This window comes from Mixophyes fleayi, chromosome 6 (genome assembly GCF_038048845.1).
Source record: "Mixophyes fleayi isolate aMixFle1 chromosome 6, aMixFle1.hap1, whole genome shotgun sequence".
Lineage (NCBI taxonomy): Eukaryota > Metazoa > Chordata > Amphibia > Anura > Limnodynastidae > Mixophyes > Mixophyes fleayi.
This window is the reverse complement of record NC_134407.1, coordinates 79,914,157-80,041,953: the sequence shown is the minus strand read 5'-3', so window position 1 is coordinate 80,041,953 and position 127,797 is coordinate 79,914,157. Positions and strand designations below refer to the sequence as shown.

Sequence of the window (127,797 nt, the reverse complement as noted above, 5' to 3'; positions counted from 1 at the left end):
AACACTGTCAGCCCTATTATTTCTGTTTCAGCATTTAACACTGCCATCTCCTGTTTCTGTGTGAGCTATGGCACAGTACAATGTCACTGGGTGTCACAGAATTGCAGAGATGACCGCTAACCGGTATCAGTGCAAATGAACAGGGAGGCGCGGAGTCTAACGTAACCCCGGTATTCACCAGGGACTCCCGCAAGGGAGTTTGGGCTTAGCTGCAGAGGGTATGCAGGTCGTGGTTCTCCAAGACAGTCACCGGTGTAGCGACAGTAGTAGACGGGTGTTTTCAGACAGTACAGGTCAAAGCCAAATAGTCAAACCAGCCGAGCAGCAAAGAACAAAAACGTAACACAAGAGAATGGTAACAGAAAGCCGAGTCAGAACCAAAGAACACCGAATCAGAAGTTCAGGAAGAGCTGGAGTAGGAGTGAACCAATACTCTGGCCCCTTACAGGAGCCAGAGGGCGCTATATAAACCATAAGGTGCATTCTGATTGGGTCATGGAGATTCGGCGGTCAGACATGCTGACTCCCGACAGGTGAGCAGAGAAAGCGTCCCGTTTCCTAGCAACAGGATGCAACTGAAGGAAGCATGCGCATGCACAGCATGCAGAGGAACAAGGACGCGGCTGCCGAGAGGGTGCAGGCGTCCGTCTCCTGCATCAAGTGTCAGTGCCGAGACAGCGCCTGACACTGGGGACTTTTAAGAACACTGCCAGCCCTATTATTTCTGTTTCAGCACTAGACACTGCCACCTCTCCTGTTTCTGTGTGAGCTATGGCACAGTACAATGCCACTGGAGAGTTTTATGAACACTGACAGCCTTCCTCTTTTTCTTTTGTTAATCACGCTGCGCAACTACATTGGAGACTTCCAAGAACCCTGCTACCCCTTCTGTGTCTCTTTGTAAAATGGTGCCGGATTTCCGTGGAGGGCGGTACTTATAGAATCCAAATCTCTCGAGATCCAACAACGCTACAATGACGTTTTGTTTTCAGTTCCGAGGGCGCGCGAAAGTACTCGGATCTGTAATATTCGGGTGAACTCGGTTTCCAGAAATCCGAGCCTGAGCATCTCTATTAATTACGTTCGAGGGTTGATATATTCAACTCTAAGTGATCTCTTATTATGTTGAATTCATAACTAATTAGCATAAAAAATGTAAGATGCATATAACTCAACAAAAAATTATGGTCCTGTCGTGAACATAGAGAACTTACAGTTATTTATAAAGGTTAACCCATCACATAATTGTGGGGAATAAGGCCTAAATCAAAACTGCAGTGTAAATATGGTATATCAAATGAATCCATTTATAAGTTGAGCTACTAAAGTGTAAAATATGAAGCCAGAGAGTCTATTGCGTGTGTATTCGGTGGCTCTGCACATCCCAGTGTTAGAAGATAGCATTGTCACCTGTAGCAGCTTCAAAGGCCCCTGTGGTAAGATATATCCTGGACTGGGATGGAGTTTTGACACCTGAATAGACTTTTAGGAACTGCTCAGCATGGTGTCTGGCTCAAAGAGACCATGTGTTGATCTTTTTTTATATATAGGCAAGAATAATTAAGTTTTAAAATATGGCACTTAAAATCAATAAAAGTAGTGATCAACCACATATTCCTCAATAGCACGATGAAGGGCAGCTCATATTTCAAATTAAGAATTCTGCCGCACAGAGAAGTTGAGGAAATGAGTATACGCTCAACTGACACCGTGTACCTAGGCTTGTTTGGTATCAATAGATGGGTAAATTCATAGCTGATCATTAATAATAAATTTGTCTGTGTGACGCTCCATAGAAAAGTTAGGTCACATAGTAGAATTGGGTAGTAAATCAGGCAAGATGCAAATGGTGATTGAAAAAAGTGTCGCAGACCACAACCCCTGGAGGTGGGGCCAGGTGTGAAAGTGTCTTTAAAAAGCTGAGACCAGTTACAACAAATTGTCAGTCTTTTTGGAAATAAATCATTATTGATAAGCTGTCCATCTTCACTCCAATGTCCCTTGGCCAGAATATACCATTTGTCTGTAAGTTTTATTCTGAATTCAATTCCTTTTATTTTAAACTGTTTTGCTTGTGTTTGTTATGTCAATTGTTTATTATTTTTATATATATATATATATATATATATATATATATATATATATATATATCTACTATATAAATGCCTAGTGGCGTGTGTGGAAAAAAACAAAACAAGCTGCAGCGCCACCTGCTGGGCAGAGTTATACACTGACCTATATATTTCTTGAAAGAGAAGTGACAGTTAGGAGTGGTTGGTTGTTGCCGGGGGTGACAGTGGGGAGTTTTTAACACCTTAAGTAGCTTGATGAAGGATGTGGCGATGAAGATGAAGGATGAGGTGATGGAGAAAAATTATGAGGTGGCGACATGTGGACAAAACCACGTTAAAAAAGGGTGCTTGCGTCGGGAAGTAACGCTCTTCCCCCGAGGAGGCCTGGGCTAGGCCCAAATGCATGACAAGAACCTTTTTAACACCTTAAGTAGCTTGATTTGACTAGATTGCATGAGTATCATGCACGGGTTTACTTGTGTATATATATATATATATATATATATATATATATATATGTATGCCCTGTACCTTTGTATATTAAATCTATAAATTTAGTAAGTGGCGTCCTTGATGCTCCAACAAATCCATTAGACTGTTAAGAAGAATATAGCTCAACCAAGTTAACCCTTTGAATGCAGGTGTGTGATTTGTTAATACATTTGATTAACAAGCCAAGTGTGTGCTTGCATTTACATTTGTGTAACAGTCTGGAGGTGTGAAGAGTTAACCCTTTGATTGTTGGGGTGGGCCCTGCTAACCTGTGGGTAGCCAGAAGCCTTGTGTGCCAGTGTAGCGCAGCATATTGGGGTCCTACTGCACATATTCAATAGGTGGTGGCAAAATTGAATTGTGTGGGGGTGTGAGAGCACTGTGTGGGGGCGATTCAGTAGGTCTATAACCTGTGTGATAGGTAGAGAGAGACTGCGGGCTGGAATTGTGTGTAACCTCATACAGCAAATACCCAAAGTCACGGAAGCTGGGAGCGTGTGCATCACAGGTCCCATCCCTGTATTTTTGGTATTTGGTAACTGGTAACACTGGTTGTCTCCCTGAAAGTCTGTTTTTTGCCGTATGCAGACAGGTTTTTTCCCCCACTATCTAAAGATCATTCTAGTATTTTCTCTAAAAGACATGAGTATTTAAAAAAAATCATCCTTTAATCTGTTTTCTTGCGGTTTCTTTCTCAGTGGATCTCCTGCTAAAAGCCAGAAAACATCCTCTGAGCTGAAAGAAATCTCTCAGTAGAATCCACTGCCTGCTAGTTTATGTGAGAGAAAAAAGAATATTTTCCCATGGAGTGGCAGGAGTGTAAGGCTCGTTTATAAGACATCGTTCCAGATCATTTATCACTCTCATTACTGACTCAATGGATTGCACAGTTTGACGTTCAGTTGGGTAAATAAATGGAACATGAAACGTGTTCTTTACAAATGATTAGTGGCCTTTTGATGAAGTGTGACATGCAAACTGAAAGGCAGAGCATGTATTCACCCTGCATAGTCAGGAAATGGCTAAATTATTGCTGAAATTCCATATTATACTTAAAGATCTCCTGACTGCACATTTTCAGGTCATGATCAGACAATATTATGTGATCTTGCCACTACCCATTATCAGGACAGGATAAGACAGCGTCATGTGATCTCATGAATGTACATTATCAGGACAGGATCAGAGAGTGTTATACAATATCTTGATTACATTTTATCAGGACAGGATTAGACAGTGTATTGTGAGTCCCTGACTGTAGATTATCAGGACAGGATCAGATAGTTTCAGGTAATTTTTTGAATGCAGATTATCAGGACATGATCAGACAGGGTCATGTGATTTCCCAATTGCAGGTTATCAGGACTATAGTCATGGGTTTATATTATACTGTATTTTATTTGTACAGGAACACAGTTTTTACAACATAGATGGCAAGATTACCAACAGACATATACAAAATGTATTATTTTTACCCATAATTTTTTTGTAAAGCACAAAGTAAAGGTTCAATTGTTCAAATGGAATTTTCTTTTATAATTATTAAAATTTCAGAGTAATTATACCCCCAAATTGGGTTTAGGATCAACATATGTCATAGGCAAATGACAACAGTTCTGCCATTGTCAGTCACAAGCAAAGTAAGAGAAACATTTATAAATAATTTTTTAAACAAGTCATTTTTTTTATTACATAATATTACAAAATATGAAAATGCATTTCTTGAGATATATTCCGTTTAAACATAGTTCTGCATAGAGGGTTTCACACACAAATTACTTCCATTCAATTAACTGCTGCTTTAGCTTGACTTAGTACTAAGCTCCAACACATTCTGAAAGTTTACCTCTAAAAAGGAAAATTGGAAGTATTTTCTAGAACAGTGTTCGGCAACCCCCACCTCACATGCCAGACATGGCAGGCAGCGCTGCGTTGTCTGGTATGCCGGAGCTGCATTCACAAAAACAGAAGATCACTGAAACTGAACTGCTGTGCATGCCCAGCAGTTCTTCCTGGGCCCAGGGCCATCTTTTCCATTGGGCACGATGGGCAGCTGCCCAGTGGCCCCACGGGCAAGGGGGCCCCATAGGCACGGCTCGTAATGAGAATAAATAATCCTGCAAAAGAAAAAAACTTGCAAAAAAAACCTTCAAGGGTCACTGAGCAAGTACATCTATCTCAATATATTTATATCTGTATCTGTATACATCTATATATCTATATCTAGGGGCCCCGGTGAACTGCTGTGCCCAAGGGCCCATAATGTTGTTAAGATGGCCCTGCTCGGGCCCCGTAGCGGAACTGCTGTTTACAAAAGGTGAATGCATACACATCTGGCTAATGTGGCGTAATATGACTCAGTGCACTTATGTGTGACATAATATTAATTGGGGGTGCTTATGTTTGGCATAATGTGAATTGGGGGCATTACTGTGGCATAATATGAACTGGGAGCACTACTATGTGGCATAATATGAACTGAGGGCACTACTATGTGGCATAAAATAAATTGGGGGCATTACATAAATACAACTGGCACACCTGGGCTTTATTAGATTTTAGCCGTCTCACTGATAGAGAAAGATTGCCAACCCCAGTTCTAGAATGCACTAGATAAATGATAGCTAGAAGCTGATTGGTTGCTATGGGCAACACCTTCATTTTTCAGAAGGTTTTGAGAATTTTACCCCATAAGCTTATTTACAAAAGGGTTTAATGGGAGGATAGTATAAAAAGATTCACAGTGCTATGGGTGGAGTTGGGCAGATATACATGCATGCAACTTCATGCAAAAATGTTTTGTTTTGAGGAACATTATTAATTAATTTAAATAAAGGGGGTGGAGAAGGTGCATTAAGTTTCCAGCACCCTATTCTCCCGGGAGAATTACTTGATTTTTAGAACAGGGGGTAAATGTATTAACCTGCCATTCCAGCAAATCACCTATATTCGGCGACTTTGCCGGCTAAATTTAAAACAGCAATGTGTTTACAGGCAGGTAAACACATTACTGTTTTATATTTTGCCGTCAAAGTCGCTGAATATCGGCGATTTTCTGGAATCTCAGGTTAATACATTTACTCCCAGGTCTCAATCCATACTTTTAATGGGAAGTATTTTGTAAGTCCCAGTTGAACTTCAGCTGGAAAGCACATTTCTAGGTGTACCAACCAATTAAATAAAAAGATTCTAACACACGAAAGTAAAACGTAATAAAAACAGTCACTCGTGATTAATTTAAGAAGTAAAAGAAGCTAAATGTATTTCATCTTTATGAAACATATTTCACACCTATTTTCGGAAAAAGACAGAAAAGGTGAAAGGAATAAATATAGTGGTCTTAAAGGGTTAGTTGAACATTGAAATGATTCTCCACAAAGCTTTACAATTGGGAAGAAACGCAATAATAAAACTAGACTGGGTATTACCAAACAGACAAAGAGGTACAACGGATATAATAAGTTTACACACCCTTATTGAAATTGCAGATTTTTGTGATGTAAATCCTGATGTGACCGTACAACCAACAAAATGCAATTGAAAAACAAATACACAATGTTTAGAGAGAAAGTAAAAATAAAAAAAACTACAATACCTGGGCTGCATAAGTGTGCACATCCCTAAACTAATGATTTTTTAAGCACTTTTGCTTTTATTATATCAGTGAGTCTTTTTTAATAAGTATCTATCAACTTCAACTTTTTGCAATTCTATCCCACTCTTACCTGCAAAAAAGTTCAAGGTCCATTCAGCAAATTAGGTCATTCCACAAGATTTCAATGGAATTGAGGTCTGGGCTCTGACTGGGCCGTTCCAAGACTTCGATGTTCCTTTCCTGAAGCCATTCCTTGGTTTACTTGGATGTGTAATTTGGATCATTATCATGTTGGAAGCTGAAATTCATGTTGGAAGCTGAAATTCCTCCTTATCTTTAGCTTTCTGGCAGAGGCCAGAGGTTTTGTGCAACAATATCTTGATATTTGGAGCTATGCTTTACGTCCTCTAGCCTAACTAGAGCCCCAGTCCCAGCTGAAGAGAAGCCGCCTAAATGCATGATGCTGCCACCACCATGCTTCACAGTAGCTATGATGTTCTTTGGGTGATGAGCTGTGTTGTCTGCATGAAACACATAGCTTAAAATTAAGGCCAAAAACCCTGTTTGAGACCTCACACCCCTACTACCTATAGACACCCAATATGCGTTTATTGCTCTGTGTTTAAGACAATGGTTAATGGCTAGGAATTTACTGTTATGTCTGCTCACCACTATGGAGTTGTACCCCTCCTTTTTCATCCACCTTCTCTCTGTACACCTCTCCCCATACTCAAAAACCTCTAATAAAAATTATTTATGTTTATTTTTATTGTTTGTAAGGTCACATTTAAGGTGGCAAAAGGGTCTGCCATCTTGATTTCAGGATTTACATGAAAAACACTTTCTATTTCAATAAGGGTGTGTAGACTTTTTATATTCAATGTACCTCTTTGTCTACTTTTATTATTGTGCTTGTTCCCACGTGCTGCAGAGCATGCTGGTGCTATATAAATAAATGTTAATAATAATAGACTGGAACAGCTAGGAGCAGATTGATTTTCAGGGGACAACTCAAAGAACCAGAATATGGGTGTACACCCTGAAATGCGCTAGCCAGACAAGTAGATGCTCTTGAGCAAATAATGAAGCAATGGAGGTTGATTTATTCTACGCTTTGTAAATGAGCTTTATTGTGTACATGTAGTAAAGGCAGTCATTTTTGACTGAGCCAACACTCAGTAACGTAGTTCAGTAAGGATTAGCAATACCACTGAGGCACAATGCACAAATTTACTAGGTCCTACTGAGCTCCTTGGCCGTATTTTCAGGAATTTTGTTTCAGCCCTCAAATTGGCTGCATTTGCTATGTGTAGGTGACAAGTACACTTTAAGTATGTAGCGGATAATGTATGGATACGTCTGTTTTATTTGCTCAAAATACACATTTTCTTACTGTGCATGCTTAAAATAAATATGCATAAGTCTGTATGCAGCTTTTGGCATATCTTAGACTTATAACTGGAGAGGTGGAACGGGTGCGGGAAGGTGTTGACAAGCGTATGGCATGTTCATGTAATTGCGACTGTAGTAAACCTGTATGCAGACACAGATACAGCTGTCAGGGAATGTATGTCTTGCAGGTGCTGAAGGGCTGTTGCAACAAGATGCAATGATGATGAAGATGATATTGTGTACAAATAGGGTAATGCAGCTTTCACATTTACTACTAAGACTCTCAAGCCACATCTCCATTTTTTCTCTTATGGGGCGTAACTATACATACTTGGTATTTGATGTACACCTAACACAAACGCTAGTGATGTCAGCTGAACAATTTTCTCATGCCTGCGTCATATTGCATATGGTCGAGCGCAAAATTCGTCAAAATAAGTCTACATGGACCCCATAGTGTACATGTTTGTACACAAACTTTCCTTATTTTGTATCTTATGTTAACCCTTGAAAAACTTCCACTTTTCCACTGTTTTGTAAAATGCCCTTGAGTGAGGTTTGCCTGAGGTGTTTTGCACATTGCGTAATTTCTTCCTGGTTTCATTACATTTGACACATATAGAAAATCTAGACTAAAGTCAACTTCCCTTAATTGCAAAAAAAGTGGGACTAAATAAAAATATATTTTTATGTGTTGTAGAAAACAGTGAATTTCCTCAGTTACGACAGCACCTATGTTTATCTAAACATCTTTCCTGAAGTAAATGGGACAAATCTAGTAGGCTATCACGAATGGAGCGTACATTTGGGGTATGCCCAGTGCTCCCGAGTTGCTTGACTGACCCCCAACACCTCTTCGGTTCCCTAAACACATCCTTCAATAAAAGTTCTTCAATTGGGGCAACAGAGATGCCGCCGAAATGCCCACGAACTACCCAGGGCTATAGACAAACATGCTGACTGGGACAGTCCCCTCAAATCAGAACTGTCTTGCCTAATTTGAGATAGTTAGTATGTATCGTTTATCCGTTATAAGGAGTTTACCAGAAGATGTCAAATTCCTACAAAAGTCTGTTCACATTTCAAATGTTGACTTAAGTTGATTAAAAAACTTGTCTGGTTAACAATAAGATATACAAAAATGTACCATTTAAATCTGTTTTCAGATCAAAATTTTGAATAAGAATAGATGTGAATTTGTAAAAAAAAGAAGGTATAGTAATTGAGCTATCCCTTCTCCCATGTAGGATTTGTTGATTAAAACTATTTATAACGTTGCTAACTAATATCACTGCACTCTGTTGTTCTCTGTTGTCAGCCATTATAGGTTTGATAAGGCCTCCTTTGATGGGCTATTAGACAGGAAGTATCAAGCCATTATCTCATATATCTTCAGTCCTGACAAGACTCTGTATCTTGTACATATATATTTGCAAATGTTATTAATAGCTATTTTATACAAAGCAATCTGAATTGTATTCTTAGTGGTCCTTTACATATAGTCATATTTTATAAAAGTTACTTAATTGTTTGCCCATTATAATTATTTGCAATGACTTAAAGCTGCACTACCACCTAGTAAAATATTTTCCTACGTTGCCACCTCAACATAGCTGGAGCCCGAGTGCTGCAACAAAAGGCACATTTAATTTGTTAACCAGCTTTAAAGAGTGACAGAGGGGATTAGGAATGAGAGGATTAATCACAAGCCGCAATTTCTTGATTGTAGCTTGTCATTCATTGTTCCTCCTGCTCACAACCCTTCTGACCCGCCCAGATTTTGGCTGTGGCTCAAACAGAAATGGTAGGGGCCCTGTAAAACGGTTGTATGGGACATCCTCTAGGGTTTCAGCTAGGGGGAGAAGGCACCATGCGAAAATATTTTTGTAGGTGGTAGTGCAGCTTTAAGGTCTACAATTGACATATGCCTGTACTCTGTAGTGTTGGAAGATCGAATCCGTGCACATAGAAGAATGGTTGGACAAATTGTAATTTTTAAATAATTAAATTCAATTTTATTTTTTGTGTGAATTCCACCTTTGAACTGACTTGTCATCTGTGCGTACATTCCAAACTGTCAAATATATAATATATTGCAGACCTCTCTGTCATCAAAACAGTTAAAACAGAGCTTTGAGTCCTGGAACTGTGAAAACACTTATCTAGTCCCTATCCAGCATGTCAGCCAATGTTTTCCTCCTTGTTTTAGCTGCGTATCAGACATAACGTGTTTCACATCCATCTCTTCATGTTAGTCCCGAACTGAGGTAGTGAGTGGATTTCCCTTGTAGACGAGTAGAGTTATTGTTCATATGGGAGATATCGCTGTGGTAAAACTTGGGGATTCCCTGAAAAAAAAATAATATATGAATAGTGTGGAGAAAGAGAACATCAACTGAAACAGAAACATTCCTTATTTAATAAAGCACAGAGAGGAAGCATCCATCTTTTGGCTGAACTAATATTCATAAAAAGGCAATTTTCCTGAGACACAGTAAAGGCAGACATTTTTAGGTTTGAAATAATATTCATCAGAATGCAAATGACCTAGACTCGGTGACATCACTATAACACAGTGGAAGCAGCCGTTTTGTGATATTCTAAGCTAATTAAATGAGTTCAGAAGCATGGAAGAGCAGAGTATGGGCTACATCTGTAGACACTGCTTATATACAAGAGGGGCTGATTGTCCATAACAAACATTCAGAACCTATAAAAATGCATGGGTTCCTGTAACTAGAAAATGAATGGAGAGTTAAGAGGGAAAAACAATATTTGACTGGTAAATAAATTAGAGAACATTTCTTAAAAGAGGGGTTATGGGTTTTTCTTTTTCAATAAGAGAAGTGTGTCCCTTAGACTAAACGCAGTTAAAATCATGCAGGTGAGTGACTTGCCAAAGAACCTGTGTTGTGGATTCCTGGAATTTCAGCCAATAGGAGCAGGAAGGGGATGGGACTTATACACAGTTATAAGTCAGTGCTCAGAGGTTACTGTCCTTCTGCTTCCGGATTCCTCCCGCCCTCCCTACAAATCTGAGATATCTTCATTGTTATTGGTTAGAGTAGGAGAGCAGTGCAGTCTGTAACTGGGCATATGGTGCTCGGGTGATCTTGTCATAGGTCACTACCCCCCTGTGGTTATGGTGTCATACCATGGTTGGTCCGTTTGTTAGGAGGACCTTTGGGCCAGTTTGTATGCTTTATACTGGCGGAGTTAAATAGGGGACGTAGTCTTGCCGTTGGACTTGATCTTAGCACCGGCCAATAGATAAGGTATGATCCTGGGTTGGTGGTACTATGGTCTGACCTTTCCACCTTATTGGTTTTGCGTTCCTGACTGCCCTGCTCTCGTCCGCCTTACAGTCCTATTAGTTTAAATATAAATAAAGAACGTCATTCATTCCAACTTTAATTTGGTTTCCGTGTCTTTATTTGGTTTGGTAAAAGGTAATGTCACTAAGGTGTTATTTGGAGAAAACTTCCCTGCTATGCATTTTATAGTATTTATTGAAATTTTTACAATTTACATAATATAAATAAAACAAACCAAGAAAAAAGGGACAAAGAGGAGGAGGGAAGGAAAGGTGTTAGGGGAAGAAAGTACAAGTACACTTGAAATGTTCCAATAATTATGACCTATACAATGGTCATCTAATCAAATTACAGATACTGTCCCAACCATACTACTGCGGAGAAGACACCGGTGAGTTTACCGAAACTTGAAGGCCTGAGTGTTGGCTTATATAATCATTCCAAAGAAACCATATCATGTGTGGTGAGGCTGAGGCAGAAGAATATGGGACACCCAGTGTTTCCATGTCACAGCTTAGTTGAGTTTTGGCTACTACCTTGGCCATGTGGGGAAGGGAAGGAGACCTCCAAGCTTGAGCAATCACTGCCCTAGTTGCTATAAATATATGGCCAACAACATATCGCTCTCCATAGGATAACTGCGAGGGGAATAAGTGTAGAAGTGCCTCCTCTGGGGAGAAAGGAATTGGATTCTTAATAACCTGGGCAACCAGAGCAAATACTTCAATCCACAGACTATTGGCAACAGGGCAACTCCAGAATATATGCATAATATCTCCTGTCCCCCCACAATTCCTCCAACAAGTCCTAGAGTGCAAAAGAGGGGTTATGTTTTAAAAGAACAGTGTTTTTCTTTGTAGTATAAATTAATCTATGTCGGGTTAGCACTTCCTGGGGCGGGGGATGGGAATTGGGATTCTACCACAGACCCAAGGGGTTGACTGATTTACCTTTACTAAAAAGTAAAATATAGTATTGCCAGATGGGAAATAGGTGAACTGGGTACCGGCATGGATCATGAACAGATAGATTGTTGCAATAGGGAATAATCAGGTTGAATGATTTCAGCAGTCAAATAAATGCAGCTTATACTGATGTGTTTTAGCCATACAGTTCAGTGCCTTTATACATTTAACTGATCCCTAATGCTGATATTTCAATGATATTGCTTTAATTTCTGACCATATTATTACGCAATATTTATATATTGCAAAATTGCATCAAGAGAAACAGCTCATTTCATGTATTTAAATGCTGCAATTATTTGAACGCTGAAATCAAATCATGCAACCTGATTATTCCCTATTGCAAAACCCTATCCGTTCGTCCCTGATCCCTACCTGTACCCAGTGCACCTATTTCCCATCTGACAATTTTATTTGTAGTATGCAATGCTGTACCTCCTTTGTCAACCTCACAGATACATTTTCTGTCTTTTTGTATGATTTGTATGTTATACAATTTGTTCTCAACATACGCCTCACATAAGCGGTTGGTCAAACACCTCACACACTGTTCTTCCCTTTGTCATTTCATTCTTAGATTCTCTCTATTATATACCTAATCCCTCTTCCCTCCCTCTCCAATCTCCAGTGATGATTAAATCACGGCACCGAAATAGCCTCCTTTATTTGATTGGTACTTCAAGCTTTTCTCTGATATTGTATCATAAGACATTGAACACAGTTGTAGTCTAAAGTGTACTGGAAATAAGTTTGTTTCTGAATTAAATAACACGTAATTCCACAATATCAAAAAACAAACAAAATACACAGATGTATATTTTAAAATATAGTTTAATTGAATAAAACACACACTGAAACCCCTTGTTCACCACTTTAGTATAAAATATAACCTTCTTTCTTCATACTTTGTTGTAATCCTATGGGAGATTATTCTGTTATTATAATCCAATGTGGAAGAGAATACACCAACATTAAAAACCAACATAACTGCTTGTTTGGTATGAGCACCTGCCATAGAATGGCTGTGACCTGAATTGACCCAGACTTTCCTTAGCCACTAGCCAATCACAAGTAATCTGTGTGGGAAATCGTTTGTGATTGGATAAGCGACTAATGGAACTCTTGGTCCCTTGAAACCACAATCATTTAGCGGTGTGTGCTCATAGCGAGCGTCAGAGCCGGATTTAGACCTCATGGTGCCCTAGGCAAGATATTGGTTTGAGGCACTCCCCCAGCCCCCCCCCTATGCCCTCCCAGCCCCCCATGCTCCATACGATGAATATTAAGCTCAGTGGTCGAAGTGGAAGTTTAGAAGTGGCGGTATGAAAAATGTAATGAGAACGTAAACAAGTGAATGGAATTTTATTATTTTACAATGAAGGCAGTACGAGAAGTAGCGGTATGGCATACTACCATATACACCCCACTTCCACCACTGCTTACCTTTCAATTCACACAAATTGTACTTTATCTTTAACTAAACTTAGGTATTAATCATAATTAACATGTCAAGAAACTGCAGTTCATGGTTAGCAAGCCCAGTAATAAAAAAAACAGCAGTCTCCTATCACTACCACGTCACAGACCGTCCGCCACTACAGTTACTGACTGCAGCCCTCTACCTACAGAAACATGAAAAAGCGCTGGAATGCAATAATTATGTTAATATGTCAGTCTTCTGCATGAATCCCATAGTGCAACATTTAAACAAGTCAGACGTCCTCATAATATAAATCCCACCAGATTCAGGATAGTTGGCAGACTGCCCTGCTCTCTCCTACCTGTTCTCGTTACTTTCACGGCTTTTGGCTGCTGGTGTCTTTAGATAAGCTGCTGCTTGTCTGGATCCTGGAATGTTGGAGTCCCTATTTGAAAAAAAAAAAATGGGTACACGAAATTTAGTAAACTCCAACCAGCCCCAGTGTTAAATCAATATAGCACCCACATTTTATAAGTAGACCTCCCTCCAACCAAAACATTAAATTAATAGCATACACATTTAATAGACCTATTTCCCTCCAACCAGCTCCAACATTAAATTAATAATGTTACCATTTAAAAAATAAACCTATTTCCCTCCCACAAACAGCCCCTCATACACCCACATAATATAAATACACTGGCCCCTCACACACACGTATTATATTAATATAAAGGGTGCCTCTTTTCATTTTGAGGTAAGAGAGGTGTCAGGATTGAGGCAGCGGGTCATGTGAGGGAATAGATAATGAGCATGTGTCATGGGGAATATCAAAGAAAAGCTGGTGAGTGTTCTAAGGGTATTGTTGGCTGAGGAGGGGCCGTGTGGGGAACAGACTTCTAACTCACATGCCCCCCCTCTGCCCAGCACCTTTAGACACACATGCCCCCTTTGTGCCCTGCAGCTTTCATCACACATGCCCCCCCTGTGCCAGAGTAGCTTCCATCACACATGCCCCCCCAGTGCCAGAGCAGCTTCCATCACACATGCCCCCTGTGCCAGAGCAGCTTCCATCACACATGCCCCCCCTGTGCCCTGCAGCTTCACACACACATGCCCCTCCCTGTGCCCTGCAGCTTCACACATGCCCCCTCTCTGCCCTGCAGCTTCACACATGCCCCCTCTTTGCCCTGCAGTGTCACACATGTACCCATCTCTGCCCTGCAGCTCCACACATGTACCCATCTCTGCCCTGCAGCATCACACATGTACCCATCTCTGCCATGCAGCGTCACACATGCCCCCTCTCTGCCCTGCAGCATCACACATGCCCCCCTCTCTGCCCTGCAACGTCACACATGCCCCCCTCTCTGCCCTGCAGCGTCACACATGTACCCATCTCTGCCCTGCAGCATCACACATGCCCCCTCTCTGCCCTGCAGCTTCACACATGCCCCCCTCTCTGCCATGAAGCTTCACACATGTCCCCCTCACTGCCCTGCAGCTTCACACATGTACCCATCTCTGCCCTGCAGCATCACACATGCCCCCTCACTGCCCTGCAGCTTCACACATGCCTCCCTCTTAAACTGCAGCTTCCATCTCACACACACACTAGCTCCCTGTCACATGTCACATTACCCCTCCTCTTACCTTTTTCTAGACGAGTGACCAGGAACAGACAGAATTGCAGCAGCTCCTGCACTGACATCCATACAGTTCTATCAGCCCGCCTTCAATGTGTACCATGTGATGTTGTGGTCACATGACCCTGTGTTGTGGGAAGGTACCTAAGCTGAAGGGGCTACCCTAGCTCTAACACCAGCCCCTCCCCCGATTCACGGCAACCCCCCCTTCCCGCGACCCCCCCATCTGGGCCCCCAGAGAGCCACTAGGCCCTAGGCAGGTGCCTAAGTTGCCTAGCGGTAAATCCGGCCCTGGCGAGCGTTGTATTGGGATTTATAGGTTGGTTTTTGCTTCCATTGGATCACAAAGATAGAAGAATTTCCCATTGTATTACAACGACAGACGAATTTATCACTGAATTATGATAGACCAATAAAACAATAAAAGATTGTATTTGATAATAAATGCTAAATGACAATTTAGGGCTTGTTTTATTCAATTCAATTTATGTTAAAATGTGTTTGTGTCTTTTATTTACTTATTAATACATTATATAAAGTATAATAGGCAGAGGCTTTAAGGACTCTGGTCCATTATACTGGGATCCCTGTGTTGCCACTTGGTCTTAGCTATTTGGACATGCAGGTCACGGCCCTCAGAGCCAGTCGTGGATGAACCAGAGTGGATGAGCCAGGTCAGTACCAGAGTGAGCAAAGAAGTACCAAGAGATGGTCAGAAGATTAGTCTGGGTAGCTGAGATCAGAACCATGATATCCATAAAGAACCAAATTGAGAGGCAGAAGGGTAGTCAGGGTAGCCGAGGTCAGAACCAGAATATCAAATATTGTACAGAACCAGTGGAATACAAGGCACACAGGAACCAGGACCAGAAGTCAGATATGTGCTTCAGTACTCTGGCAATGGAGCAGTGTAGAAGTATGCTTTAAATAGGCAGACTAATTATAAAATATGGCAGTCAGTGATGACACTGACCACCGATAGGAAGCTCAGAATCATGTCCCCTTTCCTAGCACAATAATGCACAATCTGGCTGACAGAACCTGGAAGTCGTGTACAGTTGCTAGGCAATGGTGCACACTGTCGGCACAGAAGGCATCCTTCCTTGCAGCAGTGAAGATAAGTGGGACGGTGCCTCACAGTACCCCTCCTCTTAAAGATACGTCCATGATTGTCCAACTTTCTCTTGAATTTGGCCAAGAAATGCAGGGCATGCACCTCATCTGAATCGACCCAAAACCTTTCTTCTAGGCCATAGCCCATCCAGTCAACTAGACATTGAAGTTTATCCTTGAGAACCCAACAATCCAAAAGTTGCTTGACTTCAAACTCCTCTGCAAAGTGAGTCTCAACAAGACAGGGACAGAGGTCTTTTTTAAAGAATTTGTTCAAAACCAGAGGTTTTAACAGAGAAATGTGGAATATTTTCTAGGCTAAACATACAAATGAAGAGGGTAACTTTAGGTTGAAAGCCATCAGATTGATAACTTGTAAAACGCAGAAGGGTCCAATATAATCAAGTGCCAATTTTATAGTGAGTAACCAAAGTCTTAAATTTTTTATGAACAACCAAACCCTTTCACTTACTTGTAGTACTGAAACTGGATGATGTCTTCTATCAGCACCTCTTTTGTATCAAAGGAAAGTCTCCAACAAACTTTTCTTGGTTTGCTTGGTTCATGCAAATTTTTGTTGTCTGCAAACTCTGCACATGCAATCAAGACACTCCAATCATCTTGATTTTCACAAGTGTAAATTTACAGGAATAGCTCTAGGTCCTGATTCACCCTTTTTTCTGCCTGTTCGTCTGAGGATGATATCCAGAAAAGAAGTTGTGTAATTACTAGTTCTTCGCAAAAAGCCCTGCAACATCTGGAAATTAAGACCTGAAATGACCTTCTAAAATGATTTTCTGGGTACAGCCATGAAGACGGAAGTTCTTCTTAATGGAAAGGGTGCTTAAGGTAGGTGCAGAAGCAAGTCCTTTGAGTGCTCCAAAATGTGCCATTTTAGAGAAACGGTCCACCATTACCCATATGCCATTAAAGCTTTTACTCTTGGACACATCAGTAATGAAGTCCATGGAGATGCTGGACCATGGTGTGTCAGGTATAGGTCGAAAGGGACCCAAGGAGCCTGCCTGGAAGCTTTATGGTACAGGCTTGGGTATATTGTTGGACATCTTGCAGAATAGTGGACCACCTACCAAGAAACAAGTGAATATATATTTTTAACCCCTGTATATCCTGCTAATCTGTAGCCATGAACCCAACTAAGCACCTTAGGATGGACATCGGGATCCAGGTAGAAGCGACCAACTGGTGGTGTTTTGGGAGAGGTACCTGTTAGTGCTAGGATGCTGGCTGGATCCAGAATTGGTTTTGAGTTTGGAGTGGTCTGAAGATTCAAAGTATCTTTGATCCTTGGAATCCGCTCTATAGGTCAAGATAAGAGTAAAATGTCTAAAAAATAGAGAACATCTCTCCTGCCTTTGGTTGAGATAGTGAGCTGTTGGTAGATATATTAAGTTCTCATGGCTGGTAAATACAGTTATGGGATGAGCAATCCCTTCAAGAAGGTGTCGCCATTCCTCAAGTGCTGCCTTAATCTCTAGCATTTCATTATTCCCTTATTCCCTATCCCTTAGTTTTTCTCTACTGCTGAGATCTTCCTGAACAAAAATCTACAGGGGTGGAATTTCACTGATATATCTTTTTGAAATAGAACTGTAACAACCCCCATGGTAGAGGCATCAACTTCTAAAAAGACATCTGGTTGAGAGAGAACTGGCGCAGAAGAAAACCCCTTTTTTATGACTTGATACGTAGAGATGCCTCTGGTGGCCAGGTCTTCTGAGGAGCTCTATTATGGGTAACAGTGATGATGGGTGCTATAATCATAGAGCAAGTCTTCATAAACTGAAGGTAATAGTTAGCGAATCCCACAAACTGCTGAATAGCCTTAAGACTTGAAAGTTGAAGCCTGGACTGCAGCCACTTTCTCTGGATCCATCTGCAGCCCCTGTTCAGATACTATATAACTAAAGTACGTAATTTTTTCTTGCTCAAAAAGCCATTGCTCCAGCTTGCAATACAGGCAATGGGACTGGAGATGACTGAGAACCTCCCTCACCTGGATACGCTTCAAGTTCAAATCCTTGGAAAAGATCAAAATGTTGTCAAGATAAACAACTACAGTGGTGCAATAGGTCCCAAAAAATCTCATTCACAAATCCTTGGAAGACTGCCTCTGCTTTACTGATACCAATTATTATTATTATTATCATTTATTTGTTAGGCGCCACAAGGTTTCCGCAGCGCCGCACATAGTACAAACAGTAGACTATACAGGGTATAACAGTACAGAACAATAAACAAAAGTACCAATACTTCAGAAACTCCAGGCAGGCAGATGCAATAGACACGGAGCAGAAGAACGGGTAAGGAGACAGGAGGGAAGAGGGCCCTGCTCAAGCGAGCTTACATCCATACCAATCAGCATCACTAGGCATTGGTAGTGACTGTTACGCATGTTGAAGACAGTCTTCCATTAATAATCCTGATGGATTCTAATGATATTGTAAACACCTCGTAAATTTACCCTAGTAATATTTTGGCTCCCGCAAAGAGTTTGGAGATGAGGTAGCAAGGGGTAGCGGCTCTTTATAGTTATGGCATTGAGCCATCGGGAATCTATATACCGTCTGAGAGATTCATCCTTCTTTTTAACAAAGAAGAAACCAGCTCCTGCCGGAGAAAAATGCTTATGAATTAAACTGTGATTGAGATAAATGTATTTGGACATTGCCTGGGTCGCAGGCACTGAAAGTGGGTAGACACAGCCACAGGAAATGATCTTCCCGGGAATTAAGTCTATGGTGCAATCCCAAGGATGGTAAGGAGATATTTCTTCAGCCACAACCTTACAGAAGACATTCTGGAATGAAGAGTAGACAAGTGGCAAAGAAGAACTGTAGGACTGGGTTTGGCAAACAGATCTGAAAGGTCCTGGATAATTGATTGGAGGCATTTCTCAGAACAAAAAGGTCCCTAGGAAGTAATTTGCGCAAACCGCCGATCAAATTGGGGAGAATGAGTTTGGAGCCATAGTAAGCCTAGAATTCCAATTTCAGTCTCTTTGGACAGTTCACCAAAATGTGGCCGGATTCAGCGCAATAGGGCATAAATTATTCTTAAATCTCCTTTCTCACACCAGGAATGTCAATACTGGTGCAGAAGGAGGTCTGAAGGAAGTTCTCTGGAAGCCAGTGCATCCTTAATGTGGTCTGTCAAGCCTTACAAAAAGGCCGCCACTAAGGCCTTGTTACTTCACCATATCGAGTGTGTGGAATACCGCCATGGACTGACCCACTGACATAGAGCCCTGTCAGAGCTGGAGGCGGCTTTATGAAACACTTGCCAAATTCTCTGACCAACTACCTTGTCTCGAGGTACTTACCCACCCGGCAACTCCTCTGTACCTCTGACCACCGCCATAATTCACCTTTCATTTCCTCCTCCCATGCTCGCCTCCAAGATTCTGTTGTGCTGCCCCCAATCTGTGCTACTCCCTATCCAGCCTCACTCAACTCTTATCCAACCTACAGTCCTTCAAATGCCATCTCAAAACTCATCCTTTCAAGCTCACCTTTCCTACCACCTCCTGACCTTCTTCTCCATCACCTCCTCTAACTACGCCTTTCATCTCCATTTGATCCCTGTTGTTCCAACTGTCTCTTACCACCCCTCCCATTAGGAATATAAAGTCTCCGGGCAGGTTTCGCTCTACCTATTCTCTCATGTCTGTCTACTGTCGGACTCCCTCGTAGGTCCTGTCATTTATTTGCTACACTTTGTGTAAGCATTACTCACACTCATCTGTGCTACTTATATGTATTACTCATCTATTTGCTACTTTCTTACTGTAGCCAACACCACAAAATCTATGGCGCCAAATAAATAAATAATAATAATAACTCTGCTTGGCTCATCAATGATGTTCCTGAAGACCTCGATAAATACCATTAAATTCTACAGAATAGCATAATTTCATTCCCATAAGGGCAATGCCCAAACCGGAGCCTGGACAGATAGCAAGGAGATCACGTACGCAACCTGGGCCCTTTCAGACGAGAAGGTTCCTGGGGAAAGCTCAAACTGGATTGCGGATTGGTTGAAAATTCCCCAACATTTATTTTCAAAATTTGTCCATAGTAGGGATGCACAAATTGGAGGATGAAGGAACCACAACAGTAAGTGCAGACGATGTAGGGTCCTGTAATGGAGGGGTCAGATAGACCTGAATGGTATCTAGGTGGGTTGCCAGCTCTTGCAAACATTGAAGGACTTGAGCCTGGTTTGATTCTTGCTGATCTACCCATATCACTAGACCTAAGTCATAAGGTGATGGATCTCCAGTGGTGTCCAAGTTGTGTAGGCCAGAGTATTCTGGGAAAAATGGATGTACTACCTGCTAGAAATTGACATTACTGGGTAAAGAGTCTAACATAGCCCCAGTGTTCACAAAGGACCACCGCAAAGGTTTGGTCTTAGCTGCATGTCACAATAATGACCTTTTAGAGGATGTCAATGCCTCATATTGGCGCAACTAATCAGGGAGGCGCAGAGGCTAGCGCACCCCCGGTATTCACCAGGGACTCCCGCAAGGAGGTATGGGCTTGGCTGCATGAGGTGCGCAGGTCGCAGTTCTCCCAGTTAGTAATCAGGGCAGCAGAAGAGATAGGAATGATCGTATGGTCCGGGTCAAAAGTCAAATGATGGTGCAGTACAGAAGAGCGATCCAGAGGGAAGGTCAGAAGCAAGCCGAGGGTCAGATTCCAGGTAACATCATAGCCAAATCACAGGACAGGGAATAGTCAGGAACAAAGCCAAAAGTCAGGAACCAAGGTACAAACAACAGGTGGAAGCAGGTAACAGGATGCTGGAGCTGGTGAAACCAATACACTGGCACCAGACTGATGAAGAGAGGTTCCAGATATACCTAATAGTGGCCCCTGACAGGGTGGAGGAGACTTTGGCGGTCAGATGCACCTGACCGCCGACAAACAGAGGAAAAGAAGTGTCCTGTTACCAAGCAACGGGACGCTGGTCCACTGCGCATAAGCGCGCAGCGTAAACCCGCAAGTTCGTCTCGTTGCTAGGCAACGGGACGCGAGTCGGACGAGAAGACAGGCGTTCGTCCCTGGCATGTATGGACAGTGCGAGGACAGCGCCTGACACTGCAGAACCAGAAAATCCAAACGGAACCAATTTTAGAGGCATAAGAGTGTTCAGGGTAGCCAAGGTCAGAACCAGAATATCCAATACTGTACATAACCAGTGAAATACAAGATACACAGGAACCAGGACTGGAGTAGTGCTAGAGTCTGCCTTAAATAGGCAGTCTAATTCCAAAATTCAGTGGTGAATGACATCACTTGCCGCCGATTGGAAGCCTAGAATCGCGTCCCATTGCCGGCAGAACCTGGAAGTCGCTACTCATTGCTAGGCAATGCTATACACTGACGTAAGAAAAGGCATCTGTCCCTGCAGCAGAGACAGTGAGCAAGGATGGAGCCTGACAACCCAAGCGTTTATATTACCCGTCGACCAAAGCCCAGGTGTGATGGGAATAGTTCCAACTTCAAATAGTCTCTGGAAGGAGTACAGGGGACATGATTTGCAATGTGTTCACTTCTACTAGAGGCAACACGAACTTCCCTTACTTGCCTGGAGCTGGTTTCCATTATGACAGAGGGACACCATATTTGTGGCTTCACTGTAATAGAGGGAGATAGCCTAAGGGCTAGGACTGGTTGAGGATTTCGGGGTTGACAATTGGTGGGAAACTTCCCAATTATTTAATTACTTATTTACTCATTCAGACTTAAGAGCTGATTTATGAGAGTTCAAAAAGTTTTTTCAAGTTGCCTTAGGCATTAAGGGGACTCTTGCACCATTACAGTACCTTATTTGTTATGACAGCGTGACGTTAGCAGAAGAAGTACAGTAAAAAGTGAAATAACTTTAGTATTCGGAAACACTGTTATTGGCCAATATTATATTATATATATGCAGATGAGTACTTCAATCCTTACTTAACATCTTGGAGCTGTCCTTGAAAAAATTCTGTTAGCTTCTGTTGTAAATCCTTGTCATGTATCCTGAACCTGCTTAACACAGTCATCTAGCTAAATCCATTGGTGTTTTGCCCATTTTGTGATAATGTCACAAACTTGACAACCCCTCCTGTTTATTTCCAAAATGTTCTCTGTTTAGGAGATGTGTGATGCTGTTTAAAACTCAGCATTTACCGAGGATACTGGCTTGTGAATATTTCATGACTGCGTTTTATTGCTCTAGGATTAACAAGCCTTTGGGGTCAACATGATAGGTCTGTCCTTTACTGGCGAAGAAAGCAATTACTTGGTGTTTGTGCATGTTATGCTATTGTTTTGTGATGCACTGCAGAATATCAACCCCACTTGCACTGCAGAATTGCAAGGACAAACTCAGCTAAACATTGTTTCTTCTGAAATCCCTGGCCCACCGCATACTGCATTTATTTCTCCTAAATATTTTCTAATTCCTTTTTATCATCTTTCCCCTGTAGTTAGCATTATGAAGTAGAAATGTCCCTTTAACTCTCTGAGGTTCGATCCAATATACCAAAATATCTGCATCTTTTTAAAGCAACTTTAACCTCAAAAAATAACTGTGCTTAATTATGATTAAAACATTGGTATGTATATATTAGACATAGCTTTATGTTATCCCTCTGTGGGAGCAAATTGAAAAGATTGGCTCTGCTATCTCTTTGCCTGCTCTATGTCATTTTTTCTGACCTTTCTAGACCTGTGCACCCCACCATTGGCATCATACCTCATTCCCAACAATGTTACATATATTCCTTGTCACTATACCAGAACCCCACACTACTGTACTGTGAGACCTCAATTAGATTTGCAGGAGGGCGTGAGAAGGAGATGAAGAGAAAGCAAATAATGGAACTATGCTAAATAATGAGACTTCCTAGCACCAACATAAAGAGTAGCTAACATTCTATAACAAGGAGGAATATTAGAGCTCATTGAAGTCCTGAGACTGGTACCAGTTAAAAGCCAGGCCATGTTTAGGGTTAGTATGTTGGACTTATGTTATGTTAGATCTAGAACTAATTACAAAGAAAACAAGGGTTGAAATTGGAAGCACTCCAGGGGCTGAAAAAGTGGAGATGTTGCCTAAAGCAACCAATCAGATTCTAGCTGTCATTTTGTAGAATGTACTAAATAAATGATAGCTAGAATCTGAATGGTTGTTATAGGCAACATCTGCACTTTTTCAAAGCCGCAGTTTAGTTAATATACCCCCAGGTCTCAAAAGATTACCACAAGTAATTAAAACAAAACTTTACTGAATAATATTATTTGGTTCAAATCTAGAGCTAAACCTGCTTAGATTTTTGGCTAGTATTGGAGCTAGAGTTATACATAAGGGTATTGTTAGAAAATAGGTGACAGATCAATTGAGTGCATACTCAACAGTTATTACACTACAAGGCCTGTGTATGTAGAGTGTAGACTGTTCATTTAATAAAGGGGTGTCTGATAAGAGAGGAAAGCATTACCCTTTTAACAGAAGGGTTATGGTAAGATTAGCTGGAGCAGCTGATTGTCCCTCAGCTTCCCTACAATATTTTTTTTATAAATTTGCATGATAACGGATTTTTTTTATTGCCTTGAAAAACATAAGTTAAAAATCATACTTCTCACCCAGATGGGGACCTATTGATAAATAAAATGTGTAAAGTGCAAAAACAAAGCTACCAGTGAGCATGGAAATACAACAGAGGGATTGAATGAGACCGAGGTGATATAAACGCTGAGGGGGCAGGCAGAGGAAAAAGTACAGGCATACCAGGAGTTAACTTATCTGGGTTGTGGTAGAAATCTGAGTTATCCAATCAGTGGAGCCGGAAGGGGAGGGGTTTGCTTTCCTGAGGAGGCTTATAACATATAGGAAAAGGATGTGACTTCCTCTTGCCGGATAGATTTGTTAAGTGAGTATGGGCTCTCTGCTGTCCTGGTAAGTATTGCTACATAAACTGTTTTTTCACTGTGTTTTTTGTCTGTGTTATACTGTTTTTGGTATTGCATTTATTGCTGTGATCGTGTTTATTTAAGTTGTATTTTCAGTGTTATTTTCTTTTCACTGTTGTCCCTTCCTCCCCCCCTTCCCCTCTCTCTTTTTCTTGTTTGTTTTTTGTTACCTTTTCCTTCCCCCATTATGCTCCGGGCCAAGAGAGTTAGGGTTCCACCCCCCGCCTCGCTGAGGCTTGTTCCCCCCCCCTCGGCCCTTAGTAAGCGGCGAGCCCAGATCCGGGCCTCGCCGACGGGTGTTTCCTCTTCCCCCCTCTCGGGTAGTGGTGTGGGTGTCCCCGGCGGTTCCGCTGTGGCCGCGGCGGCTAGAAAACTTTCTGCGCATGCGCAACGATGTGCGCGCACGCAGACGCGCGCGCGTTCGCTCGCACATGCGCTTCAGTCCATCCCGGTTCCGGCGGCCATGATAGATGCGGGCGCTCCAGGAGCGCCCGTGGTGGCCCCTGCAGCCTATGCCGAGGCATTGTCCAATTCAGACATCCCCCCAGCCGGAGAACGGTGTAGCGTTCCGGCGGATGGGGAGGGCGCTGCAGGCTCTGCTGAAATAACGGAGGGGCCGGGTGTCAGTCTTTCCCTGGCTCCCTCTACCACGGTCCTGTCGGTGCTGCAGTCCTCTTCATCTCTAGTTCCCCCGGGTGTCACATTAAGCACTACATTGGCTACAACCCCTGTCCCCCCCTATTTCTTCCCCCCACTACTGCTTTGCCTAGGTTTTCATTATCGGCCCCTCTTCCTTCGTTTCAGCATCTTCTCCCCCCTCCATCTTTTTCCCCCACCCCCCTCCCCTCCTGGCACTTCTGCCCCCACTCCCCCCCCACAATATAATATCCCCATATCATCTGGCATGTCTGTCCCTCATTTAGGTAATGCCGTATCTCCACTCAGGGTACTTCTACAGTTCGGGGAGGGGTTGGCAATCAGCACTTTAATGTGGGCCACACAGTCATGCCCGGTAATACTTGGGCAGGTTATATTCCTCCTTGGGTGTTGGGTTGCGGGCCCAGTCAGGCACATTTCCAGGGTGCCCTGCAGCCCCCTTTTCCATGGGAGGGGGTTGGTTCGGGCACGATGCCGCATGGTCAGGGTTTCCCTCCTTATTCATTTGGGTTGTCTTGCCCTCCTTGGGGATTCCCCTCTGGGTTCTTTCCACCCCCCTCTACTTATGGCCCATATTTCTCTGGTCCCGGTTGTCCGGGTAATGTTGTTGTAACCTCGAATGTTTCTTCCACAGTGGCGGCAGCTCCGGTGGTGGCAGGTGCAAGGGGGCCTCAGGTTCCCGTTTCCTCGCTGGCAGTGCTTGTAGGAACTAGCGACGTGCAGTTGGTGACTGGGGGGCCAATTTCGGGGCAGGGTAAGCGTCCTCCCCGGCGGGTCCTCGGGTCGTCTCCTGCACGGGGCAATCTGGTTTGCAGAATGAACATGCAGGTGCTCCTGTGGCACCCGGCCGTAGTCTAGGAGAACAGAGCATGGCACTGCCGGTGAGAGCGAGGGCTGGGGGTCCCAGGCTGGATTTTTCTTGTTCTGTGTCCCCGTCTGCAGGTTTACCGGGGCGTGTGCGATCGGGTCGGAGATCTGGGCGTGCTTCTTATGCGGAAGCCGCTTCATCGGCCACGGTGGGCCCATCATCCAGTGTGGAAGGAGGTGGCCGTGTAATTGGTGAGCATGCCAGCGGGGGATCTGGTTCTAGCTCGGATTTAAGTTCTTCAGCCTCAGAGAGTGAGGTTCCGGCCAGGTCTGAGAGTGCAGACGCAAAGTTGGTGAGGCTCCTGAGGAGGAAATTGCAGAGTTCCCGCCGTAGGGCGGAGGTTGGAGGCGGGGGGCCTCAGGAGGACAGTGGTACCTCGGGAGGTGATGTGGTGCGCTGTGCTAATACAGCGGTCCTCCGTGATATCAGGAGCAGTGTGCGCAGTAAGATACGCGCTGGTCGGTTTGTGGACATGTTTGCTATCACAAAGAGGGCTAAGGATGGCTTAATAGCGGCACGGTCACGCTCTGGCGTGGGAGAGGAAGCATACAGGAATTTTCAGAGCTGGTTGGAGGGCTTCCTGGTTTTTGCTGCATGTTATCTTGAGACCAGGCCAGCAGAGCACATGAATGTGATTAAGTATAGTTACTTAATACAAGGAATGTTTACCCGATCCAGGGGTATCATGTGGAGGCGGTACGATGAGGCCTTCCGGAGGAAGCAGGATGGAATGTGATTGATGGATTTCGGGTGTAAGGATGTGGAGGTGTGGTTGGATGTGACACAGCCGAGGATGGCTGGTAATGATGGGGTGTGGCAAGACAGAGGCAGCCCCCGGTGCGGTTTGGTCAGCTCTTTCGAGGGAAATGTTTCGCTTTCAACGGGACCAATGTGAGAGAGGTGCGGCCTGTAGATTCAGGCATGTATGTTCGGCATGCAGTGGATGTCACCCAAGGAGAGAGTGCCCCAGAAGGAATGGTCCTGCCACTACTGATAGACCCGCCACTGGAGGGGCGGCTCGGTAAGGCGGCATCGCCCATTGTATTGGTTGAGCTTGGGAAATGGCTGGGTTGGTACCCTGATAGGGGGGCTGCTGAGTTTTTTATGGAATGGTTTCAATGTTGGGTTCATATTGCCGGTGACAGATGTGGTACAGACTGATATGCCCCGGAACTTGAAATCGGCTACTGAATTGCCGAGGGTGGTGCATGAGAAAGTGGGTAAGGAGGTGTCTTTGTCAAGAATGTGTGGCCCCTTTTTGGTTCCTCCAGTGCGGGATTTAGTTCTTTCTCCGGTGGGGGTGGTGCCGAAGAAGGAGGTGGGGAAGTTTCGGCTAATCCAGCATTTATCTCATCCGCAGGGTACATCTGTGAATGATGCGATTGCAGAGTCTGAATGTTCGGTGGGTTACCAGTCTTTTGAGGACGCATTGTTATTGGTTCAGGGATGTGGCACGGGTGCGCTGTTAGCAAAATTGGACATTGAGTCTGCTTTTAGGTTGTTGCCCCTGCATCCTTCTTCATTTCGGTACGTGGGCTTTCGGTTGTCAGATGGGTACTACGTTGATAAATGCCTACCAATGGGATGTTTGGTGTCCTGTATGTTTTTTGAATGTTTTAGCACTTTTCTCCACTGGTGTGTGGTGACTGGGTCGGGGCATCAGAGTGTGGCCCACTACCTTGATGATTTTCTGTTCATTGGTCCAGCGGGTACAGCTGTGTGTCTGGACTTGTTGTTTTCTGCTCAGGCTTTGTTTAGGGTAATGGGAGTTCCGGTGGCAGCGGACAAGTCAGAAGGCCCGACTGTTAGGTTGTCATACCTAGGTATTGAGATTGACACGGTTACGGGTTGTTGTAGCCTTTCAGCAGAGAAGGTGGCTAAGTTGAGGGGAGTGATTGATACAGTTCAGGGTGAACGCAAGGTGCAGTTGAGACAGGTGCAGTCACTGCTTGGTCTTTTTAATTTCGCCTTTAGAGTTATTCCCATGGGGAGGGTATTTTGCCGGAAGCTGGAGAGGGCTATGGTTGGCATTACAAAGGCAAAGCATTTTGTGAGAATGTCCAAAGAGATTAGGGATGATTTAGCTATGTGGAGTTTGTTTTTAGAGAGTTTTAATGGAGTTTGCTTGTGGCCCCTGCCTGGCGCCAATAACGTGGAGCTGCAATTGTTTACAGACGCTGCTGGGTCTTCCGGGTTTGGGGCTTTCCTGGATGGGAAGTGGTGTGCAGCAGCTTGGCCAGGCACTTGGCGTCAGGAGGGCCTCACGAGGAATCTCTTGCTGTTGGAGTTGTTCCCCATCATTGTGGCTATTGAGTTGTGGGGGTTTGTTTGCATAATAGGAGTATATCTTTCTGATGTGACAATCTGGGGGTAGTCCATGCTATTAATAATCAGAGGGCCACCTCCCTGCCAGCTCTGAGGCTATTGAGACATTTGGTTTATAGGTGTCTGACTCTCAACATCACTTTTAGGGCAAGGCATGTACCTGGGGTAGATAATGGGATTGCAGATGCTTTGTCTAGGTTTTATTGGAATAAATTTTGTTTGTTAGCTCCGCATGCTGAGGTGTCTGGTGTTTCATGCCCCGATTTCGTCTGGCAGATTATAAGGCCGGCATAGAGGATCTGGCTAGGCGTTCGGTGGCACCTGGGACGTTGAAGAAATATCGGGAAGCTTGGTCGTCCCGGGAGGGTTTTTGTGGATCTGATGAGGCTCGAGGTAAGACGGGGAGGCAGCGCATGCTTGCGTTTGTGTGGCATTGTTTTCTGGCAGGTAGATCTAAAACATATATGGTGTCAGCTTTGGCTGGTATTTCGTTTTTTCTGCAGATTACAGGTAGTCGGGATGTTACCAAACAGGCATTGGTGCGTAAGGTTTTAAAAGGTTGGGCTAAAATTTCCCCTCCGTTAGTAGATAAACGTAGGCCTATTGACAAGAGAATGTTAGGGAACCTTGTGAATATTATCACGGTCGTGGCGACAGATGAGTTTGAGGCAGCTTTGTTTCGGCTGGCGTTTGTTATGGCCTTTTTCGGGGATTTTCGAATAGGTGAGTTGGTAGCCTCGTCTAGGACGGCTGTTGATTCAGGCTTGCTTTACAGGATTGTTGTGCAGGATGAGAGTATTGCTTGTAAAATTCATAGATCAAAGACTTATTCGTTTAGGTAGAGATAAAAGGATCACTTTGCAGCAGAACCAGGATATAGCAGTTTGCCCAGTAGAATTGACAAGGTTGTATAGGGATATGTCTCCTGCTCCCGGTGGTAATTGGCTTAACATAGTAATGGTTTTCCCCTTACAGTTTCAATTTTCAGCGGTATTCAAAAATTGCGTGGTTAAGCTTGGTTTGAGTGCAGCGGACTATGGGACGCATTCCTTTAGGATAGGGGCAGCTACGGTAGCGGCAGAAGAAGGTGTGTCTGAGCAGAGCATTATGGCTTTGGGTAGATGGAAGTCTAAGTGTTTTAAGCGGTATGTCAGGCCAGCTGTGGCGCTCTAGCCTTAGACAGGGCGATGTAATAAGGCTGACCTATGACGTTGCGTTGCTTACCTTGTTGAAAGGGAGCGCGGAGGGTTTTGCCATTTCTTTTCTCCGGGGGCCTGATTGGCGGTGGCACCCCGGGGTTTCCGGTTTTACCTCCGCATGGGTCACCCTGCGTTATGCGCGAATGTGGCAGTTTTTTGTTTTCAGTATTAATTATGTTTTATGTTTTGCCATTTAATTTACATGCATTATTACTCCATGTTGCAGGTGTACGTCAGGATGGGAGGAGTATTTGGCTGGTAGGCCATTCATTTGTTTTTTGGGCCAGTAAGAGCGGCCCTGCTCATGATGTGAGCAAATTTTCCAGGGCGTAGTCAATAAGATGGATAGGTGTTAGGGGTATGCGTTGGGCATCTCAGTTGAAGATACTAAAAGACACCGAGAGTAGGTTTGGGCGCCCTTTAGAACTTGTAATTCACCTTGGGGGGAATGACCTAGGTAAGTGGTCCAGTTTAGAGCTCATTGAACATATAAGATCTGATGTCGGGGCCATTAAGTTACATTGGCCAACAGGTCACCTTACATGGTCCGATATTATCCCTAGGCGCAATTGGAGAGGGGCGGATAAACCTGCACGGATTGAGAAAGCTCGTGGGAAGGTAAATAGGGCGGTTCGGAAGATCTTTCAGGAAGTAGGTGGTGGCTGCATTAGTTATCCGTCCATAAGGGCTGTGTTGACGCAGCACTATAGGCCCGATGGTGTACATTTGTCTGATTTGGGTATGGCATACTTTATAGAGCAGATATTTGGTTTTCTTGTTTGGCTATGAGAGGTCGGTTGGTGGTGGGCTGCGGTTCCTGGTGGGAAACCTCAGCTGTGGCGGTAAGCAGCCCAATCAGCGGCCATTTTGTTACATTGAAGGCGTAGTAGGCACTCTCCTCTCAAAGGGAGTGGGCAATTAGCAGAATAGCCCTTCGGGGTTAAGGGGCTCCGCTTAGGCGGGCGGGCCTCAGCTAATATGCCAAATGGGGGAGTTTGGTATTTTACGCCTAGTCGAGTCCAAATTAGTTTGGACGGAATTTACAACTAGTAGGTGTGGCCTGGATGCTGATTGGTCTGTTTATGTTGCCCACCAATTTTTCCCCAGCAGGTTTCGCCTATAATAAATTCCTGACCTTTCAAACGCCAATTCAAGTCTCTGTGTCGTTATTTTAGTTGTTAAGTTAACTCTGGTAAAGGTTAAAGATGGTATAGAAGGTTGTCCACCATAAGCGGTTTATGTCTGGCATTAGTATTTTAATTCCTTTTATCTTTTACAATTAATTACTAGTAATTTTAGTGCAGATGACTTATTTAATGGGTACAAATTGTGAAGTGCTTTCACTGGGGATCTGCTTTGTGCTTGAGTAATTGAAGTGTCATCATGAATTGATATTCAAATACACAAAAAGAATACATAGTCATTATTCAAGCTATTTGGTGTATAGGCTTATTTACTCAAAGAACTGAATAATATAACTGAATTATCTGAATTGCTTATACTTAAATAAAAATTATAATGTGCTCTATCTCATAAACCTTTGTAGCAGTTTGTCATATTAAAAAGGAGATTCTTCGTTATCTTCCATCAACCTAAAGCATCATATAGTGTAAGAAGTTTGCTGCTTTGAGTTGCAAAACTGCTTTGTGTAGAATAGTGGATGGAATTTATATGCAGGGGCACGGCCGGTGATGTCACAGGAAACTAACTGATAAGCTCTGATTTGCAGCTTGAGCTTTTTGTTCTGTACCAAATCAACTCAAGACAGTGTACTATAGGTGTGGGTTTTGGCTACAGTATATCATAGTGGAGGGGTAGGAGTCGCTCAGTCCCACTTTTTTCAGTGCAGTGGAGGCAGCTATTTTGAACCAATATTCATAAACATGCAGCATATCAATTTATTTTGGTGGCTTAATGGTTAGCATTTCTGCCTCACAGCACTGGGGTCATGAGTTCGATTCCTGACCATGACCTTATCTGTGAGGAGTTTGTATGTTCTCCCTGTGTTTGTGTGGGTTTCCTTTGGGTGCTCCGGTTTCTTCCCAAACTCCAAAAACATACTAGTAGGTTAATTGGCTTCTATTAAATTGCCCTTAGTCTCTCTTGGTGTGTGTGTCTGTGTGTTAGGAAATTTAGACTGTAAGCTCCAATGGGGCAGGGACTGATGTGAGTGAGTTCTTTGTACAGTGCTGCGGAATTCGTGGCAATAAATAAATAGATGATGATGATTCACTAAGAACCAGTGGCATGATTAAAGGACTGTAAAATCAATACCCGTAAGGTAGAGGTTTTTTATAAAGTGGTATAGGACTTGGCTTAGTCCTCAGAGTGGCTTCATCTTCTGTTCTCTTTTTCAATTCTCTTTCTCTTTCACAGAGTTACAGTGGAATGCACATCTCCCAACTGTCCTGATTTTGGTACTACAGTCCTAAATCATGGACCTTGAAAGGGCAGAGTTTGAGTTTGAGTGGATCGTGTGTGGGGCTTTTTTTGTTATGATTCTGCATGTCTCAATGTTGGTAGGTATGGGAATGTTGGAGTAATATTAAGCAGTATATTTTACCTACACGCATACATATTAAACTTTGATATTTTGTATTATCTGAAGACTCCTGAACCAGTAGTGACTGATTACTGAGAAGAACCGAAAATTTGGAAGCAAAAGGAAGATAGGCCAAACAAATTAAGAAGTTACCATTTAAAGCCATTTGTTTGCTGAATTTGGTTATTTTTTTATATCATATTGACTAATCATTGGGCTAACAGGAAAAAAGTTGAATGGTTGGCCACCATTTGATCCAGAAATGTAGACGCACTTGCTTCACACAATGATTTAAGTGTTCGATCACACTGTCAAATTGCTGATACAGTGTGTTAACTGTCAAACTTAAGCTTAACATAATGCGCGAGGACTATTTAATTGCATTATATACAGTATACATATAATACTTTGCAGTGAAACTCTGTCACCATTTTTACATTATTGTTATTATGCAAATCCAATCCTAATAAACCGGCAAGAGCTGAAGAGTGGTAACTGTTTAAATTAAATAATTATCTCAATGAGTCTTTTTGATAGAACTGTTTATATGCAGCTGCAAGGTACAGTTATTACAGCCCTTAGTGAGATACTTATTGGGTTATTAAAGTAAATATTGCTGTGAGCAAACTTTCTGCAAAGGTCTTCATCCAATTTGTATTACTATATTATTATTTGTGGTTTATCCTCTTCTTAAATACATACTTACCAACTTTATATTCTTCTTTTCCGGGAGGCTGCGGAGGAGGTGGGCGTGGCGGGACTCCAAAATGCTCATCATTTTGGACCCGCTCTCATGACGTAATGACGGAAACGCGTCATTTGACAGCGAGGGGCGGCGCTAAACGCCGTGATTCACCGGGAATCGCGGCGTTTGGGAGCTAATTCTGCCCACTTCACTAGGAAGTGGGCACTTCCTAGTGAAGTGGGCAGATCCGGGAGATTGCCACACTCGCCCGGGAGTCCGGGAGACTCTCGCAAAATGCAGGAGTCTCCCAGACATTCCGGGAGAGTTGGCAAGTATGCTTACATATGAGGAAATTACATAAAAATATTGCTAACTTTCCTATCCAATTAAGAGTTTACTTTATTTAATAGTCCAAATAAGACATACTGCTCATAGTCTGGAAACATTACAAATGACAATTGCAGAAGTTGTTTTCCCTGATCTTTAATGTTACTGACAATTATACTGAGCAGCAAAGTCTCTTGTTGCTGGGCCTTATTTACTTTCGGACAGGTCTAATAATTTGTTGCTTGCTCCCCTTACGTGTTTTAGACAATCTGGTATCACCTATTAGTTTATCTAATATAACTTTGTTATATTTCATGGTCTTTTTTATTATATTTTTTTTATTACATTTCATTACATTTTATTACATTTCATTTTTATTCTAAATTCTTGTATACAATGTCATTTGGGAAAATAATTACTGCTTGTTATTACTGCCAACAGTTTACCTACTCCATTTCTATTAAATGTTATACATCATTGTATTTCAATATTTACAATTCATTAATTTTTCATTATTATATTATTTTATGAATTCACTACAGGCTACTAAAATACCATTTGGGGCTAATTAGTATTACATTTACAGCTTATCACATTATAGTTTATCAAATGCAAATTCATTTTGACTCATGGTCATAATTTTTTCAATCATTAACTTCCCATTATTTTTATTATTATTATTATATATTCTTGAATATAATCTCATTATAATTAACTAATTTAATTTTTCTATGACCTATAGGTATTCACAACCACTCTTAAATACCTTTTGGTGTATACCAGCATAGTATCACCATATTATTTGTTAATACATTCATTTTATTTCAATAACATTAATATCCATTTCTTCCCATAAACCTTTTGGAACAAATTTCTACTGGACCGCTCTGAAATCTAAAGTCACTCATCTAGCACACCTATCAAAATGCCTTGGACACTGCAAAACAAACATACTTCCAATCTCTCATCTATGCTCAGGCTTCTAACCCCAAACACCTTTTTAACATGTTTAAATCTCTTCAATTCTCCCACCCCAAACCGTCCGTTTAATATCAGTACCCAGGTTCTTGCTTCCTAGATCAAGGACAAGATTGATAAATTCAGACTAGAAATGGTATCCTTTTCCTCGACAAGTAATCTGCTCAATTCCTTCCCATCACCCTCTGACGGTTTCTCTTCATTTGACTCCACAAATGAAGATAAAGTATCTACTCTCTTTTTATCTTCCTACTTTACTTCCTGTCCTCTTGATCCTATTCCCTCACAAATTGGTAGATCCCTGTTTCCTGTGGTCATTCCACCTCTAACTAAAATCTGTAATCTCTCACGCTCTACTGGCATCTTTCCATCACTGTACGAGCACGGAGTGATTACTCCTATTCTGAAAAAACAAATTCTGACCCAAACTCTCTCCCAAATTACTGTTCCACCTCTCAGCTCCCATGCCCCTCAAAGCTTCTAGAGAGACTTGCCTACACTTGCCTCACACGCTACCTTTCCGCAAACAACCTATTGAATCCTCTTCAGTTTGGCTTTCATTCTCAACACTCCACTGAGACTGCATTAACAAAGGTTCTCAATGACTTGACCACTGCTAAAACTAAAAGCCATTACTCTCTTCTAATTCTCCTGGATCTCCCTGCTGCATTTGACACCGTTGACCACTCTCTTCTCATACAAACACTACAATCCCTAGGTCTTCAAGACACTGTTCTATCCTGGTTCTCATCCTACCGTTCTAATCGCTCTTTCAGTGTTAATTTCTCTGGATCTACCACTGCACCGCTTCCTTTATCAGTTGGAGTACCACAAGGCTCAGTCCTAGGTCCTCTGCTGTTCTCTATCTATACCACTTCTATTGGAAAACGAATAAGCTCCTTTGGATTTCAGTATTATCTCTTTGCAGATGATACCCAAATGTATCTATCCCCTCCTGATCTCTCGACATCTGTGTTTTTACCTGTGCTACTGACTGTCTTTCTGCCATTTTATCTTTGATGTCCTCCCGCTAACACAAACTCAATCTTTCTAAAACAGACTTAATAATATTCCCACCCACCAACAAAAGTTACCTACCTGACATTTTTATTTCTGTTGACAATATGACCTTAAACCCCACACCTCAATCTCGTTACCCAGGTGTGATCCTTGACTGAGAAGTATGCTTTGTTTCCCACTTTGACTCTATATCTAAATCATGTTACATACATCTAAAATACATTTCCAGAATACGCACATTTCTTATACAAGACACTGCAAAAACCTTAATTCATGCACTTATCATCTCCCGCATTGTCTATTGCAATTCCCTTCTTACTGGTCTTCCCCAAAACAGACTTAAACCCCTACAATCTATTTTGCACGCAGCGGCTAAATTGATGTTCCTTGCAAATCGTTATTCCTCTGCTGAGCCACTCTGTCTGTCTCTACACTGGTTGCCTGTTTTTTACCGAATCCAATACAAAATACTTTTACTAATCTGCAAGGCTATCAACAAAGCTGCATCAACATACATCTCCTCTCTTGTCTCAAAATATCTCCTAACTCGACAACTCCATTCTGCACAAATTCTGCGTCTCTCATCCACTCTCATTACATCCTCCCATTCCCGGTTACAGGACTTTTTTGTGGGCTGCACCCACTCTATGGAATTCCCTCACTCGCACAATAAGACTTTCCTCTGGTCTACAAACTTTCAAGCGTTCTCTGAAAACCCACCTCTTCAGTCAAGCTTATAATATTCCTTAACCACCTTCTTAACCTCACTAGATTACCCTATTACCACCCATTACACAATCCACACAAGACAACAACCCTCTGACAGGCATTGCTGTGGGACTGTATCAAATAGCATGCTAATCGCTTTTTTTGGAACTGAACTCACCTCTGGTGAGTAGCACTTGCCTCCAATATAAAAATAACTCATTAAACAAGTTTGAATAGAGAAATTTACTCAGTTTACTGCTTTGTATCACTTTTTGTGCTGCTAAGAGCAGAGCCGTAACTTAAACGTTTAGCGGCTGGGGCGGGAAGGAAAATTGCCACCCCCGTCCCTCAATTTTAGCCCAATTAATTGAAATTATTCACAAACTGCACCCCCCTTCAGCGTTGCGCCCTGTGCGGTTGTTTCTGTTGCACTGCCCTACTTACGGCTCTGGTAAAGAGATCGGAGAAATAAAAAAAAGTCTGAGTAGGTCAAATAGAAGATTGTAGCCAAGCATGGACATTCTCAAGGCTACAAATCTCCAGAGACCTGGATATCCTCGTCTACACTGTATGTACTGTTATTAGGAAGTTTAAGGCCAATGGCTCTTTAGTCAACCTCCCTGGAAAGAGAAAACTTGATTGCAGATTGTTCGAATGGTGGAGAAAGCACCTTGACCAACTGACAAACAAATTCAAGCTGACCTTCAGACACAGGGTGCGACAGACACCATTCGTCGTCAATTCTATGAAAGTGCGTTAAATGGTAGGAGACCCAGGAGGGCCCCACTGCTGAAAAAAGAGACTTAAGAAAGCCAGACTGGAGTTTGCCAAAACATACCTGAACAAGCCAAATTTCATCTGTGAGAATGTCCTGTGGACAGATGAAATTAAATTAGAGCTTTTTGGTAAAGGACATCATCCCTATGTTTACAGAAAGCAAAATAAAAATAACACCTTCCCTATATATTATTTCTTTATTGAATTAAGAAAAAATGTTGCTGCATAAAATCGTCAAACATCTAAAAATATGTGCTGAATTTGAAGTCATAAAACAAACACATTAAATAACATTATTAAATCCTTCTTCTCAACTGTGGAGAAATTAAAAATAATTCCAGAAAGCCATTAAAACAAAACAACAATAAGAAAATGGGAAAGTAGGACGTTAAAGGAAGTAACGGGAGGGAAAATAGAGGTTTTTGGTAACAGATGGTCCAATCTCTGGTTAAACGACCAAAAAAATGACAAAAATCTACAGTAAAATAGGACAAAGAGTGTAGTATAAACCTTAGAACAATTAAGGACAAATTGAGGTATATTTCACTGTGTCTTTAATTTACAATCATCTGACCCAGATTGCACAGAAATCTACAAATTTAGCAGCAGTTGATAAAATTAGAACGTTCATATAAAATTCCAACCTAACCCACTTTTCTTTTAATGTTGGAGTAAATCTGGATCTCCAGCTCTCAGATATTGCTGCTTTTGAAGCACAGTTTGTGTTTAATAAAGATTTTTTAAACTGAGCTATTGGTGTGTTCATCAGGTTAATGAGCCAAAAGCAGGGTCTGCCTGTAATTTCACCTCCCCAAATTTTTGGGGTGATCACCCCCTCACAGAATTGACAAATTTTGGGACATCAAATGTGAATAATAGTCCCCACAGCCTCATTGCATCTCCAGCAAGTGCTGGAACCCCCTAGATGAGGACACTGATACCATATAGATATATTTTGGGGCTGCTGTGCTGCATATGGCACTGGGTGTCATGAACCTGTGCATGGGATCATGAAATCTGGAGTTTAACAGGCCATTTTGGAGAATAGTGTTGAACCAAGTGTCAGAAAGCTGGTTTTCTGTTGAAGGTCATGAGTCTTCCAGTAGGACAATGACCACAAACACACTTGAAAAAGCACCCAGGAATGGGTTGACACAAAACGCTGGACTGTTCTGAAGTGGCAAGCGATTAGTCCAGGTCTAAATCCCATAGAACACCTGCGGAGAAATCTGAAAACAGAAGTTGGGAGAATGCGTCCTTCAAATCTTGGAGAACTGGTGAAGTTTTTACAATAAGGGTAGACTACACTGCCAGTGGAGAGGTGCAGGAAGTCATCTATGGCTATAGGAAGCTATTCATAGCTTCATTATTTTGATCAGAGACTGTACTACCAAATATTAAGTCTAGTGTGGCAATAGTTTTGTCAATGCCATTTCTTTTTATTTTCTTATTTAAAAGGATATACAGTATTAAATTCATAAAAATTATTAATAGAGAAAGAATTGTGTAAACCAAATACTAATGTTAATTTCACCTTATGTTTGGAGGAAATTGAAAGCTGTTTGAAAAAGTGGAAGGATGCCAATATTTTGGGGACAACTGTATAGACTACAAATCCTATTGACAGCTAACTTTTCTATCATATCATGAAAGAGTTGTGAACTGTTGCATATAATGAGTTAATGAGTAGCACTGTCACGTTCAGCTCTCCCACATAACAAATATAGGCCTCATTAGATGCAAGTGGAACTCCACATCCTTGGTTACAGCGCATACTGGGCATGTGCAGTAGCCAAGGATCCTGCTCACTTTGCACTGAGACCTATCTCCCCCTTGCACCTCTCTATGGTTAGAGAGGCAGAACGGGAGAGTTATTGGGTGGGGCTAGCAAGTAAAGGCTGTGTTCACACTCTTTACATTAGTTGGATGCAGCCGCAGATAAGGTCTCTAGGAGACGCATCTGTTGCGGGTGCTTTTTCCTGGTGTTAGATCTGTGCTGATGATCAGGGCCGCCGAGAGGGGGGGGAGCGGGTACATTTTACCTGGGCCCGGCCATGCCAGGGGGCCCGGGCCGGGCCCTCTCCGCTAATTTAATTTTTTTTTCTTTATTTTTTTTAATTTTCTTTTTTGCGATTTTTTTTTTTTCGTTGGTGGGGGGAGTTGGAAGAAAAAAAAAACAACAAAAAACCCAATACTCATGTGATCGCGCGGCGCCGTGTCCCTCCTCTCCTCTTCTCCATTCACACTGACTGCCGGGCGTGACATCATCAAGTCACGCCCATCAGTCAGTGAGGAGCGCCGCAGCCATCATGAAGAAGGAAGACAGAAGAGGAGACAGAAGAGAAGAAAATAAAGGAAAGAAGTTGACAAAAGGTAAGTAAAGAAACGGAGAGGCTAGGGGAGGAAAACAGAGAGGGACAGTACTATAAAAAAAGGGGAGAGAGAAACAGAGGAGGAAAAAAAGCAGAGAGCCACAGAGGAATAAAAAAAAAAGTGGGAAAGAGGAACAGAGGAGAAAAAAAAGTGGGAAAGAGGAACAGAGGAGGAAAAAAAAGTGGGAGAGAGGAACAGAGGAGGAAAAAAAGTGGGAGAGAGGAACAGATGAGAAAAAAAAGTGGGAAAGAGGAACAGTGGAGAAAAAAAAAGTGGGAAAGAGGAACAGAGGAGGAAAAAAAGTGGGAGAGAGGAACAGAGGAGAAAAAAAAGTGGGAAAGAGGAACAGTGGAGGAAAAAATAGTGGGAAAGAGGAACAGAGGAGAAAAAAAAGTGGGAAAGAGGAACAGAGGAGGAAAAAAAGTGGGAAAGAGGAACAGAGGAGGAAAAAAAAGTGGGAAAGAGGAACAGAGGAGAAAAAAAGTGGGAAAGAGGAACAGAGGAGGAAAAAAAAGTGAGAGAGAGGAACAGAGGAGAAAAAAAAAGTGGGAAAGAGGAACAGAGGAGGAAAAAAAGTGGGAAAGAGGAGCAGAGGAGGAAAAAAAAGTAGGAGAGAGGAACAGAGGAGAAAAAAAAGTGGGAAAGAGGAACAGAGGAGGAAAAAAAGTGGGAAAGAGGAACAGAGGAGGAAAAAAAAGTGGGAGAGAGGAACAGAGGAGAAAAAAAAGTGGGAAAGAGGAACAGAGGAGGAAAAAAAGTGGGAAAGAGGAACTGAGGAGGAATAAAAAGTGGAAGAGAGGAACAGAGGAGAAAAAAAAGTGGGAAAGAGGAACAGAGGAGGAAAAAAAGTGGGAAAGAGGAACAGTGGAGGAAAAAAAGGAGAGAGGAACAGAGGAGAAAAAAAGGTTTGGGGCTATTGAATGTTGGGATGAGTTTAGGGAGAATGAGGTCTATTTATTAAATGTGACTATGAATTATTTAATGGCAGTGATGGTTGCAAGAAATAGGTACTGCTGGGGCTGTTTGTAGGAAGGGAAATAGGTTTATTTATTAAATGTGAATAGTATTATTTTAATGTTGGGGCTGGAGGAAGGTCTAATTATTAATCGTGAGTGCTATTGATTTAACGTCGGGGCTGGCTGTAATTTTCTAAATGTAGCCATTTTTTTTTCAAAATAGGTCCTTCAACATTCCTGGATCCGGACAAGCCACAACTAAAGAAACCAGCAGCCACAGGTGGAGAAAGTGAGAAGAACAAGTAGGAGAGAGTAGCACAGTGTGTGAAATGTTGTGATTCTAGTAGGGACAATGGCAATTTTTGGTGAATGTTGTGCCCAATGTAAGGTGTAGGCCAAGACTGAACTGTTTGTGTACACACTGCATTCTTTGTATACTACACTGTGGTGGTAGATGTCCTGAAAGTCAGGAGTGCTTGAACATATGTGATGCTCCGGCGAATTGAGAGTCTAGTGATTTTGATGCTAGCCACGCCCCAATGCCGCATTTGCCACGACCCCAAATGCATGACCACACCTTAGAAAAATTTTGCACCGCCGTTAGGCTAGCCACGCCCCAACGGCGCATTGCCACGCCCGTGAATGTATGACTAAATACCACCAATTTTATGCGCCACCGTTTTTTTTTGGGGGCTTACTCGACTATGAGGGGGGGCCCCATGAATTTGTTGTACCCGGGCCCTGAATTCCTCTTGGCAGCCCTGCTGATGATGTTAACCAGCAGCACGGAGATTGCTGTATTAAAAAAGATGAAAATAAACAATTATATTTTTTTTAAAAAAACGGCATGCCCCACTCCCATCAGTTTAACCAACCATAGTGCTGTCAGCCTAGGCTGGTAGTAGCAAAATCAGGGGGACAAAAAACGTGGCATCCCCCTGATTTTACTATTATCAACACTAGGCTTTGCCAGCTGGGGCTGGTGGCACTATAGTAGGGGAACCTGCAGCGTGGGGCCTCCTACCATAATGCCAAACCAGCACCTGGTCAGCATGGGGCTGGAATCCCTAGGGAGATGAGGCCTGCAAAAAAAAAATACGCAGAGGATCCATGGACATATTACAGATAAAGACCCAGGATGTAGGTGAGCAATAAAGATGGCACATTTTTACAGTGGTGTGTGTGATTGATTTACATTTTTCCTTTGTGCACTACAGGCCCCATCAGAGCCCTGGGTACCAGGGCATGCTGGCACTTGTGGTTCTCCAAGTGCCAGTGTACCCTGGCAGCCAAAGGTATGCTGGCACTTTTAGTACTACAAGTGCCAGCATGCCCGAACAATTAATGGAAGTCTTGGCATGCTGGGACCTATAGTGCACCAAGGACAAAATGCAATTAACAATTAAAATGCAATTTACAATGAAAAAATTATAATTACCCCACACCCACCGCCCAGGGGTGGGGAAGAGCACTAGTGCTATCAGCACGAGGCTGGTAAACCTAAGAGGGGAAGAGGCTGCATTTTTTTTGTGGGCCCGATATCCGTAGGGAATCCATCCCCGTGCTGACCAACCTGAGGCTGGTTTGGCATTATGGAAGGGGGACCCCACGCTGCACCCCACAGTGCCACCAGCCCCGGATGGCAAAGCCTAGGGCTGGCAATAGTAAAATTCTGGGGATCCCATTGTTTCCCCCCGATTTTGCTACTACTATGCAACTCGGAACACTATGTAAATTACACTTGCAATTTAAGTGTAAATTGCATCTAAGTATGCATCAGACCCTAAGGGGTAAATTCATAAAACTGCGGGTTTGGAGATGTTGCATATAGCAACCAATCAGATTCTAGCTATCATTTATTTAGTATATTCTACAAAATGACAGCTAGAATCTAGTTGGTTGCTATAGGCAACATCTCCACTTTTTCAAACCCACAGCTTGATAAATTTACCTGTATGTGTCTATTATCACCTTACGTTTTCCACCCTCTCACCTGTACCCCTGGTCTTTGCACATTATAATATTACCATATTAGCAGCTTGTTAGATATATGTTTTAATTTTAATAGGCTAATAGTAAAATACAACTCTACCTTAAATGAGCAGATTTCTTAGCAGATTGGGGGTTTATTATGAATTTTAATGAAGTAAAACCTTGGCAAAGGTTCCTCCACCGTTTTTGATAAAACACTAAAGGGTATATTTACTAAACTGCGGGTTTTAAAAAGTGTAGATCTTGCCTATAGAAACCAATCAGATTCAAGCTGTCATTTTGAAGAATGTACTAAAAGCTAGAATCTGATTGGTTGCTATAGGCAACATCTACACTTTTTTAAACCCGCACTTTAGTAAATATACTCCTAACGCTCAGCTACAAATTTGCAAAGGCTCAGTGGAAATGCTATTTGTGATGACTTATTCCTATTCTTACATAAATGCACAGGTAAATGCATAGATCTGTAGGCCAAGCTGGTGGTGCAAAAGACTACACCAACTAATGGGAGGAGTTGAGCTGCTAGGAAGTGTTACTTGCTGAGTACGGATTTGGTGCTCAAGTGCTTTTACTCTTACACCTACATGCTTATCTTTCTTTCACGCCGATCTTCCTCTGCCTCCCCTCTCTGTCTTGCCTTACACTGGCTCTCTCTCCCCTACAGAATCCTCTTTAAACTCCTCACTGTCACCCACAAGGCCCCCTCCCATTCCACTGTCCCCTATAGCCATCCACATAACCTTCTCCTTCCTTGTTCTCCTTTCATCCCAGTTCCCTTACTCCTCTCGTGCCTGCTGTCTGTTTCCCCGCTCTTTAGTGTGTAAGCTCTTACGAGCAGGGCCCTCCTCCCTTCTGTCTCAATACGATTTTTTTCTTCTCCTACACCACTGTACTTGCTTTGCTTGGATATATTGAAGTCTTGGTTATACTTGTTTTACTCTGTACTGTTGTACTCTATTATACTGTCTGTACTGTAATTTTGCATTTAGTATGGCGCTGCGGACAATTAGTGGCGCCATATAAAGAATAATAATAATAATAATGCAATGATAGGATTTCATTTTTCAGGTTTAAGTTATATAAATGATTTCAAAGGGTGGAGAGGGTACATTTAGGGGGATATTCCAGGCTTTGTGGCAGGGGGCATGCATTTTCCTCTCTGGTAAACTTAATATTTCCAACACCGTGGATGTGTTGTAGATCATGTCTTATTATATATTTATAATAGGATGCATTTTGCGCTTTCCAGTTTTTTCACTGGATAGCTTATTTCTAGTCGCATTTCGACCAATGTAATAAAAACTTCCAAACACACAAAAGTGAAACATGTAATAAACATAGTCACAATGATTTATCACTCTCATGATTGAAGTTAAAGCAATCAGTATGCTATGAGAAAAATGTAAAAGTTGCAATTCATAATAACTCTTTCCACCTGCATACTTTTAGGGCGACCCACAAAACTATGTGCTAATTGATTTTAGTGGGCAGTTTCCCTGTTATTTAAATTTGGTCTTAATTCCCAAGCATTGAAAAATGCAAAAGAAAAGTGAAAGAGAAATTATAGTAGCTCTTTCATGTAGTGCAATCAGGCGCGGGCTGGCAGATGTCAGCCCGGGGGGCGCACGCATCACAGGCGGCCGCTGCACATGACACGGGATGCGGCCGCGTCATCATGACGCGGCCGATATTGCTTCCTTGGGGGGCGGCAACTGTAATTCTGAGTGGCCCCCTGCCCCCCGGCCCAGCCCGCCCCTGAGTGCAATGTTAAAGGTTTTGTGATTCTCTTGCTACTGAAATAGCCAAGAGAAGGAGCCATGCGATCATACCTCCCTACTGTTCCAATTTCAGCGTGATCAGTTTCTGTATGTCCCAGCGGTTGCGAATGTTGGGGAAAGTGTTGTATCCAATAGGCTATACAGCACTACGCAGCCTTCTGGGGGTGTGGCCTGAATCCCATTGTGACGTGGCCATGCCCCCGTCCCCCCTGTCCCGCTGCCGGGAACAGACATGTTGGGAGTTATGTGTGAGGTCTACTTATTCATTTCTTGGTGGGGTAGGGATGATATATATATATATATATATATATATATATATATAGGCCTTACAACAAAGGTGTTAAAATCAGGCGTCTAATACATGGTCTTGGTAAACATGCTTTAATGCTGATAGTCCAAAAATAATGTCTTTACTTCAACTTCACAACTTCACAAGCAATAATGGTTTGCACAGTATAATACAGAACTGTGGGGGGAACACTTAGTTACATAGTAGAATACACTGCAGGAATGTTTGAGAACAAGTTTGGAATGCTGAAAGGCAGGAGAAAAGCACAAGGTTTTGTCTTTTAACAGGAAAATGAATTAAAATATTTAACATTCAAGTTGCTGGTCCTCTATTACAGAATCAGCAGAGCCCCAAGAAAAACAGCTACAATGTGTCAGTCCCAGGGGATCTGGCTAGTGGGAAGTCAAATTAATAATGCTTACATTTCTTTCATTCTACTTTATGTTTCACATAATTTTTGACAGTAAGAAAACATTCTTACTGTCAAAATATATGTGAAACATAAGTGAGGGTGAAACAAAGAGTATAATGAAAGAAATATAAACATTAAAAATTTGGAGTGCCTGTTGCAAGCGTAGGCAGTATTTAGTGATCACGTTTGACAAGTGAAACCTGTGGGGGGGCGGGGCTCGAAGAATTGCGCCGTTAGCCACGCCCCCAAAGCTGTCACCACCTTTTTCGTTCAATAAAACTAGGGGATGGGGCCACAATGACGCGTCCGTGATGCTGATAAGCCCCGCCTCCTCCATTTACTTCCCACAGCCGCCCAGGAATCGGGGGAATTGCCCTCTCTCCCGGGAGACCGGGAGACTGATGCAGATTTTGGGAGTCTTCCGGATATTCCGGGAGAGTTGGCAAGTATGATCTTAATAAGATCACTCATACTACATCAGATGCGAGATAGACTGCATAAGTGCACTTTATATACATAAAATCTGCACTGCCACCTAGGAAACAGTTTTCCTTAGGTGGTACCTTCCACTAACCAGGGGCTGACACATCACGGCTGTTTATCTTGGGGCTCTGCTGATTCTGTAATAGGGAACCAGAACCTTAATTTTGCTGTCCATCTGTGAGCGGGAGGACCAAACATAAGCAGACTGGGGCTGTGAGGGAAACCGAGGAGCCCAGGGTAAAACGACTGTATGGATCAACCCCGAGGCTCCGAATATTGGAAGGGGTCACCTAAGGAAAAGTGTTTTTTAGGTGGTAATGCAATTTAGCACATGTACGATACATAAAATAAGTTTCAGTTGTGCATATATAAATGGAATATGTTGTGTCTTACTCTTGTTAAAAGATCCTAAGTGACCATCGATATCTATGCACTTTTATAGATGGTAGAACTCCTATGCGCTGTATTAAGATTAAAAATTGAACACCTAGCTCATTTTCAGATGCTGAGCTTTGGGTTTTCACACACTCCACAAAGAAGAACATGGTCCATGGTGAAATGTCAGAGCCTGCCTGTCACTCACAGCTTCTGACACTGAGAGGTGTAAATTTCCCCACACTAAGCAAGATGAAAAAGTTAAAAAGGCGTAAAATCCTATTAGATTTATTATCGATCTAAAAGGGTGCACAGCAAGACAGAAAAAAAGCTGAGATGACTATATTTACTGCCCAATAAAAAGCCTTTCAACACATTTGAGAGACAGCATTCATTTCCATGAGGAGAGCGGTTCTGGCTCACAGACAGGAAGTAAATGGAGCTGTGCAGGAATGAATTTGTAAAAGCTGGAGAAAAACTGAATATTTCTAGAGAAGGCTGTAAAAACAAGATGAAATGATGGAAAACAACAGTTTTCATAAACCATGTAACGTCTGTATAGTCCTTATATCATAAAATCATGAATAGATGCAAAATACAGCAAATAAGTTCCGGCACCTTTTTTCAATGGATTTTCCAAGTTTTAAAAGTAACTTTTGAACATTGGATGTTTGGTCCACGTGGACTTGAATCGGCCTGTAGAGCGTAGCAGGTCAATGTCAAAATCATTAAAAAGGTGCATGTGGGCTGCTTGTGTGTCGAGTCCGATGCATGCGTACTCTGTCTGCGCTGGTTGTGATGGCACTGCTTGGCTTGTGGCGCTGCTCAGCTTGTAGTTGGTCGTGAGGTCGTGCACTGAGAGCTTACTGCGGGCGTTGACCGTTATGTTTCGTTACACAACTGACGTGTGTGGGTGTGTGTACAGTGATTAACTACGTGATGTGAGTTCTGTCACCTTTACTCTTACAAAAAAAGCACTGAATAAAAGAATATTTGCAAGTCTGTATAGACATCTGTAACTACTGGGGCAGTCAATGTTTGGGGCCACACAACACTATTACTGTCAGCCGCAGAGTTCAGAGCTAGTGCCAGGAAACGCTGATTGTCACTGACAGCAGGTGGGATCAGTGTTAGAGCCAGGAACTGCTGACTGTTACTGACATCTGTGAAGCTCAGTGTTAGGGTCAGGAATCACTTACCATACCTCACAACATGCAGATCCCCAGCAGCGGGACAGGGGGCGTGGCCACATCTTGATGGGGGTGTCTATTGCTGTGAAGCCGTAGCTGCCAATTAGTTATCCCCCTCAATGTTAGGGTCAGGAACTGTTGACTGTTACTGACAGCTGAGGAGTTCATTTTCAGAGCCAGGGCATGCAGACAATGTAAATGTCGGCAGTTGTTCTGTCGGAGACTAAATGCCGAAACTTCCATTCTGGTGACAGCTTTATAATGTGGACAATGTGGTTGTTGACATTTACAATGTCAACAATCACACTACCCACATTAAAAGAGCAGTGCCAGCGGGTCCGGTGGAGGTATAGTCGGCACAAAACAGTTATAAAAAAAACAAATAAAGTTTACAACTACCCTTCCTCCCTCCCAAAACATATTGAAACCTGTGCTGATTGCGGGTCCAGTGGCCATATAGCTGGCATTGTTCTTTTAATGTCGCTGCGTCAAGAACAGAAGACATAGGCTGTAGGGAGTTCTATAAGGGCCAGGAGTGTTCCTGCAATGAAGAACTGGAGAATCTGGAAGTGGCGTAGGAAGAAGGCTGGTATCCTGCACGGAGCAGGTAAGTATAATTCCTGCTAAATAGGTCGGGCACAAGGCCCATGGCGCAATTTGGGCTCTAGACCTGAGGGCAATAGTGGGCACAAGGCCCTAACTAATTAGGGAACAGGTAGTATTTTCCTCTGTGTGCATATTTAGTATCAAGCTCCACAGCCTGAGGCAACAATACAAAGCACGAGAGACCCAGCTGTGTTGTCTCGCAGGGAGAGGTGGCAGCGTTCCTAATGCAAGCCTTGGAACAGTCAGGGAAACAGAAGAAGGAAGGATGTGCCCAGCAAACGAAGGTAGAAGAAATGCAGTACTAGAAGTGTGAGTGGTCAGGACACTTGGCATGTCACTTCCCAGAAGACGAGGAAATCTTCGGCAAGTGGGAAGACGAGGAAGTAAAGTCAAGTCGAAATCTGGAGGAAAGGATCGTCAGAGCCTGCTGGATACTAGACCGCAGGTGATCATCCCATCTGGAGAAGGTTCCCAACAAGACTATCTTCGACAGCAGGATGCAGAGGCCGTGGTATGGGAGACATTGGATACAGCGGACAACTGATCCATGGCTGTGCAGGAGTTGATTCCTGAAGAGGAAGGTAGAGCCGTGAAGACTCTCCACTTGGACACGCTGTATCCGGAGGCATGTGAAGTTTCCCTCTTGGTGGTACCTGAGAAAATGGATGCCATCGGTACACCGAAAAAGGAAGCTGCTGAAGAGGTACCAAACGGAGAAGAAGGTACTCTGGAGAGGGCAGGTGGTGAGTGGAGGATGTTCTCACATCTGAATAAGAGCCAAGAGTCACCAAAGAGGTACCAGATGAGTGGGAGGTTCCAGCGGCCACCGAGAAAGAGACCGCGTCGGTACCTGCTTTCGGTGAGAAAGTTGGCAGGATAGTTTGGATCCTGCGCGAGATGGCGTTACCGAGGAGGATCCGACAGATGCTGTTTAGATGTGCTGGTAAGCGACCCTTGTAAGCAGACGTTGAGAGGAAGATGTTGGTTGTGGGGATCACAAGGTAAAAAGGTGAAGGAAAGTGAGAGGGTGTCCAGCCGAGAAGCCTGTAAAGAGGGCTAAGAAGAAGAAACCAGAAGGTGAAAAGAAGTGAAGACTGGCCTAACTCATCCTGGGATCCTGTGCAGGAAGGTTCCATTTCTTCTATGCAGGTCCCGGCGCTGACGACAGTTGGCAAGTGAGCCAATCAGGGCTCACTTGCCACTGTCCACCAATCAGCAGCCAGGAAGCTGAGCCAATCCAGGCTCACCTCCGGGTATTTATATTTTTGGTGGTGTGGAGAGCCAGTCAGGGCTCGCTACATCACCGCACTGTGCATGTGCGTGGTTGCTGGTATTTAACCCATCGCACACGGCATTTTTCAGGAGTCCAGCAGTGTTGAAGGAAAAAGGACATCATGGAATGTCCAGAGCCTGGCAAGAGGCAAGGTGAGGACCATGCTGGAGAAGTGCTGCCAGATCAAGAATAGAAGACGTCGGCGGCAGGGAGCACTTGTGAGGGCTAGACGCACCCCTGCCAGATAATGCTGGACAGTCTGGAAGCGGCATCAGAAGTAGGCTGGTATCCTGCGCAGAGCAGGTAAGTATAACTCCTGCTAAATAGGTCGGACACAAGACCCGTGGTACAATTCGGGCACTAGGCCCATGGGCAATAGTGGACACAAGGCCCTATCTTATTAGGGACAGGTAGTATTTTCCTCTGGGTGCATAATCAGTACCAGGCTCCACAGCCTTAGGCACCAGACAAGTTGTGGGCAGAGTTCAGGTATTAGGCCTGCAGGCAAGTCAGTGTGTACTGTGGGTTTGAAGTGGCAATGGGCCAGGGGGTAGTTCCCTTGGTGAGACCAAGCCCGTTCAGTTTGTCCCCTGTATGATAATCGAGTGGCCTTTTGTGTTGTGGTCACTTGCAGGTAATACACTGTACTGTATGCTACTGTATAGTACCTAACTGTGTATCCCTTAAAGTATTTTCCCTGTAGGATCCAGAAGTCTGGCCCCCATTAAAGGTAGGGTTTTGGTATCTGGTAGCATCTGCATTTTGTGATTTGTGTGCCTTGGAACTGTGGGGTGAGTTAGAGCAGTGCACTACCCCAGTATTAATAGTAGCATTAGAGTTGAACAACGGCCAATCACATAGACTATTGATAGCATCATGCGCTTCTTTTGTTTGCTGGTGTGGGAGACACATTTGAGCTAGGGAGCTAGCTCATTGGGGTGGTGTTGCATCGCCCCGTATCTAGGTTCCAAGTGGCAGTGGCAGACAGCTATCAGGAAGAGGTGGCCATTTCCTCGTTGAGTAACATTTTACGGTTTCGACTATCTCTTGGTAGGGTCCTCACCTATATCACAGTGAGTAGGGTATTTGGGCGGGATTCTTCCCTGTCCGAATATCCGGAGTCCTGCGCCCAAGTCTAGATCAAATCAAGGTGTTGATAAGCAGAGTAGAGTGAAGAGTCTCTACTCCTAGACTTCACCTCGTACACACCCTCTCCTTCCAACTGTATTCCAGTAATTTGTTTGCTTTCCTCCCTAGACTATGGTGGTGTAGAGAGCAGTTTTAGTGGGTCCATGCAGATGGTAGGTGGTCCATCAGGAATAAGGTAGGATATCTGTGTGCATTTGTTTTTACACACAGGCGCTACATTACTGACAGGTGGGGAGTTCAGTGTTAGGGCTAGAAAGTCGTGACTGTTACCAACACCTGGGTATTTCCGTGTTAGGGCCAGGAACTGGTGAGTGTTAATGACAAGTGAGGCGCTCAATGTTAGGTTCAGGAACCTGTGACTGTTATTGACAGATAGGGGGAACTGTGTTAGAGCCAACGACTGCTGCCAGTTACTGACAGGTGGGAGATCAGTGTTAGGGTCAGGAACTGCTGAGTGTTAATGACAAGTGAGGCATTCAGTGTTAGGGACAGGAACTGTTGTAACTGACAGGGGCAGATTTATCAAAGGGCGAAAATTCCTATTGCCGTCAAAAAAACTATTTTTTTTTCTTGTTCCATCCACTAAATCAATCATCACTGCTGTCGCTGCCGATAACCCCCCTGGATGTAAAATTCGCCTGCGCTCACCTATTTAGTAAGTATTGTGGCAGTCCTTGTAGCACCGCAATACTTGCTCTTTTATCTCCATCGAAAGAATGGTGATAACAGATTAAAAGCCTTCAAAATGAATTCAATAATATTTTTAGATATTTTTTAAATAAATTGAACCTGTTTTTATGCTATTTTTAAACAGTAGTGAGCCGGTATGGCCAGGGCAGCTGAGCGATATTTTTATTATTAATTGCAGTGATAAGAGATTTATTACTGCGGTTATAAATCCTGCTTGTTGCCAGGATTGGTGCCTTAATGATAAAAAATGCCCCATAGTCTTATACATATTTATACAACTATTTTCAGTTTCAGGTAAGTTGAAAAAAACCTATCTATTAATTCAGCTTTGACTCCTGGCAGATAGTTGAAGCTATGCATATGTATGGCCTCAAGTAAGAAGCAGTAATGTTAGTCTTATCATACAAGGTGACAAAATAACAAATTTCTGATAAATAAAATACATAGTGAGCTTCAATTACAAAGCGCACTGAAAGACTACCTGGGTTTTCACCAGTGTACCTGGCTGGTCTATTGAGGTGGGGTACGAATTTCCGGAGCTGCTCTAAACGACAAGCAGCAGGATGACAAAAATTTTCCAAAAGTCACTTGGCCGACTTGCAATAAATGCTGACTGACCTTAACAATGGCCAATGCAGTCCCCGACAGTGCAGTGGCGGATCCAGGGGGGGGGGGGGGGGGGGGGCGATCGGGGCATTCGCCCGCCCTAGCAGCAAAAAGCTAGGTCCCAGCCGCCGATCAAAACAGGAGGGGCGGGGCTAAGTGCGAGCGGGGGGTGGGGCTAAATGTGGGCCAGCCAATCAGAGTGGTCCCAGCCGGCGATCACAACGGGAGGGGGTGGGGCCAATCGCGGGCGGAAGGCGGGGTTTAACGCGAGCCAGCCAATCAGCACAAAGGAGGGGCGTGATTATTCAAAATCGCCCCCCTAAACATAAAGTCTAGATCCGCCCCTGCGACAGTGTGGTAGGAAATCACGAGCAGCAGTAATAACAGCAGCGAGTTTTCACGTCATTTGAAATTGCAACCTCTATATAATTTCTTTTAAAGAAGCAATGGCGGGTTCCTAACCCTAAGCCTAAGTGTAACAGCTAGCTATGATGAGAAGCGGCATTTCCGCTTTAAAAATAGTGCTATAGAGGTCGCAATTTCAAATGACGTAAAAACAGGCTGGCGTTATTACTGATGTTCGTGATTTCTTACCGCACCGTCGGAGACTGCTTTGGTCATTGTTAAGGTCAGTTTACAAGTCGGGCAAATGGGTTTCGTGAATCTTTGTTCGTGGTAGTCATTGTCGGTGTTATCAGCACTGTTAAAGTGACTACCACCAGCCCTACTCAGAGTATCTTAAGATATACGCCTACTCTCTGGTCTCATAGAGACCTTCAGAAACTAGAAGTGTGCCTAGGTCTTCTGAGACAAATCTCAAAAGCTGCACTGTGCAAATACTACATCAAGTTCCAATCTTCTACCACTTTAGAACTACTCCTTTCATTTATTATTTGTTTATTTATATAGTGATGACCATATTATGCAGTACTGTACAGATAATATGTAGTCATTCACATCAGTCCCTGCTCCATTAAAGCTTACAGTCCAAATACCCTAACACACACTTTATTGTCCATTTTTGTCAGAAGCCATTTAACCTACCTGTATGTTTTTGTACTGTGGGAGCAAACTTTAGCACCCTGAGGAAACCAACGCAAACTCTGGGAGGATATACAAACTCCTCAGAGATAGGGCTGTGGTGGGAATTACACCAATGACCTCAGCACTGTTAGGCAGTGTGAAAATGTGAAAATGTTGTATGTGCGCTTAGAAATGTGCTTCTGTGCCAGAAAGGGTTTATCTGGCAAAGGTTTCCCCGTTTACCATGAACAGAGGCGGTACAAGTACCGCTGTTGTCTTTCTATCACTATCGCCATAGCAGCGACTCTGCACAAGAAAAAAATGCCATATTTACATTTTACAGCATTTTTTCTTAATTTAAATATATGAAAATATATTTTTTTAGATTTTTTATCAAATTTGGAACTGGAAGACTGGGCTTCCACTGCGCATATGTGAACTGACAAGCCATTTCACGCATGTGCATTTGCTGCCAAACTGGTCTGGTGAAGTGATTAGTTCAGCCTTTCCACTGCCAGCCAGTATTCCTGGGGAAATGAGTATTACTCAGCTGCCCTGGCAAAATGTATTGTTAACTTGCAGCGAGAGAAGATTTTCTGTGGTTGTGATAAAGACTAATAGAAAATATTTCATATTGCTGGGTTTTGATAAATAGGCCTCTTAGGGGTCTATGTATTAACATTATGCAGTGCCAATCAATATGCATCGCTGCAAATCGAAGCAATGCATAATTACGCACCGCTGAAATGGCACATGCCGGGGCTACTCTAGGAGTAACAAAACTTGCCTTTAAACACATTGCCGGTTTACATTTTGCTAACAAAGTTACCGAATATCTGCAATTTTGCTAGAATCAGAGCTTAAGACATTTACCCCCAGAATGGCTTTTTACCTCTTATTCTGGTCACTAAAATGGGCTCTGCATTGTATACTGTGTGACATAGACATGCTTATGTTGGATATAGGTCTGTACATGTAGGACATAGTCCTGAGAAACAATTTGAAATTTGCTTTTGTAAAATAATTAAATTCTGATTTTTTTTTACCTACGCTGCTAATTTTTCTTATAATTAGCAGTAACAAATGCTGATTTGATACAGTCATTCTGTCACGTACTGACAAGCTGTTCGGGTCCAGGATGGGCCTCGATGCCTGCTAGGCAATGACTACCCCCTGTGAGGCGCGGAGTCTAATGGAAGGAGAGGTATTCACCAGGGATCCCCGCAAGGAGATATGAACTTGGCTGCAATCACAGGTCGCGGTCCTCTGGGGGGCGCAGAGCAGACTTTGGGGGAACCCAGAGACAATGGAGACGTGTAGCTATGCCGGACTGCAGGAGGGTAAGCATACAGGTCTTGAGAGAGGCAGGTGAGCCAGGAGAACACGACAGGAACAATATGCTGAGAGGGACAGATGACCAATAGTCAGTAGACCATGCATGACTAGAGAGGTGTTTGAGCTGAACTGCAATATATAGTAGCGCTGAGATCCTTAGAAGCCAGTTACCCAGAGACAAGATCTATGATGATGCTCGATGCCATGTGGTAACCCTTCAGGGGTAAACGGTGAAGCATACTACAGTGGGTAAGAGCACTGAGGTCCCAGATGGGTAGCCGAGGCTAGGTACAGGATCAATGATGAAGTGCAATTTAATACTGGTCAAACATGAACATATACTAGGAATCGATGACACAGCCATTGTAGAGAGACTCATAAACTGTAAGGAGCTGAGTGTTGAGATTCCTGCGGGCAGACACAACCCAGAGTAGGATCATTGATGAGATTCAATGCTTAGCAGAATTATCACTGGTCAGAATAGAGCAAGTATGAACAATGAGGACACCATGAGAATTTGATGACTGATCGCTGAGATCCCTGCGGGCTGGATAACCTATAAGCAGGGCCGATGGTAAAGCTTGAGGCACTGCCATATCCACTGATCAGTATGTGGAATGGATGACACCGAATTGAACCAGGAGGGTGATGTACTGCACAGGACAGAGGCGCTTAGATCCCCATGAGGCTATAGCCTAGGAACGAGACTGATGGTAAGACGCGATGAAACAGCAATACAGCCGTGGATCACGATGATGAGACAGGTGTCACAGGAGTCAGGAGGCAGGTAAGAGTGGAAGCGATCAGGAGTCAGGGGGCAACAGGAAACATGGAGCCTTGCATCCATACAGGTAGGAGACCTGAAGATCTGACAAAGGAAGATAGGAGGAGGCGGTTAAAATAGTGCACCGGCCGGTAATCAACCAATGTCGATCCAGGAGAAGTTTGGAAAGTGGCGGGGCTGCGCATGCACAGTATGGCAGGGAATATGTTGATAGAAAGAGGAGGAACGCCATGCAGTTCGAGATGAGGTGGTTGTCCAGGGCAACAGGTATGCCAACATCGAGTTAGAAATGAGCGATATGTGATACATTCGTTAATCTTCCCTAACCCTAAAAATAAGATACATTTTTTTTTTTAAAAAAAGGTGATAAAATGCTATATTGTGGGAAAGGGAATTAGATTGTGTACTGTGGTATGTGACTTACCCAGAAATGATTAGTAACACAATGGAGATGTGTTGGTTATTGCTTTAACTCAATTACCTTGAGTTGCATTTAGCTTTAGAAAATCTCTCTCTCTTCTTCCTTTTTTATTGCCATCTTTCAGTCTCTCTTTCTCTCTCTCGCAACACATTTACTGAAATGTGCATTACAGCAGATGAAAAAATATATATAGATATACACTGTAGCCCATGGCAATAAATCAGAGAGGATTCTGATAGCTTGACTTTCAAACACCTGATAGAGAGAGTATCTATTTATAGTGTGTATATAAATAAATCTGTTGTCACTTACATAATTGATCCATTTCACATACCACACAGACATGACTAGAATTGTAACTCTGGCACCCAATTTGTCCACACGGTCTCCAGTTTAAGGGGTCTATGTATTAAGATTAGGCGATAGGACTGATTTCTTATTGCAGTGATAGAAAATCAACTTATGCCATAGTTTGGTATTAAAATTTGGCCTATAGTGGTAAGAGTTAACTTACCACATTACTGGGCCGATGCAGTTCACCCATGACAGTGACACTGAAAGCCCAGGTTTGAGGTTTCAGTTCCACTTAGTGAACAAAATATTTTTTAAAAAATCTTATCCACTGACAAAATTATTTTCTAAGAATAAAGCACTTTTTCCTTGATTATCTTCTGCTATGGCCATCCTGAGATGGTTATAACAGAAGAAAGATTTCATTGATACTTGTACTGCATTGATCCCTGTTAAATCAAATCTTTTTGCCGATGGGTGCAAAAAGAAACACACGTTTGCCAGAGATAGGGCTTTTCGCTGTCAGTGCTGAAATATTCCCTAGATTTGTCCTATTTCCTAATGTGCCATTGATAGGTAATATCCACCCACAGGCTTACAATAAAATATAAGATAACCCTATGAACATAGAAACTAAATCTACATATTAGTAGCTGCAAAATACTTGGCCTTTAGAAGATCTGGGACTGGCTCTGCAGACACCTCCAGCTTAAACTGCTCGGACAACCAATAAGACTACAGTAGGTGTGAACACCATCTCCATGATGCTGATTGCCAGGGACAGACTGAGCTGGAGGTGGAGACACCTGCAGAGGAAAGAGACAGTGGAGGACTGGCCACTGGAACGTGCTATAAAATAAATTATGGCAGTAAATTGGGCAGTACAGTGGCTTAGTGGTTAGCACTTCTGCCTCACAGCACTGGGGTCATGAGTTGCATTCCCGACCATGTCCTTATCTGTGTGGAGCATGTATGTTCTCCCCGTGTTTGCGTGGGTTTCCTCCGGGTGCTCCGGTTTCCCCCCACGCTCCAAAAACATACTGGTAGTTTAATTGGCTTCTAATAAATTGACCCTAGTCTGTGTGTGTGTGTGTGTGTGTGTGTGAGTGTATGTTAGGGAATTTAGACTGTAAGCTCCAATGGGGCAGGGACTGATGTGAGTGAGTTCTCTGTACAGTGCTGCGGAATTAGTGGCGCTATATAAATAAATGGTGATGATGAGATGATGATGATGATGAAATCATGTACAATACTGACGCACTGCGATTTTTGGGCTAAAACATAGTAATTTTCTGCCACAATTGCAGCATTTATGAACCCAGAATAAAACACTAAATCCAATAAATCATCTGATGGGAGAGTCATTAAGCGTTGGTCAAATGGAGATTAAATTTAGATGGGGAATCACTTCATCTGACCGTGTATACAATCATCATCCAACCACACTAAGGTTGCCTTGTCTGAACATCTGTATCTTTCTGATTGGACCACACACATGTTGATGTTCCTATATGGCCAAATCTGATGGAGATCATGCCCGAGTAGTGAGCAAAAAGTGTACAGAAAGCATTGAACAGGAAATACCCCATAAAGCACTTGTTTCACAGCACTGTATCTTTGACAGTGAGAGGGTTAAGCAGGCAGGTAGCTCCATGCGGAGGAGGTTCAGTTTCCCATTATGTGACAGTATAAGGGCTCCTGTACAAGGTATACAACATGTCTGCAACTTCCTTGGCAACTACAGATATCTATTGTATTCCCATTCACTTTCAGATGGGAAGTTTAATATAGCAAAATGATATAGTTACTGCGGCTGATGATAATAATTATACCGGATTGGATCCTTGAACACAGGATCTATATGTTACAAGTCAGATCATGCGGGGTGTAAGACTGATTTTTTGAATCACCAAAAATCAGTTATACAGTGGCTGGTATTTATGAAAAACATATTGTAGATGCAGCTGAGCTATACTAAGCTGCCCTGGGGCTACTGACCCGGCTGCCAAAGTCAATGTATCGCTTCCCCAGGCCAGCTGTGAGCATGGGTGAACCGGATTACTGGCCCGCGCATATGCAGTGGGCTTTGGTCTTTCAGCTCCAGTAATGTGTAAAAAAAATAATTTAAAAATTATTATTTATTTTAAAAGGTAAATAAATATTTTAACATTTTATCAGATTAAAAAAAATGGTTTATTCTGCTGATGTTGTAAAGATTAGGTATTGGTAATGTTACGGTACTTATTAAAGAGGCTTCCCCATGAAAAGACTTGGGAAAGCTTACGGGTTTATACTGACGGGAACAGCTTTCTTGTATTTAGTGAAGAGGAAAAGAGCCATTTTGCAGGTGAAAACGGGCAATGGGTTTTTTTATAGTGTAAGTTTAAAATGTGAGAAAACAGAAAAACAGGAGAGAGCAATATTCATAAATTTTGTGGGCTGAACCAATATTCATATCAAATCAGCCTATCAATATACCATATCCTAACATTTAGACATACTAAAACAAAGAAGCCTGTCCCAATCCACCTAAACTCCTTCCACTTTTGGGTGGAACTCTGCTCACTTTCAAGTAAGTTCTGCCTATTTTGAGGTCTGCAAATTGGGTCTTTCCTGACAAAATCAGGACAGATGAGCAGTATGATATACTAGAAACCAGTAGCATTACTGAAACAGTGGGCCTGATTCATTAAGGAAAGTTAAGTAAAAAAATTGAGTAAGTAGTTTCCTGGACAAAACCAAATTGCAATGCAAGGGGTGCAAATTACTTTTCTATTTTGCACATAAGTTAAATACTGTCTGTTTTTTCATGTAGCACACACATACTTGATAGCTTATTTGTACACTGAAATTTAAAGTTAATATTTGTGTGCTACATGAAAAACAGACATTTCTACCTCATAGACATTTCTATTATGTGCAAAATAGAAAACTAATTTGCACCCCTTGCATTGCAACATGGTTTTGTCCAGGAGACTACTTACTCAATTTTTTTACTTAACTTCCCTTAATGAATCCGGCCCACTGAAACCAAATCTTCATGAGGCCTTACCAATTTTCTCAAGGCACTGGTTCTTGGTGAATAGATACTATGCTTTCTCATGCATACTTGTTCAGTTGGTAGCCACTCAAACTATCACTCAACCAAGCAACAAAATCAGTGCCCAATTTCGCCACACTCATTGGTGGCTAAATTTGGATTATTATTATTAATTTTTATTTATAAGGTGCCACAATGTGTCCGTAGCACCGTACAGGGACAAACAAATTACAATACAATGGGAGGCAGCACAGTACAGTAAACAGTAAGCACAGTAACTCAGTAAGCTCAATGCACAGCTAGAGAGGGCGGGGAAGGGGGAGGGAGGATCCGCAAACGACGGGGCTCAAGAAGGAGGGCGCGGAAGACAGGGAGACCCCCAGGGGGAAGGAGGGAGTGAGAGTGGACGTGGGGTGGAGGACCCTCGAGGAGGAGGGCTAAGTAGCTGGAGAGCAGAGTTAGAAGTGGTGGAAACAGGAGGAGAGATGGCCCTGCTCAGAGGAGCGTACAATCTAAGGGGAGGGGTGGACAGACAGAGAGACGCAGGGGAGAGAGGGAGAGTAGGGGGACGGAGGCAGAAGATAAGGTAGGAAGTTAAGTGGGAGACAGAAAGGCTTTAAGAAATAGGTGGGTTTTTAGGGCCCGTTTGAAACTGGACAGATATGGGGAAGTTCTGATGGAGGGAGGGAGCTTGTTCCAGTGGAGGGGGGGCAGCATGAAATGCAGCCGTTCAGTGCACTGTCAGAGTGGCAAGATCACTATTGGTATCACTGGAGCCTAGCAACAAAAGAAAATTTAAAGAGCAAAAACTAAAAAAATCAACAAAAAAGCCATTTCCATGCTGCCCCATAAACAGGAATTTGATGGGAATGTTACTAATTGGACTAATTGGTAAATACAGTCCTGTATAAAAACAGAAACCATATAGGTTTCTCCTTATTTAATAAAGAGTAAAAATAATTTTTGTTTAATGCAAAATTAAAAATATGTAAATGGTTTGCAAGCAGTAGCTGGTAAGGCAGCTTGTACAGCACAGAGGAGATGTTACAGCAGTTAGTGGAGAATTATAGGTGGTAGCTTGGAGAGGTGTTATAGGGAGCAGTTGGAAGAGGTGTTATGAAGCATTCAAGAGAGAAATGAGATGCAGATGGAGATGGTGGTCTAAGATGCCGTTACAATTTATAGAAGCCATCTGGAATAGGTGTAATAAGAAATTCACTGGAAATAAGCTGAAGAATAGAGTATCATGTTCCTTCAAATACCACCATTTACTGATACATCACTGAGTTACTCTTTGATAAGATCTATATTATACACAGTAAGGTAGTCTATATTGGCAAACCTCTTGCATGAATACAGCTGTTGGGTATATTGCACTAACAGATGTATTAAACTTATTTCTTAGGGATCTATTATTCTTAATGCATCTTACTTGGGGTGTCCTAGATAAGAGAAGTTCCATATAAGCGAATTAATACCTGTGGTGTTTTTTTCATTTTGGGATCTGTATTTATTTTTTAAAAAAGTGAAAAATTGAAGTCCAAACTATTTGGTATTTTAGAACTGATGTGTTGGATATAAGCAATAGTTCAATACTACAAACATAAAGTGACCTGGCTCAGTTCTGTGTTGCTTCTCTGCAGACATACCTGGGGATGGTGGTATTGCTCAAATTTCAATATCACTGAGGCACTTACATTAGATCAAATCAAGAGATAATCTTGTTGACCATCAGTTTTTCCAAATGTCAGACCAGGATATGATGTAGTGTTTCTCAAAATCTTCCAAACTAGTATCTCACACTAGACCTTAGGTATTCCCAGGGCCGTCTTTCTGACTAGGCACGATGGGCAGATGACCGGGGGCCCAAGGCCGGACTCTCAATGAAAATCAAAAATCCTGTAAAAATACAAAACAAAAACTTACCTTTTGTGGTCACCTGACCATTCGGGTCAGGTGGTGATCCGGCTCCCTCTCTGGTCCCCTCTTCCGCAGCAACAACAATGACTCAGAAAAAAGAAGAGAAGGGGATCGGACTCGGAGAACAAGGCAATTGAAAGGTAAGTTAAGGGGGATTTGATTCTCTAGCTGAAGGGACGCTTAGTGAGCACATATAAAAAAAAAGTGATATATATATATATATATATATATATATATATATATATATATTGTGACAGAGTCACTGGAAGGAGGCTAATTGGGAGAGGTATGTGTCCCAGGCTTCCTGCATTGTGTACTTTAACACACCAGGGTGAATGTAGATGTGTGGGAAAAGCTTCCCCTAGAGTGTTTCCATGTGGTAACAAACCATGGTAAGGGTCCCTGGTGATGTATGGAGAAAGAGAAGGGTGGGCTCTGTACACAAGGCCCAGTCCGGGTCTTCTGGTCTGCCAGTCTCAAAGAGACTGATCAAGAGATGCACCTGTGAGGTGCCGGTGAAAAAAGCAGCGAGAATAGGCAATCAGTGTCTCAGACCTGGTGAGGAGGTGAGTTGCCTCCTCAGACACTCTGCTGCAGTGAGCAATAATATGTTGTAATTCTGAGAGAGGATCTTGCTAAATGTATTGGCTAGTAGCCAGATGGCTAGGATTTTGCTTATATTTTGTTTTGTTTACAAGCTGGTGAATAAACTGGCTGTGGCTGTTATCCTGAAACCTCTGGACGTGTATGATTTACTGCTGCTGTTCACCAAGGAGATAGTACCTATTCCCCTGATTATACTACATATGGGGGAGAATTGGCTTGCAAAGATCTGCGCATGTCAATAATAGCAGCAGTTTTGGAGATACTTGCAGAAACCAGCTCTGTGAGTATGCTTGTAAATTTTAAATGGGACAGACACCGTGGAGAAATACGTGCATGTCTTGTCATGTGTATAAAAGCAGCTAAAATTGGAATGTTTATGTACAGCAACAGTGAGAAAAAGAGAACCACGTGATTGTGAGTAATAAATCCTATTGTGAAATACTGTTTAAACAGATTTGCTGCATATATGACGATTTGAGAGGAGTTAAATGTTGTCAGTGAAAACTGGCTATTTGTGTTGGAAAAACAGAAGTGTATGCAAAGACCAGTGAGAGACAGATTAAAGGCAAAGAAATCAAGTGTCTCATGGACTGAGTATGTTAACTGCTCTAAAGCAGAGTCAATACAAATTTGTTTGTGAAGCCATTCTCTGTGTTTACAAAGATGTATCAGTGCAACCATTGCATTACAGTTGATGTGGTTTATCTCAATGTCCAAGGGGCTTCCACAAAGAGCAGCAAGATGTCTCAGAAAAATAAGCACATTATTGTCACAGATTAAAAAGGATATGTTTTATGCAATGCAAAGACTGAGTTTTGTTAATTGATAAACAGCAGGTGTGTTCATTAAGACTGGGAAGAAAACCCAAGTATATGTTGCTGAAGTCTAGGAAAGGTGTGTGTCTTCAAAGCACAAGTTGGGTGTGGCTTGGTTCTGTGCATAAGCAAAGAGCAAGAGACTTTAAAGAGAAAAGTTTATTGAGAATCCTTGTCAGTGTAAAGTGGATGTTTCTGTGTTGAAACAGCAAGAAGCATGAAAATGTGTTTGCAAAACTATTGAGCAGAAGTTAAAACAAAAAAAGCAAAATAAAAACTTTTGGCTCTGCAAAGGAAAAGTTTGAGACATATGCTGGGTGTTGTAGTGCCACACATCTTAAGTCAAGTGAGGTGCTCCTTCTATAAAGAAAGTGCTTTGTTCATATAAATATAAAATTGGCTGCTTCTCAAGCTACAATGGGCAAGAAAAAGCAGAAGCCTCAGCCCAAAAAGAGTGCATACAGGTGTGTCAAAGTGTCGATATGGAGAGAGATAAAAATCAGAACTTGGAGCACATTTGTGTAGCGGTAGATTATGACCCTTTTCATTGTTCTAGGTTAAAAGAGGAGGATGTTTCTGATACACACTTACTACAAACTGTTACGGCCCAGCAGACAGCCGTTAGGCAACCACTGTTACAAGATTCTGCAGTTATGTCTGATAAAGAGCTAAATGCACATTTCTTTGATCTCTGGAAAAAGGCTGTGATGCAGTGCCCTGAAAAGGAGGACATGCTTAAAGACTTTCTACATGCTGCTATGGCCCAGCAATCAGCCCTAAGGCAACAGCAGTTGGATATTGGTGAGACCCAGAGGCAACAACAGTTATACTTTGAGGAGTCTTGCAGGCATCAACAGGAGTATCGAAGAGCACGCAACGAGACCTTGAGGCCCTCCATAAAAGGAAAGAGAGTCTCAGGAACAAGACATAGAAATGCTGAAACAAGAAAAAGAAATTGTGGAAACAAGGTTTGAAGCCGCACAAGTAGAATGTTTAAAATGCCAGCAGCGTATGGAGCAAATGGAGAGAGAAATAAATGAGCTACAAGATAATCTGAAAACCGAGCAGGGAAAAGCTCTGGTAACTGCAAAGACAGTGGCCCCGAATAAAGAAAAAGGGAACGGTGAAATACCGCAACTTCAAGCTAAGATACAGAAGCTTGAAGAAAATATGTTACTGTTGCAATAATCTATCTCTGAATTCAGTGAGAAAAAGGGAGATGTTGCTGGCGGAAAAGAAGTTGCTTGAGAAAGAGGTGTTGGCGGCCCGGGGAAAAGCAGAAGTGTCAGACAAACAGGTGCAACAGCTTCAGACTGCAGTAATGCAATTAGCAACCAGGTTGAGAGCATCAGTACAAAATGTAGAACAGTTCAATGGAGAAAAAACGCGGTTGGAAAAGCACCTTGGGGAGCTACAGGCAAAATTTTCAGAATTGGAAGGAGAGAAGTATGTAGCTATTTCCAGAGTCCGTGACTGTATGCGGATTTTAGAAGAAGCCAACCTTGAGAAAGACCAGGTACTTTTTAGAGAAAAGCAAAAGGAGGAAGAGATTGAAAAGATGACGCAAGCAATAGCTAAGATAACTCAAGAAGCTGCTACGAGGACACGAAATGAGGTAGAAAATGTCAAAAAACTTTGTGATGTGCAAATTTCACATTTGACAGATGACCTCTCAGCGTTGGAAATGGAATGTGAAGAGAAGCAAAGCCTTATTGAACGCGTCTTAAAAGAAAAGCGAGCTCCAGAGGAAGAGCTGGAAAAGGTGTATCAAGAAGGACGGGTGAAGGAGAGAGATTATAGGAAGCAGGAGGAACTACAGCAGAGATGTCTGATTGCAGAACACAGTAAAGGTGACCTCAAGATAAGTCAAGGTCAATGTCAGAGTACAAAAGAAGAAGCAGTAAAACTGAGGAATAAGAAGGAAAATCTGCAGAAAGAACTGGATGCCAAAATCACAGATATACAAGAGAAAATGAAGATCATATCCCAGGTTAAAAATGTTGGAAAGCAATATAAGACTCAATATAAAGAATTAATGAATCGGCATGATAAGCTGGTTGCCGAAACCCTCCTAGCTCAGACAGCACCATTAGAAGAGCGAGCTTCTCAAACAGAGGTACAAGAGTTAACAGAGTCCCATGTCCAGGCTGAAATAGAGATATCTGCACTGGCAGACCAACAAGATAAAGAAATGAAGATAAAGGTCAACGGGAGCAAACACCAAAAATTCTAGGAAAGTTGTCCACAGTTCAAGAAGAACTACAGTATGCTACTAAAGCTATTCAAGGCAATGTCAGCAGAATACAAACTTTAAGGATAACTGGGAGAGGTTTGCCTATGACCTTGAGACACCTTTCACTCGGGTTTCAGGAAAAGTAAAGCAATGTGATCCAGGATTGTCCAAGATTTTACCGGAGCCTCAAGTCACAAGAACTCAGGAAATTAATAATATGCTTCGAAAGGTGCCGCAGACTGCAAATATTACCAACTTGCATCTGCATCAGTTAAGTGGACTGAAAAGTCAGCCCCACCAGGAAGCTGAGTTACTGTCCTCGTCTATTGCTCCACTGAAATCAAGAATACACCCCGCCAGCCTCTAGTTCGGAAACGGCGATCTCCAGTGGATTCTGGTAAGACTGTTCCAGGGGAAAAGGGTGGTGGAATGAACTGAAATGTACAGAGACTGTAGGCTCAGAACCTGGAGATTGGCCAGTTATGCCAAGAAGGTTCTGTCCTCATAAGAGATATGACAGAAATGTGATTACCTGTTTTAGATGTGGTGGCTTAGGCCATATTGCTGCGTACTGTTCACGTAACTTTGAATCTATGCAATGTAATAATGCTTATGTACCTTATAGAAGGTCTTTATGTGCCCAGTTAGCCTATATTGCAGATCGACAGGCTATGCCTGACAAATTAATGTGTGAAGTTTCTGTAGAAGGTAAGAGGGTAAAAGCACTGCTAGATTCGGACAGCATGGTTTCTCTTGTAAAAGCAGAGTTGGTGATTCCCTTAAAACGTCAAGGGAAAACTGTTACCGTAACCTGCATACACGGGGATACACTGCGTTATAATGCTACTGAGGTACAAGTAGAAACACTGTATGGTCATGTGGTAGTCACTATGGGATTAGTTCCCGGTTTGAAATTTGATGTGATATTGGGGAGAGATTGTTCCCACTTTTGGAAGCTGTGGGAAACCCAGTTGGTTGCCAAAGTGCATAAACCAGACTAATGTGGTAATGTCACTGATACAGTGGTGGGGTGGGGGGGGGGGGTTGTCCCCTAAGTCAGAAGTGTCCCCTAAGTCAGAAGTGTCCCCTTTAGCAAATGTGGTTAGTGAGTCAGGAAATGACAAGGGTAGCAATGGACTGCAGGCGAGTGTAAGTTATATTGAGATGGGAAATTTTGCCAATACTGCTAACTGTACACCTGATGTTAAAGTAAAGAAAGATGTTTGTGCCTCGGAGCAATTAAGAGACCCCACTCTAATAAAAGCCAGAGAGAGAGTGAAAACTATTAATGAGAAGCCAGTAGAACCTGGTAATAGATTGTTGTATCCTTACTTGGCAATAAACATGGGGTTCGAAAAGAGGTCTTTGATTGTTGATCATCCTGCTCTGTCGGTGCCATGTTTCCACGTCTCATTATAAAAATTTGCTGGCAACTACCCCAGTTTCTCCACTATCCATTGTTCCTTTGGGTTGGAAATGATCTGTAACCAATACCCTTGTACTCAGTTTACAGCATAAAGCTAAATGTTTTGGAAAGAAATAGGGGAGCATTTAGAGTTACAAGTGTTCCACCCGTAGGTTGAAACAAAGGGGGGGGGGGGGGGGATATGTGACAGTCATTGGAAGGAGGCTAAATGGGAGAGGTATGTGTCCCAGGCTTCCTGCATTGTGTACTTTAAAACACCAGGGAGAATATACATGTGTGGGAAAAGCTTCCCCCAGAGTGTTTCCATGTGGTAAGAAACCATGGTAAGGTTCCCTGGTTATGTATGGAGAAAGAGAAGGGTGGGCTCCATACACAGGGCCCAGTCCGGGTCTTCTGGTCTGCCAGTCTCAAAAGAGACTGATCAAGAGATGCGCCTTTGAAAAAAGCAGCAAGAATAGGCAACCAGTGTCTCAGACCTGGGGAGGAGGTGAGTTGCCTCCTCAGACACTCTGCTGTAGTGAGCAATAATACGTTGTAGCTCTGATTGAGGGTCTTGCTAAATGTATTGGCTAGTAGCCAGATGGCTAGGATTTTGTTTACATTTTGTTTTGTTTACAAGCTGGTGAATAAACTGGCTGTGGCTGTTATCCTGAAACCTCTGGACTTGTGTGGTTTACTGCTGCTGTTCACCAGGGAGATAGTACCTATTCCCCTGCTTATACTACAATATATATATATATATATATATATATATATATAATCTCTATGGGCCCCGGTGCACTGCTTTGCCTGGGTGCCCATAATGTTGTTAGATGGCCCTGGGTATTCCTCAAGCACCATTTTATATGCCTCAATTTTACATTTAACCTGTTTTTTTAATTTGGTAAACAGTCTCTTAATCCAGGGGTTTAACTACAGCGGTAGTTAAATAGCTGTGAGGGTAGAGAGTGGCATCGATGTGTGACCATTCGCTCCAGAGACCCCTGCTCTGCTCTTCTAAGCATGCTTGGGGGCTGATGCATCTGGGGGTAAATGTATTAAAGAGCGATTTTTTTTCAAATCATCGATATTCGACAACTTTGACAGCTAAATTTAAAACGGCATTGTGTTTAAAGGCAAGATTTGTCTTTAAACAAAAACAAAAGATGACCATGAATAGCTTCTATCAGCCTGATTGTGAGATCATCTCCCAATTGTGCTGAAATGCTGCAATGGAGCCGAAAATTATCCAACTGCCTAACCCGAGAGTCACAACTTCCAGCTCTCATCTGATTTGTCTACCCATGACCTCCTGAATGTATCTATTAGAAGGAATCTTTTTTTATATAAATAAACATGTATGTTAAATGTTTCTGCATTAAAAAAGTATAACTCTTAACCAGTGTTCTTCAAGTTAGTAGAAAACATGCATTGTAATACTAGAATACCTTATTAATGTTAATTAATATTATTAAAATTATATTTGTGAATGAATTCTGAAAATAACTGTCATGTAAACTCGAAATTAACTTTAACTGTTCTTAGACACCTCCAGCAAATCAAGAACAGATTCAGATACACATACACCCACTGTCAGGGGCAGATTGGGAACTTTAAGTGGCCATGTAAAAAATAACTGAAGTGGACTCATGTGGGCGGAACCAAAACAACTGAAGGTGGGGCCAACACAAAAGTAAGCGGAATTTAGAACTACTAGAATTTGGTTGTAGGAACATTTAGGAAACCCCAGATGTGACAACTTAAGACACAGTGGGTCATTTGTGAAGCAATGCAGGACAAAAACTGCCAGTCCTGTGTTATAAAATTTCATGAATCCTTTTGCATTAACTGTGATTGGTTTATGCCTCTGTGCTCCTTCTTGTTTTTAGTTGTCTACTAACACATTCTTCCTTAAGACAGGGGGGTTGTCATTTAAGATAATTTTAGACAAATACACAGGCAATACTGTGTGCACTACTGTTAGGTACACGCAGCTCTGCCTTCATGAGTAGTACTGTGTAAAGTAGGACATACCTCCCATCTGTCCTTGTCGTCAGACCAAATCCTGAATAAGCGAGAAAGTTACCCAAATTCGGGAATGTCCCACCAGATTCAGGACAGTTGGGAGACTGGCCAGCTCTCTCCTACCTGTTTTTGTCACTTTCACTCCCTGTGGCTGCTGGTGACTTTAGATCAGTTGCTGTTTATCTGAATCCTGGAATGTTGGGGCCATATTTGGAAAATAAAAATGGGTACATTACATTTAGAAAACTCCAACCATCCCTTGCATTAAATCAATAGCACCCATGTTTAATAATTAGGCCTCCCTCCAGCCCCAACATTAAAATAATAGTACCCGCATTTGATAAATAGATTTATTTCCCTTCAACCAGCCCTGGCATTAAATTAATAGTGCACACTGTCACTCACCGGACTGTTAGTGCCTCTAGGTTGGGACATGTGTCTCTCTTGCCCCTGCCGGCGCCTCTCCTGAGCCGCGGCTGTCCGCCATCTTGACTAAGATTGCGCATGTGCAGAAACCCTGAACTGTTAATACCTCGCCTCTAGTCTCATTGGTTAATTAATCACCTCTCAGTACTTAAGGCACCTGTTGCCCTATTACCTTTGCCTGTTCTTGGTTCTCATTCCTTGAGACTCTGAGGTGTTTCCTGTTTCTGCTTGTGTTATCCGTTTGCTCTAGACAAGTCTCTCCACATCGGTAGTAGAACTTACCCGTTGCAGACTACTCTCGCTACCTTCGTTACATGCCTGCACCTGGACAAGTCTTCCCTTCACATCAGTGGTACAACTTGCCTATTGCAGACCACTCACGTTACTCCGTTCCATGCCATGCGCCTGGACAAGTCTTCTCTACACATCAGTGGTACAACTTGCCAATTGCAGACCACTCACGCTATTCTGTTACACACCTGCGCTGGACAAGTCTTCTCTACATATCCGTGGTGAAACTTACCAGCTGTAGACCATTCATGTTACCTTGTGATATAGCTACTACTCTGTATGGTACCTATTAGCTGGACTAAAGTCTACAAGTGCCTCTGTATTGTAGCTGCAAGTCGCTGACTTTTCTACTATATTGTTGATTGGTCTTTGCCTAACGTTATCCAGTTATCAAGTACTGGCCTGCTATATGGTACCTGCGTGCTAAGGCACTTGGGGCTAGATTTACTAAACTGTGGGTTTGAAAAAGTGGGGATGTTGCCTATAGCAACCAATCAGATTCTAGCTTTCATTTATTTAGTACCTTCTACAAAATGACAGATGGAATCTGATTGGTTGCTATAGGCAACATCCCCACTTTTTCAAACCCGCAGCATAGTAAATCTAGCCCTTGGACTCTTTCCTCATTTTATCCTGTTTACTAAACTGCTGTACCATCACAGTTCCACGGTGCCAAGACTCAGCATTTATACTATTGACATTCCTTTCCTCTATTCTACTGTATGGTTCCACTGATTCACCACACTACCCAGAGGTCCGCACTTCTCGTAAGTGTAGCTACACCTGGTGAATTCTGGGTAAAACTCCTAGTGCCCGTGACACACACATTTAATAAATAGACATATTTCCCTCCAACCAACCCCAGCAAAAAATTAATAGCATTTACGTTTAATATTACCATTTCCCACAACCATCCCCGGCATTAAATAATTCATATTTTTTTTAAAAAATAACCCTCCTCCCCAAACTCAGCCCCACATTTAATTAATAGCCCCAAACCACACCAGCATTAAATTAAAGGTCCTGTCACCCCATCTTAATTTAATAGGCCCCACTATTAAATGAAATAGGCCACCAATATATTAAATTTCCCCACCATCACCCCACAAATAAAATAGTACTCATTAAATAATGCCTTTGATTGGCCCCCAGCGCCTCCACGCCCACCACCTTCCTGCGCCACTTTGTGAACTAAAATAAAATAAGAAATAAAATGAAATAAATAAAATGTTCACATGCAATGCAATAGTTGTTCGACCACATTGACGAAAGACTAGGTTAGTTGGCAATTTACCCTAACACTTAAAGTTGTCAAATAGCACACATTTAATTGTTCAGACGTTGGGTCGTACAACCAGATCCCTATAGTTTGTATATGTAGTCCCCACTGGGTGCCTCCCCTCCCTATAGTTTTCTATGTGCTGCCCCCCCCTATAGTTTGTATATGTAGTCCCCCGAGACCCTTCCCTATAGTTTTCTATGTGCATCCCCCCTCCCTATAGTTTTTAATGTGCAGTCTTCCTCCCTATAGTTTTGTATATGGAGTCCCCTCCCTACAGTTTTATATATGCAGCCCCCCTCAATATAGTTTTGTATATGCAGCCTCCCCTCCCTATAGTTTGTATATGCAGGCCCCCTCCCTATAGTTTTGTATATGAGCCCCCCTATAGCTTTATATGTAGTTACCTTCCTATAGTTTTTATGTGCAGCCTCTCTCACTATAGTTTTGAATATGCAGCCTGCCCTCCCTATAGTTTTCTATGTGCATCCCCCCTCCCTATAGGTTTTTTTTATGTGCAGCCTCCCTCCCTATAGTTTTGAATATGCAGTCTCCCCTTCTTATAGTTTTCTATGTGCAGCTACGTTACTCAGATGAGATCAGACAGACAGGAAGTGAAGTGAACACATCCTGTCTGAGAGCACAGGCAGCCTCAGGCCATTTAGCAACAGGCAGCCACACGATTGGCTTCCTGTTGCTTTCCACTGACCACCAATTCCTTTGATTGGTCCCCTGCGCCTACGTGCCCCGTCCCCTTCCTGCGCCAGGAGGTGAAATAATAAAATAATAATTAAAAAAAAAAAAGTGATACAGGAATCCGTCCCTGCTTACTTTGCCAACAGAGCTTGTAGCATATGTATGAAAAATAGTGCAATAGAAAAAGCTGCGTTAGTGGGCCTCGTATATAGCAAAGCTGATATTGTATGTGGACAAATTAGGCCTAACCCAACAGGCACCTGAAGGATTGTGGCACCTCACCTAGGATTGCATGCCCCATTCTACCTTATGATGTTCACATGCAATGCAATCCAGCTGTTCACCCACATTGCCGAAAGACTGGGTTAGTTGGCAATTTAGCCTAACACTTAAAGTTGTCAAATAGCACACATTTAATTGTTCAGACGTTGGGTCGAACAACCAGATCCCTATAGTTTGTATATGTAGTCCCCCCTGAGCCCCTTCCTTATAATTTTCTATGTGAAGCCCCCTCCGTATAGTTTTCTATGTGCAGTCCCCTCTTTATAGTTTTTTATGTGCAGCCTCCCTCCCTATAGTTTTGAATATGCAGTCTCCCCTTCTTATAGTTTTCTATGTGCAGCTACGTTACTCAGATGAGATCAGACAGACAGGAAGTGAAGTGAACACATCCTGTCTGAGAGCACAGGCAGCCTCAGGCCATTTAGCAACAGGCAGCCACACGATTGGCTTCCTGTTGCTTTCCACTGACCACCAATTCCTTTGATTGGTCCCCTGCGCCTACGTGCCCCGTCCCCTTCCTGCACCAGGAGGTGAAATAATAAAATAATAATTAAAAAAAAAAAAGTGATACAGGAATCCGTCCCTGCTTACTTTGCCAACAGAGCTTGTAGCATATGTATGAAAAATAGTGCAATAGAAAAAGCTGCGTTAGTGGGCCTCGTATATAGCAAAGCTGATATTGTATGTGGACAAATTAGGCCTAACCCAACAGGCACCTGAAGGATTGTGGCACCTCACCTAGGATTGCATGCCCCATTCTACCTTATGATGTTCACATGCAATGCAATCCAGCTGTTCACCCACATTGCCGAAAGACTGGGTTAGTTGGCAATTTAGCCTAACACTTAAAGTTGTCAAATAGCACACATTTAATTGTTCAGACGTTGGGTCGAACAACCAGATCCCTATAGTTTGTATATGTAGTCCCCCCTGAGCCCCTTCCTTATAATTTTCTATGTGAAGCCCCCTCCGTATAGTTTTGTATGTGCAGTCCCCTCTTTATAGTTTTGTATGTGCAGCCCTCCTCCCTATAGTTTTGTATATGCAGCCCTCCTCCCTATAGTTTTGTATATGCAGGCGCCCTTCCTATAGTTTTCTATGTGCAGCCCCCCTCCCTATAGTTTTCTATGTAGCCCACCGAGACCCTTCCCTATAATTTTCTATGTGCAGCCCCTCCCTATTGTTTTCTATGCACAGCCTCTCTCTATAGTTTTCTATGTGCAGCCCCCTCCCTACCCTCCCTATTATTTCTTATGTGCAGCCTCCCTCCCTATAGTTTTGAATATGCATCCTCCCCTCCCTATAGTTTTCTAGGTGCAGCCCCCCTCCCTATAGTTTGTTTATGTAGCTCCTCCCTGAGATCCTTCACTTTAATTTTCTTTGTGCAGCCCCCTCCCTATAGTTTTGAATATGCAGCCTCCCCTCCCTATAGTTTTCTATGGGCAGCATTGCTCCTCAGATCAAAGAGACAGGAAGGAAGTGAAGTGAACACTTCCTGTCTGAGCGCACAGGCAGCCTAAGGCCATTCAGCAAAAGGAAGCCTCACGATTGGCTGCCTGTTGCTTTCCACTGACCACCCATACCTTTGATTGCCCCTCCCCCTGCTAACTGCGCCAGGTGGTGAAAAAAATAAAATAAAAAATAAAATGAAATAATAATAAAAAATAAAAAAAAGTTATACAGGAGACGGCCTATACCCAATCGGTCCCAGCCCACTGTACCAACAGAGCTTGTAGCATATGTATGAAAAATAGTGCAATAGAGCAAGCTGTGTTAGTGGGCCCTGTACATTGCAAATCTGATATTGTACTTGGAGACATTAGGCCTAACCCAACAGGCACCTGAAAAATTGCGGCACCTCACCTAGGATTGCATGCCACATTCTACCTTATGATGTTCACATGCAATGCAATCCAGTTGTTCGGCCACATTGCTGAAAGACTGCAATAGTTGGCCACACACTTAAAGTTGTCAAATGGCACACATTTAATTGTTCAGACGTTGAGTTGACAAACCAGATCACAAAATAAAATGTTCACCTACCACTTCTTTTTCCACTGACAACTTATTGTTTCTACCTGAGACAGTCATTGGGCAATGTAATTGTTCATAAGTAGTGTAATAAACCAATCAGATTGGCTCTTGGTGGTTACAGAAAAATCAGTTAGGGGATGGAGGGCAAACTGTGCATTGTTCAGGCAACTTGTATAGACAACACATAATAGGGGCAAGTGTAAGAGCCACATATGTGAAAAATGATGGGAACTGTAGGGAGAGCTTGCAAGTAGAGAGTCAATTTCATTGCTCACCACACGTAAACACACCAGTTCTTTTAAAGGGCTGTACTAAATAGTATGGTATCTATCACAGCAAATCCAGAGATAAGAAAAATGCACAAAGCATGTGTACACATAAAAAAACACAACAGATCCCTCTTCTTGTAATTCACTGTAGTTTATCTTTCCAAACACATTAAGTACTTTTATGTTTGCACATTACTCTGGTAATAAAATGGTTACACACAGATTACATATTCTGTCACTCATCTATCATTGTGTTTGCTGTAGCACCCTACAGAGATAACTGTTTCAGTACTGGAATTAAAACACAACAGCTTACGTTTCTAAAGGAAAAAGAGATGTAGAGAAAAATGTATCCTTTATTTAATGTATTCTGTATGCAATTCAGCATTAACAAATCATGATAAATAAGAGCAGCCTGAAAGCAATGGAGGAGTTAAATTTTCTTCTAAGGTTCAAGGCAGTCAGGCGGTCACTTACCAGAGTCAGAGGTCCCCCTGCAGTGAGCCTGCAGCCAGCACCAAACCTGAGACTACTGTGTCTCACTTGATGTCCCTGACAAATCCCATGCCAATAGACTCTGATACAAAATCGTAGTGATTGCTGGAGGACATGGAACGACCCCAGGAAGAGCATTGCAAGCTGGAACCCCTCTTCCTGAAGGAGGATGTGAAGCGGTAAAACTTCTTGTGCCTGTTTTTCAGATACTCCCTGTAGTTCTTTGTAAGCAGTGTGTACAGGAAAGGGTTTATACAACTGTTGCTGTAGGTCAGGCAGGTGACCAGATAGTTAATGCACTTTTGGGTTTGAGAGGAGAGCTGGGGGGACATGTCATATAGTCTGATCAGCTGCCAGATCCAGAAAGGCAGAAAGCAAGCCCAGAAGACAAGGACAATGCTGAAGATCATAATTAGCACCTTCTGTTTAGGTGACCTCTTGTTCTCCTTCTTATGGATGGGGTTTCTCTGGGATTCTAGGTAGGTCCTGGCCAGCCTGGTATAGAGGTACCCAATGACTATACCTGGTGCCATGATGCTAGTGCTAAAAAGTACTGTTAAATAAATCCTGTAGGCATCCTCACTCCAAGTTGGGGCACACATCCTCTTTACCCCTTTGCCCTCTCCCTCTCTCAGGGTCATCATGATCATCATAGGTAGGGTAAGTAAAAGAGACAATAACCACACAGCAATGGCTATGGACTTTCGGTAGCCCTTGGACCTTCGGACAGTGTCCAGAGGTTTAGTAACTGCCACATACCTCTCAGTACACATGACAGTCAAAGTGAAAATGCTCGCATGCATTGTGAAGAGGTCCAAACTGAGCAATATCCGGCAACCAATATCTCCAAAGTACCAGTCTTTTACAAAAGAAGTGCATACAATGAAAGGAATGCTAGACAGGTAGAGGAGGTCCGCTAGGGCTAGATTTATGATAGAAATATACATAGAAGCAGCATACCTCATGGAGTGACACATTACCACCAAGGTGTATACATTCCCTGCCATTCCAGCCACATACATTAAGGACAAGATAGTGCCAAATGTGGAAGTAATAATAAGCTCTTCCATGCTGTAGCTTCTATAATCCAGATTGGAATAGTTCCCCGGGCCGGAGAAGTTGGGCTCCATGTGAGTGTCAGTACAGCCGGCCCGGGGAAGGGACCGTCTTGTGAAGAAGACTGAGGTTTCTCATCAGCCAGGAACAGCCAAGGAGAGAGAGAGAGTGAGGGGGAGAGAGGGGGAGGCTGTGACGTTAGCACCTCTCTCTCTCCCTGTGTGAATATCTTCTATATCCTTCTCTCTCCATCTCTCTCTTACTTTACGTATGTGTTGTTTCATTCTGTCCCCTCTTTGTGTCTGGCTCTCATTCAGTTCTGAATTTCTAAGGTTCAATTGTCTCATCTTTTCCACCTTCAGCTGTGCTGTTTTGTTCTCTTCTTCTATTTCATTTGTCTAACTCCCTCTCCTCCTCTTTCATTTTGCATTCATCTCCAATTATTGTGACCTATTTCCAGACACTATTTTTCTTCCCCTAATCTATTGTTTTGGTTTTGTTTGGTTTTTTGCTTTTTTAATCCCCTTGTCTGCTCTGATCAATTTTTTAAACTTTTTTATTCATCAGTTGTTACACAGCACTTCTACAATCTGTACTTAACACTTACCCTATCTTACCTATTACTTTCCAAAAAAAGACTGTTTCCCCTTTCTTTATCTCTTTCTTCCTTTGTTAAGTGCCCTTAAATTACTGTGTTCTTCTGCCCCATTCATTTTTGTATCTAAAACTTTTTATCTATCCTCTCTTTCTACCATTTCCTTGAATCCCTGCTGCTCTCCCACCAAAGAGCAATCTTTTGACATCATTATATACCTTTATCAGCTTTAATGTTTTCTTTACTTCTATCCCTTTCTATTTTTCTTTCATTCCCATTTATCTTCTTACCAGTATTTCCCTCACTCCATCTATATACCTCTTTATTAGTAATAAACCCTTTCATGGCCATAATTAATACCATAGTCATACTCCTATCAATCTTTCCAACTCTTCATCAATTGTTGTCCCCACCACCTTATACTGTAGGTCTCATTTTCTCCTCTCTTCTGTGTCCTTACCTCAGACATTTTATCTATTTCAGCCACATCCCTGTTATCATCTTTTCTTCTTTAGTATTCTCTACACTTTTGTCACTTCTCGCTATTTTTCCTTCATGCCTTTCATTCATTTCCCTCTGATGTCCTCCAGTATCTTATGCTTCTATTTTCCACTGCTCTTTCCTAGTCTCTCCCTCCATCCGTCCCCTTATCCTCTCCCCTTCCCATTATCCCCTTCTCATCTTCTTCTCATGTCTTCACATTCCCCACTTTGTCATGACCTTCATTAAAATCCAAACTTTATTTTGCCATCAGGAAATAATACCCCCTCGTTATGCAACTTTATTAACTTCAAGCCCGCACTTAATTAAGACACTCATTACATACTGAATTTATAGTAAATTATAATAAGAGCTCCCTAAAAAAAGTCTTAACAAATTGCATCAAAGTTACGAGTAATGACAATTTCTGTATCTAGTAATAATAGTGGTGTTAGAGCACCACATGCATATTAAATCTAATAGTTGTAACCCAATTTCAGATGCTATTTAGATGGCTTGTAAAGATAAATGAAGAAGTATAGTGGGTAGCAGGTGTGCTGGTTAGTTTGATAGCGGGTTAATCCTGCAGAAAAGTCAGGAGGTTAAAGACAGGATATAAACATTACAGGCAAAGCAGCTGACACAATGTAACAAGTCAGTTCACTTTAATGCAATGCTTGCATTGACCTCTTATTATAGTGTATCTGGCTCTTGGGACAGGCAGAGGATTAGGATCCATTTCAACTGTCATTCTAAGCAGCTGTGGATGCATAAACTGCATGGAGCTGAGCACAAAGCTCAGTGATAAACCTTCTGATATAACCTATTTTATCTGAGACAATGATCTGCACAAGTCTTTTTTACATCTTCCAAATACAGTGGCTTGGGCAGGTAAACAGCTGATGTTTAGAAACACACCTCTGCAGATTTTTCCACCTCTCTGCACCAGTAGCCTTACTTTTACTTTTCAGAGACAGCTTGCATCAGTGCAGAAACTCCTCTGGTGTAAAATGCAAGGCATTTTGCGGTGTACACTAAGGGATGCAACTTTCTGACGGCTTTGAAAAATGGAGATGTTGCCTATAGCAACCAATCAGATTCTAGCTATCATTTATTTAGTACATTCTACAAAATGACAGCTAGAATCTGATCGGTTGCTATAGGCAACATATCCACTTTTCAAACCTGCCAAAAACTCGCAGCTTGATAAATTTACCCCCAGGTGTGCTTATTAAGTCGTACATATATACAGTGTAATCGGCCTTTTTTTTGTTTAACCAATAGTCATGAAAATGCAGCCTTCCAATCTGTTATGTAACAGAGCCTCATGAATACTGGTCATGAAGCATCTCAGTGATGTCACTGTGTCTAAGCAGTGGGCAACGGGTGGCCCACAGGCCACCAACGGCCTTGCCGAGCTTTCAACTGCAGCCCACTGAGCCTCAAACTGTACCTCCCAGCATGCTGCTCCCGATCTTATCAGAACGGGGCAGTCGACTTTTACATTATGTGATCTCCTCTGCACAGCCCTGGGAGGTCACGCGGCATACCCGGTGGAGGATGGAGTACACAGTGCTCTCCTTCTTTCTTCTGTGTGGCCCCTTTGAAGGCTGGAGGGCCTCACATGTGGATCTTCACTTCTTTCACGCTGCCCCTCACCAGGGGCTGGCTGGCAGACTTTAGCCCGGGGGGCAAGCACATTGCACTGGCCCATAAGTAGCGCCTTACCCTTAAAGTTGGTTTTCGGTACAATATATATTTATCAATATAAAAAAGGCTATTGTAGTGTTGCTTAAGCCAGCGATACTTTATTATTATACCTGATAAATCTTAAATAATGAAAACAAATAATGCAGCAAAAAACAAACCTCACTTTATATTGCATTTTATTTTATATGTTCCTTCTCCCTACAGGACTTTTTTTTATTTATTTTTACACATACCTGGCTGATTATAATGTACAAATCATATATCAATAGATTATATAATAATTTTCTATTACAGTACTGAACATTGGGGCTGATTAATCAAAATGCAAAAATCCCTTTTGCTTTAAAAACCTGGGGGGTATATTTACTAAACTGCGGGTTTGAAAAAGTGGAGATGTTGCCTTTAGCAACCAATCAGATTCTAGTTGACATTTTGTAGAATGTACTAAATAAATGATAACTAGAATCTGATTGGTTGCTATAGGCAATATCTCCACTTTTTCAAACCCGCAGTTTAGTAAATACACCCATTGATGTTTTTACCAGCAAAAGGGCTTGTTTTTTTTGCTACGCACTATATACTAATAAGGTTATTATATGTTTTAGGGTTAACATAAAATAAATAATATAAGGGGTGCTACTGGGAGGAACAGAGCACTAGGTGTCAATCTGACACCCTGGCCCAGAGCTGGGGGGGGCCAGAGTGTACTTTAGACAGGGGGGCCTATGATGTAACATGGTTATCATTTTAGACAAATACACAGGCAATACTGTGTGCACTACAGTTAGGTGTACGCAGTTCTGCCTTTATGAGTAGTACAGTGTGAAGCAAGACATACCTCCCAACTGTCCTTCCAGTCAGACCAAATCCTGACTAAACGAGACAGTCACCCAAATTCGCGACTGCTCCAACAGATTCAGAACAGTTGGTAGACTGTCTTGCTCTCTCCTACCTGTTCTTGTCACTTTCACAACATGTGGCTGCTTGTCTCTTGAGATCAGTTGCTGCTTGTCTGGATCCTGGAATGCTGGGGGCCCTATTTGGAAAAAAATGGGCACATAAATTTAGAAAACTCCAACCTGCCTCAATGTTAAATTAAAATAGCACCCACGAATTATAATTAGACCTCCCCGAAGCCCCATCATTAAAATAATTGTATTCACATTTGATAAATAGATCTATTTCCCTCAAACTAGCCCCAACATTAAACTAATAGCATACACATTTAATAAATAAACCTATTTCCCTCCCTCCAAACTGCCTCAGCAATAATTTAAATAGCATTTACATTTAACAAATATAACCATTTCCCACAACAATCACAGGCACTAAATAATACATAATCACATTTAATAAATAGACCTCATTTTCCTCAAACAGCCCACAATCAATAAATAGCTCCCAAACCACCACAGCATTAAAATAAAGGTCCAATTATCCCATCATAAATTCATGGGCCCCATAATTAAATTAAATTGCCCCACCATCACCCCACAAATAAAAAAGCACCCAATAATTAGCCCCACCTGCACTCCACAATCAGCCTACCTCCCACATTATATTAAGACCCCCGTCCCTCACACACACACACACACACACTACATTCATTTACTGGCCCCCTCACACACATTACATTCATTTACTTGCCCCCTCAAACACACTGCATTCATATACTGGTCCCTCACATACACTACATTCATATGCTGGCCCCTCACACACACTGCATTAATATGCTGGCCCCTCACACACACACAGGGCCGCTATCAGAAATCGTGGGGCCCAGTACAATGAAGCAGGCAGGCCCCCCGATGACCCCCCTTCCCCCCGATGAACCAGGGCCATCTTTCCGACTGGGCATGATGGGCAGGTGCCAGGGGGCCCAGGGGGAAAGGGGGCCCAAGGCAATGAAAAAAAAAATCCAGTAGAAAAAAAACGAAAAAAAAACAACTTACCTTTTGTGGTCAGGATCCGGCCCCCTCCCTGGTCCTCTCTTCCATGATGGGAGTCAGACTCAGGCGATTTAAAGGTAAGTTAAGGGGGGCCCTAATATATATATATATATATATATATATATATATATATATATATATATAATTTTATGTATAAAAAAAAAAGTGATTATATGTGTATATATATATATATATATATATATATATATATAAAATCACTTTTTACACACATATATATATATATATATATATATATATATATATATATATTGTAACAAAAGGAGGCATATAGCTGGCAATATGCAGAGAAAGCAGGGAAGTAGAGTAAAACATTGGCACAGTTATGTACCTAGGTGGAGATTAGACCAAGTAAAAACATATGTGTAGTTTAAAATTGGTTTACTTACATGATTTAAAAGCTGCTTCCTCTCAGCAAACAGACAGGGTGGGTCTGATAGTCTAAACAGAGCCAGGGATGGGCGTTTCCTTTTAAAGAGAAGGTGGGTGTGTCGCCTGTCCATCAAGCTAGGCCTGTGGGAGGAGTGTCAGGTATAAAACCCTGCTTGTTTCATTGTTCAGGGAGATCAACGCTGGGCTAGCTGGCTGATCTGGACAGAGAGCTGGACTATGTCTAGTAAGCGTTGAGGGTCTCCATAATTGCTGTGCAAGTATATGGTGTCAAAACATTATTACCACCCTGACAATAAAGAACCATAAAAAGGAAGAAGTTGTACGCGTGTGCTTCTGCAGTAGCGGGCTCTTGCCACAATTTATATATAATATATATGTGTGTGTGTGTGTGTGTGTGTGTGTGTGTGTGTGTGTGTGTGTGTGTGTGGTGTGTGTAAAAGGTGATTATATATCTATCTATCTATGTATATATATATATATATATATATATATATATATATATATAAAGGGGAGAGGGAGGGAGAGAGAGACTTCAGGGACTGAAGGTCAGCGGGCAGAGCCGTGACTGTACCTTCAGCCTTAACTCCCGCAGTGGAACGCATATGCGTTCCACCAACAGGAAGTTCGGCATTTGGAACGCAAGTTTGCGTTCCAAAAGCCGAACTTCCTGTTGGTGGAACGCATATGCCATATGCGTTCCACTGCGGGAGTTAAGGCTGAAGGTACAGTCACGACTCTGCCCGCTGACCTTCAGTCCCGGCATCTTCGCTGCAGGATACTGTTTTGGGGCCCCCCTCCCTGAAACAATCCATATCAGTATATTTTTGTAGCATACCATATACCCCTATAGTTAAGCAAAAATGAAAGTATGTGCTGCCGCTGCGCTCCCTTGTGCCACCAAAGGAGGTGTGGCCATACCATTGGGGGCAAGGCTTGCATCATTGGGGGCGTACCTAACATGTGAAAAAAGCTAAGGCACCCCTAAATAATTACCAAGCAGTCCCGTTTTTTAAATAGTTGGGTCAAAACAACTTAAAAAGTAGAGATACTCACTGACCCCCGTGAAGTGGTTTTGGATTTAGTTTTGGATTTGGATTAACTTTGTGTTTTAGTTTTGGCAAAACCACCCTCGTATGTTTTGGTTTTGGTTTTGTATTCTGCTACCACTGAATGTCTCAGTGGGAGCAGAGAGGAGGAGAGCGCACCTCCGCCTTGCCTACCCCACTCATCGCCGGCCCTGGGAGAGCCCTCTGGGGACCGGTGGGCCCTAGGCAGTTGCCTAGGTTGCCTAGTGGTAAATCCGGCCCTGCCCCTCACACACACACTACATACATATACTGCCCCCTACACTACATTCATATGCTGGCCCCTCACACACTACGTTCATATGCTGCCCCTTCACACACACACTACATTCATATGCTGACACACACACATACACACACACACTACATTCATATGCTGACACAAACACACAAAATACATTCATATTAGAGATGGGCGGGCTTGGTTCCCCGAGAACCGAACCCGCTCGAACTTCAGGTATCCGAGTACCGAGCCACGCAGGTTCGGTACTCTCCCGCCGATTCGGAATTGAAAACGAGGCAAAACGTCATTGTGACGTCGTCGGATCTCGGAGCTCGATTCTCTCGATGTTTCAAATGCATAAATATCCGCCTCCAGAGCAATACAGAGCCATTTGACAGAGGGAGAGAGAAGGGTTAGGTCGCAGGATTAAAACAGGGAGAGAACAGTTATTACAGCAGTTATTACAGCAGGAAGAGAGCAGTTATTAGAGCAGGAAGAGAGGAGTATAGAGGAGGCATTTTTCCAAACATTACAAACTGTTTGGAGTGTTCCCTCCTAAAGAAACTATTTTCTGCCTGCAGAAATTGTAATATACCAGCACAATTTCTATTTTCTGGTGTTGAAATTATTATATACCAGCAGTATATATTTTTGAATTTTCACTACAAGTGCTTGGGGTTTGAATTTTCCCCATTGCCCAAAAATCTATTTTCTGGTGTTGAAATTATTATATACCAGCAGTATATATTTCTGAATTTGCACTACAAGTGCTTTGGGTCTCATTAGAATGGATTCACAGCAGTCCACATATGAGCAGGATCAGCAAGCAGCTGCTGGCACCAGTCCTGATGGTAGTCTTCCCTGTACGTCATCTAGTAAAGCATATGTAAAAGTACATAGTCTTTTTAAGTAAGGGAAAAAAACACAAAAAAAAACATTTTAACATGTTGAAGAGAAAAAAAGGTGTAACTGATGAAAAGCTAACTGCCGAGAAAATTTTTTTTGCCAACATGCCATTCTACACACGCAGTAATAAAGAAAGAATGAGGCCTTCGCCTTTCTCTATTAGTGCCAGATCTAAAAATGTTATAGAGCCTTCTTCTTGTAATGTCACTCGTGACCAAGCAAGACCAAGTAATTTGGAGTCCAAGAGTGGTGCACAACTACTGTTACGTGTAAAAGCCGAACTGCAAGAAAACAGTAAGGCATTAGAGGAAAATGTGTGCTCAGAATCAGAAATGACACCAATTCCTGAGGAGAGTCCATCCACGAGTGGTATGTGTAATTGTGACCATTCTGATAGTGTACCCATAAAGAAGGGCCCTTTCAACATTTCTGCTGTGTGCCTGAACAGCCCGAGTGTAGCCGGTGATACACCAATTGAAGATGACACTTTGGAATTAGAAGAGGATGAGGGGGTGATTTGTGTAACCAACGAGGTTGTTGATGAGGATGAGGTTGTTTGTGTAAGTCCTGCACCAGTGGCAGCAGTGTGGCACGTGAGGTTCTGGCACCAAATTGCACTTTCCAAAGAGAAACAGGGATGACGCAGGTGGCAGACCACAACAATTTGACATCTGGGGGTAAATGTATGAATCTCCGGATTCTTCATCTCCGGCGTGTTCAGCCTCTTCAGCGCTTAAATTTAAAACGGCGCTGCATCGTAAAGGGAAGTTTCCCTTTACAATGCAGCGCCACTTTAAATTTAAGCGCTGAAGAGGCTGAACACGCCGGAGATGAAGAATCTGGAGATTCATACATTTACCCCCTGGGCTGGTTTGAAAGATTTTACCAAAAAATGTGTGACCTTGTCCATAACTCCAACCAATCCTACTATTGACATGCAAAGGATGGTGAAGGATTATTTTCAAGAGTTAATTGATATTAGAGATGGGCGGGCTCAGTTCCCCGAGAACCGAACCCACCCAAACTTTGCCTGCCTGCTCGGCTCGGTACTCTCCGGCCCGCTCGGATTCCAAATCGAGGCCGAACATCATCGTGACGTCGTCGGATCTCGGGGCTCGGTTCTCGCGATATTTGAAAATTATAAATACCTGCCTCCACAGCAATCCATCGCCAATTGACAGAGGGAGAGAGCAGGGTGTAGTCACAGGCTGATTAGAGCAGGGACAGAGAATACAATTCTGATAACAATTCTGATTACAATTCTGATAACAATTAATAGAGAAGAGAGGAGGATAGAGGAGTTTTTTTTTCCAATATTTGGCACTGCAACTGCTTTTGGGGTGTCCCCCATTCTTTTGCATTAATATTTCTGGCTGTCAAAAGTCCTGTTTGTCAGCAGTCTAAAAATATAATATTTAGCACTCCTAAGTGCTTTTGGGGTGTCCCCATTCCTTTGCATTAATATTTCTGGCTGTCAAAAGTCCTGTTTGTCAGCAGTCTAAAAAAACAAATATTTAGCACTCCCAAGTGCTTTGGGGTGTCCCCCATTCTTTTGCATTAATATTTCTGGCTGTCAAAAGTCCTGTTTGTCAGCAGTCTAAAAAAATAATATTTAGCACTCCCAAGTGCTTTGGGGTGTCCCCCATTCTTTTGCATTAATATTTCTGGCTGTCAAAAGTCATATTTGTCAGCAGTATCTAAAACAATATGTAGCACTACAAGTGCTTTGGGCTCATAATGGATTCAAAGCAGTCCACATATGAGCAGAATCAGCAACCAGGTTCTGTCACCAGTCCTGATTGTCGTGTTCCCAGTACGTCATCTGGGAAAGGCGATGTCAAACTACCCAGTCTTTTGAAATCAGTCAAAAAAACACACACCAAAAAAACATTTACCGTGTTGAAGCGAAAAAGAAGTGTAACTGAGGAAAAGTTAAGTGCCGATAAAAAAAAAATGCCAACATGCCATTCTACACACGCAGTGGCAAAGAGAGAATGAGGCCTTCGCCTTTCTCTAATAGTGGCAGATCCAAAAATGTTACTGAGCCTTCTTCTTGTACGGACACTCGTGACAAAGCAAAACCAAGTAATTTGGAGTCTAAAAGTGGTGCACAAGTACTGTTACGTGTGAAAGCCGAGCTGCAAGAAAACAGTAAGGCATTAGAGGATAATGTATGCTCTGAATCAGAAATTACAGCAATCCCTGTGGAGAGTCCATCCACCAGTGGTATGTCTAATCGTGAGCATTCTGTCAGTGACAGTGTACCCATAAAGAAGGTTCCTTTCAGCAGTTCTGCTCATGTGTGCCTTAACAGCCCGAGTGTAGTCGGTGATACACCAATTGAGGATGCCACTTTTGAATTAGAAGAGGATGAGGGGGAGATTTGTGTAGGCGACGAGGGCACTAATGATGATGTTGATATTTATGATGCAGACAGATACCAAATTGCCTTTCTCAATTTCTATTTATATTCTAGACTCTATAACGGCTGAATAGTTTTCTATTTTACTCCTAGTGGAGAGGGGGTCTGATGCAGACAGATACCAAACTACCTTGGTCCATTTATTTTTACTTTCTAATTCCACAGTCTATGCAGGCTGCTTTTTTCTATTCAACTACAAGTGGAGGGCGGGGGTGGCATAGATAGCCACCAAACTACTGTGGTCCATTTATTTTTACTTTCTAATTCCACAGTCTATGCAGGCTGCTTTTTTCTATTCAACTACAAGTGGGGGGGGGGGCATAGATAGCCACCAAACTACCGTGGTCCATTTATTTTTACTTTCTAATTCCACAGTCTATGCAGGCTGCTTTTTTTCTATTCAACTACAAGTGGAGGGCGGGGGTGGCATAGATAGCCACCAAACTACCGTGGTGCATTTATTTTTACTTTCTAATTCTACAGTCTATGCAGGCTGCTTTTTTTCTATTCAACTACAAGTGGAGGGTGTAATTTACACCCAAAGACGATGGCTACATTGCCAATAATCAATGATGGAGGAGGTAGACAACCAGGCTTGTCTGTATAATTTGCAGGCAAGTGTTCGCATTAAGGACGGCCTACCAGGGATTAAACAGTTTTTTTTCATAATTTATTAGCTTTAGAATTACCTCACTTATCCAAGAAACTAGTGGAGCACTAAATTAGGTTATTTTAGACCAAAAAAATTGTATATTTTTTCAAAAATGGCAAAACAAAACCAAACAAAGCCAAAACCAAAACCAAAACACGCAATGACGGTTTGGCAAAACCAAAACCAAAACACGACGGTAATCCAGATCCAAAACCAAAACACGGGGGTCAGTGAGCATCTCTAATTGATATGGAAATGTCAGATAGTCCCTTTCCCTACTGGGGCAGCCGGTAAAGACTATACGATCAGTACAGTATTTACAGGCTGCTTCTTTTTCTATTTCAATTTTAATGTATGGGAATAATCTAGACCCAAACAGAAAATCTGCTTTGGGCATTTCTTTTGATCGTACAGTCTTTGCAGGCTGTTTTTTTTTTAGAGATGTCACTGACCCCCGTGTTTTGGTTTTGGTTTTGGATCTGGATTACCTTCGTGCTTTGGTTTTGGTTTTGCCAAAACCGCCCTTGCGTGTTTTGGTTTTGTTTTGCAATTTGTTAAAAAAAATTTTTTTGGGGCTAAAATAACTTAATTTAGGTATTATTGTGTACCTACATTATTATTAACCTCATTAACACTAATTTGCAGTCATTTCCATTCAATTTTGACCACCTCATCAGGGGCGCACGGAGGATTGTCGGGGGGGTTTCCCCCAAAAAACCCCCAAAAACCCAACCCGCGCGAAAGCTACTGCGCATGCACACGCGCATGCGCAGCAGCTCCGTTTAGGTAGCGCTGTCCTATACAGCGCCGCTGCTGCTGTATAGGACAGTGCCGCTATAGTGGCCATTTAGTTAGCGCAGGGGGGGTTTCTGGAGACTCAGAAACCCTCCCTGCGTGCGCCACTGCTCATAGGTCACAATATGATTTTCATACACCCTTCAAAGAAAAATTGCTGCAGTTCTTGCCAGTGATAAGAAAAAGGCCATTGTCATGCCTGGGCATAAGACCAAAAATCCCCATCTTAAGTGTGGAATTATTTTTACACAAATTCTGACAAGAGTTGTCTAGCCATTTGTAGTGTTTTTAAAGCCACACTCAGTAGAGGTAGGGACCTTAACCATCTAGGATCCTCATCCATGTTACGGCATTTGAAGTGAGTTCATGGAAAGCTGTTGGGAAAATCAGAAACTTATGCTAAACAAAATAAGAACAAGCAGTCCAGCATCATCTACCTCCCTTCTCTCATCTAGATCCCAGCACCTGCAATCTACACCCCCTACACCTTCATCATCAATATCCCCAGAAGCAACACTTGACTGTTAAACACTCGTTTGCAAGAGAAAGCAAGTATGAAACCTGTCACCCAGTCGCAAAGCAGATCACAGACGCCATAGGGACTATGCTAGTATTACATCTGCGAACAATGTCCACTATTAATACAGTTGGTTTAAGACATTTGATTGAGGTCTTGTGTCCCTGTTAGCAAATTTCATCACTATACCATTTTACTACAAAAGCTATTACTCACCTGTACCAGAAGGATCCTAAAAATGTAATTACTGGGATACAAAATGCCATTCTACCCACTGTACACTTAATCACAGATATGTGGACAAGCGGAACTGGGCAAACTAAAGATTATATGACCCTGACAGCCCACTGGGTTGGTCATTCTCTTTCACCAGCAGGGACAGCAGCAGCATGTACCCAAGTACGTCACATTTTTCCGAAGTAGGCTACTCTGTGTATCAGCGGCTTAACTAAGAGGCATACAGCTGACAATGTTACAAAAACTAAGGGATGTCATTGCAACATGGCTAATCCTGCTTGGACTCTCCTGAGGATATGTTATTTCTGATAACGACACCAATATTGTTCAAGCTGGGTGGAATTCCATCACATTTCCTGTTTTGCTCACACAATCAACTTGGTGTTACAGAACTTTTAAAAAATAAAAATGACATGCAGGAGATGCTGTTTGTGTCCCGAAAAATTTAAGGTCATTTTCGGGATTATGTAACAGCATGTAGGAGAATGCAGCAGCTGCAAGAAGACTAGCATTTGAGGGGAATGTACTTTAGTCCAGCGAAGTAGTCACCTGTGAAGAGAGTGCAGACACGGTTAGCTTGAGTCAAGTGATTGCCTTAATAATACATTTTGAGAAGGAGCTACAGAAATGTAACGGATGAAATAAAACAAAGTAAATGTGCTAACTATATTTTAATTGTAGATTAACTACTTAATTTGCTTTGCCAGGATCCAAGAGCTATTAACATCTTGTAATGACGTCTTCTCCTTCAGTTTCTCTGGCAACTGCTTGTTGGAAAAAAAAGTAGCTTTCCTAAGACACCCAGTGGTGATGCAAATGAGTCCGCACAACATTTCGATATTTGCTCTGCTGTAAAAGAATTGCCCAAAAATCGTGACAGCTGCCCTAAAATGAACTACTAATTCCATTAGGAAGGCCATTATCGGCAGTTACATCATAGTACACAGACTTCTATGATGGTGGATTCCAGTGGGGATGAATTAGTATTGTTTGAGGAAGATTAGCACTAAACCCTGCCACCTCTCCTGTTTCTGAGTGAGCCATGGTACAATAAAATGTAACTGCAGATTGAGACCAAGACTGTCAGCCCTATTATTTCTATTTCAGCAATTAAAATTAGCAATGGAGCTCTTCTCTTTGGGTGTTACCTATATAACGCAGTAGAATTTGCCTGCAAATTCTACAGACAAGCCTGCTTGTCTTCCTCTTCATCAATGACTCTTAGCAATTGAGCACTCGTCTTTGTGTGTATATTACACCCAAACCTTATTAGTGCAAATTAGGAAAAATACAGTTTAATCCCTGCTAGGCCCTCCACCATCCTTTGCATGTTAATAGTAGGATTGGTTGGAGTTATAGGCAAGGTCACACATTTTTTGGTAAAATCTTTCAAACCAGCCCAGATGTCAAACTGTTGTGGTCTGCCACCTGTGTCATCCCTGCTTGTGTTTGGAAAGTGCAATTTGGTGCCAGAACCTCACGTGCCAGAACTGCTGCCACTGGTGCCACACTGCTGCCACTGGTGCAGGACTTACACAATCAACCGCATCCTCATCAGCGCCCTCATCGGCTACCCAAATTTCCCCCTCATCCTCTTCTAATTCCAAAGTGTCATCCTCACTTGGTGTATCACCGGCTACACTCGGGCTGTTCAGGCACACATCAGCAGAAATGCCAAAAGGGCCCTTCTTTATGGGTACACTATCAGAATGGTCACAATTACACATACCACTCGTGGATGCACTCTCTTCAGGGATTGGTGTCATTTCTGATTCTGAGCATACATTTTCCTCTAATGCCTTACTGTTTTCTTGCAGCTCGGCTTTCACACGTAACAGTACTTGTGCACCACTTTTGGACTCCAAATTACTTTGTCTTGCTTGCTCACGAGTGACCTTACAAGAAGAAGGCTTAGTAACATTTTTAGATCTGGCACTAATAGAGAAAGGCGAAGGCCTCATTCTTTCTTTGCCACTGCGTGTGTAGAATGGCATGTTGCCAATTTTTTTTTCTCGCCAGTTAACTTTTCATCAGTTACAGCTCTTTTTCTCTTCAACACGGTTAATTTTATTTTTTTTTGTCTTTTTTCCCCTGTACTTTTACATAGGCTTTACCAGATGACGTACAGGGAAGACTACCATCAGGACTGGTGCCAGCAGCTGCTTGCTGATCATGCTTATATGTGGACTGCTGTGAATCCATTTTAATGAGACCTCAAACACTTGTAGTGCAAATTCAGAAATATATACTGCTGGTATCTAATAATTTCAGCACCATTAAAAAGATTTATTGGAACTGGGTAATAATATGTCACACCCCAAGCACTTGTAGTGCAAATTCCAAACTTTATACTGCTGGTATATTTCTATTTCTGCATGCAGAAAATAGTTTCTGGAGGAAGGAATATGACACCCCAAACAGTTGGTAATGTTTGCAAAAATGCCTCCTCTATCCTCCTCTCTTCCTGCTATAACAATTGGTAGAAGAATTGGTAGAAGAATTGGTAGAAGAATTGGTAGAATAATTGCTAGAATAATTGCTCTCTCCCTGCTCTAATGCTGCCTGCGACCTAACCCTTCTCTCTCCCTCTGTCTAATGGCGATGGATTGCTGTGGAGGCGGGTATTTATGCATTTGAAACATCGCGAGAAACGAGATCCGAGATCCGACGACGTCACAATGACGTTTTGCCTCATTTTCAATTCCGAATCGGTGGGAGAGTACCGAACCTGCTCGGCTCGGTACTCGGATAGCTGAAGTTCGGGCAGGTTCGGTTCTCGGGAAATCAAGCTTGCCCATCTCTAATTTCTTTTCTATTTAACTATAAGTGTATGGTGTAAAATACAGATAGACACCCAACTGCCTTTTTTGCTATGAATTTCAAAAGCTCTTTTTAGTGCGTTGTCTGGCACCCTGGATTGGTGTGTGTCTGATAAAAGCACACATCCCGGGGGACCCAGTGCTCGTTGACATTTATTAGCTGTAGAATTACCTCACTTATCCAAGAAACAGGTGGAGCAATAAATGATGTTATTTTAGCCGCAAAAAATTGAATTTTTTTAACAAATTGCAAAACACAACCAAACAAAACCAAAACCAAAACACGCAAGGGCGGTTTTGCCAAAGCCAAAACCAAAACACGTAGGTAATCCAGATCCAATACCAAAACCAAAACACGGGGGTCAGTGAGCATCTCTAATTCATATGCTGACACACACACACACTACATTCATATGCTGACACAAAAACACACACTACATTCATATGCTGACACACACATACTAATACCTCACCCCCCTCACTTACCTGGTTCCATCCGCACGCGCCAGCAAGTTTTTTCATCTCTTCTTCACACATGGGACGCAGAGTGGGAGGAAGGGAGGGGGGATGGATCGTTAGGATCTGCGGCCATTGAGAGAGTCTGTAGGCACTTGCCCAAAATAATATTTTTTTGTCCGGCCCAGCCTGCTCCTGCCCCTCACTGGTCTTTGTGTAGGCCCCCCAGGAGAGCAGGCCTTTTGCCTAGGGTTTCAATGACATGAAAATTGCATAGTTTTGTCCCACATCACTATGATTTCATTGTGGCATTTCACCACATTCACCAGTTCGCCACTTACACAGTCAGCAGTTATGTGATAAGCAGTAAATGAGGCTAAACCAAGTGATATTTTAGGAGGAAAACTATCATTTTTATTTAACAAGAGCAGTGATTCTGAAGTAGTAGGAGTTTGGAATCTGATTTGATTTTTACAACTTTGCACAGTGCGATTTTTCCACCTCGCTGCAGATTTATGTGCACTTCTAGTTTAAGGAGGTATCTCTTCTGGCCAAAGTTTGGGGGCAATCTGTTGCAAAGCCAGTGTGCTTTGTAAATGGGGCCTAATGTGTAAGCATCAGCTCAGGTTGCAAGTTGCAAATCTGTGAAAAGAACAGTACGTGTACTTTAAAGGGTCTATGCATTAATAATAAGCAAACAGCCAGGGCTGCCAAGAGGAATTCAGAGCCCCGTACAACAACTACATGGAGCCCTCTTATAGTTGAGAATGGAAATTGCTAGTGGGTGTGTTCATACAATTGGGGGTGTGGCTATGTATCATTGGGCGTGCCGAGGCCACCCTCCTTCAGAAAAAAACCCTGCATTGTTGTGTACACCATTGAACGGTCACCGGAAATTGGGATTGTCCCACTAGAATCATAACATTTCACAGACTCTGCTGCTCTTTCCTACCTGTTCTTCTCACTTTTACCATCTGTGGCTGCAGGTTTCTTTAGTACGGCTTGTCTGGATCCTGGAATGTTGGGGGCCCTATTTGGAAAAAAAAATGGGTACATTTAGAAAATTACAGCCAGCCCTAGCGTTAAATCAATACCACCCACAATTTATAATTAGGCCTTCCTCCAGCCCCAACATTAAAATAATAGTATTCACATTTAATAAATAAACATATTTCCCTCCCTACAAACAGCCCCAGCAATAAATTAATAGTATTTACATTTCAGAAATATACCTATTTCCCGTAACCATCACTGCCATTAAATAATTCATAGGCATATTTAATAAAGAGACCCTAAACTCACCCCCACATTCTGTAGCCTCAAAACCACCCCATCTTTAATTAATAGTCCCCACTATTGTGCCTCTCCCCCCCTTTTTCCTCATACTGTGCCTCTCCCCCCGTTTTTCCTCATACTGTGCCTCTCAACCCACTTTTTTCTCATGCTGTGCCTCTCCCCCCTTTTTTCTCATACTGTGCCTCTCCCACCCTTGTTTCTCATGCTGTGCCTCTCCCCCCCCCATGTTTCTCATGCTGTGCCTCTCTCTCCCCATGTTTCTCATGCTGTGCCTCTCCCCCTTTTTTCTCATACTGTGCCTCTCTCCCCTTTTTTTCATGCTGTGCCTCTCCCCCCTTTTTCTCATACTGTGCCTCTCTCCCCCCTTTTTTCTCATGCTGTGTCTCTCCCCCCTTTTTTCATACTGTGCTTCTCGCTCCCCTTTTTTCATACTGTGCCTCTCTCTCCCCCTTTTTCCTCACACTGTGTCTCTCCCCCCCTTTTTTTTTATCATACAGTGCCTCTCCCCCCCTTTGTTCTCATGCTGTGCCTCCCCCCTTTTTCCTCATACTGTGCCTCTCCCCCCTTTTTTGCTCATACTGTGCCTCTCTTCCCCCCTTTTTTCCCTCATACTGTGCTTCTCTCCCCCCTTTTTCCTCATACTGTGCCTCTCTCCCCCCTTTTTCCTCATCTTTTTCCTCTCTCCCCCCTTTTTTCTCATGCTGTGCCTCTCCCCCTTTTTTCTCATACTGTGCCTCTCCCCCCTTTTTCCTCATACTGTGCCTCTCTCCCCCTTTTTTCTCATGCTGTGCCTCTCCCCCCTTTTTCCTCATACTGTGCCTCTCACACCCTTTTTTCTCATACTGTGCCTCTGCCCCCCTTTTATCTCATACTGTGCCACTCTCCCCTCCTTTTTCCTCATACTGTGCCTCTCTTCCCCCTTTTTCCTCATACTGTGCCTCTCACCCCCTTTTTTCTCATACTGTGCCTCTCCCCCCCTTTTTTCTCATACTGTGCCACTGTTCCCTCCTTTTTCCTCATACTGTGCCTCTCTCCCTCCCTTTTTCCTCATACTGTGCCTCTCCCCCCCCTTTTCTCTCATACTGTGCTTTTCTGCTTTCCTCCCTTTTTTTTACTCACTTTTCTATTAGCTTCTTACTTCTCTTCTGTCTTCTGTCTTCTCTCTTCTTGCTTCTTTCTTGGTTCTCTCTGTGCTGCTCCTCACTGAATGTTGGGCGTGACTTGATGACGTCATGCCCGACATTCAGTGTAAACAGAACAGAGAGGAAGGAGGAGGGACGCCGGTGCCGCAATCACAACGAAATGGCTGAGCCCCTAACCCACCCGCAACACCCCCCCCCCCACACAATTTTTTTTTTTAACCAATATTAAAAAAAAAACGTGGGCAGTGAGGGCCCGGGCCTGGGCCCCCTGGCATGCCTATGCTAGTACCCGCCCCCCCTCTCGGCAGCCCTGCATACAGCATAAGCAAATATGCATTGCTGCAAACCGCAGTGATGCATATTTAAGTACCACTGCAACGCACCAGGCAGGAGCTACTCTTCAAACCCTGGTGAAGTGATCCCTGTGGTGCGATTAGTTTTTCCTATTTACTGGCAGCCTAGCGCCTGCGGTGAAAGGCGGATTTGCTTCCACTGTAACGGATTCTGCAAAGCCAGAGAGGCTTCAACAGAATCCCATAGAAAAAGACAGGTAACGCCATCACAGGATGGCGTTACCTTTCTGCGCAATGGAAAGCTTATAAAAGCTTCATGCATTGCAGAACATCGCAGTCCTCATATTAATCTATGCGATACTGCATGGTATTTGCCTAAACAGGGGAGATTTCTGGCATATCTCTTCTGTTAGGCATGTAATGCATAGCAACTACATTTAAAAGATGCGGAAACAGCCCTTTCCGCATCTTTAAAGTGCCAAATTAGCTTGATATATAGACCCCTAAGGGTTATATTCTAACCAAATCTTCACAAAAAGATTATTAACCCATCAGACAAGACATTTGCTTGCATTGTCTACATTACACTGGACCAATGATTGGCGAGACTTCACCTGCGACCCCCTGTTCCATCCTAATTTATTGTCAGATTTGTTTGTTATAGTTTGTAACATTTGTTTAAAATGTCTGCTGATGTGTTATTACAGAAAGGTCCCTATTTCTTTGATTAAATATATTCTTTTAACTTATTACTGAGATTAAGAGTAATGGGTGGCCCTTTTAAAGGTTAGATGGCCGCACCTTGCGACCCCTGAAGTATTTCAGGTTGCCTCTCACTGCACTAGACAGCTAAAAACGAATTGCTTATTGGTTGCTATGGTTATAGTGCAGATTTGCACCTTTGAACAATGTTAGTAAATAATCCTGTCTGAAATAAAAATCCTTATGATAGAAGCAAAAACTCAGTACGAATAATTTTATAATTAAAGTTATAGTGGATATACTAATGATCTTTGTTTTTCAATGGATAAAACTTTCTACAAAAATCAACATTTTCACTAATTTATTGTTGAGAATAAAAGAGACCCCTTCATTGAACATGCAGAATACATTGTTAAAACGCAAACATGTCGGTGTGACCGTCAATATAATTTTCGTATTTGTCATGCATTTTGTTTTTTTTTTAATAAAAAAATTTTTATTCAATTTTTCAAATGTGGTATCAGCATAACGTGGTACAATATGGTCAGTTGAGCCAAACATACATGAAGTTCCACTTGAAAGAACATGAGTTAGACAGGGGCGAACGGAGGATTGTCGGGGGGGGGGGGGGGGGTTTCTCCCCGCCGACCCCCAAAAAAAAAAAAACAGAGAGAGAGCTGCTGCGCATGCCAGCGCTGTCCTAAACAGCAGCCACGTTTAGGACAGTGGCCACTTAGTTAGCGATGGGGGGGGTTTCTAGAGACTCAGAAACCCCCCCTGCGTGCGCCACTGTTAGAGATCATACATGCACACAAGGCTTCAAAGATACAAATGGAGTTATGCTTAATTAATAATATAAATGGAAGTGAAAGGGGAAGAAAGAAGGAGGAGATACAGAAATAGAGAGAAGGAAGGAGGATATAGAGAAGTCACTGTTCACTATGAAGTGTATTGGTTGGAGTGAGTGATACAAGAGTTGTACCGGTTTAATGTGGAGGCAGAAGATTAGAACGTCAAAGGTGGGGGAGAACCGTGATATATACGGTCCAGGGAGTCTAGACTATTTGTCATGCATTTATAATCTGCTTTAATGTGTCTAAAATGCATGAAAACCAGATGTCAAGATGAAACTTGTAAAAGAGCCTTATAATAATGAGCAGCTACTGTGGGATCACAGTTTTTTAGGTATACTGCTTCCACCCAAAACCTTTTTTCCAGGCCTGCGACATTTAACATAGTCTGTACTTTTTCAACACTTGTACGGTTTGTCCGCTCACTCACACCATTTGTGTTGTCTCAATATCCTAGTTCACTGCCAGCCCCTGACCCTTTGGCGTGTTTCTGACTACTTTAACTGCTAGGTGACCTCTGACCCCGGCCAGCTTCTGTCCATCCTCTCCTTTATTGGCTACCACCTCCTATCTACCTGCTGCGGTATTGCATATAAGCATCCACTACATTATAATTAAGCCCTGGCTGCATCTGAGTACCTATGAGCGCGACAAGCTCTACGGGAAAGATGGCTGCTATAGGTGAAGACATCTGATGCCTGTTCTGGAAGCTTATGTCAGTAGTCACTAGTCGTAATATTATAACTGGCCATATATATATTGGAGGATTCTGTCTGATGGACCCCTGTCAAACCAATTCCAGTCTAGTCCAGGTCTAGGCTGGCCAGATCCAGACCATTTCGCAAGTAGTGCAGGACATTTGGCTCCAGTTGGCGACTCAGGAGAAAGGTGCAAAGGCCTTGCAAGCCACCCTGGCACCAGCGCTTAAACCCAAGTTAAACTTATCAGATCATTTCTCGGGGGACAGGTCCTTCTTCTGCAACTTCAAGGAAAGTTGCAAACCCTATGTCACGGGCACTAGGAGTTTTACCCCCAATTCACCAGGTGTAGCTACACTTACCAGAAGTGCGGACCTCTGGGTAGTGTGGTGAATCAGTGGAACCATACAGTAGAATAGAGGAAAGGAATGTCAATAGTATAAATGCTGAGTCTTGGCACCGTGGAACTGTGATGGTACAGCAGTTTAGTAAACAGGATAAAATGAGGAAAGAGTCCAAGTGCCTTAGCACGCAGGTAGCATATAGCAGGCCAGTACTTGATAACTGGATAACGTTAGGCAAAGACCAATCAACAATATAGTAGAAGAGTCAGCTACAATACAGAGGCACTTGTAGACTTTAGTCCAGCTAATAGGTACCATACAGAGTAGTAGCTATATCACAAGGAAACATGAATGGTCTACAGCTGGTAAGTTTCACCACGGATATGTAGAGAAGACTTGTCCAGCGCAGGTGTGTAACGGAATAGCGTGAGTGGTCTGCAATTGGCAAGTTGTACCACTGATGTGAAGGGAAGACTTGTCCAGGCGCATGGCATGGAACAGAGTAACGTGAGTGGTCTGCAATGGGCAAGTTGTACCACTGATGTGAAGGGAAGACTTGTCCAGGTGCAGGCATGTAACGAAGTAGTGTGAGTGGTCTGCAATAGGCAAGTTTTACCACTGATGTGTAGAGAAGACCTGTCCAGGTGCAGGCGTGGAACGGAGTAACGTGAATGGTCTGCAATAGGCAAGTTGTACCACTGATGTAAAGGGAAGACTTGTCCAGGTGCAGGCATGTAACCGAGCAACGTGAATGGTCTGCAATAGGCAAGTTGTACCACTGATGTATAGAGGAGACTTGTCCAGGAGCAGGCAGGTAAGGTAGGTAGCGAGAGTAGTCTGCAGCTGGTAAGTTCTACTACTGATGTGGAGAGGAGACTTGTCCAGAAGCAGGCAGGTAACAGAGGTAGTGAGAGTAGTCTGCAGCAGGTAAGTTCTACTACCGATGTGGAGAGAAGACTTGTCCAGAAGCAGGCAGGTAACGGAGGTAGTGAGAGTAGTCTGCAGCGGGTAAGTTCTACTACCGATGTGGAGAGGAGACTTGTCCAGAGCAAACGGATAATACGAGCAGAAACAGGAAACACCTCAGAGTCTCAAGGAATGAGAACCAAGAACAGGCAAAGGTAATAGGGCAACAGGTGCCTTAAGTACTGAGAGGTGGTTAATTAACCAATGAGACTAGAGGCGAGGTATTAACAGTTCAGTGTTTCTGCACATGCACAATCTTAGTCAAGATGGCGGACGGCCGCGGCTCAGGAGAGGCGCCGGCAGGAGCGAGAGAGACCCATGTCCCAACCTAGATGCACTAACAGTCTGGTGAGTGACACCCTATTTCCGTTTGAAGCCCCACTCCTCGGGCTCAGAACAGCAAAGGGTTGGGAATGTCATCTACCTTCTCCAAGGAGATTCTCAATTTTGGATGTTCATCCTTGTACTCACCACTCCTGACCTACAGTCAGTAGATGCCTTCTTCAACGCCCTGGGACAGCTCTATGGCGATACTGACCAGGTGGCCTCAGTTTAATCTCACATGAGAGATCTGAAACAAGGCCGGCGGATTGCCGAGGAACACTGTGCCGAGTTTAGGTGTTGTCCACTGAAAGTGAGTGGATTAACCTGGCACTCTGTAGTTAATTTTGTCTTGGTCTGTTGAATCCTTGATCCTTGATCAAGGATTCCCTGGTGCAGTATCCCTCACCAACTACCTTGGAAAGCCTTATGCAGTTGGTAGTTAAGATTGACCGTTGTATCAAAGAATGCAAGGCTGAAAAGGACATTTCCTCATCTCCCTGTTGTTCTTATTCTGCACCACTGCATTCCTCTGATCCCATGCAGTTAGGAGCTTATCGTCTCTCTCCAGAAGAAAAAACTAGACAGCATTCCTTGGGCCTCTGACTGTACTGTCAAAACATGAGGCATCTGCTTCATTCTTGTCCCAACAAAGCAGAAAAAGACTAGGTTTAGGTGTTGAGGAAGAGGTGTGCCTAGGTCTTCAAATAGTCTTTTCCAAGAATTTTGTTCTGATCCCTGCTCAACTCTCCTATGGTGATCATTCTACCCCTGTTCCAGCCTTTTTAGACAGTGGTGCAGCCGGTAACTTCCTCTATGGAAAAGGCATCTGCTATAGGTGAAGACCTTTGTCGCCTGTTCTGGAAGCTTATGTCAGTAGCGGTTAGCCATAACAGTGTGTAGGCGATTGTCAGTTGATGCTGTATGCCATATTTTCTCAGGAATGTAGCTAAAGTCCTGTTTTCACACTCCCCATCATAGTCGGATCTCAAAACTTTCATTTCAGACCTGTTTGAGTCTCCACCAGGCTCTTAAATTCCGCAATTTTGTTGACAACTTCACTTTTGGCTTTATTAAAGTCTACGTGTGTCAACCTTGTGGCATTATCAATGAGTGTCATGAAGTATTTGTAGCCACAATTCGATTCCACCTCAATTGGATCACACACGTCTGTGTGCACTTGAGCTGGCAGTATTTCAGCTCTAGCCACTGACTTTGGAAAGGGACAACAAGTTTGCTTACCCTTTACATAGCTGTCACATGCTGTCTCTTGGGATTGATCACAGTGATCCCTATCACCATACCATCAACGAGTTTCGGGATGTTGTCATATCCCTCATAACCCAGCAGTTTATGCAACAGTTCCATGGATTGATTTGTTTCAGAAGCTGTCATCGCACAACGCTCCTTGGTGTTTAGGACATACAGTTTGTTACACCTAATCGCTGTCACAATTACAGTCCCGCTTTGATTTTGCACCACACATTTGCCCTCTGGGAATTGGACTTTGTAATCTTAATGTTTATAGCGATAAAGTTGGTTCCTAAATCTGGTGCCAACAGAACATCTTGGATCTGTGATTACAGTCTCACCTTTTATGTTTAGGCGCACTGTGATCGTCCCGACTTTTGTGGCAGTAAGGACTTGGTCTCCAGTCCCTTTGACCGATATGGGTTCACATGGTTTTAGCAAAGTGAAGCACTCTCTTTTTGCAGCTGAAGTGCTAGTGGCCCCCAAGTCCATATACCAGCAGTTCTTTTTGTGACTGTCTGCAACCTTCAATACCGACTCTTTTGGTTTGTTACACTTCTTCTGTGCACCACTTGAATCTCTCAGCCTGCAGTCAGATGCCTTGTGCCCCATTTTGAGACACACGAAGCACTTATACTTGGGCTTTTTGAATTTGGAACCTTTAGGGAGTAAAGAAGACCTTTCAACATTTTTCTTGACGGAAACTCATTGCTGGAACTGCAGTAGCATAGCCCTCACGATGCTTGTCGTCAGCTTAGTATCATTGGACTCCAAAGCTGCCACCAAGAAATTGAATTCTGGCATGAGATTTTGCAGCATTGTCATTGCAAGTTCCTCATCGTCCACCTGTGCTCCCACCGATGCCAATTGCTGGGCTATCGACAGCATATTGTCAGTATACTCGTTCATGTTCTCGCAGGCACTTAACTTTGTGCCGTATGCCGTTTGCAGGGCTGTTCACATGTCTTGTGCTGACACTTTTCCATTGATGATGAAATATGCATGCTGTTCTACAGCCAAGCTGGTGGTCCCCATGACTTTATACACTTCAGCGTTTGGACTCACTCCCGGATCAATTGTGATTTTCACAACTTTTCCCGTTTAAGCTGCATTTTCCATGGCGAATTTCCATGTTGTGTAATTCTCTGAGCCTTTTAGTTTTGCAAAGCTCATACTGATCCCTGTACTGTGCGGGTTTCCCTTGCATCAAATAAAGGACTTTTATCATGAATCAGCTTCTTTTTGTTTCTACGTATCTCTGCTACCATTTTTTCGTTTAAGCACTTTCTCCAACGCAGGGTGCTGGGCCTATAACCTTTTGGCAGAACCTTTTGTGTCTGTATGGTGTCAGCAGTGTTGGATAGTGATGTCAGTCCACACACATTTAAACTTAGCCAAGTTGTTGATTTATTTGAGAACACAGAGTTAATGGCAGCAGCAGCAATCAGATACTACAAGAGTCCTATGCAGGTTATGTACTGAGCAGTATTTTTTATCCATATGCCATACTAACCAACTTTACAATGTTGGTATCCGGGAGGCTGCGGGGGAGGTGGACGTCATGGGGGATGGGCCTCCAAAATCTGCGTCATTTTGGACCCGTCATGATGCAAAACGTGCCATTTGACAGAGGGGGGCGGGGCCAAATGCCGCGATTCACCAGGAATCGCGGCGTTTGTGACCTAATTCTGCCCACTTCACTAGGAAGTGGGCAGATCCGGGATTTTGCCACACTCGCCCGGGAGACTCTCGCAAAATGGGGTGGGATGCCACGAGTCGGGGGAGGGGGGTCGGGTGCCGTGAGTCGGGGAAAAGGCCACACGGGGTGTGTGTATTATGTGTGTGTATTATGTGTGTGAGGGGCCACTGTGTGCGTGTATTATGTGTGTGTGTGCAAGGGGCCACTGCGTGCGTGTATTATGTGTGTGTGCGAGGGGCCACTGTGTGCGTGTATTATGTGTGTACAAGGGGCCACTGCATGTGTGTATTATGTGTGTGTGAGGGGCCACAGCATGCGTGTATTATGTGTGTGTGTGTGTGAGGGGCCACTGCATGCGTGTATTATGTGTGCATGAGGGGCCACTGTGTGCATGTATTATGTGTGTGCGAGGGGCCACTGCGTGCGTGTATTATGTGTGTGTGAGGGGCCACTGTGTGTGTGACGGGCCACTGCGTGCGTGTATTATGTGTGTGTGAGGGGCCACTGTGTGTGTGAAGGGGGGGCCCAAACCGATATCTTGCCTAGGTCCCCATGAGGTGTAAATTCGGCTCTGCTCTTTGCTACTATATATATATATATATATATATATATATATATATATATAGAGAGAGAGAGAGAGAGAGAGAGAGAGAGAGAGAGAGAGGGATCTACTTATACAGGACCTAAAAATCTTTATGTTTAAAGATTACAGATGCTCAGGCTCGCTTCCCTGAGAACCGAACATACCCGAACTCAGCATATCTGAAAGTACCGAGTCGACTTGGCTCGGTACATTCGCTCTTTTTCGGAATTGAAAACGAGGAAAAACGTCATCGCTACGTCGTTGGATCTCGGATCTCGCGAGTTTTGGATTCTATAAGACCCGCCCTCCACAGCGATCCAGCGCCATTTCACAGAGGGACACAGAAGGGGTAGCACAGTCTGTAGAGCAGTTGGGCAGCAAGATAGGTAGACTAGAAAGAGGAGGGGTAGCAGTGTTTTTCAAAGACTACAGTGACATTCAGGAGAGCTCCATTGCTTCATTGCTAATTGTCATTGCTAAAATAGTATTAATAGGGCAGGCTTGGTCCTCTAAATCTGCAGTCCCATAATGTACAGCATTATATAGGTAACACACAAAGAGGAGAACTCCATTGCTAATTGTCATTGCTGAAATACAAATACTAGGGCTGGCAGGCTTTTCTTCTGACTTTGCAGTCAAATTGTACGGTGTTATATAGGTTACACAGAAAGAGGAGAGCTCCATTGCTAATTGTCATTGCTAAAATACAAATACTAGGGTTGGCAGGCTTTTCTACTGACTTTGCAGTCAAATTGTACGGTGTTATATAGGTTACACACAAAGAGGAAAGCTCCGTTTCAAAATTGCAAATTGTCATTGCTGAAATAGAAATGATAGGGTTGGCTGGCTTGGTCTAAACCTGCAGTTACATTTTACTGTACCATAGTCATAGCTCACTCAGAAACAAGAGAGGTGGCAGGGTTCAGTGCTGAAACAGAAATTGTAATAATAGGGCTGTCAGTGTTCTCAAAAGTCTCCAGTGACATTCTACTGTGCCAAAGCTCAAACAGAAACAGGAGGGGTGACATTGTTGTTGTCACTTTCCAGTCTCAGTCATTATTATACTAATCCCTCTACCTCAGAGGGAGTGCATAGTGGTTTTAAGTCAGGGAAACAAAAATGTAAATAAAAAGCTTGTACCTTTTTAAAGAAAAAAAACCCTCTCTAATAAAGGTGAAAGTTTACCCTAGAAAAACATAAAATTGCCAAGATGCCATTCTACCCAAAATATTACCAAGCATACCAGCATCAGGTAGCTCCCTTCTCTTAGCTAGATTTCAGCACCTGCAATCTACACTGTCATCATATTCACACTCATCATTGTGTACATCTTCCTCAAACAATATTAATTCATCCCCGCTGGAATCCACCATCATAGAAGTCTGTGTACTTTGGTGTAATTGCCGATAATGGCCTTCCTCATGAATTTGTAGTTCATTTTATGGCAGAGTTGTTACAATTTTTGGGCAATTCTTTTAGACCAGCCCAAATGTCAAAATGTTGTGCTAACTCATATGCATCACCACTGGGTGTCTTGGGAAAGCTTAGTTTTTTCCTAGAAGCAGTTGGCAGAGAAACTGAAGGAGGAGACGTCGTTGTGTCATGTACCACTTGAGCTGTCAAGTCATATAATCTTTAGTTTGCCCAGTTCCGCTCAATGCATCTCTTGTGATCTGGGACAGTGGGAAATAAAGACATAGCTCTTAAACCTAGGATCAAGCACAGTTGCCAAAATGTAGTGATCCGATTTCAAGATGTTGATAACTCTTGGATCCCGGCGAAGCAAATTAAGTACTTAATCTACAATTACAATATAGTTAGCGTATTTGCTTTGTTTCATTGCCTCCTTCAATTTCTCTAGCTGCTTCTCAAAAAGTCTAATTAGGGGAATCACTTGACTCAAGCTACCTGTGTCTGCACTCTTTTCACAGGTGACTACTTCGCTGGACTAAAGATCATTCCCCCTCAAAATCTATTCTTCTTGCAGCTGCTGCATTTTCCTACATGTTGTTGCACAATCCCAATAATTACCCTAAATATTTTGGTACACAGACAGCATCTCCTGCATGTCATTGTCATTTTTTTAAAAAAGTTCTGTACCACCAAGTTGATTGTGTGAGCAAAACAGGAAATGCTCTAACAATATTGGTGGTGTTAGCAGAAATCACATATCCTCAGGAGAGTCCAAGCAGGATAAGCCAGGTTGCAATGACATCCCTTACTTTTTCAAACAGGTTGTCAGCGGTATTACCTCTCACCTGCGCCTTGTCTCGTCTCTGAAAACCACCTCTCACTCCCACCTTCAAGACTTCTCCCGTGCTGCTCCCCACTTATGGAATTCCATACCATGCTCAATCAGACTTTTCCACAGCGTTCAAATCTTTAGATGCTCTTTGCAAACCCATCTCTTTTTTAGAGGTGACCTTATTCTCAATAACACTATTCACACTAATGCACACTCACAACTATCTCAATCTCCACTCTGAGCCACACTCGCTCCTCTTGTTTAAGCTGTGCCCTCAAAGTGCACTATACAAGATGTAGATTTACATTCAGTTGGTGCATACCTCCAAACTTTGGAGCTCCTTTAATGGGGTTAGTGGGCATGGCCACATCATGATGCTGGTGTGGTCACACCCACAGAAATATACCTAGGGGTTTTGAAGGGCTATACTACCCTTTCACTCTTCCCCTCCATACACCCATTCTCATGCTCTTTACTTCCCCATCCCATCAATACTAAGGATGAGCGGGCTCGGATTCCCACCCGAACAGTGCGGATCCGACGGGATCCGAGCACTGTTCGGGTACTTCCGCCCGGGAAAAAAATCCGAAATGAGGCTATGACATCCAAGTCTGGCGTCGGATCTCGCGAGACTCGGATGTCATAAATTCGCCACTTGCGGCCGCCATCTTCATTTGGGCTGTGATCAGGGAAGAGGGAGGTTGTAGGGTAGTGGTGCTCCTGCTCCTGTGTGATCAGTCCAGTGGTGCTTTATTCTTTTGTCCTGTGCTCTGTCCTGCTGAGTCCAGTGGTGCTTTTGTCCTGTGCTCTGTCCTGCTGAGTCCAGTGGTGCTTTTGTCCTGTGCTCTGTCCTGCTGAGTCCAGTGGTGCATTGGCCAGTGTCTGTCCTGCTGAGTCCAGTGGTGCTTTTGTCCTGTGCTTTGTTCTGATAAGTCCATAGTAATTTTATAATTATAAAATAAATAAAAAAATTATACAAAAATAATTAAAAAAATATATAAAAAAATTATTTAAAAAGTATAAAAAAAATTCTAGAGCAATATATTCTTGCAGTCCAGAAATATTAGTACTGCAATACCTATGTTCACTGTTCTTGCAGTCCAGAAATATTAGTACTGCTAAATTAAAATACGTTCACTGTTCTTGCAGTCCAGAAATATTAGTACTGCTATATTTACCTACGTTCACTGTTCTTGCAGTCCAGAAATATTAGTACTGCTAAATTAAAATACGTTCACTGTTCTTGCAGTCCAGAAATATTAGTACTGCTAAATTAAAATACGTTCACTGTTCTTGCAGTCCAGAAATATTAGTACTGCTATATTTACCTACGTTCACTGTTCTTGCAGTCCAGAAATATTAGTATTGCTAAATTAAAATACGTTCACTGTTCTTGCAGTCCAGAAATATTAGTACTGCTAAATTAAAATACGTTCACTGTTCTTGCAGTCCAGAAATATTAGTACTGCTAAATTTACCTACGTTCACTGTTTCTGCAGTCCCAAAAAATAGGTACTGCAATCTAAATGACTACGTTCACTGTTTCTGCAGTCCCAAAAAGATAGGTACTGCAATCTATATTACTACGTTCACTATTTCTGCAGTCCCAAAAAATAGGTACTGCAATCTAAATTACTACGTTCACTGTTTCTGCAGTCCCAAAAAGATAGGTACTGCAATCTATACTACTACGTTCACTGTTTCTGCAGTCCCAAAAAGATAGGTACTGCAATCTATATTACTACGTTCACTGTTATTGCAGTCCCAAAAAATAGTCCAGAAATATTAGTACTGCTAAATTAAAATACGTTCACTGTTCTTGCAGTCCAGAAATATTAGTACTGCTATATTTACCTACGTTCACTGTTCTTGCAGTCCAGAAATATTAGTATTGCTAAATTAAAATACGTTCACTGTTCTTGCAGTCCAGAAATATTAGTACTGCTATATTTACCTACGTTCACTGTTCTTGCAGTCAAGAAATATTAGTACTGCTAAATTTACCTATGTTCACTGTTTCTGCAGTCCCAAAAAGATAGGTACTGCAATCTATATTACTACGTTCACTGTTTCTGCAGTCCCAAAAAATAGGTACTGCAATCTAAATTACTACGTTCACTGTTTCTGCAGTCCCAAAAAGATCGGTACTGCAATCCATATTACTACGTTCACTATTTCTGCAGTCCCAAAAAATAGGTACTGCAATCTAAATTACTACATTCACTGTTTCTGCAGTCCCAAAAAGATAGGTACTGCAATCTATATTACTACGTTCACTGTTATTGCAGTCCCAAAAAATAGTCCAGAAATATTAGTACTGCTATATTTACCTACGTTCACTGTTCTTGCAGTCCAGAAATATTAGTACTGCTAAATTTACCAACGTTCACTGTTTCTGCAGTCCCAAAAAGATAGGTACTGCAATCTATATTACTACGTTCACTGTTTCCGCAGTACCAAAGTGCGTGTGGTTTAGGGGTATGCTCTCTTGTGCTGCATATAATGGAGTACAAAAATTTGGAGGATAAAGTAGGGAAAGATCAAGACCCACTTCCTCCTAATGCTGAAGCTGCTGCCACTAGTCATGACATAGACGATGAAATGCCATCAACGTCGTCTGCCAAGGGCGATGCCCAATCTCCTAGTAGAGGGCATGTAAAATCCAAAAAGCCAAAGTTTACTAAAATTAGTAAAAAAAGAAATTTCAAATCATCTGAGGAATAATGTAAACTTGCCAATATGCCATTTACGACACATTCATGACTAGTGGTTCAGCTTCACCCAAGGATCTAAGCCCTCCTCCTCCCCACCCCTCTAAAAAATTTAAGGGACTTCAGCTGTCATCAACAACACAGCAAACAACTCTGCCTTCTAAAGAGATGGCATCACAAATCTCCAAGGCGAGACCAAGGGTGTTGGTGGTTGTGAAGCCTGACCTTCCCATCACTGTACGGGAAGAGGTGGCTCCTTCCACCATTTGCAGCACGCCCTCTGCATATGCTGGAAGGATCACCCACAGTCCAGTTACAGATTTGGCTAATGAAGGTGTGAATGTTGTACACCGGGAGGAGGATATTGATGTAGCTGGCACTGAGGAGGAACTTGACAAGGAGGATGCTGATGTGGTTATCTTAAATGAAGCACAAGGGGGGGAAACAGTTGTTGTCCATGGGATGAAAAAGCCCATCGTCATGCCTGGTCAGAAGACCAAAAAATCCACCTCTTCGGTCTGGAGTTATTTTTATCCCAATCTGGACAACAAATGTATGGCCATATGTAGCTTATGTAAAGCTCAAATAAGCAGGGGTAAGGATCTTGGCCACCTAGGGACATCTTCCCTTATACGTCACCTGAAGTGCCTTCATAATTCAGTGTTTAGTTCAGGACCTGTGGCTAGGACCGTCACCAGTCCAGGGACACCTAAATCCCTTGGTCCTGTTGGATACACACCACCAACACCCTCCTCGTCAACTTCCTCCACGATCTCCATCAGATATAGTCCTGCAGGCCATGTCACCAGCATGACTGAGTCCTCTTCAATCCGGGATTCATCCGAGGAATCCTGCAGCGGTGCGCCTACTACTGCCACTGCTGCTGTTGCTGCTGGTAGTCGGTCATCTTCCCAGAGGGGAAGTCGCAAGAACACTACGTTTTTCACCAAACAGTTGACCATCCAACAGTTGTTTGCCATGAGCACAAAGTACGACAGTAGTCACCCTATTGCAAAGCGGATAACTGCGGCTGTAACAGCTATGTTGGTGTTAGACGTGCATTTGGTGTCCGCCATCAGTGGAGTGGGATTTAGACGGTTGATGGAGGTATTGTGTCCCCGGTACCAAATCCCGTCGAGATTCCACTTCAATAGGCAGTCCAGAAATATTAGTATCAGATATTAAAGTACGTTCACTGTTCCTGCAGTGCAGAAATATTAGTATCAGATATTAAAGTACGTTCACTGTTCCTGCAGTGCAGAAATATTAGTATCAGATATTAAAGTGCGTTCACTGTTCCTGCAGTGCAGAAATATTAGTATCAGATATTAAACTACGTTCACTGTTCCTGCTACATCAAAAAAGCATGAACCTGCCCTGCCATCAACTAAAACAAGAGGTAGTGACACGCTTGAACTCCACCCTCTATATGCTGCAGAGGATGGAGGAGCAGCAAAAGGCCATTCAAGCCTACACAGCCACTTACGATGGGCCACGTGTTTGTGCCGCCCACTTGTGTCGCTTAGCTTAGACATCCAGCTACCTTGGTGCAACCTTTTGGACTAAAAACATTATTGTGAGGTGTGAGGTGTTCAGAATAGACTGGAAATTAGTGGAAATGAATGTTATTGAGGTTAATAATAGTGTAGGAGTGAAAAAAAAACCAAAATATGGATTTTAGCACTTTTTATGCTTTTTTTAAAAAAAATCAGAACCCAAAACCCAAAATCAGAACCAAAACATTTCATGGGGTGTTTTGGCAAAACAAATCAGAACCCAAAACCTCAAGCTAATAAGAACCCAAAACACCAAAAGTGGCCGGTGCTCACCCTTAATCAATACACCTTTCCATGTGCAATAGAGGCATATGTGTAAGGCACCCATTCACCGCTGCTATGCAAAGCAGCAGTGACAATGATGTCAACAGGAAGGATGGTAAACAGAACCCTCAAATCAGGGATGATACAGTCTAGCTTTGAAACTGTCTCTAGCTTTAATTAACTTTACTAAATTACATTGAAAGTTTAAGCTAGACTTAACATTTGAGCCATAAGTTGTAGCTTCATACCTTTTGTCTAGCAGTAAAATACACAATATGACAAACAATGACACTTTAAACGTAGTTCTGTCCACATTTCTGCAATAAACATTTAGACTAAGTGATGCAAGTCCCTTGTTTAGTGTGTCTGCATGATTTTCTCCACTTGCAATGTACTTTACATTAATCAGGTTGTTATGAACTAAGTTCCTCATAAAAAGGTGTTGGATTGCTATATGTTTGGACTGTCCATTGTGCTTGGTGCTTTGGGATAAATCAATTGCACCTTTGTTGTCACAAGCAATCTTGACCATATCATTATCATTGACTAAACCCAACTCATGCAAGATATTTCGGATCCATATGGCCTCTTTTGCACCTTCAGTTAGGGCAATACATTCTGTCTCAGTTGTAGATAAGGCTACAATGGGCTGTCTCTGGCGTGCTCTGCAGATGGCTACATCTGCCATCATAAACACATACCCTGTATAGGAACACCTGTCGTCCTCATCGGATCCTCTGCCAATATCACAGAGTGCCTTAAGCTCTGTATTTCCATTCCTTGAGAAACATAACTTTAGTGTCTCTCATGTGAGATTCAGTCCCTTTCAGGTATTTCAGTATGCGTTTGACAGCAATCCAATGTTCCCTGGATTCAATGCAAACTGGCTGACACATATTTTATATATAGCTGCATCATGGAGCATTGTTCGTGCTCTCTCAAAAATTGCCATGTTGGCCCTCTCACTGGCGCCATCTTGCTCAGTAGTGTAGGCAGTGGTCAATTGATGCTTGATGCTATGCTTCTTTAAAAAAGCTGTTAGACCCTTGATTTCATACTCTCTTCATTATCTCATCTGAGGAATTTTAAATTGAAACCTGTATCAGTTTCCGCCAAGTTCACCATTGCTACTTCCTCCTCGTTTATTTCAACTTCAATTGCAGTCAGTTGTTTTGATATAGACATAATTTTGTCAATGTACTCATTAATATCCTTACACACATTCAGTTTTGTTCTATATAACTTACTCCTTAGATTTATTTGCCTCATTAGTCCTCTGTGCTCATAAGACTTTAGCAGAGCAATACACATTTCATGCCTTTCCCCTAATACATGCTGCTGCACAGCTAAACCGATGGTGCCCACCGCTCTGTCCACATCATCTGCATTGGGAACGACTTCAGGGTCATTAATGACCTTCCGTAACTTTCTCTCTTAAACTGCATTTTCATTGCAAACTTCCATGTGGCATAATTTTCAGAGCCAGATAATTTTACAATACTCATGCTCATGCTGTTGTTTGCAGCTGTGTTGTACATCTTTCACACACATGCTCTTTTTAAAAACTTTTTCAACTTACAGTTTTCTTTTCACTTAGATCACAGTTAAATAAGCTCTAAAATTACTGTCAGCTTTCTGTGTCTTGGATGTGTTCTGATAGTATGGTTCAATGTCAGCTATCTTATCTTCAGCAAATACATCCCATAACCAGTTTGCAGATGATTTATGGCAGGGATGCTGATGATAACACTGTGACCTTTGGTGTGTGGTGCAGAGTGAAATACAGGAGCTCTGCATACATGTGTATTCACAACGAGGTTGATTTATTACACAGAGGAAGAAGGGAACTTCACACATGCTCAGAAAGTATTAGTAGTCAGACATTAATAAACGTCATTGGAACCAGACCTACACACACAGAGATAACAGAGCACACTGATTCCTAACAGAAATTTATTTAAAGTGGAAAATCCATTGAAAGACTTAGATTCCAATTAAATTCTCTTCCTCCGTGATTTATGTGCCTGAGAGACCTTTCTGGGTATCAGATTTTTATTAAAATTAATCCTAGTGGGTGGCGAAGTGTTGAGAAGCAGAGTGTGCCTTGTCACATGCCAATCCCTACATTTGATGAATGTGTGGGGCACCTGTATAAGACACAGATCTACCTAGAAGTCAGGAATGGTTAAACACATAATATTGGTGCTCACTAGTGTTTCTCTAATACATCTGCCTGTGGGAGGTAAAACCACTCTGGGCAGATACCAGATATTTATGAAGCAATATCCGTTTTGCACTGTAAGACTGATCAGAGAAAAAGGCATCTATCAGGACTGCAATGATTTCATTAAAATTAAATTAAATTTCATGCTGCTCTGCGATTTTACAGAGTGTAAACATATGTTACCAACAAAGATGGCAAAAGACAGAGTGTGGATACTTACCCTGCTGAGTTAGTATAGAATATGATTTTGTACAAAGAATTATGACAGACACATTTGGTCCAGTCATGCCACTTAACTGAGTGCCTAGTGCCGGTATCAGAGTCCATATTTGACACACATTTGCCTTTTAGTGCAGGACAAAGATGTGGGCATGCAAATGCAGTTAGCGGGCATCTTTAAATGGTCACAGCAACTGGAGATGAGTGTGGTGATCAGGAGGGAGGCAGCGACCTGTCTACATTATTATGTTAGAGAGATCAGGGTTGTATGTGACGGGCAATGTAATGATGTATGGAAGGAAATGGAGACAAACAGGAAGTCTGAGGGGCTGATTTATTGAAGGGTGAAAAGCCCTACTACTGCCTTATATAGGGTATTTTATTTATCTGCCCTATACATCAAAATGTTACCCTCATGCATTTTTAGATAGAAGTCTATTTAATATTTCTTGTGGCGGTACTTGTACTGACATAATATCTGTTCTATTATCACCATCTCAGTATGGCAAAAGACAGATTTAAATAATTAAAAAATGCTTTATCCTTTGAATAAAGCATTTTTATTGAATAACGGTTTTCAAATATTTTGCAACTTTTTAAAACAAATTGAATCTATTTTTAAACATTTTTCAACATTTGTTTAACTGAAAGCCCATATTTATGGCTTTTAGTTTCACTACGCATGCACAAGCCAGCAAGCTGGCTCACACATGTGCATATCTTCAAAGACAGGTCTATCATAGAGGAAAGGTAACCCTTACCTCTATGATCTAGTATCCCTGGGCCAACTGAGTATCGCCCGTTTGCCCAGCAATATTTTTTTCTTTCAAATTGAGGTGATAAATTATTTTTCGTCGACGTGATATATTAGCCTTATAGCCACAATAAGCTCCTGAGAGTTAGATAGTGGAAGGTGCAGGTACCACGAATAGCACAGAGTGGTGATGGGAGTCTTCTGTCACACTGATGTGGGAAGTTTGGTGTCTAAAGCGCCTTTATATGAAACAAAGTTTATACAGCTAATTTGTTATAACATTATTTGGGTTTATGGTGACATATTTATGAAGCAAAAAAACAGCCGAGGCCAATGTCCCTCAAAATTCCAAGTGCATGGGTTTGTAGAACAAGATGGCAGCACTGGCTGATGAGAGGTGTTGGGCAGGTTGAGGGCATTTCTTGCTGACTACAGAGTAAGTGTACCAGTGCACATAATTTTGCAGAACAGTGGAAGAATTTTGTGGAGCAAGAGTTTTGAAAAAAGATAAAAGTTAAGGAGAGTGCACATTTTTAAGGTGATTTCTTGCTGTACAGATGAATACACAGCTATTTATTTTTGCACCACTTCATATCATTACAGTGGGATGCATTTTGAACCTTTCTGTTGCACCTTTATGCTTTACTAGCTGCCTCTTGGCCAATGTAAATAAAAATGCACCAAAGTGACAAATGTTTTGGAGGCTATTTCCTCTCACATCTATGATTTATTTAAGCAATAAATGAGGCTAAAGAGAAGTGTTTTAGGAGAAGAAATTAACAATTTTATTTAATGAGAGGTGTAGTACTAAAGTGGAAGGAGGTTGGACTTGACAATTAAATTTTTGTAGCAATTACACTTTTACACACATGCTGTCTGCTGGACAGATCATCCTGGTGCTTTGAGCTATGCAACAATTGCATTTTATCAACGAGGCCCATAGAATTTCCACCTGCAGACAAGACTCATCAGTTCAGGAGATGAGAGTTTGCATTGCTTGTCAGTGCAGGATAGGATTTTTTGCTAAACATGAGACAGCCTGACTGAAAAAAAATAATCAATTGACAAGCCATGCAAAGTCCTTTTCTCGACATAAGCCTCTTGCTCTAAAACTCACTGGGTAAAACATTGACTGAAAGGCCTTCCATTTAAATGGAATTATGCAGATGTCTAAGATGGGTTTATTTCCATATTGTTTCTAGTGAATAAGTCAAAGATCTCCCTCACTCCTTGTTAACATGAGGCCACATATTGTCGCTATTGATACAATTGCAAAGAAAAAAAAAATTATAGGATATATTTATAAAAATACGATTTAAGAGCTTAATAGAACATTTTCCTTTATTGAAAAATCACATTTGTGTCAGTTTTCCATAACAAACAATGTTAAGTGTAAATACTGTAAGCAAGTGAGGGGAACAGGTGCTGTCTCCTGGGGTACACGGTTATGTACAGCAGCAGATAATTCACATAAGACCAAGGGGTATATTTATTAAACTGCAGGTTTGGAAAAATGGAGATGTTGCCTATAGCAACCAGATTCTAGTTATTTTGTAGAATGTACTAAATAAATGAAAACTAGATTCTGATTGGTTGCTATAGGCAACATCTCTACTTTTTCAAACCCGCAGTTTAGTAAATCTAGCCCCAAACATTTGGTGCAACTGGCCATAGCCAGTTTTATTAAGTAAAGAAATAAATCTTCAAAGTAAACACCTAGCCGTCCAGCTCTAGCAAAACATTTGTCACTACTGACTAAGAAACTAAAATGAAACACAAGCAAATAATAGGCTTTTTCCCCTCAGAGACTATACAGCCTCAGTTCCCAGGCAGTGGGAGACTGACTGAGCTCAGCAGCAGCATTTTACCAGCACCATTCAGGTGCAACTCCTGATTACCAGCAGGTTAACAGGTAACCTGTAAGACCCGGTTACAGGCCTAATGGATGAAGCCTGTCCTTCTTTCTGTATCCATAAACCCCAGGAACTTTTTCCGGCTTTTCAACAAGCCCTTCAGCAGCCCACTGCTACCACATACACACATTCTCCTGGGGTTTTTAAAGCAGTAGGTTAGGAACCTAGGTGAAATATACCTGTTTTCATACACCACACCAGTGACTCTGTCACACATACCCCCCCCCCCCCCCTCCCCCTGTATTCACCTAGGGACACTTGTCCCTAAGCAGGAGACCCTAGACAACGCAACGGCGTTGCCTTATTGTGCAATGGGTCTATGTTCCACTGTAAATTTAAACTCCTGTAAGGCTAGAAACCATCTCATAATCTGGCATTTTGGCTTTTATTTGTAGACATCCACTTTAACGGGGCATGATCTGTCACAAGCCTAAATGGTCTACCTAATAAGTAATACCTCAGAGTGTCTAATGGACATTTAATAGCCAATGCTTCCTTTTCTACTATAGCAAACCTCCTCTCATGATCATTGAGCATTCTACTTAGATATATTATCGGGTGCTCTTCTCCATCTCTAGTTTGGGACAACACGGTACCTACCCCTACATCTTAAGCATCTGTCTGCAGCACAAAGTCTTTGGAAAAATCTGGAGTTATTAGTACTGGCTGCGTACATAACACCCCTTTTTAATGGCAGAAAGGCTACCTTTGTCTCAGGGTTCAACTTCACCATATTAACGGGATAACGGGACCCTTAGGGTGGCCAAATTAGTAAGATCCCCAAAAAGGCTCTCACTTGTTTTTTATTCAGAGGATGTGGCCAGCTTTGGATCGCCTCAATTTTATTCAACTGGGGCTTAACCAAACCTATTCCTATTCGGTCATGCAATTGAGACACGTGTCAATAACACTTTTATACTGTACATTAATATGAATTCACTCAGTGCTCTAAAACGGTCCGGTGTAATGATTGTAGATAGACTTGATATGATGTGTCAGAGCTGGATTAAATAGCAAAACAGATTTTAATTTCCCGCCTATGAGTCACATAATCGCACTACCGCGAGTCGATACCCGGAAGTCAGGTAGTGTGCGCAGCAGCTTGGAGCCAGAACCAGGACAGGTAAGTATCTTACACCCTTGAACTAATGATCAGCTCTAACCATTTATCACATTCACCATGTCACATGGCGTAATGACTCATTATTTCTACTCATTTAGCATGATCCAGCATAAGCTATGACATATATAAACAGCATGTCATAAACATCCCTGCTACCACCGCTATCTAACCCCAAAGAGGGTTAGCATTCACCAATAGATACAATAGAAAGTTATTACTTATCCTAGTAGGCTGCGTTATATTATATATTTCAACAGTTAGAAACATGGACCATATACTTTGCTAGGATTAATAAGTAATCCATTTGTTCATCTGTACGCTCATTTAATTATTAGGACAAACTGTTTATCTCTGATCTCAGACATCGAAGATATCATATTCAAGCATATCCATGCACACCATAACAATACATGGCTACCATTAATTATAAATAAACTACTGTGTCAGAGCTGGATTAAATGGTAAAGCAGATTTAAAGTCTATGAGTCACATGATCGCACTGCTGAAAGCCGATACCTGAAAGTCAGGTAGCGCGATCAGCAGCAGCATGGGAGCCAGAACGAGGATGGGTAAGTATCTTACAATACCCCCTTTTCAAGGGTTGACCACTGGGCACCCTAAAAGGTTTACCAGGGTATTCTTTATGAAAACGGTTGAGAAGAAGAGGTGCATGGATGTCTTTGTCAGGAATCCAAGAGCATTGCTTTGGACCATAGCCTTTCCAATCAACCAGAAATTGAAGAGTACATCTGGAAATACAGGAATTCAGGATCTCGTTGACCTTGTACTCTAATTGATCTTGAACTGGGACTGCTGGAGGAATGTTCTTATGATGGAAGAACTTGTTGATAACAAGTGGTTTTAACAAGGAAATGTGGAACACATTGGTAATCTTCAAAGTAGGAGGTAGCTTTAACCTAAAAGCCAAGGGGTTTATAACCTCCGAAATCTCAAAAGGATCAATAAAGCTTGGTGCGAATTTCCTGGATGTTACTTGAAGATGAAGGTTCCATGTAGATAACCACACCTTGTCAGAATTTTCTCCAGGAGAAAGTGCCGGCACGGGGCATCTTTTCCTGTCAAAAATACTTTTGCTTTGTGCAGAGGCCTGATTCAAGTTCTCCTTAACTTGTGCCCAATGTGAATAACAATCTTGAAGAAGGTAATCTACAGCAGGAACTCCAGAAGAGGGTAAATCGGAAAAAGGAGGAAGATCGAAAATAAAGCTAAGTAGCAGTAGACTCATGAAACTGGTAATAAGGTAATAAGGCCACCCAATTATCATGATTGACAGAAAGGGACTTCTTGAGTTCTGGATCTTAGCCGCACTTACCACATCCGCCGCTGTCATATCACGGCTACATGGATCCCGCCTGGTCGCCTGCATCGTTTCTGTCCATCACATCTCCGTTTGTAAAAAAGCACAAACGTTTTGTTCTGCTGCATGGGCGTGGCCATCTTTGATGCAGTCAGGTGATCATTCCAGACCAACCAGATACAGCAGCTGTGATCACATGAACTGTGCAGCCAATAGTTGTTTGGTACACCCTATTTAAACCTGCTGCTGAGATCTGTTCATTGCCAGAACAACACACTTCTCTCCTGAGTATAGTTCTTGGTTCCAGTTGATCCTGCACTGTTCCCGATGTCCTGTGTTTGCAAAGTGATCATCTTGCATTACTATCTACATATCACTTTGCAAATATCTTGTATTCTAAAGTGCATATCTTCTTCCAAGCATCCTGCATTACCCGAAGTTCATCATCATGCAAGTGCTTTGCACTTCCAAGCTGCTTATCTTCCTGCAATATTCTGCATTCAGCAAGAGTGCTCACCTTCCAGTATCTATTCTGCAGTGCCAGTGCCTTTACTGGTATCACCTGTTCTGTTGCTATGACTGGTTTTGAGTCTCTAGGGCATATTTCCAGTTCTGTGTATCTGTCTGTGGGTTCCAGGTCTGTGGCTGCTATGCAGTTCTGAGTTTACCATTCTGTATCATGGTTCTGAGTTCCTAGTCCCTGTTTCCAATTCCAGTTTGCTCTGTTCTAAGTTTCCATGTGTTTCCAATCTGAGTTCTTATTAGTGGGTTACAGTCCCATGTGCCTGGCTACAGGAGCTTGGACTAAGTTTCCACGAACAGTTCCAGTCAGTTATTACGCCGGATTCCAATTCAGTGCTCAGGTACAAATTCCGATCCTAAGACTCTAATACTGCTTGTGCTATTCTGAGGACTCTAGATGAGCAGAGAGATCATCAAGGCCTCTAGGTTCTGTTTCAGTCCTGCTTCAGCTAGACCCAAGGGTCCCAAATTGGATCAAGAAATACAGACGACAGTTCTTTCCGTTAGGTCATTAGTGTGTGGGGTGGTAGGCAGATAAAAAATTATGCTTAATCTTGCAGAGGTGGCAAAAAGCTTTCTAGAATCTCAACACAAACTGAGTACCCCAATCAGAGGGATGGGGTATGGAATAATGGCTGCCATTATTCCGACAATACTTACCCCAATGCAGGGCCGGACTGGGACAAAAAAATCAGCCCTGGCATTTAAAGCACACAAGCCCACGTGTTGTGGGCCCCATGCACTATATTGTTGCACACTGATGCTGGCGCAATGTGCGCTGCTGGTGCAGTACAATATGATGTAGTATGAGTGTGTGTGTGTGTGTGGGGGGGTATTTATTTCTCCTAATGACCCTCAACATTGCATTGTTAGCACCCCAATTACATCAATAGATACCATGACAATACATTATTAGTACCCAAATTACAGCAATAAATAACCCCCCCCACACTCATACTACATTAATACCCACCCACATTCCAGCAACCAGCATTACCCCCCACATTACAACAACCAGCATCACCCCCCACATTACAGCAACCGGAATCACCCCCACATTGCAGCAAACGGCGTCACCCCCAAATTACAGCAACCGGCATCACCTCCACATTACAGCAACCGGCATCACCCGCACATTACAGCAACCTGCATCACCCCCACATTGCAGCAACCTGCATCACCCCCACATTACAGCAATACCCTCTCCTACTTATTAACAATACTAAGCCCCAAACACACTACAACATTGCCACCACCACGCCACCCCATACTACAGTAATACCACCAATTATACAGGTGCCACTGTAGGAAACCAATGTTTTGCTTTTTTCAAATCTTCCACAAACTAACAACAACAGAATACTTACACACATATAGGTAACAGGTACCCTTTTCCCTCAATTAAATAGTAATGGCAGAATTTTCATGAATCATTCCACATCAAATAAAACTAACATATATCTAAAAAAAACATAACTATTGAATGATCATTCGAACCCACACGGCCGCATTAAAAGTATTCCCATCTACAGCAAAATTTCAGAGAAAAATATTTTTTTTACTACAGTAATTGGATATGCGTCTTTTCTATTCATTTTAAATAACACAGTATATAAATTAAGGGGGATAGAGGAGGTGGGTGAGAGATAATTGGATGTGATCCATCAGTTTGATTAGATAGGAAACATTTAGATTATTTACCTCGAGACGTCTATTCCCTTGACTCACAGGCAGGGCCGACAAGATGAATTTTGAGCCCCAGTACAGCAACTTCTTTGGGCTCCCATCATATTCATCAATGAGAGACATGCCTTTAACAGAAGTTCATATTATGCCACAACGTAGTGCCCCCAGTTCATATTATGCCACAACGTAGTGCGCTGAGCTCATATTGTGCCACATCATAGTGCCCCAAGGTCATATTATGCCACATAGTAGTACCACAAATCCTATTATGGCATAGTAGTGCCCTCAAATCATATACCATACAGTAGTGCCCCCAAATCATATTATGCCACAATAGTGCCCCCAAATTATATTTATGCACAGTAGTGCCCCCAAATCATTAGTAGTGCCCAGACAAAAACTCAAAATTATGACAAGCAGCATTTTTTCCTCTTAATTAAAAATGTTTGTACACATAAATATGCAAGAAACATTACAGCGCAATAATGAGCAATACATAGTGTTTTAAACATCATTGGATACACAGTAGTGCCCCCAGTTCAAGAAAGGATGGTTAAAAACACATTGCACACGAGAAAATATATGAACTGATCATGGCATCCTGTGTTCTGTTCTCCTACTGGGCGCGCTGGGCCAGGAGGGATCAGCAGCTGTTAGCTCACACGGGGCAGTCAGGAGCAGGAACAAAGCGTAGTGGAATTTTTTTTAACACTTGTCCCCATTCTTCATTACTACCTGTGTTTCATGATGGTTGCATCCCTAACATTCCGATTCTTAAGATGTTTCTCCCTTTACACTTTTTTTACCTATGCCCCTGCACCAGCTTCTCCTTTGTCCCTCTCACCTAACCCATCTTCTCCCCTGGCACTCTCACACGTCTCCCTGCACCCCCTTTCCCCCTGGCTCTCACCCTCTTCCAGCACCCCCTTCCCCCCTGGCTCTCTCACCCCTATTCTAGCACCCCCTTCCCCCCTGGCTCTCTCACCCCTCTTCCAGCACCCCCTTCCCCCCTGGCTCTCTCACCCCTATTCCAGCACCCCCTTCCCCCCTGGCTCTCTTACCCCTCTTCCAGCACCCCCTTCCCCCCTGGCTCTCTCACCCCTCTTCGAGCACCCCCTTCCCTCCTGGCTCTCACCCTTTTCCAGCACCCCCTTCCTCTCTGGCTCTCTCTCCCCTCTTCCAGCACCACCTCCCCCACTGGCTCTCTCACCCCTCTTCCAGCATCCCCTTCCCCCCTGGCTCTCACCCTCTTCCAGCACCCCCTTCCCCCCTGGCTCTCTCACCCCTCTTCCAGCACCCCCTTTCCTCCTGGCTCTAATCCCTCTTCCAGCACCCCCTTCCCCCTGGCTCTCACCCTCTTCCAGCACCCCCTTCCCCCCTGGCTCTCTCACCACTATTCCAGCACCCCCTTCCCCTCTGGCTCTCTCACCCCTCTTCCAGCACCCCCTTCCCCCCTGGCTCTCTCATCCTCTTCCAGCACCCCCTTACCCCCTGGCTCTCACCCTCATCAAGCACCCTGGCTCTCCCACACTCGTGAAAGCCCTTGTCCGTCGCGCAACAGAGGTGCCCAGGAATCCAAGAAGTGTCGGCCGGCCCATCTAGCCATCAGCCCTTCTGGCATTTGCCAGAAGCGCCAGATGGCCAGTCCGGCCCTGCCCCAACGCGGCGACCCAGAACGGCTACTTCAGCGCTAAGCAAAGTACATTGTCTATGGCCGCATACTTACATTTCCACCTTAACAGCAAGGATAAGAGCGTCGCGGTCGGCAGTGACATCATGCAGAGTGGCCGGATTCTTCCTTGGTCGCGATCCCTGGCAGTCGCCGGTCACAGCAGTCGTCCTGGAGCCAGGCCGTGAAGTAGCCGTTTGGGGTCGCCGCATCGGGGTAGTCAGCATCGATATGCTGACTACCACCGGATCAGAGACTATCACATCCGGACATCTGTGTAATCGAAAAATCTCCCGAATAAAAAGGTGAGCCAAGGTGGAGGCAGAGGGCAGACCTTTTAAAGGAATGAAATGAGCTGCCCGGGAGAGATGGTCCGTAACTTCCCAGACTACAGAGTAACACTTGGAAGAAGGTAAATCTGTAATAAAATCCATAGAGAGATGACTCCATGGATGGTCCGGAACGGAAGAGGCTTTAGAGGTCCATAGAGTACTTGTTTATGGACTTTATATCTGGCACAAACGGAAAAAGAAGAAACATAACCCTCCCCATCGGAGTGTAAGGAGGGCCACCAATAAGCTCGAGAAACCAATTCTTTAGTCTTCTTGATTCCTTGTGCCAGCAAAGCGAGAGACACGTGAGCCCATCTGAGGAGTCTGTTCCTAAGATGAGTGGGAATGAAAGTTTTCCTGTGCAGTATTCTTAAATTTGTAGATGTGGTATTAGCCACAATCAGGCTCTCCCTCTCCCCCCCTCATAAAAAAGAATAGCTAATTAACTTACCTTCTCCTTCGCGATGCTGCAGCTCCCGGTCACTGATACACTGGGAGCTCGGTGTGCAGTGATGACGTCACCGCGCCGCGCTCCCAGCCTATCACAGTTTGGGAGGCGGAGCTGCAGCATCAAAGAGAAGAAGGTAAGAAAAAAATGGGCAGCACGGTCTGTGACTGCGGGGCCAGTCCAGGGAATCCGGACAGACGGAGAGGTGTCATCGGGCCCCCTAGTCTGTCCGGGCCGCTCACAGCAGTACTGGCTCTACCCCCCTTATGGCTGCCCTGGCAACAATGCACTTGGGATCCAATATATACTTCTCCTTCGTCAAGGATTCCTGGTCAGTAGACTCAAAGGACGGGAAAGGGTGTCAGTTTTTAAATCCTTGGAACTGTTACATTCACGGGTAAATTCTCAGTCAAGATTAGCTAAGGCCTAGCAAGGCATGGAGTCTAACAGCCTCTTGGCCTTCACCAAGAACCGCCGCTAGTTGGGATGAGTTCAGCTGCTGGCATACTGCAGGTCGCGGCCGCTAGTTCAGCCGCTTGACGTGAGAGGCAGACAGGAAAAGCGGTACCGGAGACCAATATAGCAAAAGTCTGTACCTGAGGAAAGTCCTAGAGAAATGTGATGAGACTGGACTGGTTAAGCAGGTACACCAATCAGGAGATTCCAAGAGCGTATGTCAGGCGCCGTCCCGCACTCTTACCTGGTGCCGGGACGGACGCCTTCTCGATCCCCGCTCGTCCCGTTGCTAGGCAACGGGACGTCACTTCCGGCCCCACAGGAGTCCCAGGCGCATGCGCCCGAACATCGCGTCCCGTTGTTAGGCAACGGAGACGCTTGCCAGCAGTTCCTGTCGGCGGTCAGATCAGCTGACCGCCGAGCTCCACTCCACCAATGACAGGGGTGGCGCCTCTATTTAAACTAGACTCTGGCATCACTAGGGTGCCAGAGTATCTAGTCTCCCAACCTGTCTCTAGGCTCCCCTGTTATTCTTATATCCATATATCTCCTGCCCGCTTCCTCCGGATTGACCTTTGCCTGTTTGACGATTCTTTGGACTCTCCCTGGTTCCTGTTACCTTATCCTGGTTCTGACTCTCGGCTTCCTGACTACCCTTCTGCCTCATCCTTCTGTACCTCGTTACCTGCACGGATTTGACCTCGGACTGTTCACTACGTTTGTTCACGTGACCTCGCTGGTGGCTACCTGAGAGAACCGCGACCGACACGTCTCAGCAGCTAAGTCCATAACTCCTTGTGGGGTTCCCTGGTGAAGACCTGGGACGTGGATAGACTCCGCGCCTCCTTGCGTAGCAGCGCTAATACCAGCAGGTAAGGCCTTCCAATTACTTTGTTTGTGACAGCGTAGTTAACTGAAAACGGGGTCTGGTACACAGGTTCAGATGACAAACTTGCACAGAGAAAAATCCAAAGGAGTGGTTAGGAGACAAGCTTGCACAGGGGAGATCCAAGGGACTAGTCAGGAGACAAGCTGGGTCTGGTACACAAAAGGTTAAACAGCAAGGCAGAGAGGGACTACAGGGATAATGCAACAAGAAGGCGCAGGAGTCAGACGGCTAGATAACCTGTTGCTCTGACATTGAGATAGCGTCAGAACGTTTCTTATATACAGGGAGAAGTGGACAGGAGTCAGGAATCACATGACTGGACCCCCACTGCACACCCAGAAGTGCTGTGCAGCCAACAGGACGGAACACCAGAGCCTAGAGTAGGTAGGTTTCCTTACAGGAACCTGGTCTAAGCGTGATGAGGTGGTCAAAGCTAGAAAAAAACAATGACCATCTAGCCTGTCGTGGATTCAAACTAGAGGCAGAATGTAAATACAAAAGATTCTTGTGGTCGGTGTAGATGGTCACAGGAAATAATGCCTCCTCGAATAGATGTCTCCACTCCCCCAGGGCTAATTTGATGGCGAGAAGCTCATTGTCCCTGGTGCTATAGTTCCTCTCTGCAGAAGAAAGTTTTCGCGAGACAAAACCACAAGGACAAAGATTACAAGTGGAAGATCTCTGGGACAGGACAGCACCCACTTCAAAAGAAGAGGCGTCCACCTCTAGGAAAAAGGGCAGAGAGGTATTGGGTTGCCGAAGAATGGGCGAAGAGGTAAAGGCAATTTTTAGCTGCTCGAAAGCTTCAAGTGCTCGGGTAGACTAGAGCATGGGGTTACCTGATTACCATTTGGAGCCCGGAACCAGATATTACATAGCCCAGGAAGGCAAGCTAGTTCTTCTCAAAGTGGCACTTTTTCCAATTTACAATATAACTGGTGCTAATGAAGCCGATCCAGAACTGTAGAGACATGCTGTTGGGGAGAGGTCAGGTCGTGAGAGAATATAAGGATATTATCCAAATAAACAATTACAAATTGCTATAGAATGTGAGGAAAAATTTTGTTCATAATGTTTTGAAAAATGGCGGGGGCATTACCGAGCCCAAATGGCATGAATAAATATTCAATGTGACTGTCCCAGGTATTGAAGGCCGTTCATCCCCCTTCCTGATTTGGATTAGGTGATACGCTCAGGGCCGGATTAACCATAGGGCTAACTGGGCTACAGCCCAGGGGCCTATGGCATCCAGGGGGGCCTTGAAAGTGCTCAGCAGCAGTATTGATTGGTCGGGGGCGGGGTACCCCCGGCGCGATCAGTGCTGCTGAGCATTTTCACTGCGGTCCCTCCCCGGCGTGCTGTAGTCTCCTTACTGAGGAGATCTCGTGAGTCTCACTCTCACGAGATCTCCTCAGTAAAGAGCGAACAGCGCGCCGGGGAAGGAGGTAAGTGCCGGGAGGGGGGGGGGGGCGGTAAGCTCGGATTACTGGGGGGGCCCTCATGGGGGAATGGAGGCCCCCTTAGCCCAGGGGCCTCCATTCCCTTAATCAGGTACTGCTTGTGGGACCAAAGCGTTACAAAGATTTTCTAATGAAGCCTGTTGTAGATTATCCTCAATATAAGAAGGCATGGCCTGAGTCTCTGGTAATGATAAGGGGTAGACACGTCCCTGAGGTGGCACCTTTCCAGGAAGTAACTCAATGCCACAGTTGCAGGCTTGAGAAGGCGGAAACTAAGATGCCTGTTGTTCAGAAAAACATCTGTGTAGGAGGCATATTGAGATGGAATGTCCAAGGGTTTTGAGGAAGTAGGAAGAGGCTCTGTTTTGGTGACTGGAAGCTTTTGCAGACAGTGTAGATGGCAGTCAGGTCCCCAGGAAAGAACTTGTGCTGAATGCCATTCCAACACCAGAGAATGGGCCCTGAGCCAGGGTAATCCCAGGACTAGGGGGTTTATAGCCTCAGGGATAACTAGAAGAGAAATGGACTCTTTATGAAGAACTCCAGTTCTTTAAAAATCTAAATGACAATACCCCATCAGGAAATATCTCCTCCCAACACCACTGGCCAATGGGTGTAAGGGTAATGATTAGTGTTTCAATAAGTATTTTAATATGTGACACTACTGGTCCCAGTAAGCCCTTAAGGAGGCTGGCACTTGTAGAACTTTATCTGTTTTCCGCAAAACTAGGCACTTTGTTTTGCCCAATTCTTCTCCTCTCCCTGTGCAAACTTCTGCTGCTTCAGAAACGTCGCCATCGTACAACACGAACAGAAATCTAGCACACATATGAACATTGACTAAATCTGATTTTGCAGTTCGTAAAATGACCCCCTATGTGTTTCCATGGGTGACCAATCACAATAAAAGTATAAGGAGTGGGCACCAGTGGCTTGCACACTTCCCAGTGTTCAATGTAGTTTTAAATTGCCACTGGTTGTGGTCCAAGAATAATCACACACTTATTTTAATAACTGTTTATATTAACTTTACACATTTCGAGAAAATACAGCACTCATTCAATCCTCATACATTTTTCTAATAACAGAAGATGACTACGCCGAATCTCCATATGGAGCAGCATAATATTTTAATGGGGAGTAAATGCATCAAATTATTTGTCTTTTTATGGTAATACTCTTGTTATTTAGTAAATCAAAGCTCTCAGGTGCTATTGTAATATTTTGGAAGACATCTAAAGCATTAATCTTTTATCCCATCCCACACACTAGTATGTTCTCTTTTGCAGATCCATCACCTCTGTATTATTTTATGTCAACTCCACATATATGAAATAATACAGAAGAGTTCCTTTGAAAAGAGGATTTCTGCCTGACTTCTAAGAATTTACAGTGATGTCTCTCTATTCAAGAGATCCGTGCACACATTACAAAGCACAGCTGTCCATTGATGTTATTCTCAATTTCTTTGATGGACAGGAATTATTAGTGATAGTTTGAGATATATAGAACATGTGATTTCAAGCATAGAGAGATCAAGAAGCAGAGTTAAAATGAGAAGGTGATTTAAAGGGACATTGCACTGGAACATTAGCTATGGTAAGACCAACGTGTTGTTAAGTCGTAAGTTAAACACATAAGCTGGTTGTTTGTTGGGTATGATGATGTTGCTTTAATTAATACATTTTTAATCATGGGTTTCATGATTATGGTCTAATCAGGATGACTAGGATAATAATAAATACATGTGGTCATAATCACGCCAGTTGTTTGCTCCGGCAAACCATGACTGGTATCACTGGCCCATCTGGCCACTCAACCATGTGTTTATTGTCCAACCCACATATGTTGAATGATTGAGAAGTGTCTTTGGCTAGAACGGACCATATTTGGGGTCACTTATTTCCGTAGTTCATGTTTGAGAAGTCCTCTACAGTGGAGTCAGCGTCATGACTGTAAGCTCTTATGTGCTGGGCCCTGTTTTCTCGTGTTTTCTGCTCACACTATCCTGTCCACCCATGACATGCTGCTTCTGCCTGGTCTCTCAGTCTCCACCTTCAGTGCCTCTGCACTGTTTGATGTAGTTATGTTTCTGATCACAAGCTTGCCTCACGCTGATACGCTCACTGATATGTCCCCATACCTCCTCTGTACTTCACCCCTGTACTATGCAACAATGTTGTTATTCTGCCTTACTATGTTTGTTTATTGTGTAATTTGTAGTTATAAGACTACAAATGTGCCATTTAAATCCTGTATTTGATATTTACAATTAGTTCTTTTACTGCCAGCGGTCCATATGAAATTCACACCATTTTTGCAATTTTGCTATAATCCTTGGGAGGCTTAGCCTTACACCTATTAAAAGACAATGTCATGCAGGGGGCAAACCATCCAGTCATGAAACATTTAACATGACTTCTTTTTTTTAACAGTTAGTATGCTTAAACTTTATTTTCCTTTGGTATAGCTTGTAGCAACATGGCTGTGAATTTCATAGCCATTAATGCCTGGGTCAAAGCACATAAATGTATACTCACCAGGGCTGACATTAGAGGAGGGTGACCTTGATCTTAGTAGAACTAAGTCAGTTCAGTTCTATTATAGAGGACCCCCCATTGATTATGCAACCAACTTAAATTTCTGTCACTGAGGCTATGAAACATGAGGAAAGTGTTTTCTGTAATCCATAGCAAAGAATGCTAAATCAACCAATGCTAAATCAACCAGTGGCAACCAATGTAGATTCATGTCAGTTATAATGAAAGGGTAAAGGAGAACAAAAGGCATAATTTATTTTGTAGACCACAACCTCCCTTCCTACAAATAATCTGAGTACACAATAGGTGCTTGTACTCACCAGGGACTACAACTTATGACTCTCCAGGCAAAACAGTCTTGAGAATTTTACATATAAACTGCAAAGAGAAGTTGATTGTACAGAGTCACAGCTCTATTTATTAAAGTCCTAATCAGAGCTGTCTTAACATATGGGAATGCTGGGCAGTTGCCCGGGGACCCCACGAGCATACGGGACCCATAGACTTGTCAGCTCTTTAGTATATTATTTACTCTTGATTAATAATAAATAATTCATAGTAATTTTGTACTATACTACGTCAATCTGTATGATTTAGCCACTGAGTACCATTTTTATTTTGAATTTCTTGTTTTCAAGGCTCATGTTATATTGTATAAATTAATCTCCACTGTACAGTATGTTTTTATGTTTAAACACTGATTTTGTTGGAGGTACCAATAAATATATATAAGCTTCATTTTATTGATTATTTAAATTTGTATTTGAAGAGTGGTTGTGTATTTAGGGCTCCAGTGCACTGCTTTACCCAATGGCCTATAATGCGTTAAAATGGTGCTGATCCTATCAAGGGGTTACTACCAGTGGTGGCAGCAGGTGTGCCAAGAGGGGAGTGGTTCTGGGCACACGCTGCAGACAACCAACTTTTATTCATTTATTTATTTATTTATTTATTTATTGCTCTTTCAATTGTTTTTTTCCATTTTCGGGCTGTTTATTTCATTTAGTATTTTTTTTGTTCATTTTTTCTTTCTTAAAATTAAGGGCAATGTGCTGCCCTTTTGTAAATTGGATGCATGTATTATATACTGCATGATCTATGTTATCTGCTGTGTTCGCATATTGCTCCGCTTTTCCAGATTTCATCTACCATACATTTTCCAAACAGACCCTAACATTCAAGGATCCAGTACCAGGTTGTAAAAGCTGTAATAACAGGTAGAAGAGAGCAACACCGTCCACCAACAGCCTTGTTCTTTAGCCCTGGTAGTTTTGTTTACTAACATCTCTTACTCTCTACCCTTTTTAGTACTTTCTAACTGTCCTCTCTAATTGTCCACTTTCTAACTGTCCTCTCACATTCCTCAATGTCCTCTCTATCCCCTGCTATGTTTGTATCTTCCATCTTACTCATCCCCTCCCGACCATCTTCCTAAAAGTGTGTTTTAAACACTTTTTTTTACATGAAATACAAAAATCAGGATGTTCTTAATGTGTACTGTACATAAATTGCATTTTTAGTCTGTTTTACTTGAAAACACATGTTCTGGCATGCATACATGTAGTCATCACTATCAGTCGGCACTTACACCTGCCCTATAGCTGGAGCAAATGATACTGCTAAAAAACACATACCTATCAGATGCCATGAAATTGAATCGACCGCATCTGCATAGGCATGTGTGGTGGTCGAGTACTGATGGGAAATCCTTCCCTTACCTTGTCTCCCAGATATGAGTCAGGTTCTTTTCTCTTTTGGATATCCGGTGGTCAAGAGATAAATACTTTAATGAAAGGGACAAAGATTGGTCAAACAACTTGATTTTATTGAGAATGCGGTAAGGATAGTTTTGGTAAGCCACCGCGCCACTGACCCCTTTAGCTCAATAGTAATGACAAAATAATGCGTCTGATCAGCATAGAGCACAATAGCATTTAACATATAACATACACCTGGTGAGTATAGGGCAGAATAACGATAACATCTTCAATACACATTGTCTAATAAGGCACACTGGTAATCACAGTTACTACTTTCACATTAACAATATCTGACTGGTGATGATGCAATAACCATCAATAATAACCCATCAAGACTCTTACGGTCACTACCGCGCCCACTAGAGGGCTACTTCTTATTCAGGTGTTTGGGGTACCGTGCTATTCCCTATGGGTCAGGTGCCCCATTTTTAGCATCTGCTGCTGAGTTAACTTGAATTGCAGCAGTACCACTAACACTGAATGTCACACCTTCAATATTAATAAACAAGTTAACCTGTGCATGATACTCATGCATTCTAGTCAAATCAAGCTACTTAAGGTGTTAAAAAGGTTCTTGTCATGCATTTGGGCCATAGCTCAGGCCTCCTCAGGGGAAGAGCGTTACTTCCCGACGTAAGCGCCCTTTTTTAACGTGGTTTTGTCCACATGTCACCACCTCATCATTCTTCTCCATCACCTCATCCTTCATTTTCATCGCCCCATCTATCCAGATGTCTATCCAGACACAGGGATCTCTCTCAGCGGTCCTGAGTATCACACTCTCTCACTCTGTCACCCCTGGCAACCACCAACCACTCCCCACTGTCACCCCCGGCAACCACCAATCACTCCCAACTGTCACTTCTCCTTCAAGAAATATATATATATTTTTTTAAAATCTTTATAAACACTTTTAACAATTAACAAATTAAATTAACAAATTAAAAACATCTTAGTATACCAAATTTCAGCCCTTTCTGAATTTTTTTTCCACACACACTAAGAATTCAGTAGGTCAGTGTATAACTCTGCCCAGCAGGTGGCACTGCAGCTTGGTTTTATTTTTTCCACACACACACACAGACAGACTAACACACGCCACTAAGCATTTATATTATAGATCAATTCTTAGGTAAATCACATAACATTAACATTATCTAAAACATTTGGTGCACCAATATTATCCCCGGTAACGTTATCATATTTTCCACTCAGTCCTGGGCAGACCTGTGCACAGGAATTTGGGTAGTGTTCCAATGTCCTGCAGAGGTTTCCATCAAGTGTTAAGTATTATAGTAGAAAGCAGAGCTGTTGCTCATTTCAGCCACAAGATGGCGCTGTTCTCTCAACATTCAATGAATCAGCACATGTACTCTGCAGCACACACACAGGATATAGCTGAAACGACCCTCTTAATTGTTCCCTGCAGCCTGTGTATAGGTATGATCTGGGGGAAAAGCTCTCACAATCCTTCCTTGTACAAGAATGCAATGTCAGTTTTGGATAGATTCTCTCATTACTCTTCCCTCTGATACTGGGGTGTGTGCAGTACACTACAGGCTAGGTTTTACCTTGAAAAGAGTTCTGTAGTTAGTCTTTGGCGCCCCACTGCGTGTCCCCAGCTGTTCTCCATCCGCTTTGCTGGCAATGTCACAGTTCTGGCAGCAGCTTATCTTCTCTCTGCTCGGCTGCACATCCTCCCCCTTGTTCCTTCTACCATGCTCTCTCTCTCTCTCTCCTCCTTCCTGCACAACCTCTCCCTGTTACTCCCCCAGCCAATCAGGGCCTTCATCCTCCTCCTGTCAATCACTCCTGGGCACAAGTTTTCAGGAGCACAATTAACCCCTTGTAGCCCTGCATTTTAAAAGCGTTTATGCACTCCTCTGTGCTGTTCAACAGGGCTTTGGGGGTACCACACATGCCCTTGTTAGGCCTTTACTGTACATTGCCTACCTCTGCACACCCCTTCCCAGCCCATTTATGCTCTTCAAGTCGCAGGCAGTTGTGTTAGTTGCATTCAGACATGACTTGCATGCAATTGCGTTCATTGGTGTAAGTCATGTTCTGACGCATGCGCAGAGCTTTTTCATGCAAGATATGGCATGCAGATGAATGAGGCCCAACTGTGTCTTTGTTTATGTCTGTGCATATATATGCAAAAATGCTATTTATTATAGAGGATCAGGTATTAACTTTGTTTGAGGTTCATGTAGAGATCAGATCCCACCCATGACTGCTTCTTCCATGGTTATCATGTCTTTACTACAGGTATTTAGGACCCCATTGAACTTCCAGCTAGCTCTTCATGGTACTATGTATCATCCAATTGCCTACAGAACAAGTTGCATCCAAGTGTTGATGAGGCAAATAAAAACTAAGCAGCAAGCCCTCCTACATACCCCTAGTATATATATTTATATATATTTATTTTGGGGGAAGTTTTGCCATGGATTTTTATAATCATAAATCTGGCACACAAAAGCGTAAAGAAAGAAATGCAAGAGGAAAGGACTACTGAAGGTTGGGGAACTCTTGATAGAGTAGGATTTACCATTTCCTCTCATTTGTCTGAGCATGAAGGTCAGAAGAAGGAAGCTGGATCTTCAACAATAACAAGTGGAGTTCAAATTGATAAAGTGACTGAAAATCTAACTGTTATTGTTGTTGTTGATGATGATGATGGTTTAAGTAATATGGTAACTTGTATTTCTGGCACAGACACTGCACTAATTTCAAAACCACATACAAGTTCTGCACACTTAGGTTCTTCACATAAAGCTGATGTCACTGAGGTTTGTTCCTCATCTTACTCAAAGGTGGCATCTGATATCGAATTAGATAGCAACAAGCAGCTATTGAAATGTGATATAGGCCTTTTACAGACAGGTTTCTCAATGACCCAAATAGAATATATTATATGACAAGGTCCAGAACCATATCCAACATTTTTCCCACCTGATAAGGATGGCAGCCAATTTCCTACTTATATATTAAATTGTCACTTAAACAACAAAGAAACAGTTCCTCGTGACTGGCTAGTTTGGAGTAAGACTAAGCAAGCTTAGTTCTGTATTCCGTGTTTTTATTCAGTAAACTCCTAGCAACACATTGTTCAGTTTTGACAACAGAAATCAATTAGGGACCTTCAAAAGGTTAAAAAACCTGTACAATAAAATACATGCCCATGAAAATAGTAATAACCACCGGGCATGGTATATAGATTGGTGAAATTTGGAAAATAATCTTGAAAAGAACATTACAGTTGATAGCTTATTATGGCAAAAAAATCCAGGATGAAACAGAAGATCAGAAAGCCTTATTGTGAGGATT

General features: G+C 42.8%; 1 protein-coding gene across 2 annotated transcripts; it reads right to left on the bottom strand.

Moving 5' to 3' along the window:
• Window positions 1-9,537: 9,537 nt before the first annotated feature.
• Window positions 9,538-73,105, bottom strand: LOC142160304 (urotensin-2 receptor-like). 2 transcript variants are annotated; one of them, XM_075215226.1, is made up of 3 exons: window positions 71,902-73,105; window positions 36,139-36,171; window positions 9,538-9,899 (listed from the first exon to the last, which is right to left on the bottom strand). In XM_075215226.1, exon 1 carries the CDS (start codon window positions 73,047-73,049, stop codon window positions 71,964-71,966), a length of 1,086 nt encoding a protein of 361 aa, XP_075071327.1. In that variant the 5' UTR covers window positions 73,050-73,105; the 3' UTR covers window positions 9,538-9,899; window positions 36,139-36,171; window positions 71,902-71,963. The 2 variants fall into 2 exon arrangements, with proteins under 2 accessions (XP_075071327.1, XP_075071326.1); XM_075215225.1 differs by lacking the exon at window positions 36,139-36,171.
• Between the last annotated feature and the right edge of the window lie 54,692 nt (window positions 73,106-127,797).

Coding starts and splice junctions, on each gene's coding strand:
- LOC142160304 (XM_075215226.1), bottom strand. CDS start 73,049: ATGGAGCCCAACTTCTCCGGCCCGGGGAACTATTCCAATCTGGATTAT.